Source organism: Myxine glutinosa, chromosome 6 (assembly GCF_964187855.1).
Source record: "Myxine glutinosa chromosome 6, kmMyxGlut1.1, whole genome shotgun sequence".
Classification (NCBI taxonomy): domain Eukaryota; kingdom Metazoa; phylum Chordata; class Myxini; order Myxiniformes; family Myxinidae; genus Myxine; species Myxine glutinosa.
The window spans coordinates 136,056,880-136,196,864 of NC_136266.1; the positions used below are offsets into that span (position 1 = coordinate 136,056,880).

The window sequence follows — 139,985 nt, forward strand, 5'->3', positions numbered from 1 at the left end:
AAAACTAGGTACGCACGAGGGGTCTTTGGGGGAAGGGAGGGGCAGGGATAAAATAAAATAAAACAAGATAAGTGAGAATGATGAAGTTAAGATTGAAGGAGGTTTGGGAAATATGGTGGAGGTGGAGAGAGAGGGGAAGGTGTGCAACAGAGGAGGAAGGTGCAAAGGTGGAGGGCAGTGAAGTTTTTGTTTGTATCGGTAGGTTATTCTTTCACGGCAGAACCGTAGTACCTGGAGGCCCAAAATTTTGGGTTAGGTAGATCAGAATCTGCGCAAGGTTTTCAGTGACAACACGTTGTCCTTAGACATCTGTTTCGAGGCCACCAAAAGCCGCTATAAAGTGTATATTGGAATGTAGGATCAGGCAGTGTTGCCACCAAGCCAAGGCAAAAGGTAACCACTCCGAGGCCAATAACTCCGGCGTTTTTCAATATCCAACACATCCTGAACCCACCACAGGTAAAATCTCACTCAACCAGACAGTCACCGGGTTGATCATCCATTGGGAGTCCCATCAGCCGGCATTAGTTGATGGACATTAAAGATCCCACAATATCCTCCGCGAAGAGTAGGCGAGCTATGGCAGCCTGAACAAATTCCAAATTCCTGCTTGAACCTGCAGGGGGCATCGCTTCAGTGGCACAGCCATGCCCCTTTTAGCCAATGATGCCACTCACAGCCGTGTGCTACATACAACAGAAAATCTTGAGGATCCAGTATCATCGGATGGTCACCTTATCAAAAACAAGAAGATGCTTAACATAGTGCAGAGGATTTTTGAGATCAAAAGGAAGATTAGTCAGTGATTCTAGACACAGACATTAAAACGACCAATTTATTCAACCTGGTGTACAAATAACGTGTTCCGAAATGGTCAAAAGTCCAACAAAGCAGACTTTTCCTAAAGGACAATTCTCTATTCTGCACTCTCGGTTTGGTTATTCTCAGGAAGAGGCTTGCCCAAGTGTTGACCGGTAGTTCGGACCACCACAGGGAACATTCAAGTACTCATTCAACACCTCAGGTTTCATTGCAAAACCAATGGTCATGTCAAACTTGTCCTCAGACAACAAACGGAGAGGTTTTTCATCCCACAATGTCTCGAGGCGTCGAGTCCAGTCTGCTAACATTGACACACGGGCCTCATTTGAAACCAAAGCGGGTCCGTACGAGATGTGGGGCACCGGCACTTGGAATCCACAGAAATGAAGGATCCCATGCTTGGAGAAAAAGAAAGATGTAGGGCATATTGAAACCAGGTCACTCCCAAAATTAATCAAATGCGTAATGGTACCCACCCTAAGGGCGGGGCTCCAATTGAGAGGCCCAAATGAAAAGGCAAAATACCAGAAATTGAAGGCTTTTTTTTCCTTTTTTTTAACGATTTATATAAACATCCGTTAAATCATATCACACACAAATCATCAAAATTTAAACAGTATTTATAGAATTTCAATAAAAGCCACATCACTTCATATCGGTAAATATTATTATATAGTGTTTGGAAAAACTGGAACATTGGAAATTTGGGGGGAAAAATTGGAAAATATAGCTATTTTACTCCAGGGGGTCCTAGGATTACCCACCCAAAATTTCGTTGCGATCGGTTCAGCCGTTTTTGCGGTACCTGGAAACGGACAGACAGACATTTGGTGAATTATAGTAAGATTAGGCTCAATGAGGTCCAAGTATGAACATTTCAATGTCAATACCTCTTCATAAAAATGACTGAGGTATAACGAGAATGGAACACAAAGGCAATCTCAAATCGTTTTGATCAAGCTAGATTTGGGAGTTTAATCACAGACCATTTGATTGGTGACCGGTATCAAGGGCAAAAGTACCTGGATCCCCCAGAGGAGAACATTGGTGTCACCATCGATTCCTGTTGGCAGAAACATGCTTCCTGGGGCTCGGGTAGCGAATGATAGCAAAGCTTTCTTCTTTTGGGCCTTTGAAATGCAAGGGATGGAGGAAAAGGATGTGAAGGCTCAGATATTAATGTATTTCAACCCACCTTACTTGTATTTATGAGAACGTTACAAAAATGATGTGAAAATGCTATTCTATTCTGTATATTCTGTGGCTGCATTTGGGTTAAACCAGACAATGCACTGTATAATTTGCTATATGTATAATTGATGTTTTTGATGATGATGATGATGTATTGATGATGACATGTATTGATGATGTATTGATTGATTGATGATGATGACATTGATGATGTATAATTGATGTTTCTATACATTTGCCTTCTCCCAGAAGCAATGCAAGTTTGATGACGATCAATACTTTTTCAGGATCAGCGCCAAATTGCTGGGCGCATGAGCCGCTTGAAATGCGAGTAAAACATAATGCAGATGTGTGAGTTAGTCATACACAAAAATCCGTCTCCTTATATATTATTACTTTCCCTGCCAAAGGACACACCACGCTCTAAAATATAAAGGGAAGGGGCAAAATGTACCCCCACCCTATCAATATCATGGGGTCAACAAAGCAGTTCGGCGACAGCTGAGTGGTTGAGATACCAAATTAACCCATTACCTGGGAAACAAGTCATTCCAAAATGCCAATGATACAAGAGAAACTAGATAGCATCGGAAAATGCCAAGCCCGTCCACTTCCGCTTTGTATTTAGACTTCTTCTTCCTCTTCTTCTTCTTCTTTTGTATGCCAAGTTTGACGAAATCCCAAACAACCCTAACAGCTTGAAAATGATTATTTCAGGCGACCTTGACCTTTTGACCTGAAACACTTAGTTAGGAAATGCATAGGCTTCAGATAGGCTTCAGTGACCCAATATGCAAATCCTGCTCAAATTTAGTCAAAGGATGGAAATTGATGATTTTATGCAACCTTGACCTTTTGATCTAAAAAAAAACAACATATGGCTTCTAGCTTTTGATTAGTGAACCATTCACAGCCTGGTGTTGGCTTAGCGGTTAGGGTGCTGGCTTGGGATCCCAGGATCCTGAGTTCGAATCCCAGTCGATCGCCGAACCAATGCCAGGGGGCATTGACTCAGCCTGCTTCATCCCCCTGAGGTCGGCAAATTGAGTACCAGCTCACTGGTAATTGGAGAACTGCATCAGCAGCACAAACATGCTTCCAGAGAAATGATGCAACCAGCAGCCACAGTCTGCATACAAAACAACAAGAAGAAGTGAACAAATTCAGTCCTCCATATGCAAATTCACAAAACTCAAGGTCAATTGAATTTATTAATTTTTTTCGTTTACAGAGTCGAGGCTCGTGAAAGAGCTAACATTTATCAAACAAACAAATCAAACAAACAAGCAAACAAAGTATATAAAAAGGGGAGCGGTCGACAAGATGGGGAGAGAAGGGGAGGAAGCACACAAACACAACATTTGAGAGCAGGGACATCCAGAGATGTTTTTGGAGGGAGAGGGCCTGGGGGAGGCAGAATAGGTATAAAACGCAAGGACACCAAGGACTTCCAGGAAAGAAGTCGGCACCTCAAAAAAGTGGATTTGGGGTGAAATTAGCGGGGGTAGAAAAGATCAAGGTTTTGGATGGGGGAAGATAAGCGATGGTGGTGAACAGCCGTTTTAAAGACCTGGAGGGAGGAGTGGGATTGAAGAGAGTGAGGGAGTTTGTTCCAGAGGCAGGAGAAAAGAGGAATGAAGGACTGAAGGTGAGCAGAGAGTCTTGATTTTGGCAGTTTAACCATAAGAGGGTTGCAGGCAGATCTTGTGCGACCTGCAGGAATATTTGGGGGACAGAGCCTAGAGAGAGCTGGAGGAGCAAGGCCGGGGAGGAGTCGGTAGAAGACAGAAAGACCACCAACCTGCCTGCGGTGAGTAAGTGAAAGGCCCTTGGAGTTAGCGTCATCGCGGGAGATTCCAATGATTCTGAACGCTTTGGTTTCAACAGCGTGAAGACGAGCTAGGTGTGAGGCAGGAGCACCAGCCCAGAGGGGAGAGCAGTATTCCATTGAGCTGCGGATGAAAGCCTTGTATGTGGTGAGGAGCTCAGGTGAGCCAAGGAAGAACTTCGCACGACGGAGGATGCCCAGTCGGCGACTGGCTTTGGAGGCCAGCTTGGAAATGTGGTTTTCCCAGGAAAGATCATGGCAGATAGTGAGACCCAAAAGCTTGAGTGACAGAACTTCTTGTAGAGGATTATTCAGAAGGTAGATGGGAGGGTTGTCCAGTCGGTCTTTTCGGAGAGACATCGTAAGAGTGTGAGATTTATCAGGATTGAAAGACATGTTCCACTTGTTTGCCCAGTCTGTGATTTTGTCCAGGTCTGCAGAGAGTGAGGAGGCTGCAGACTGCCGATCTGAGGGAAGAGGAATGGAGCGGCAGAGAGTGGAGTCATCAGCAAAGAGATAGAGAGGATTTTCAAGAGAGTCAGAGAGATCATTGATGAAGAGATGAAGATATAAATAAAAAAACAACCACCTTTAGAGGCCATTTTTCCCCACAAAGCAGGGGTTGGCCTTTTCAGGAACCATGGTTGTTGTTGTTTTTTGGTCCCCTTTTTGAAGCAATGTTTTACAGCCGGATGCCCTTCCTGCCACCAGCCCTTTTTGCCGCCTTTAACGACAAACAGGGAATTACCAGTGAACTGGTACTCAATTTGCCGACGTCGGAAGGATGACAAGCTGAGTCAACCCCCCTGGCATTAATTCAGCAATCAGACCGGGATTCAAACCCAGGATCCTAGGATTAATCCTAAGCCAGCACCCTAGCCGCTAGCCCAACACCAGGGTGAAGAGATGAAGATGAAGAATGAAAATGATTTCACATGATGCTGACCTTTGACCTTTGGACCAAGTTATTAATTTGTCTTCTCCATATTCTCATAATAAAGCTTTGTTGAAAATTTGATGACAAAACTAAAATAGTTAATTTAAATTTCAGGTCAATTGGATAAAAATTTATGATTTTAGATGACGCTGAACTTTGACCTTTTGACCAAATTATTGCTTTGTCTTCTCCATATTCTCATAATAAAGTTTTGTTGAAAATTTGATGACAAAACACAAATGGTAAATTGAAATTTACAGTTAATTGGATGAAAATTGATGATTTTAGGAGACATTGCAAAACCCCGTCTCCCGCTTCATGGGGGACGAGTTAATTAACACCTCAACTTTAACGATTCCTTATTCAGGACGATTCATATTACATTCTAGACTTTTCATCTAACCCTTATCCTTATGCTCAGCAGACACTCAAGTTAAAGCTGAATAAGGCTTTTTTTTATATCTTTTTATTTATTTATTGTATACTGAATCGAGGCTCGTGAAAGAGCTAACATTTACTTCACAAACAAATCAACCAGACAAACAAAATATATAAAAAGAGGGAGCGGAAGACAAGAGAATGGGAAGCACACAAACACTTGAGAGCACACAACATTTAAGAGCAGGGAGATGTGTGGGAGGGAGAGGGCTTGGGGGGAGGAGGCGTGGGAAGGGGGGGGGGGGGGGGGAGTGTAGCAAGTATCATACAATCAAGTATCATACACCGCCCAACATGACACAGACAGCAACATGTCGACATTATCGCTTTTTCTTTAAACCGAGTGAACCGAGCCGAACCGAAGCTTCACATACAGTCTCGTGAAAAAGTAAGTACACCCCATGTAAAGTTTTGACTTTTTCAACATATTTCAACATACAGCTATTTGAACTACATTTCAACAATATTGATAGATAGAGGTGATATAATATAACAAATATCATGAAACATTTACATTTTGTAGTCCATTGTATCATTTAAATAAACATAAATGAAAATTTCGCATGTGGAAAAAGTAAGTACACCCCTACATTTATCACTACTTCAAATACCTAAAATTAGAATCAGGTGCACCAGCTCAGGTGCAAATGATTAGAACATTGTTGGAGAGGATCTTGGAGGAACCTGTCTTATTTAAACATCAGACATTTAGTTTGTTGTGCTCTTTGTTGTTGAAGTGTGCGGCGTCACCATGTCTATATCAAAAGAGCTCTCTGAGGCCTTCAGAAAGAAGGTTATAGATGCCTACGAGTCTGGGAAGGGATTTAAAAAGATCTCCAAACAATTTGAAATCAAAAGAGCATCTTTCATTCGACTGTTTCATTCGTTTCATGTTTCATTCGAAGGGAATCATTCGACTGTCCGTAAGATCATGCACAAGTGGAGAAGATTCCAAACAACCCCCAACTTGTTCAGGCCAGGCCGCCCCAGCAAGTTCAGCCCGAAAGCAGACCGCAAGATGCTGAAAGAAGTCTCTAAGAACTCCAGAATGTCATCACGGGACCTACAGGTAGCTCTTGCCACTGTTGATGCCAAAGTGCTCGAGTCCACCATTAGAAAGAGGCTGCACAAATTTGATCTCCATGGGAGGTGTGCCAGGAGGAAACCTTTACTGTCCAGAAAGAACATCAGGGCAAGACTAAAGTTTGCCAATGAACACCTTGGCAAAGACCAGCACTTCTGGAACAATGTGCTCTGGACAGATGAGTCAAAGGTAGAGCTATTGGGTCACAGTACCAGAAGACATGTTTGGCGAAAACCAAAGACAGCATTTGACCACAAGAACCTGATACCAACTGTGAAGCATGGTGGTGGAAATATTATGGTTTGGGGCAGCTTTGCTGCATCAGTGCCTGGGTAGCTCACCATCATAGAATCCACGATGAATTCTTCATTGTACCAGAGGGTGCTTGAGGATAATGTGAGGCCATCTGTCGGAAAGTTGAAGCTCAACCGAAGGTGGACCTTGCAACATGACAATGACCATAAACATACCAGTAAATCCACCAAGGAATGGCTGAAAAGAAAGAAATGGAGGGTTCTGGAATGGCCAAGTCAAAGCCCAGATCTAAATCCCATCGAGATGTTGTGGGGGGATTTGAAACGAGCTGTGCATGCAAGAACCCCCTCAAACATCGCACAGCTGAAAGAATTCTGCATGGAGGAGTGGGCAAAAATTTCTCCCAGTCGATGTCAGAGACTGGTAGACAGTTATAAGAAACGCCTACTTGAGGTTGTTTCTGCCAAAGGGGGCAATACCACCTATTAGAGCCAAGGGTGTACTTACTTTTTCCATGTGAGAAATTTGCATTTATGTTTATTTAAATTATACAATGGACTACAAAATGTAAATGTTTCATGATATTTGTTATATTATATCACCTTTATCTATCAATATTGTTGAAATGAAGATCAAATAGCTGTATGTTGAAATATGTTGAAAAAGTCAAAACTTTACATGGGGTGTACTTACCTTTTCACGTGACTGTATATACATGAATACACTTGGGCGTCGAGGGGTCGATCCATATGGAGCTAAATACTTTCTCCCCGACGGCTGCCAGCCCATGCTGACCCCAAGGTCAGATGCAGGATGTCATCCCATGGTGAAAACCACTCTTGATTTTCCAAATTAATTTTGCTTCTCCAGGGGAAGTTTGTTTGATATTTTCTTAGAAATATATATCATTATATATGTAATTATATATATATTGTGTTACGGTTTTTAGAACTTTCACATGTAAATTTAGTAGTAAATTCCCTTATAAATAACCCCTGTGTACATGTCCCCTTTAATTGGCTGTTAATTAAAAATTGCACCTTAGTTAGTCCATGTACAACACGTAGCGAACCATAGGACCTCTCAATAGTTATGTCATTAGTATGTGTTTCAGGTAAGGCTGTGTTTCCAATAGTTGACTCTACGTTGCATCAATCAAATAAGATAGTTCCCCTTTCAGATCCCCAATCGCCTCTGCCAGGTGCCAGTGACAGTTGGGCTGTTTCGTTGGCATGACACCGCCAAAACTCCATTGCCCATGAGGCCAGGATCGGAGAAGAAGAGGGAGGAGCCGCCAGAGCACGGGCGTGGCGCCACCTCGTCAATAAAGATGGAGCCAGAGAGCCCTTAACGACCAACCAGGGCTCGGTGGGCATGGCTTGATAGGGCGTGGCAAGAAACATCTAGAGAGTTCGGGAGGGTTCCAAGGGTGTGGCAAGAAACGTCTGGTAGGTTCGAGGGGGTTCCAAGGGCGTGGATATAAAACCCTTGGCGCGAGGCCCCCCCCCCCCCCCCCCGACGAGAGAGACACGGGAGAAGGTTCATGAGAGAGGAGCACCGAGCAGCTTTGTGAACACAAGCATCGCTGGGGTGCGAGAGTCGGTACGCTAGTATCGCTAAGAGAGCGGCAACATAAACCGCGCTGCCGACCGGGTTTTCTACTGGACCTGGAGCGGACCTCTCTACTACGCATTTTGCCCCGACCTTCCTGCCTTATCGTCTGCCTGGACCTCATCCCTCCCACCATTTTCCTGCCTGCAATTCCCATTTGTGTACGTGAGTTTGTGCTGTCTGTGTTGTCTGGGGTTCCATAATTAAGCTTGTTTAAGGATTTGCGCTGTGTCTTCTTCTTCTTCTGCAATTGCTTTCGTTTCTCCTTTGGTTTCTTTGGTTTTGTAAATAGTTAATAAATCACTGTTCCTTCTTATTCTTTGGTTTCTTTCTCGTCCGATCGCTTTCGTGATTTCCCCATTGAGTACCTGTGGCACGATTTCGGCCGAACCGCTTATAATCGGGTTTAGTCTTTTGTTAACGGCCCGCGTCGCGGCTCGCTTCGCTCGGCGCAATCCATCAATTACGCTGCGGCCCGGGCGGGAGTATTTCCTTGCGTACCGGAAGGTGCTGGTACCTAGGTCATAGGATGAATCGGCCTACTGCCCTATTCAGCGCTGACCAGGCGTGATGTCATACCGCCAGGACCGGTCGGACGGCCAGCTTAACAAGACAAGGGGATTAAACTCCCCTTGCTAACAGAGTGCCGTCCCCCGGATCCATAACAATTGGTGTCAGGAGTGGGATTGTTACGGATCTGGGGGACGGCACTCCCGTTAGCAAGGGGAGTTTAATCCCCTTGTCTTGTTAAGCTGGCTGTCCGACCGGTCCTGGGGGTATGACGTCACGCCCGGTCAGCGCTGAATAGGGTAGTAGGCCGATTCGTCCTATGACCTAAGTATCAGCGCCTTCCGGTACGCAAGGAAATACTCCCACCCGGGCCGCAGCGTAATTGATGGATTGCGCGGAGCGAAGCGAGCCGCGACGCGGGCCGTTAACAAAAGACTAAACCCGATTATAAGCGGTTCGGCCGAAATCGCGCCACAGGTACTCAATGGGGAAATCACTAAAGCGATCGGACGAGAAAGAAACCAAAGAATAAGAAGGAACAGTGATTTATTAACTATTTACAAAACCAAAGAAACCAAAGGAGAAACGAAAGCAAATGCAGAAGAAGAAGAAGACACAGCGCAAATCCTTAAACAAGCTTAATTATGGAACCCCAGACAACACAGACAGCACAAACTCACGTACACAAATGGGAATTGCAGGCAGAAAAATGGCGGGAGGGATGAGGTCCAGGCAGACGATAGGGCAGGAAGGTCCGGGCAAAATGCGTAGCAGAGAGGTCCGCTCCAGGTCCAGTGGAAAACCCGGTCGGCAGCGCGGTTTATGTTGCCGCTCTCTTGGCGATCCTAGCGCACCGACTCTCGCACCCCAACGATGCTTGTGTTCACAAAGCTGGTCGCTGCTCCTCTCTCATGAACCTCCTCCCGCGTCTCTCTCATCGGGGGGGGGGGGGGGCTCGCACCAAGGGTTTTATATCCACGCCCTTGGAAGCCTCTCGAACCTACCAGACGTTTCTTGCCACACCCTTTGGACCCTCTCGAACTCACTAGATCTTACTTGCCACGCCCTATCAAGCCATGCCCACCGAGCCCTGGTTGGTTGTTAAGGGCTCTCTGGCTCCACCTTTGATGACGAGGTGGCGCCACGCCCATGCTCTGGCGGCTCCTCCCTCTTCTTCTCCGATCCTGGCCTTGTGGGCAATGGAGTTTTGGCGGTGTAATGCCAACGAAACAGCCCAACTGTCACTGGCACTTGGCAGAGGCGATTGGGGATCTGAAAGGGGAACTATCTCATTTGATTGATGCAATGTAGAGTCAACTATTGGAAACACAGCCTTACCTGAAACACATACTAATGACATAACTATTGAGAGGTCCTATGGTTCGCTACGTGTTGTACATGGACTAACTAAGGTGCAATTTTTAATTAACAGCCAATTAAGGGGACATGTACACAGGGGTTATTTATAAGAGAATTTACTTCTAAATTTACATGTGAAGGTTCTAAAAACCATAACACAGCACCCTCATTCCTCACGGCACGGCTCGGGCCAAAAAAACTTTAACTTAATGTGACACGCAGGTGTAATACCCCTCTACTATTAACCTTGCCCTTGAGTGCGACAGTTTTAAAACACAATTAAGTATGTCCCGCCTGCTACGTTGCATCCTGCCTAACAGATCCACACCCACAGGATAACCGAATTGCGGAATTAATTCGCAAACTATACATTGATGGTGGGGAGCATTATTTACAAGACACTATTTGTATTTACACTGCAACCCAGGACCTGTCATTTTTGGAAAACAGAGACAATCCTGCGGGAGGGAGGAAAAAAACATGCACTGCACCGATACACCACCTCTACATGCCCGGGGATGCAGAATTGATATTACAATGCATCCCCGAGCATGCAAGCACCAATAAGCACCATCAAGCACCATCCAGTGCTACATTGCACACAATCAATAAAAACAACTGATGGTCTTCTTCTTGTCAGCTCCTGCTCTGCTGGCCCGATGTTCCTTGATGTTGACTCTTCTATGTTGACGTTCATGTGGCTTGCTGCCTATTTGGGATATAAAAAAGGCACAAAAACGCGTCCATTTTTTATTTATAGCCCACAGGGGCCAACTATGGGTGGTCCACCTGTAGGGCACAAGGGGGGCCACCTCACCGTGGTCCACAAGCAAACTTTCCTGGGCCATCGTGGCCGGTCCCAGCAGAGGGGCCAGGCCCCAAAACGTGGGGTCCATCAGTGGTGCTCGGCCACAGTACCGTGGTCTATAAGTGCGGTGCTTGGCCGCAAGACGTGCGGTCCATAAAGTGGTGCATCGATCCAGGCAGCTGGCAGCGGCGGCTCGGGCACACAGATGTGGCTCCCGCATGCTCTCCCTCAGTGCCCAGAGAGCACGGTCCATGGGTGGGGAGGAAGACAAAGCAGAGTCAGCGATGGGTAAGGGCGCAAGGGTACACATCAATAAAGGCAATGCAGAGGTGAGGTGCACCTGGAGATCGAGCGGAGAAAGCTCGTCCCTAACGTACGTCACCCCCCCCTGTCACCTACTCTACCCTTGCCCCTTACCCCGTATTTACATGACAATTTACATTTACAAATTCCGTCACTATCGTCTCGTCTTCCCCATATCTCCCCTAATCCCGAATTGGTTCACAATCCCTCTAACCAACCAAATTTGCCATCACCCAATTCATCATCAATCCCTCTTAAGGAGGGAGAGATGGAACAACCAGCACAATGTCTCATTGTCTCACCCACGTCATGATGCGTCTCACATTCCCAAAAACATTTGCACAAAAAGAATCACATGGTGTGGAGTCCCGTTATCACCTCAGGTGAGTGGATGTAGATGGTGCGAGGAGATTCCAATCCTAACTATCCTCTAAATGACATTAACACACTTTACACTACCCGGGGTCTTTCCCTGCCAAACCATTGGCCATCTTACACTATGCGGTTCTAAAAACCGAACTCCCATTGCACATACTGTGGCGCTCTCCAATTTGGGGTCTCACTCCCCCGATTCAACTCCCTGTGCCTTCACACAATTTCGGGGCTGAGTCATGTGGCTCCCCTAGCAGGTCTACTCACCTGCACACCTCCGCCACTGCAGTTGCCTCCGAGCTTACCTGCTCCTTACCCTAACCTATCTAACTGGGGAAGGCCCTCCCTGGCACTTACCCCCTCGGTGCCCTCTCTGGCACTGGGCTACCCGGGTCCGTCCTCCGGATCCTCGGGCCCCACTGAACAACTCTACTGGCTCCCAGAGCCCACCTGCGGCCTCACCTGGCCGACATCCTCACAGTGGCGGAGTGCCCATTTAACCATACACACTAACAGGCCACACGCCCAACCATTTCCACGTCACTAATGCACCCATCCAAACACCATTCTACCACACGCACCACAGATGCCAATATACACCACAATTTACCTATACCCTCTACCTACTCTTAAACTACCCTCCCCGGGTATTCGTGATAGGGGTCCATCTTCCCCATCCACTCCCTTCGCACCAACCACTCCACTCCACGTTTTCCACCATACTCACTCCACACCATCCATTCCGTACTCCATTCCAATTATTTCATTCAACCATTCTCCATACACCTGTTCACTTGCACACCTGTGCTCACACACACCTGGTGGCTCTTGCACCCTCCTTTCCTCCCAGGCTTCTTCATTCACTACAATGCCATTCACCCACACTCACAATACTCTGCTCAATACTTTTTCTACACACACACACACACACACAGCATCATCTGATCTAACTGGTGCCCTTCTAAAACTCGCGCTTCCCAGTCGCCCCTTATACAGTACTATTGCGCTCCCTCGTCATTATCATTCAACTAATCTACCTACGTCCCCTACTACAGGTACAATGTCGCTACTTAACCCTACAGTTACCTATGGTCATCTCTAGGTCCCTATACAATTATCCAAACCCTCCCTCGGCGAGCTTACACTGCCAAACCCCATAAACTATAGCTCATGTGCCCGGGCGATGTGAGGGATGGTGGATTTACCATCCTTGCACATCGGGCATCTCTCACTATCAATTTTGCCCATCCAATTCTTGCCAATCAAAATTTTGCCAATCTTTACTGCCAATCTTTGCCAATCAAATTTGCCAATCCTTACTGCCAATCCTATCCACTATTCCCAATTTCGAATCAAAACACTATTATCATCACAATCCACTCACTTGAGCCTCTCGGTGCGTCGTTACATCATTAAAACTCGGCTTCGCAAAGCCGAGCAATGAATTCGGGTGGTTTGGTCGCCTGCAGGTTGAGTCCGTCCGGCATTCGGTTCAGGGGAGGAGGTTTGGTTGGGCCGAGGTTTAAAGCGCCATCCCTACGCAGGGCCTCTCGCTCCCAAGCACGATGGGCCAACCTTGCCCGGGTGGAACACCGCCACCACAAGGGGGCGCTGTTCCGATCCCTCCTACCTTCCCTCGAACCGGACCGGTTGCCTTGCCCGGCAAAGCCCGGGCTTGACCGTGCAGGTCGGGGCCAGGCCCGGATCGTGCACGACGCTCCGAAGAGAAGCGACGCTGCACCGATCCCCACCGGCTCCCGCAATACCCACAGCCCGGCATGGACCGAGAACTCGCATCGGTTAAACGTCGGTCTAACCGCTATCCCGTTTAACGTCGATGCTCGCTTTGCATTCTCACACCACTCGTTCCATCTCGGCGTCTCAGCGCCTCTCGTGCATCCCATGCATTCTACTCGCGCACCCATTCCACCATTTGCACACTCTGTCATCACACACCCGCTGTTCACACACTCCATTACACACCTCTCCTATCGCGCACCTTCTTGCGCACACTCTCCCGGTACGTATGAGGAGAATAGAACCATGTTCCACACCTTGAGTTCCTGGGATAACAAGATTTATTGATGAACCAATATCACAGCGCTGTGGAGGGTGTAAGAGTCATACCATTCACAATTGAACAGCATGGCCACATACACTCCTAGAAAATTGGCAATCCAGAGTTTCTTTATATACACAAAATTATACAAAAAATATCCGCTGAAAAATGAGCACGGACAAAGGAAAACGGGCTAGACATCTCCCACCGAGACCCTATCTTCTTTGGCATGAGCAAAGGAAAAGATGCGGAAGAAAGAGCACAGTGACATTCTCAAAACTTATCTTCCATGCTGGCCTTTGGCCAAGGACAGACAGACGCGTTTTCACGAGGGGGTCTAACAGAGCAAGCAGTTTCACTATCTTTCTACATTCCTTGGCACAGTTGGACAATAAAGCATAGTTCAAAAGCAAGAGGGAACATAGTAAGCTTAATCCTTTTCACAAAGCAACCATTATTAAATGCAAACCACAATTAGATAAGACACAACCTAAGGCATGATCTCGACATTCCCCCATTTGGTCTCTACGAGACTACGTATCACAGAGACCAGGCCACATCGGCTTTATTTGCAAAGCAAAAGAGAATAGCATCGCCCAGGGGCTCGTTCAGGTTGACGGCCTCGGCGGTCAAGATCATGGTCTTCCGACGGCGGTTTCTTCATCGTCCATCCTGAAAAATACTTTCTTACACACACCATGATCAAATTCCTAGCCCCCCGTCCCACCAATTGGTATTTAGTTACCTTATCTCTCAGATGGTTGGCTTATTCATAGCCGCATTTCCTGTGTCGTGTCTGGAAATTCAAATGCTATATTTTTTCACCAATTTCCGAAAATACCTTCCTTTTAATCATCTTCCCTACATCTAATAATACATGATTTACCAACCATTTCCCCCCCAACCATAATCGGTCAATGGAAATAATCGGTATTCTCCCCTTCAAAACTTCACTGTTATCCTATCAATACCTGGACATTTTTTCCCTTTTTTCCTAGATACGCGAATTTCACACCAGTATAAAACCACTGGAAAAATTATCTGAAAAATAACGAAATAGTCTCCAAGTTCTCTAGCTAATCTCCATCCGCAATCACCAACTCTACCCTCCTGTGCATTTTGCCTTAGGTTTTAGAACCTAGAGTCTACCAAAACAACAACAACTAGCCTCCCAAAGCCATTTCCCTGCAAGAGCGGGGGTTAGCCTTGCGGTCCCCATGACAATCTTCTTCATTTTGCTCGATCACCTCCCTTTGAACAATAATTCAATTGATGTGATTCCCACGTACCTGGTGGAGTTCTGTTCACCTGGTCTGCAGAGCCGTGATTCAATCTGCACCAGCCCCCAATCACCTCCTCGATTGGGGTCATTCTGCGTGTAGCAATCTAACGCAACGTTATTAAACGAAATTCACAACTTTACATTCATTGGTCCCCCCAGTGCAAGCCAACCCCTTGTATCACCTTCTTATCACAAAAACAACAGTCCATAACTAACCACTTTCCTTTATTTCCTGCCTTTTCCATTAACTTTTTACAACCCTTTCCTCTACTTCCTCAACAATTCCTGCAGAGTCACCTGTCATTGACAAATAATCCATCTGATTCGACTTTCCAATCCAATCATCTTTGCACTTTCCACGACCTTCTTCACACTTCCTCCCGAACCTTTCCTTCAGACACAACCCACATGAGTTATGAATACAATTTCCCCTTCCAGGCGCGTCTGTCTAGCCACTCACAAATTGTCCACAAGACAATGTCACCATATTTCACACCTCGGACCAGCCAGGGGTCCCTCGAGAGATGCATCCTCAGGTTAAAATCACCTCAGCTCTTGAGAGCTCAATTTTGTTCCATGGCCTATTTTGACCCATCTTGGCCCACCACCACCTCTACCTTCTGCCAAGCAAGAGGCAGGAGCATCATTACTCCCTCTTCCCTCTGCCCACCATAACTGGCAGACAGACAATGGTGAGCCACAAGCCCCAATGTTCTTAAACAGACAGATTCAACAACATCCAATAAGTGAATTCATTTTCCCAGAACTCATTCCCCTTTCCAACCAACATTTACACCTAAGCTTCAGGAACATGCCTTGTTCCAGGTGTGTGCGCATCCACATCCTTAAATTGGCCGACCCCCATTTGTATCCCGGCTGCCCCTCCACCTGGAGCATGGTTACCCCCCAAAATGACATTGCACGAACCCTTTCAATACCTGTCTAAACCTACTACCATTTAACGACGCTTCCCCATACACTGTTATGGCCCCATCTGGATTTTTCACGAAAATATGGTAGAGATATTTCCTGGTGCAGCGCTATTGTGGTGGCAGCAATGTTTCCCTGTCTTCCCCCTTTTTGCGGTACTAATGAATGATCCGTCAACGCTGGTGCATGTCAAGAACCCAATTTCCCCTTCCACTTTTCCAATCTTCATTTCAATTTAAATTCAACCCGATTTCCTCCAATTCCTCCCTACAGCATCACATGCACCTGTTACAGTGAATATATTTCCCCTGCTCCCTCCCCTTACTCAGGAGCCATCATTTTGATAAAATCATTTGAAAAATAGCCAATGGCAATCCATTCTGTTCAGATTGCGTGCTCCCAACAGAATACTGGATCCCAACCTCCAACCAAGCCACTGTTTCTCCGAAACAGCTCCAATTGTTTTCTTTTCCCCCCGCACACAAGTCAGTCCAAGCCAGCAACTGTACACAAAGATATCCCAGCACGCCGTGACCTCCATAACTCTAAACAAATCCACTGGCACTTTTAAAACAAACCTTTTTTTTCCAGTCACTTACTAAAATAAAGTGCAGCTCTTGTCCGTAGATATACGTTAATCAAGATTACATGAGACTTGACAACAATAGTACTGCCCCGTGGAGCAAGGCACCAGAGACAACTGCCCTCTCCACCTGGACTTACCCCAGGTAGAATTTGGCTACCTACAGAGAAAGTACTTGCACAACACATTTACAAACCAATACGTCCCCTCGTTGTATTAGGGGACATCTCGAATGTTCCACCACAATTCACAGCAGGTGACCACCCACCTGCCCTTGAAGTCCTTCTCAATCATCTTTCCCACGAAAATTTAATCGATTTGTCTGACGCACCACGTCTGTTCAGCAAATTTTTGAGACACCCAAGCATGTCATAACACATGGGCTGTCCAATTCTGAAATCTCACGAAACCTTTTCTGAGGGTCAAATGTAACAGACAGACAGACCGGCAAATAGGCAGGGGCAAACCCTGAGGCCCCAGACACCATCACCACACACATACCCCGCATCACATAGGAGTATCAACACATGTCATAGGAGTATCAGCTTGAAATATACACCCGCTCTGATCCTCCAGAGCTGAGGAAACCAGCCAACCTGAGCCGGACAGCAAATGCCATATGTCTTCGTCTCAAATCGAGGGCAAAATTTTCACAATGGCAAACAATTAATATATTGTCCACATTCATCTTGGTCACCCCAACCCATCCTGGCTCTCCCCAAGAGCTCCGTGTCCGGACAGACAGACAGATAAACAGACCGGGTGAAACCATAACCATCCATCCTTCCGATTGTACTCAGCACACATGCCGCCCGCTCACCAGTCATGTACACTCAGCACCCATAAATGGCACACACCAGCATCACATGTCATTCTTACCTTTATTCAACGCATTCTGCAATCCCAAGTCAAATCCCAAAACAAATTAAAACAGATGTCATCTTAAAAAAATACAACTTGCTTCTGCAAGAGCTCCACCTTCGAACAGATAAACGACAATCAGACTCCATGTTACAAATGCACACACCCGATGCACCGAAACAACAACCAACTGGTCCGTCCAGGAACTCCCCGCAAACACAAGCCACCTCCAATGATCTTCAATTGAAGTGCAGAGCGAATGCTCTCACCTCAACCCCACAGCCTTTCTAGGGAGGCGTGCTCTACCATGCAGCACCCTTTACCTGGTGCACACCTTCCGCACATTCCTCCCGCTCCCAGGCTTCGTTACACACCTGACCACCGCACACACTCGTCGTTCGCACACTCCATTCCAGGTGTGCATTCCTTCTCACCTGCCACAACCAACTTGTACTCCGTGCCACTCTCAGCACCTTCCCTGTGTCTTTGCACCGATGCATCTCCAAGATGCATTAGCCATTACGCAACCCATCCACAGATCATTCGCCCGGCGTGAACCACATCACATGCCGACAGTTGAAACCTCGACCGTTTTCATCCCTCGGATGAGCGTTCGACCCACATTATCTTCTCCAATACTTTCCCCCATCCGCCTGTGGGGCAGCTTGTCTCGCATTATCTGCCCTGAGACCCATATGCATTTTCATAACTAAATCATACCACCATCGCTTGCCTGGAAAGCCATTGTCCGGCGCATTGATCAACACAAATGTGCCGATGCTTCGTCCAGCTGCCATTCCGCATCACATCCGTATCTCGATCTTGCAACTGCCATTCTCTATTTCATCCGCTCTAGACAACCTCATTCACCTCATTCAGATTTCAGAGAGACCTCATCCACCCTATACATCATTCATTGTATGGACAAGACTTCCTGTTGGCACCGGAAATTCATTATTGTCTTGAAATCCTACATTCAACCACGTCAATCGCCTCATTTAATATACTTCACGTTACTATCAACGTTCATTCAGCATTCCTCTTATAATTCCATTATCAAACAATGTATTCCTCATGATATTGCATGGCAGGAGTCACAGGCGACCACTATACCGACATGGCGCATAGCACACCGCATGAAGCACCTTGCTGGCAAGGCATGAACGACTCACGTGTAGGAAAGTTGAAGTGGCCCATAATGCATTTGGGCACACGTCCTCCAAGTAACCTCATAGCAGGGTTCTCCCCCGTACTCACGCATCTTCCTGTTCCATAATGCGCCTTTCTCTCCAGACGGCTCTCCCACACTCGTCCGTCTCAATCCCAACTGCACCTGTTCACAGGATTTTTGGGTCTCTCCCAATCTTCTGCTTATCTCGCCGGCCTCCATGCTAGCCGGGCTGCATCCCCATGTGGCAACTCCGCACGTTATTCTTTCCCTCATCTTCAGTTTTTCATAAAGGTGCAACCACCCGATGCGGCTGGTTGCATCATTTTCTTACCTGGCTCATTTTAATCCTTTTTTCGCCTGACTCGGCCACCCGAATGCGTCGAATACACGCACTCCGTCTCCAGAACTCAAATCATTCTAGTTTACTTCAGATTGAGTATTACTCCGACATACCTTAATCTCCCTTAAGATATTTAATTAACGTGCACAGAACATTTTCCCGTCCATGCGCCCAGGTGGTCGCTCCCAGCGCACGGCAGCACGACCCCCATTTGCAAGAAGCAGCTCGTGATGCGTACAAGGCGCAAGGAAGCGCCCCGAGGCCATCCACCGAAAAATCCTGCCTTTTAGTTTACCGCGCCGATATTTCCCTAATCCGGTCCTCCCGCGGCGCTAACTCGCGGTCAATGCTTGTATAGCGCTTCTAACTTGTCTAACTTATCACCCATGCCAGGGCTTTCCTAAAGGGGTTCTCCCTTCTTAACTTAGCTTAACACTTATCCTGGCCATCCTCCTTGGGTCTCCTCCGTTAGCCCGCAGCCAATACTTTCTCTGGTTACTATCAACCCCATCAACTCCATCTTGTCTCTAGACTGCCCTGCCTGGGAAGTTCTTGGCTTTACCAAGAAGTCCCCCCTTTTTGCTAACTGACCCCCATTTCTTGGTTCATCAATAGACAACTTGTTACCCGAGCCAAATAGGCCTGTACTTACACACCAGATTCCAATTTGTTCGTGACCCAAGCACGGAACGACGAAATGGGAAACAGACAGCCTGGGTGAGTGAACGGAGCTCAATTTGGAAAGACCCCTCAGTATGAAAGCTCACGTTAATCGAATTAGTGCTGGCCAGCCTCTCCGCTGAGTCTCCACAGGGTCTGCCTCCCAAATATCGCTCAGAGTCGGATCCCACTTCTGACACCAAACTGAGGAGAATAGAACCATGTTCCACACCTTGAGTTCCTGGGATAACAAGATTTATTGATGAACCAATATCACAGCGCTGTGGAGGGTGTAAGAGTCATACCATTCACAATTGAACAGCATGGCCACATACACTCCTAGAAAATTGGCAACCCAGAGTTTCTTTATATACACAAAATTATACAAAAAATCTCCACTGAAAAATTAGCACGGACAAAGGAAAACGGGCTAGACATCTCCCACCGAGACCCTATCTTCTTTGGCATGAGCAAAGGGAAAGATGCGGGAGAAAGAGCACAGTGACATTCTCAAAACCTATCTTCCATGCTGGCCTTTGGTCAAGGACAGACAGATGCGTTTTCACGAGGGGGTCTAACAGAGCAAGCAGTTTCACTATCTTTCTACATTCCTTGGCACAGTTGGACAATAAAGCATAGTTCAAAAGCAAGAGGGAACATAGTAAGCCTAATCCTTTTCACAAAGCAACCATTATTAAATGCAAACCACAATTAGATAAGACACAACCTAAGGCATGATCTCGACACGTACTCCGTACCACTCACCACAGGTGTGCATTCCAGCACATACCCACTCACGTGCTCCGATGTGCCACCCCGCACACGCGCCACAACCAACTCAGGTGTGCGTTCTCGCACACTCTCAACCATTCCAAGGGTGCATCCTCGCACCCGCTCCACCACCAACTCACTCTCCGTGTCACACTCCGTACACTCTGTTTCACACATACCCTCCGACGTGCATTCGCTCTCGCACTCAGTATCACTCCCACACTTTGTAACACACTCACTCTTCGACTCACACTTTTTCCTCACACACGTGCCATTTTCTCTCACACAGCGCCCAACGGGCCTCCCACAAACGCCCGCGGTATGCTGGGATCCCAAGCGCGCGAAAAGAATTTTCACGCCAAACATCCTCCTGCAAAACCTCTTAGCACCATATACCACCTTACTCACCTTTGGGATCCTCCTCTCCATGCGCACCTGCAAATCTTTATAAGGATTAGCAAGTACGGCATCAGGATGTGAATTCAGACTTTGTACATTATCCATTTCTCCCTTCTGCTGGTGCTTTTCTAATTCTGCCGTCTCTACAAGCCCGATTTCAACTATTTATTTCTCTTTATTCACCTCGACGACCGCTGGCTTTATTAAAATTCCCTCTTCCACCTCAGCGGTCGCCGGCTTCCCCACACCCCGGGTCGCGATTTCTACCCCGGTCCAGTTACCTGCGCTTTGCTCCAACTCGCTCAATCCGCGCTCCTCGACTTGCGTTACCTCATCGCGTACCCCCGCAACCTCTTCGCTCAACCTGCGGTCAACCTCCCTCTCGGCTTCCCTTACCTCATATGCGGCTTGCCCCCTCGCCAACCCCTCATTAATTTATTTGGCTTGGCCAATTATTCCCCCCAGTTTGTCCCCTAATCTGCTTCCGAATCCCTCCAATTTGTTTCCTAACTTGTTTCCTACTCCTCCCAATTTGCTGTTTAATCCCTCACATTTGTTGTCTAAACCCTCAAATTTGGCTTCTAGCCCCCCGATTTGATTTCCCATGTCATTTCTCAATTCCTTTATTTCTGCCCTTGATTTGTCCCCCGACTCGACCATAAGGGCCCTCATTTCAGCCATAAATGATTGCATGTCTTCAACCGTTGGCACAAAGGGCGCAGCTCTCGCCGCCACGTGCGAGGTGCCATCTTGTGCCCCTCTAACCTCGTGCGCGCCGCCGCCATCTTGTGCGCCTGAAATCCCCTCGACCGCATTCGTATTGCTCTCCTCTTCCAATTCCTCCCTGGGGTCCTGGGTTACCTCCAAACCCTCTTCTTCTACCCCCACCGGCATCCGATCACCTTGATCATCCATGGCGCGACTTTAATTTAGGATATTAATAAAAATTTCGGCCGCTCCAAATTTTGACCAAATTTTTTCAATGGATTAAAATTTTGGTTTGGGTCCAAATCCCACGCCCAGACACCAATTGTTACAGATCTGGGGGACGGCACTCCTGTTAGCAAGGGGGGTTTAATCCCCTTGTCTTGTTAAGCTGGCCGTCCGACCGGTCCTGGGGCTATGATGTCACGCCCGGTCAGCGCTGAATAGGGTAGTAGGCCGATTCGTCCTATCACCTAAGTACCAGCGCCTTCCCGTACGCAAGGAAATACTCCCGCCCGGGCCGCAGCGTAATTGATGGATTGCACGGAGCGAGCGAGCCGCGACGCCGGCAGTTAACAAAAGACTAAACCCGATTATAAGCGGTTCGGCCAAAATCGCGCCACAGGTACTCAATGGGGAAATCACTAAAGTGATCGGACGAGAAAGAAACCAAAGAATAAGAAGGAACAGGGATTTATTAACTATTTACAAAACCAAAGAAACCAAAGGAGAAACGAAAGCAATTGCAGAACCCAACCATCACCCTTGTGTTTTATACCTCTCCCCCCCCCCCCCCCCTCCCCTTCCCATGCCTCCTGCCCCCAAGCCCTCTCCCTCCCACACTTCTCCCTGCTCTCAAATGTTGTGGTTGTGTGCTTCCCCTTCTCTCCCCATCTTGTCTTCCGCTCCCTCTTTTTGTATATTTTGTTTGTCTGGTTGATTTGTTTGTGAAATAAATGTTAGCTCTTTCACGAGCCTCGATTCAGTATACAAAAAAAAAAAGAAAAAAAAAAGACAGCGCAAATCCTTAAACAAGCTTAATTATGGAACCCCAGACAACACAGACAGCACAAACTCACATACACAAATGGGAATTGCAGGCAGGAAAATGGTGGGAGGGGTGAGGTCCAGGCAGACGATAGGGCAGGAAGGTCCGGGCAAAATGTGTAGCAGAGAGGTCCGCTCCAGGTCCAGTGGAAAACCCGGTCAGCAGCGCGGTTTATGTTGCCGCTCTCTTGGCGATCCTAGCGCACCGACTCTCGCACCCCAACGATGCTTGTGTTCACAAAGCTGCTCGGTGCTTCTCTCTCATGAACATCCTCCCGCGTCTCTCTCATCGGGAGGGGGGCCTCGCGCCAAGGGTTTTATATCCACGCCCTTGGAACCCTCTCGAACCTACCAGACATTTCTTGCCACACCCTTGGAACCCTCTCGAACTCTCTAGATGTTTCTTGCCACGCCCTATCAAGCCATGCCCACCGAGCCCTGGTTGGTCGTTAAGGGCTCTCGGGCTCCACCTTTGATGACCAGGTGGCACCACGCCCGTGTTCTGGCGGCTCCTCCCTCTTCTTCTCCGATCCTGGCCTCGTGGGCAATGGAGTTTTGGCGGTGTAATGCCAACTAAACAGAAGAGGCGATTGGGGATCTGAAAGGGGAACTATCTTATTTGATTGATGCAACGTAGAGTCAACTATTGGAAACACAGCCTTACCTGAAACACATACTAATGACATAACTATTGAGAGGTCCTATGGTTCGCTACGTGTTGTACATGGACTAACTAAGGTGCAATTTTTAATTAACAGCCAATTAAGGGGACATGTACACAGGGGTTATTTATAAGGGAATTTACTACTAAATTTACATGTGAAGGTTCTAAAAACCGTAACAATATATATATAATTATTTATATATATATATATATATATGTATGTATATCTTCTTCTTTTTAAAAATTCAATATAAAATAATCTTCCTCATCTATATTTTTCTAATTTTTAAAATCGATATTATCTATATATATAATACGCTAATCTATATTATATCTACATAATAATATGCCAACTTTGCTTCTCTCTGGGTCTTCACACCCCGTCACTATGCTGAGCAACATTGTGCAATGTCGAAGCGAACTTTGCTTTTCCCGGGGTGAGGGTGTCCGATCTTCTTTTCTATATATCTTCTTTTTCTTTTTCTATATTAAATCATCTTTCTTATATTTTCTTCGATATTATAATCAATCCTTCCGGTCCTTTCGGAGCTAAAGGCCCAACTTTGCTTCTCCGGGTCTTCACGCCCCATTAGTGTGCTGAGAAAGTGTGCAATGTCGTAGCGAACTTTGCTTCTCCTGGGGGAGTGTGTCAGATCTTCTCTTCTATATATATATATCTTCTTCTTCTTTTTCTGTATAATAATATTTCTTATCTATAAAATGTGTCGCCTCATGGTGCTAAGCACTCTTCGATTTTGACGGGCCCCATCCTCGCCAGTCGGACGCGGGATCTTCTCTTCTATATAATAAAATATACGCTAAGGCATTTCTGTTGTGCTATTTTTACCATGGGCTTCCGCTAGTAATACAGAGATATTCCAGTCTGACACTAGAGATACTTAGGGAATATTTAAAATCCCTTGAGATACCTGAAAGTGACATTGTATATCGCTCTTTAAAGGTCTGGTAACATACACACGGTAATTGAGACATGTTAACCAAATGCAGAGCTAACACAATCAAACGAGGGCTTAGGAGGAGATGTAGAGTGAGGACTTTGCTCAATTGATCAGTTTGGAGTCACAAGGAAGGAGAGGATTACAAATGGTGCTTGATCAGACTGGTAGTGGCTGGATAATCTATACAAGGTCACACAATTGCACTGTTCACAAAGCAGGTGTGAGGAGGTGAGTTAGCAGCAGAACCATGAAGAAATTCCAGAGATTTCTGACTAAACTACCAAACTACCAAAAACCTAAATTACCAAAATGAACTACCAAAGGTTCATTGGTTTTCTTTTGTCTGGTTTACAAATACTGGACTCGTGTCTGGTTAGTAGTGTAACAATAACTTGTCTAATTGTGGCCATTTCTCTTGAGGAGCAATTTCTCCAGTATTTACAATCTACGACCAAACCCACAATGCATCGGTGCTGCTACCCCAAAAGCAAAGAACCTCGAGGAACAAGCCGACATACATAGTGCTCATTAAAGCTTAATGGATGAAGATTTTTTTTGAAATTTATGGATCGGAATACAAACTGTGAAGATGAACAGAACCTTATGATAACTATAGTCATTGGTGTAAGACCAACAAAAAAAAGACAAACCTGGAGCCTTACCATGTCAAAAAAGGCAAAGATGTTCTCATTGTGTTCAGTTAACGGTGAATGGTGCTTACAGCAAATGGAGCATTTTCATAGAATCCGGGGAATGTGTAGACGAAGCCATAGGTGAGAACACGGTCCGTCCAACCCTTTGGGATGGCGGGCATGCTGAACCAGTACATGGGGAACTAGAGAAAACATAAATTAACAAATAATTAGTAACTGAGTGGGCATTGTGGATCAGATTGCTTGTTACCTTGATTACAACTGCTTATCGGTAACATTGCAGTGGTATTTGCTTGAATGTCCCCTCCGTCCACTCTCAAACCTGGAATATCACCAGATCAGCATCAGAAAGTTTCTCCTGCTCTTCAACAATGTCCTGGCTAAGTCTGCCTTTCCAGCCTCATCCTCGCACTTGAAGCAATTGCTGTTGCCCTCATAGTGCGGGAGCCCAGAAACATTTGTTTCACATCTCGAGTACAAAAGGTTTGAGGCCTGGAATATATGCATCTATGATAGGAGACCCCAAAAAGGCAATTCTTAAGTTCTGCAATTCTGCACAGCAACCAGGGGGCGCCACCAAAGACCCCTAAATGTGACTCTTAATTCACAATTTGAGTACATCTTTCAAACTTGTCTTAAAATGTTCTCTATAGGAGTGGAAATCAGAATTCCCAATTCTTAAGTTTTCAATTTGTGTATTAGGTCGCTTAAGAACGACCTAATTAATGCTAATTAACGCTAATTAGCATTTTTAATTCACAATTTGAGTACATCCATGAAACATATGGCAATGTATTCCTTAGGTCATCCTAAATCAAGATCAGTCATTCTTAAGTATCCATTTCATGTATTAACCCACTTAAGAATGCACACTGACAAAAAGGAGAAACATAGATTGTATACAAACACAATGTTTTATTTTTTTATAAACTACACAAAAATGTACTTAGTATGCATGAATTATGCTTCAAAATCAGATCATAGTAAGTCATGTAGTAAATTGGCGTCCTGGTTCTACCGCCCATCAACAATTAAATCTCAAATCTCGGAACAAAAAACAATTTTTAATGTTAATTTTATAAAAATTAATACCTAATGTCTAACTTTTACTCTATTAGCGATATTGCTGTTTTATCTCTGACTATCGCTTATAAACTATTTAACATGTTTAAGCTAATTACCCTGAACTAAAAACAAATTTTAATGTATGTAAAAACTCAACTAACTATATCAACGAAAAATTATTGAATTTATCTCAAACATCAACATGATTGTATATATGTTGTTTTATCCAACATTCCTAACATTATTTTGCTTAAAATTTCAAAAACACTACAAATTCCCTGTCAGGATGCTTTGGATATGTACCGTACTGAATATAATCGTATGAACAGGTTTGGTCGATTGTAAACCTACACATCACCATCATCACCATCTCCTTCAACGTCCTCTTCATCAGAAGATGACTGCGCTAGGACCTCATCATCGTCAGCATCAGCTAATTCTTCATCATCTGGAACGAGCGACTCCGGAAGTTGGTCTCCCTCAAACCAGATGGGTTTATATTGATCTCCCACTAGTTCCCATCCGTCATCCTCTGATGGGTGTTGCTGGATGATTGGCTGGTCAGCATTGGCCCACATTCTTGAAACAAGCGATACACGCTTTATGTGGGCAGCAACCTCTCTTTCGCATGGAGGAATACTACTGGCATCAGCTCCCTTCAGCTTTTCAAGTGGGTTCTTTCCTCTTAACTTGGGCTTGTAAATTCTTTCAAAGGTCTTGAACCTGTAGGCGTTTAACGTTTCCTTCGACTTCTCTTTGGCTCCATACATTATAGCAGTGAATTTCAAGAGTGTGTCCTTGCATTTCTCGCTTGGCAGTCCATCTGTTGACAAAGCTTTGAAAGCTTGCTGTACATCGGGCATCTTTTCCAGCTTATTAAAGGGCTGAACCTTGCCCTTTCTTACAAATGCTGCGGTGTAATCCGAGCCGGTAAAGGCATGGAAGGCAGGGAGGGAACTGCACAGTTGTGGTCCCAGTGACTTGGATATCACTGTTAGGTCAATGAGCCTCCGATTACGCTTGGATGTAGTACCGACATCCATCCAGATGTGGCTGCTGAATTTCTCACAATGATAGAGCAGAATAACAGCTATGTCCGTGTCTGAGGCGCGTATTACTACATTTCCATTCGAGGTGTCTGCTGCCTTTGCATGCATGCAGATCTTGGTATCCGCTTCTTCATGGTTGTTACTGAGCATGTCTACGGTATCTCGCTTGACCTCTCCTTCGCTTACGTGGAAATGGAAGCACTGGCCTGACGGAACATCTAGGAAGACATCACAGGTCCCAAGTATATGAGCGTATGCTTGATCCTGCCATTCTCTTGCAAGAAAATCAGGAAGTTCCCGTTTGAATGACCTGGACGTTAGCGCTTTGCTGATATCGTTGGGCCTTCTTTGTGCTGGACCAGTAATAATGTAGGATCTGCTGTCCTCGGCTGTTGTCCCCCGTCTGGCTCTTTCTGCATCCTTCAGTGACGGTTGAGGGTAATCATCAAAGGCTACGTGTACCCGGACTTTGGACAATGACAATACTTGGTAGAGTATGCTCCTCGCTAGACCTCCATATGTGGGTGGTAAGTTTGGAGGTAGGGTGTGCAGAAGATATTGTCCATCTACTACGTATGCATTGATCTGTTGAGGTCCGTCTCCTTTGATCTCCTTGCTCTCCAGTAAGTTAAGCAACTTACTTTTATCTGTCTTGACCATGCTCTCATCAGGATTGCACATCGTGAGTGGTACTGGTGTAAGGGGATATTGGAATATATGCTGCAGGTCAACATCACGCTTTGATGCAAGGATTATTAGGCGGCCCATCAAATCACGAGTACACTTCAGAACTGCCACTTTCTTATCCGGTGTTCGTCTATTTCTGGCACATTCCTCTACGAATGTTTTGAGAGGAGCTTTCTTTATGGGTTGTTCAAACCTACTGTCATCGGCCTCGCATGCTGTGATGAATGCCTGGTGTAATGTCCTTCCACTTGCTGGCACATTCAGTAAACTTTCGCGGACTGTTTCACTAGTTGCCCTTCCTGTATGGATGTTGTACAACATGGTATCTGCATCTGTTTCGTTCCCAAACGGATTGCAACTATCCTGGATTTGTTTCACCATGGTTTTCACATCTCTATCGTCACGTTTTATTCGTGCAGGTCTCAGTTCAGCAGTTGTGTCTTCTTTGACTATCAGCCCAGCCATTTCGTGGAGTAGACTAACGAATGAAGCTCTAGTGGATTTCGTAAGCATCCAGCGAAGTCGTGCCGCATAATTATTCGTTGAAGAAGTGAATCCAGTTCTTCTCGAAGCTGCATCCGCGTTAATCGTCTGTTCTAGAGTCAAGTCGACCGGGCATCTACTGAATGGATGTTCTGTTCGTCGTACAGTAAAGACGCCTGCTTCCAGTATTTGACGTAGGCCAGTATGGCTGTCTTCCATGTTCATCAAATCGAGTTGGAACTTTGTCAGCCACCGACTGTAATTTACATGGTTTGTAGCAAAGAACAGTCCAATGAGTCCGGTCAGTGAGTATGTATAGAGATCGATATCATTCGTTCGAATCGCCCGTTCGAGCTCGTGGTATTTATGAATGTAATCTATATACATTCTCCAAAACTGGGCGGTTGCACCATGGCCTCCAGATCTTGTCACTTGGGTATATGCTTCATACGCGGCTGTGCATGCTTTGAAGACGTCCGAGTCTAGAGCAGACTGAAGCTGCTCCCACGTGGTCAGTTGAATGCTGCTTATCAATGCTTCTGTTTCTTCTCTGTGTGGGTAAGAGTCTAAGAAGGATGAGAAGTGTAGCATCTCAAGAGCAAGGGCTAGTATGGGGTGCAATCTCTTGCACCTGTTGAAATGTTTCCCCGTCAAAAATCCGTTTAAGGATCCGGTTGCAAGTACCTCAGATTCAGTCAGCATTTCTGGTCCTCCAGAGTTGGACAGGAGTTTCCCAATAGCCTTGAAGAAAGCCATTTCGATGTGGAATGGGCCTAACATTATGAAAATGTTATCAAATTTCGGTTTCTCAGTCACTTGTATTTGAAGTGCCAGCTTGGCTGCGCCCAGATCATAACTGACTATTCCGTATTTCTGTCCCGTCTCATTAGCACACCTCTGCGTGATGAGGAGAGTCTCCTGCACGACCTCTAGGCTGGTGATAGGCTGGCGTAAGTTTGGCATATATAGAACCTCTTGTTTTGGAAGGTGGTCACTGCAAATGCTTGCATTAAACCCAACCCACATAATAGGCAATACATCATTGCCAATGGCATGGCTCATCATCCACACGAGGTCCAGGTGGCGAGCCTTGTTGCTAACATCTGGAAGGCTGTAGACTGCAGTGTTTTTGTAACTGAACTTCGTCATCTTTGGTATCTTCCTATATGGCTGGAGTGCAGTATCTGTACTCTCAAGGGTTCTCTTCCTTTTGCCTGTCTTTACTTGCCGAGCACTAGTTGAGGTTGAAACTGCCATGACAGCAGATGCTTCACGTTCTTCATCAGGTGCTGGCAACATCAGACATTCTGCAGCCGATTCAGAGAATCTATGGAGGGAAAGAGCAGGAGATTCCCCATGATTAGGTCCTATGATAAACCGACAACTCCCTCTACAGGGTGTCCCAGAAAGTTCGTCCCTCAAGATAGTGTCACAAACCTGGATTGATAATGTGTTAATATTTCCCTTTAAGTCACTGGTTATTATTCCCCAAACAATGTTGTATATTGGTCCCAGTTATTCACTGCAGGACAGTCATTTCTGTAGAGAGGCACTTCCTGTTTAGGGTGTAATTGGCTCAAGTTAGGGAAGAAGCCTCCCCATTGGCTGGGAGGCCAAAACTCCTTCCTTAACCAAAACTGAACACCCTCGATCCGGCCAGCCAGACAGGTGTGTGCATGCTCAGCACTGGTGTGGGTGTCTACTTGGGGCCTGCCCTCAGGTCAGCACTCCAGCCCCTCCCTTGCATATAAGGGAGGGCCAGCCAGGGAGTGGAGGGGGGATAGCAGCCAGTGACAACCCAAATTCCGTTACAATACTGACTGCATTCTTAAGTGGGTTGATGCATGAAATGGACACATAAGAATTGCTGTTCTTGATTCACGATGATCTACTGAACAGTTTGGGACCAATTTGAAAGATGTACTCAAATTGTGAATTAACACTCACCTTGCCAGGGACGGGGTCAATGAGTACATTTTGCGTTCTTAAGTGGGTTAATACATGAAATGGATACTTAAGAATGACTGATCTTGATTTAGGATGACCTAAGGAATACATTGCCATATGTTTCATGGATGTACTCAAATTGTGAATTAAAAATGCTAATTAGCGTTAATTAGCATTAATTAGGTCGTTCTTAAGCGACCTAATACACAAATTGAAAACTTAAGAATTGGGAATTCTGATTTCCACTCCTATAGAGAACATTTTAAGACAAGTTTGAAAGATGTACTCAAATTGTGAATTAAGAGTCACATTTAGGGGTCTTTGGTGGCGCCCCCTGGTTGCTGTGCAGAATTGCAGAACTTAAGAATTGCCTTTTTGGGGTCTCCTATCATAGATGCATATATTCCAGGCCTCAAACCTTTTGTACTCGAGATGTGAAACAAATGTTTCTGGGCTCCCGCACTATCACCTGCACGCGGGCCACAGAGACAAACAATCATTATCATTAGCACTGCAGAACAATAACTTCTGAATGGACTACTAGACGACCAGTCAGATTTTAAAGAAAACTGTCTTGATTGGTTAGGTGCTTATTAGTCCCCTACCGGTGTACACCGGAGGGGACTACAGGTTTGCACTCCGTCCTTCCGTCCGTCAGTCCGTCAGTCCGTCAGTCCGTCACGCAAAGAACAGTTTTCCGGACTTTCTTTCTAAACTCTTAATGCTAACGATTTCAAACTTGGCACATGGTTTCCTCATGATAAGTTACAGATCAAGTTCGAACTTCACGACGTTTCGATCATTTTTTGACAAAGTTATGGCACTTTGAACTTTGGGAATTCTGATAATTCTGATGATCCTTAACTCAGTGCCATTTTAAGTTTTCATTTCCTTTAAAAAACATTTTCTCTGCAATAATTGGAGCGATTGAGATCAAGTTTTATGAGAGGGACTCGGTCTGTAGAATATTTTAATGGTAATTATGACGTCACAGGTCACGTGGTTCGGCCGCCATATTGTTTTTCGTGAAAACACGAAAAACCCTTTTTCTCTGCAACGGCTGAACAGATCGAGGCCAAATTTTGCAGGCAGAATCGCATGCCCATGATGAACAAAAAAGTCAGCGAGCTTGACGTCATGCATCACACGGTTTTAGAGTTATGACGTTTTCAAGCATGAACCTTTAAAACCGAGCCCCTCCCTCATTTTTGATCCAATCGAGGGGACACTTCACAGACCTGTTCAGCATGTCAGTCTACTGAAATGTATTTTTGGAATTTGCGATAGGTCACGTGGTTTGGCAGATATCGTTAATTAAACGAATTTTTTTTTTTTTTTAATGGATATCTCTTGAATCGCTAGTACCTCAGACCATGACTTGGTAATTATATAATTCACACAGTGCAATACGTGCAGGCTGCTCCACGGAGCGACCTTGCGGGCTTATCAACGAGGCGAGGCGTGACACACGTGTCTCAGCATACCTCAGATCAAGTTTGAAAACCAGCATCAACCGTGCATAAATTTGCATATTCGATCATTTTTGACAAAGTTATGGCACTTTGAACTTTGGTAGGAGACATGTATAGCAGCGCAATACTCAGAATGCTTGTTATAAATCGAACTTTCATGATAATTACCTCCGCCACCAAAGGAGGACAGAGGTTATGTTTTCGCCCCTGTCTGTTTGTCTCTGAACAGGATATCTTAAAAGCTGTGAACGGATTAGGCCAAAACTTGGTGGACAGGTTGGTGTGTGAAAAGGAAGAATTGATTCAATTTGGGTGAAGATCAAAATCTGGATCGGGATCCGAGAATATTTTAAGTGATTCATCACCATTGAGTATAGCATGATATACTGTATCAAAAAGTTGTGGACGAGTTATGACAAAACAAGGTGGATGAGATGGGCAGGTGACGAGAACAAGCCGATTAGATATTGGTGTCCGAATCCAGATCCGGGGATACAAAAACTGTTCAGCCTGGCGGAAGTATGCGCTCTACTGAATGCTGTTGTAGTTATGGATGTGCTGATTGGCAGGGCTGCGTTGAGACAGGTGATGCTTGTAGCAAGTTGAAGAAAATCAACATTCATGATAGTGTTCAACATTGAATATTTTACAGCAAAGAATTCCACACAAAAAATAAGCCAATCCTCCTAACCAGAAACAATATTTAAAGTGCAACAAATACTCACACTTACCCAGAAAGTCTTCCTTTGTGGCTGCCTTGAAACCCATGGCGTAAAGATCCGAGACCTGGACGCTGCAGTCTTTCTGAGTAAGCACACGTACCGCGGTATCCTTGGGAGCTCCATTGAATGACTTTGGCTCTTGGTGGGCATACACAATTAGGACCTTTGGAGCTGCACACATTGATGGAATTTTGTAGAAGTAAAAGAAAAATTAACGCATACCGGTGTTAATTGATCTGCGAGCTGATCCCGAATCTGCTATTAATCTGTTTCTCTGTGCATCGACTGTATTCAGCTGATCGAGGAGTCAGTTAATAAAATACACGTTGTTTTTTTTTTGGCTTTTTTTAAAACAAGTGGATCTCTGAGACAGACTTCCGAAAGATGTAAAAATAACAGACAAACTGTACAAGCTTCCATGTTGGGTCACATGAAAACACATCGATGTCTAATAATATATGCACCTATTCCACAACACCTACAATACCACACACATTCCATGATGTAATGCTTCATTGAGCTTTGGTGTTTCCAATACCCAATATGGAGTACAGTGTTGAGTTCACACTCTACACCAAGTATTGTGTAGCTGCGAAGGAATTCTGGAAAGGCCATTACCATCACAGAATACTCTTTTCTTTTTTTCTTTTTTTGTATACTGAATCGAGGCTCGTGAAAGAGCTAACATTTATTTCACAAACAAATCAACCGAACAAACAAAATATATAAAAAGAGGGAGCGGAAGACAAGATGGGGAGAGAAGGGGAAGCACACAAACACAACATTTGAGAGCAGGGAGATGTGTGGGAGGGAGAGGGCTTGGGGGGAGGGGGCGTGGGAAGGGGGGGGGGGGGTGGGTGGGAGAAGTATAAAACACAAGGACACCAAGGACTTCCAGGACAGAAGTTGGTATTTCAAAAAAGTGGATTTGGGGTGAAATTAGCGGGGGTAGAAAAGATCAAGGTTTTGGATGGGGGAAGATAAGAGATGGTGGTGAACATCTGTTTTAAAGACCTGGAGGGTGGAGTGGGATTGAAGAGAGTGAGGGAGTGACCTCAGATTACTTCAGATTCAGATACTTACTGCATGACCTCAGATTTAAAGTTACAAGTCAGAAAAAAACATTAAGAAAAATTTTTTAAAAATGTAGGGATGCAATCTCAAAAACAACAACCAAATGAGGTAGGGAGGAATGGCACTGCAAAACAACAAATGCCATCACGACATATTTTCACAAATAACAAAACTTGGTGGGTGAGCTGGGTAAGTGACAATTTTTTAGAATTCTTTGCAGTAAAAAAAATTAAACTGTGTGAGTGACGATCCGATTCGATGTTGGTTCAGGTCTGGATCCAGATTCCGCCTTTCAGTGGGATACAAAATGTAGTTGTTCAGTCTGACGGAGGTTTGCGCACTACCGAGTGCCGCTCTAGTTTAATGAATAATTCTAAATCTGTGATGTACTATAAAAGTGGATTTGTAAACTGTATTTATTTGTGTTTCAAAAACGAGTGCACCATATACAACCAAACTTTGCATGTTGCTTAAGGGTACCCCAAGTCAAGTATGGTTTCTGTCAGGGTCGCATGTCTGGAGGAGGGGGTTCAGGGTGGAGAGAAGACCCCATTTCTCTCTGTAAATTTGTATCGTATAACTCCACCGGGTGTTAGCCAGTATTACAAATCATCTTGCATAAAGTTAAAATAACATAATAACATGTAATACGATGATGATGAAACCTGGGCGAGAATAATTCGAAATTTTCAAAATGTTTCATTTCATTAATTTTAAGCGGAGGTTCAAGCCAAAGCAACCAACACTGAGCTTCGCAGTGAAGCGGAGGTGATTTTTGCTCATGCTATATGTTCTATACTATAAGAGAACCGTTTGTCTTTGTGTGCGTCACCATTTGTCTCAGAGATGGCTGAATGGATCTTCATAAAACTCTCAGAGATTCATCAGCGAGTGCAGGGAGTGTTTTAGGCAAGCTTTAAAAAAATTTAAAGTTCGATTTTTTTTGATTCTTTAAAATCGCTCTACAGTGCCTGAGCCTTTGTAGCAATGTGAAAGGTAATATGGAATTATACCTAATTATTGTGTGTTTGGTTATGTGTGTGTGTGTGTGTGTGTGTGTGTGTGTGTGTGTGTGTGTGTGTGTGTGTGTGTGTGTGTGTAATATCACAATATCTACTATACAAGAGAGCCGTTGGTCTGTCTGTGTGTCTGTGTCGCCATTCTTCTCAGAGATGGCTGAACGGATCTTTGTCAAACTTATAGAGGTTCATCAGTGAGTGTCTGGGAGAGTTTTAGGCAAAAAACATTTTTTAATGAAAAAAAAAAAAAAAAATGTTTTTGGGGATTTAAAAAAATTGCTCTATAGTGCCGAAGCCTTTTTGATTAATGACAGTTGTATACAAGTACACATTCGCATAAATAAATACTAAACAATCACCAGACATTTGAACACAAATTAATCAAACAATTGCAGAAGCGGTCGAAGTTGGTGGTGAGGCTTCTTCTTCTTCCTGAAAGTCACCATACTCAACTCAGAAACGTGATGAACGACACATTCAGCAGCATATATTCAACACAAAGGTGAAATTATGATTTGACATTTGTGATGGATTCTGATTTGGATGTAATTGCTTTTCCATTATATTTGCCCTCATTTCAAATATGTTAATGTTTCTTTTTCGCTTGAGCAACGCCGGGTACTCCAGCTATAAACGCTGATATACTTTATTTGGGGTAAAAATACAAATACAACTTTGTCTGGGGGGAGAAGGGGGGGGGGGGTAACGTAGGCTATGTGGCCACGATCTCATTCAGAGGTGTGGGGCACCGGGACAGGGGCGTAAATTCTCCATGTAAATGTGTACCATGTAGCGCCACCTGGCGATGGTGGCCGAGGGTATTACAATTTCCCTTTTTACCTGTGCAACACTGAGGTTATGGAGCACTCTCAGCATGGGAAAAATTTTCCTCCTTCACTTCCCCCCCCCCCCCCCCTTCCTCCTCCAAAACGGAGGGGCCTGTCAAAGCCACCCACCTCCCCCCCAAAAAGATGTATATGTAGTAAATCTTTCCCCTCCCTCTCCCCTCACCTCACTTCCCCTCCCCCTTCCACTCCCCACACTCCCCACACTCCCTTCCTCACCCCTCCCTCTCCTCCCTCTCCTGCTTCCGCCCCCGCCCCCCCCCCCACCCCCAGCAACGCAGGGTAATCCTGCTAGTTAAATATAAACTTTTCTTCGTGGGTGGAGGAAAGAGTTTTCAACACCCACAACAACAACAAGAACATGCATTTTAAGGCCATTTTCCCTGCTAGAGCGGGGGTTAGCCTTGCGGTCCTCATGACAATCTTCTCCATTTTGCCCTATTTTCTGCATCTCTCCTTGTTAACCCCCTTTGCCCGCATTTCTTCTTCCACCATCTTTAGCCAAGTCTTTCTCGGTCTTCCCCGTCCTCTACTTCCTTCTACATTCATTTCCATCACTCTTCTCAACCAGTCACTTTCATCCTTCCTCAACACATGACCAAACCATCTCAACCTGTTCCTCTTCACAGCAATTCATCATTTGTCTTCCTCTCTCTCAACGATACTCCACACATCCACCGAACCATTCGCATTTCCACCCTTTCCAGCCTTCGTTGCTACTCTACGTTCATTACCCCCTGGTGTGCACCAAAAAAAATTCAGGAGTTACTGTTTAAAAAAGTAATCATACGTTATAAATAATTGACTGAATAGTTTTTACATCCAATAGGTTTAATATTTTTTTACTTTCCCACGAAACTCCATGCTGAACTATTTATATACACCTTAACGCGGAGTTTGTCTAAGGCGGAAATCCCGCTTAGGGAGGGGGCCAAATTATGTCGCTGCAACCTCCGTCATGTGACCCGTTAGTCCCTCTGGCAAGTTTGTTTGAGATTGGATAAATAACGAGCGAACACATCACAGTCAGACGGACACCAAATTGCATATTTTAACATGATAAAAGTTCCTAATTCTTAATTACATACTCATATTGGGGGAAAGCAATGTCGACATGTCTTGGGCTATTGTGACGACATTGCTCATATAACTTTTTGAATGCCCCTTGTAAAAGGAATTGCTCTATGAATTGTACCTGATATGGAAAGAATATTTATTTTAAAAAGATGAAGTCTGTCTCGCGGTCGAAGGTACTGTAATGGCGTTCGGGCGGGCGAAGCTGCCGGCTAAAGAACGCCAGCGGTTGCCAAGCTCCACGCACCCATTGCTCGTGCACCGCGCCCACCGCATAGTCCGAGGCGTCGGTGGTGAGGGCGATCGGTGCATCGGGCGCCGGGTGCGCGAGCATGGTGGCGTTAGCCAAGGCGAGCTTCGCGCCCGTGAACGCCATGTCCATCTGCTCGGTCCAGGTAACGTCGCCTTTGCCCGGCTTACCTCGGAGAGCTTCGTGCAGGGGGCGCAGGAGCTGGGCGATACGGGGCAGGAACCGATGGTAAAAGTTCACCATGCCCAGGAACTCCTGCAGCCCTCTGATCGTGCGGGGGCACGGAAACCCCTTCACCGCCTCCACCTTGGCCGGCAGGGGGACGGCTCCGTGCCTGGTGACATGGTGCCCCAGAAAATCGATTATGGCGACGCCGAACCGGCACTTTGCGGGGTTCACAATCAGGCCATGCTGGCCCAGGCGTTCGAAGAGCGTGCGGAGGTGGCGTAGGTGCTCTTCGCGGGACGCGCTGGCGACGAGGATATAGTCCAGGTAGACGTAGACAAAATCCAAGTCGCGCAGGACGCTGTCCATCAGTCGCTGGAACGCCTGAGCCGCATTCTTCAGACCGAAGGGCATCCGCAGGAACTCGAAGAGTCCGAATGGCGTGATGACCGCCGTCTTCGGGACGTCCTCCGGCCTGACGGGGACCTGATGGTAGCCGCGTATGAGGTCCACCTTTGAGAAGAAGGACATGCCCGCCAAACGGGCGGAAAAGTCCTGAATGTGGGGGATGGGGTAGCGGTCGGGAGTGGTGGCGTCATTGAGACGACGATAGTCCCCGCACGGTCGCCATCCCCCGCCGGGCTTCGGCACGATGTGCAGCGGCGACGCCCAAGCGCTCTCCGAGCGCCGAACGATGCCGAGTCGCTCCAGGGTAGCGAACGCCGCTTTTGCCACCGCCAGCTTCGTCGGCTCGAGGCGGCGTGCCCGGGCGTAAACCGGTGGCCCGACGGTGGGGATGTGATGGGCCACCCCGTGCTTGACGGCCCCCGCCGAGAAGGTGGGCCGCGTGAGGGCTGAGAAGCCGGCGAGGAGGCGGGTGAATGCGTCCGCTGCCGGAAGCGAAGAGATCAACGTGGCCGGAACCGAACCGTTCGGCAAGCCGCTTGGCAAGCCGCTCGGCGAGCCGCTCGTTGAGCTGCTCGACGAGCTGGGCAGCGCACAAGCGAGCGAGATGAACGAGGCCTGGACAAGACGTCTGCGCTTTACGTCGACCAGGAGCCCATTAGCGCACAGGAAGTCCGCGCCAAGCAGTGCCATGGGCACGTCGGCGGTGACAAACGTCCATCGGAAAACCTGCCCTCCGAACCGCAGAGAGAGGCAGCGTTTTCCGTACGTACGGATGGGCGTCCCGTTCGCGGCAAGCAGCGCGGGGCCCCCGCCCGCGGCGTGCTTGTCTGACGTACCGGCGGGAACGACACTCACCTGCGCTCCCGTGTCGCACAGGTAACGGCGCCCGGATAAGGTGTCCGTTATGAACAGCAGGCTGCTCGAACGGCCGGCGCTCATCGCCACTATTGAGCGCCGGCCCGGGCGTTTCCCGACCTGTTGAAGGAGCATGGCGGATGACACTGCCGAGCCTCGTGGCCGAACTTGGCGTGGAACCAGCACCAGATGGTGGAGCTGGAGGAGCGCGGCTGGCTCCGCCAGGCCGGTGGAGTTGGCGGGTTTCCCCGCGGTGGCGGTTTTCGCCGCGGCGGTGGGCGGGGCGTGGCGGCGGTCACGAGGTGCGTATCAGCATGCTGCGTATGCTGTGTAAGCTGATGCTGTGGATCAGCATCATCAGCAGCATCAGCCTCGAGGTCCGTGACGGCCGCAAAGTACCTGTCCGCCTCGGCTGCCAATGCTCGGGGTTCCGTTAGCATGGTCCCGGCCAACGCGAGGCGAACCTGCGCTGGAAGTTGGTGATGGAAAAGCGCCCCGAATAGAGAACCGGGGGCTTCGTCGCCCAACAGTGACAGCATATGGTCCATTCGGACCGACGGGCGCGTGTCGCCGAGCTCGGGGAAATCCAGGAGGCGGTCGGCCCGTGAGGCCGAACGTGGCTAGGAGTAGCCGCTTGAGTGCCTTGTACTTGTGGCCGTCCGGTGGGTGGCGAAGGACGGACACAACTCGAGCGGCCGTGCCGGGCCCAAGAGAGGCGACGACATGGCAGTAGCGCGTGTCGTCGCCGGTGAGGCGCCGAAGCTGAAATTGGGCTTCGGCTTGGACGAACCAGACTTCAGCCTGGGCCTCCCAAAATTCGGGAAGTTTGATGAAGTTGGCCATGGCAATGGCGTCGTGTGTGGAAGGATCGCTCCGGCAGATCCAACGTCGAGGGTCACCAGTAAAGCGCGGCGTTACGCGCGCTGCTTGCGAGCAAGGAGGAAGCGGACAAGCGGTAACTTATAAGCGTCTTTATTTCAGGAGCTCACTGTAACACTAGCGCGCTCCGGGCTGCGCGCCCCGTGTATATCCTCAGGCCACGCCTACCCCTCGGGCGTGGCCGCCGCCCACTTGGTGCGCGGAATGATGTCACCACGCCAGTGGGCTTTCGTGTCCGCCACAAGCGTATTTCTAATTTGTAGTTTACCACTGGTTTCATACAAGAGTTATTGAAACAGTGATTTTATTGTTTTCTTTGTCAGTTATAATGAGTCGGCCCTACCGTAGCTACTATGTCATTGCTTGCCCTATTTCATCAGTTGTTAATTAACCCCACAGATTTCTTGTCTATACGTTCTCTCAAAGTTAGAATCATTCTAGTTGTTGCCATCATTCTATGAAATTATGTGCATACTTTGAAATAATTCGGAAATAAGGTCTTTTACCATTTGAAAATGAAATCGCCTTCACCCAGCATTGAGGGTTAACCAAGATGGCGCCCGATAGCTTCACCACGCTCCGTGTGTTATGAATGGCAATGAGCGTTCGAGGTCTTTTTCGTTCAGTGCTCTTCACACACCGCCATTTTGATTTATATGCCGTTCATGCTGAACATATCATCGAACCTGTCATATATCACAATTGCAATGCTCTACCTTTACGTTTTTCATTCAGTGTAAAATACAAACAAACCGATTGTTAAAATTACCATCAAATATCGAAAGCATCGGCGTTACGTCTCTTCCAACAAAACGGTACGACCCAACCAAACACTGTGAGGTATAATCTAGATTACCGTAGATCTTCCCTCAGTTCTGGAAGTAAAACATACCTCACGGATGTCGGGATTCCTCCAAATTTCTTTGTTTAATGTTATGAACGGCATTAGCGACTGTTAAAAAAGATAATCATGTGTGTATGCGGTTTATAATATTTTACAAGTCCGGATACGCCGCTGTTGGACTTTCGCTCTTGTTTTTGAAGCAACGGATGACATATAACCAATACTATTACTTCGAGCCTCTGTGCGGTGTATGGATGTCGCACCGTCTTGAGTTTGTTTCTCAATAAACATGTACAACTACAGTACCGTTGAATTGACGTTCGGCAATTAATAAACAAGACATTATCATGTTTCCTTATAATACGTAATAAATGAATCGATGAGCAAAATAAAAACCGGAAATCAACAACACCTGCCTCACCGGACATTCTTGGTTGACAGGAAAAGGTGCTACCACGAAATAAATAAATCGCTTAAAATAATTGCTTTTATACTTGACAGAAACGTTAGACAATTTGATAATGAAAAGTTTGTAGACGTTATATATTTTAGTAACTTTAATAGCTTCACATTATCTCACTTGCTTGGGCGGCGTAATTACGTCATTTCCGCTACATTTGGATATGGGGTGTGTTCCATTACTAATCAGCTAGGACAGTGTTCACCAAGTTGCCTAACAACTCAAGACCTCACGACAAATTGGTAATGGAGTTGGTAAATTGGTAAATAATGCTGATTGGTAATGGAGCACCTTTGGAGTCAGCATTTTTGCAATCGCAATGAATGCACTCGTCCTTCGCAAATTCCGCTTTACTAGCGTCTTCTTCTTCTTTTATTAATTCCTCTTCTTCAGCATTATATTTTTAATCTTTCCTTCAACGGACAGAATTATTATTCCCACGTTCTTGTAGGGTTGGCCGTGGGAAGCTTGGCCTAAATCTTTCACGAATCGGCTGGAGATTTACGAGCCTGATGCACGGAGTTATAAATAGAATCTGGAGAGCCAATGAAGCCTCTCTTTTGAAGCAACCGGAAGTAATGAGACGGCCATCTTGGAGGGCCGATTGTCAGCTGCTTCGAACTTTTTGATACAGACAGCTCTGCATAAGTCTCACGCTGAAAATATGCCTCAATGTGCTGCATTTGGTTGTACAAATGCCACAGGGAAGAGCTCCAATGTATCATTTCATAGGTAAGGGGAATAATGTGCACAACAGATTATTGTACAAGTACAACAGAAACACTAGAAAGGTGAGCACGTGTTCGTCTTTTTGTCACTGGGGAAGTTAGTGATTGTTTTGCAACGAACTTTTCCTGCCGTGTCCTCAGTCTGACACGTATTTTATGATTATTTATGTATTATAATTGATAAATTAGATTACTAAAACAGTGTCTTATTTACGACAAGTCGTCAGGGGAAAACCGGATGATAGGTGTATGGGTGGGGGAGTGGCTAATGGCTTTGGCCAGTGCCGGATTAACATTGTGGGGGGCCTGGTACAATTATTTGTGGGGTGCCTTTTATTTTGAGAGACCAAAATCATAACATGCCTCAATGCAGAAACACTGTTCACCAACGCATGTCTGAGTGGAACATTTGCTTAATTCTATTGTTTTGAAATAGCTAAAAAAAATACAAATGAAATGGAAAGGCTGGTGAAAATAAAGTACAGAAACAAAATACTGTATATGATATAATTTGCATATGCAATTATTGTAAAAATAAAATCGAATTAAAGCTTGACATGTGAAAATATATTGTTATGAATTTGGTAGAGCAATATCTAGAGCTAGGTAGATCTGAATAGGTAGGTATTCGGCTGTCGTGACAGGGACTCTACATGTAATAAGTTCTTGATGTTTAGGCGTTTGTCGGGGTAAGATGTATGGTTGTGGACCTACCTGGAGGTTCGAGTGTTAAATAGTGAGGGATTAAAGGTCACGCCCCTGTGAGTCTCACCTAGTAGTCAAACCTTTGTCCATTATGGCACTGCAAACCACATAAACATTAGTTAGGTCCTTAGCGCAACATTAAATAATTCCCTTTCCCTGACATTGACTTCGTAATAAATAGACAGGAAACCAGGCCAAAAACACCGCCACGGTTGGCCGCCGCCGTTCGCACCTCAAAGGCCTACCAACCTCGCTGGCACGTGTTACAAAACGACCGCGGGGGGGGGGTCGCGGACGGGAGATGTCAGGAGTCGCATGCCGCAGAGGGCGTGACCTGGGCGAGTTGGGAGGCTGTGATTGGCTGAGGAGTGCGCCAATGTGACGTCATCGGCCACCAATATATGCGACGGTCGGACGCCATTTTCGGGGCAGACGCAGGCAGATACGGCAGACGCAGGCAGACACAGGGAGTTCGTTGGAGCACACAGTCAACGCGGAGACACAGTTGGTGGAAAAAGCTCCCCGAAGACAGTTGGTGGAAAAAGCTCCCAGAAGGCAGTTGGTGGAGAGTTCGTTAGAACACCAAGCACACAGAGCACGCGGCAGTTCGCAGCAGTTCGTTGCAAGTCGAGCCCTCCGTTGAACCATTGGTGCACGGGCCTTGTGGAGATCGTCCTCGTGTGAAGCTGCTGGCCACGCGTCGGACGCGTGGTGCTTGGAGCGGGGCCTCGTAGAGCTTGGAGCGAAGGACCTGGTGGTGTGCGATCGGGCCAAAAGGAGCGGTGTTGGACGGCCGCCACCAAGACGACGAAAGACAGATAAGCCGCATCCGCGTACATTTGAACGACGTGACGTGTTATTTTTGTATTCATAATCTCCCTCGTATCGTGTTTGCTGTCAGTCGTGTGGGGACGTCCCGATTTAGAGTTATTAGATTTACCGGCGCGGCTTTTTTTCACTGTATTACTATTCAATAATAAATCCTTATATTATTTTCTATATATATATCTGAACGCAGTTTTCCTGGGTGTTTGATTTTAATAGATAAGGTTGCGGAGCCTTCGCTGTGTCCCGCCATTCCGCGCGTTTGTGTTGAACTTGAGTCCGCCATTGAGTTTCGCCTCGGGAGTTAAAGTCTCGCAAATCGGCCATCCGTAACTGTGGTGTTAATCACAGTTGCGTAACAAGTGGTGTCAGGAGTGGGATTTGAACCCGTCGGACAAATTTTTTTGTCCGCGGCGAGACATCGACACGGTCGGACAAATTTTTTTGTCCGCGGGGCGACATCGACACGGTCGGGCGTACATTGCGCTCGACGTTCGAACGCAAAATTTTTATAGTTGAGGCGGAGAAATTTGATAATCAATTGGGCAAACGGAGCGCGATATCGCGTCTTCGTCAAATTTAAATTGTGTTTCAGGAATTATTAAAATAAATACGCGCGCGGGGAACGACCTTCCGAAAAGCGGATGTCGGAGGTCGACGAAATGGAAGTACGCAGCGAGGCCTCCGTCAGCGTTGGGAGTGAGCCGGAAATAGGGGAATTTGATGTAGAGGTGAGCCTTGGAACCTCCCTCGTCCCGAGCACCAACTTATCCCCCTCCCCTACCGGGGAGTCGGGAACAAGTGGGACGGCCCCGATAGATCTCCAGACCATAGTAAATTTAATAAATGCTCAGAGGGCCGAGGGTGAGCGAAACCTTGCAGAAATTCGGGGAGACATGAACGCACAGAGTGAGCGAGCCAGTCGGGAATTGAATGAACAAATGAAGTCACAGGGGAAGGAATGGAGGGAAGGAATGAAGGGAATGAGTGATCGATTGGAGGGACACATTGAAGGAATGGGAAATAAAATTGATGGGTTAAAAGGGGAACTGAATGCCCAGAGTGATAAAATTGAAGGATTAAAGGAGGGATTGAAAGAACAAATCGAAGGGATGGACAGCAAAATCGATGGATTGGAGGGAAAAATGGAGGTGATGAATGAACAAATGAATGAACAAGGGAATGAAATAAAGGAAAGGAATGAACAATTGGAAGGAAAAATTGGGGAAATGGCACAGCAGCTGGGGGAACGAATTGATGGCATAGAAGGGAGAGTGCAAAACCAAATTACGGACAGACTGGGGAAATTTGAGGGTAAAGTAGAAACTCAAATGGGGGAGATGGAAAAAGCCATAGGGGTGGAAATTGAATTGAAACGGGAAGAATTAATGTCAAAAATAGAGGAGGGCGTGACGCAGGCTGTCCAAATGGGGGAAAAGTTGGAGGGTCAGATTGGTGCCACAAATGCTCGAATTGATAAAGCAAATGGGGACCTGGAAGGCTATCGGGGCCGGGTGGATGCCAGAATGCTACAGCAGAGTGAGGAATGGGGACTGCTCAACCGACAGGGGGGCAAATTGGCCGAGGAGGTGAGCGGGGAAGGAAATTTGGAATGTGAGAGTTGTAATGGGGAATGTTTCCCACATTCTGGCCTGGTTGTTTATCGGGACCGTGTGGATGTCACAACACCCCAACCGGGGGATGAATTTGGAATTGTGCAGCACCAGGGCGGTGGTGCGGAGCAAGAGGGGGTAGAGTTTTTGGGGGTCCATGCGATAGAGCCGGACCGGGTATTTATAGGGGATATTGATCAAAGCCTGGCGGGGCCAGGAATGATTTGTAATGATGATGATGATGAGGATGATTTGATCCAGCGGCTGGAGACCTGTGACAGTCCCATGGAGGTAGAGCTGGTTCAGGCCCAAAGGAGCCTGGGTGATGAGGTGAGTTGGTCCGAGGAGGTGGTTGGAATGACCGAGGGGACGCTCACTGTACACTGCTATTTGGAAACAGAGGCTCCAAAATTGGACAACCAGTTGGGGGAGTGTGTTGGCTCCGGGCTGGATTTGGATCTTGGAGGATCGGGAGATAGAGCTTCTGGAGATTTGGTCCCTGTAGGGAATTTGGATCAACTGCAGGGAGGGGCAGAACAACCGGTGGTAGAGGTTGTTCCCTGCAGCTGCGGTTTGGCAGTGGGAATGAAAATTTGTAAAATAAAATTTAAAATAAAATTACAATGGGAACTTGATTTGGAGCAGCCATGGTTTGGATTGGTCCCCGGGCTGCGGGATCTGGACATGGAGAGGTCATGGGTGATGGCCTCGGGCAAAAGTTGCCCCTTTCAAAATTTGGGTATGCCGGCCAGCTGGGGGGCTGTGATGGCGAGATTTGGACGTGGGGTCCAGCCTTGGGTGTCGAGGTACGACCTGGGTCCCACGGGGGGTCTGGTGGAGTGTGGCGTCCCTTGTCCATCGGGGCGCCGTCCGAGCTGGTGGCTCGGGCCGGCAGGGTCACCGGACCCTGGTGGGGGTTAAGACCTCCAGAGGGGTCCGAGGTAGTTTCTCAAGCCTGGGTTGGCATTTATTGAGGACCACTAGGGGGAGGTGTTGTGGGTCGCGCTTTGGTGGTGACACTGCGGACGGCCAACTTGGGACTGATGTGGTGACCACCCGGCATGCGGCCTGGCACCCTCCTCCAGGGACTCTGGGACAACCAGAATGTGGTGACCTGGCATGGTGGTTGGTCTATGGACGCGGGTCAAACCGAATGGACGGGGATGGAGATAGCCTGCCGGACAACCATTGGGGCATCTGTGGAACGTGATGGTGTGAGTGACCTTCCACAGATGCTCCGTTATGATTTATGGACTCTCGGGTTGGGAAGAGAGCCATGGGGATGTGAATCGGGAGATGTGTAACGAGCCGAGCATATGGGCCATGCTCGGCTGGCATGTGTATGGCAAAGCATCCTTTGGTGAGGTTAGTAAAAGGTGACAAATGTTTAGCATGGGTAATCTGTGGGTTAGATGGAAATTTAAGGGTGGATTTTGAAATGCCATGGTGGACACTGTACAGTGACGCCATTATTGATCCAGGTGTGTAGACCAAAGTGTTGGAGGCTGTGATAAAATTAATAGGGTAGCAAGACACAGCTTTCAACTGGTTGCGGGGGCAACTGTGCTGATATTTGGGACGCGGGATGATGGGGATGTAGTTGTGTAGCCTGAGGGTCAACGTGGTGCTGTGCGTGTCCGAGGTGTGTGGACCATGTCTTCTGGGTGGGTCTCCTGGTGGAGCATGGCTGTTGACTGGACCTTGGTGTGGTCAAGTGTGGGTGAGCACTGGGGGGGCTGCAGTTCTGTAGTCGGGCTGGGGGATGATGGGGAGGTGCAGGGGACGTGGCTGTAGGGATGCCACGCACTGCGACCGTGCCCCCCAGGGCCGAGGTTGTGTGTGCGGTAGTGTGTGTTGTGGCAGCAAGTGCTCACCACATTGGCCAGCTGGGGCTGCTGCAGCTGTGTTCCTCGCAGGGGGGCCGAAGGATGGATGGTGGGTCGCACCCTTATGGACACTCATGGGCCATGTTGGCGTTTTGACTGCTCACCTTGTCCCGGTGACCCTTGCACGGTAGAGGTGCAGAGCTGTCGTGGCCACAGGTAGTTGTGTAGTGATGATCACCGTTGGATGCGGATCCACATACCTGCCAGTGTAGTGGGGACAAAAGAGAAATTTGGAAGTATTTGGTAGGCCCAATGTGAAATTTTGGGATTGTGAAGGGTGGATGACGCTCTTGAACCTGACCAACCTGCAACTACCTGCACTTGAGGTGAGTGTTTTGAGGAGTACTGTCCCAGGCTTCAGGATTTGCTTTGGGAAATTGGGGACATGTAATTTGGAGTTGGGAGGTGAGAGCGAGTGATGACATGGCCGGTGAGGGGATGGAATGGGAGCCACAGTGTCTTGTGGGTGGCGTATGTTTTTGTATTGTGGTTAGGTGTTTTGATGTGGTCGTGAGAGTGGAACCTGGAGAGTGAGTGATGATTATTGGAGATAATGAGGGGTGATACTTGTGCTTTTGGAAATGTGCTTTTGGAAATGTGTGATGGTTTAAATGTGAACTGGGGGATTTCACATGTGGCAGGCCATGGCAAGCCTTGTAACACCTTTTACACCAAGAATTGTACTGAATTGTGCTGAGTTGTGTGGAGAATTGAATGGCAGCGGGGGAGGAAGTGTGTTTTGGGGTCTTGTGGGTGGGGAAGGTGTGTGTGTCCGCAGGTACAGAGCAAGCTCTGAGGAGCGATGCCTGCGGGCCCCCCTCTGCGGCAATTACCCCTGGCAGCCGGTGGTAACTGGAAATTGGAGCTCGTCGGTGGAGGGTCTGGTTGGGCGCCGCGGGGTGAGGAAGTCCCCCGGTGACCCGTGTTGCTGCGCGAAAGCAGGAGGCAAAGGAGCCTGGGGTGTGTGGAGACCCTCACCGGCGAGGTAACGGCGGAAAGGGGCTGTTGGGCTGTCACGGGGCCAAGAGGTAAAGGGGGGGGGGGCAATGAACTTGTAAGTCGGTTGACTTGTTTTTGGGACTGCGGGCACCACAGCCTGATGCGCCCCCACCATCTTTTTGTGCGGTACCTCCCCGCTGCCTAGTTGAGGAATGCACACACACGTGAATGACATCAATGCCATGGTCCTGCAGGGGGGTGTATTGAAATAAGTGCTTTGTTGATTTTTGAAATGCCTTGATGACCTATGGAATGAGAATGAGTGGTTAAGGGGTCTGTGTAGCATGAATGTGGGCGAAATGCACCGAGCCGTGTCACTCACCTGTAACATCTGGACAGGGCCGTGGAAATTTAGGGGGATGCATTGGGGATGGCCCCGCAGGTAAGGTTGTGTCTTGTGGCATCCACCGGGGGACGCGGTCTGTAGACCGGGGTATGTACAAAGGTTAGAGTTTTGAGTTTGGAAAGATGGTTAAGTTTTGTGGTTAAGTTAGTGTTGTGTGTTGTTGTTTCCTCCCTCCACAGGAACAACGAAGAAAATGTACATACTTGCATGATGGTTAAGGGGTTCAGCATGTTAAGGAAGTGTAGGTAGGTAGTCCGACTCACTTCCCACAGCCCTTCCTGATTTATTTCATAGGTTAATTAAGTGTGTGACAGTAAGTGTTAAGGCTGGAATGGTAGCGCCTGCGGTGAACCTTGCAGGAGCTACGGTTCCAGGGGGGGGGCTGTGTTATGAATTTGGTAGAGCAATATCTAGAGCTAGGTAGATCTGAATAGGTAGGTATTCGGCTGTCGTGACAGGGACTCTACATGTAATAAGTTCTTGATGTTTAGGCGTTTGTCGGGGTAAGATGTATGGTTGTGGACCTACCTGGAGGTTCGAGTGTTAAATAGTGAGGGATTAAAGGTCACGCCCCTGTGAGTCTCACCTAGTAGTCAAACCTTTGTCCATTATGGCACTGCAAACCACATAAACATTAGTTAGGTCCTTAGCGCAACATTAAATAATTCCCTTTCCCTGACATTGACTTCGTAATAAATAGACAGGAAACCAGGCCAAAAACACCGCCACGGTTGGCCGCCGCCGTTCGCACCTCAAAGGCCTACCAACCTCGCTGGCACGTGTTACAAAACGACCGCGGGGGGGGGGTCGCGGACGGGAGATGTCAGGAGTCGCATGCCGCAGAGGGCGTGACCTGGGCGAGTTGGGAGGCTGTGATTGGCTGAGGAGTGCGCCAATGTGACGTCATCGGCCACCAATATATGCGACGGTCGGACGCCATTTTCGGGGCAGACGCAGGCAGATACGGCAGACGCAGGCAGACACAGGGAGTTCGTTGGAGCACACAGTCGACGCGGAGACACAGTTGGTGGAAAAAGCTCCCCGAAGACAGTTGGTGGAAAAAGCTCCCCGAAGGCAGTTGGTGGAGAGTTCGTTAGAACACCAAGCACACAGAGCACGCGGCAGTTCGCAGCAGTTCGTTGCAAGTCGAGCCCTCCGTTGAACCATTGGTGCACGGGCCTTGTGGAGATCGTCCTCGTGTGAAGCTGCTGGCCACGCGTCGGACGCGTGGTGCTTGGAGCGGGGCCTCGTAGAGCTTGGAGCGAAGGACCTGGTGGTGTGCGATTGGGCCAAAAGGAGCGGTGTTGGACGGCCGCCACCAAGACGACGAAAGACAGATAAGCCGCATCCGCGTACATTTGAACGACGTGACGTGTTATTTTTGTATTCATAATCTCCCTCGTATCGTGTTTGCTGTCAGTCGTGTGGGGACGTCCCGATTTAGAGTTATTAGATTTACCGGCGCGGCTTTTTTTCACTGTATTACTATTCAATAATAAATCCTTATATTTCTATATATATATCTGAACGCAGTTTTCCTGGGTGTTTGATTTTAATAGATAAGGTTGCGGAGCCTTCGCTGTGTCCCGCCATTCCACGCGTTTGTGTTGAACTTGAGTCCGCCATTGAGTGTTCGCCTCGGGAGTTAAAGTCTCGCAAATCGGCCATCCGTAACTGTGGTGTTAATCACAGTTGCGTAACAATATTATAAATGCACAAAATCAATTGATATTTGCCACCAAGCTAGAGTATTGGCTAGTGACTACAACAGCGAGACGAATCTATTTTATGCGGTAATACAATTCTTACGGAGTGTTCATAATTTATGTAGGGGGGAGGGGCGGTGCAGTAGTAGGGGGGGGGGAGCACAAAAAGTTTTGACCAGCCCAATGGGTGGGGGCGGGGGGGGGGTCAATGTCATGAAAGTTTCCATGTTCGGTACGGGCAGGGGGGGCCAAAAAAGTTTATTCAAATTTGATGAGTTTATCTACTAAATACCCTTAAATGTTTTTATATTATATATATTTGTGTTTTAATCAAGCTGCCTTTTAATCTGTGTAGTCTTTTTTTGTGTCATTTAACATAAATTTGAGTGCCTTAACGAAGTCAGTATACACACACAACAACATGCATTTTAAGGCCATTTTCCCTGCTAGAGCGGGGCCGGGGGTTAGCCTTGCGGTCCCCACGACAATCTTCTCCATTTTGCCCTATTTTCTGCATCTCTCCTTGTTAACCCCCTTGCCCACATTTCTTCTTCCACTATCTTTAGCCAAGTCTTTCTCGGTCTTCCACGTCCTCTACTTCCTTCTACATTCATTTCCATCACTCTTCTCAACCAGTCACTTTCATCCTTCCTCAACACATAGTCAGGTTCACTATGTTTTTTCGTTCAAAATCATGGTAGATTAGCAAACCTATACATTTTTGGAAACGTTATTACATGGAAAATCTGAAAATCAATGTTTACATTTGCCAATTCCGACCAATTAGATTCGACCAATTCCATTTGACCAATTCGACCATTCGACCAATCGCTTCGATTGACCATTTGACCAATTCGATCAATTCGATTCGATTCATCAAATTCGATTCGATCGACCATTCGACCAATTCGATTTGCCAATCAATTTGATGAACCTCCAAATCCCTGGTGTTGGGCTAGCGGCTAGGGTGCCAGCTTAGGATCTGAGGATCCTGGGTTTGAATCCCGGTCGATCGCTGAATTAACGCCAGGGGGGTTGACTCAGCCTGTCATCCTTCCGAGGTCGGCAAATTGAGTACCAGTTCACTGGTAATTCCCTGCTCGTCGTAAAAGGGGACAAAAAGGGTTGGCGGCAGGAAGGGCATCCGGCCGTAAAACATTGCTTCAAAAAGGGGACCGAAAACAACAACAACCACGGTCCCCGAAAAAGGCCAACCCCCGCTTGCGGGGGAAAAATGGCCTCTAAAGGTGCTTTTTTTTTTTTTTTAATCAATTTGACCGACCTTTGCTTGTGTGGAACGGACTGTGAAAACGATGCGGACTATATTGTCGGATACGACACACAGGACAGTGATGACTGATGACGAACTCTAAATGGCATATTCTGTAATCGTGTATGTTTGATGCCATTGACTGCCTGTGTATATTTTGTCATTGACTGCCTGTGTAGATGTGAAGTTATACTGACTGCATGTGTATATATGATTTTGCTGACTGCCTGTGTATGTTTGGTGATATGAATTATTGTGACACATTTTGATGTTATTAACTGCCTGTACAAAATGATAACATGTATTTGATTATGCAACTTATCGCGAATATAAAGACAGTATTTTGCAATTCAAAACCTTTGATTCGTGTCTTACCATTCCCCATAGCACTAATTTGATACTTTCATTGGATTCCTTGTCCCTGAAAATATAGGTTTAGTATATTTTTAAAAGTTTTTAGGGTAATTAGAGGCAGAAATAGAACAAAATATGTATGTTACAGTGGCCATTTTGAAAATCCAAAATGGCCGCCATACAGGTATCTCTCCAAATGTAAACATTGATTTTTAGTTTCCTTATGCTATAACCTTTCCAAAAATGTATAGGTTTGCTAATCTACCATGATTTTGAACGAAATATAATTTATTGACATAGTGAACCTGACTAACATGACCAAACCATCTCAACCTGTTCCTCTTCACAGCATCAATCACAGGCTCTATTCCCATCATCTTTCGCAATTCATCATTTGTCTGCCTCTCTCTCAACGATACTCTGCACATCCACCGAACCATTCGCATTTCCACCCTTTCCAGCCTTCGCTGCTGCTCTACGTTCATTACCCATGTCTTGCTCCCATAAATCATAACACTTCTCACACATGCACCTTTCCCTTCAGCTTCAACGACACTCCCCTCCTCATCAGCACACCACTCAGTTCCCGAAACGTCTTCCATGCACATCTTACTCTAGCAACCGTTGCCGAGTCTGATCCACCTTCTCCATTCAGCATGTCTCCGAGGTAGCAAAATGTTTTCACACCTTCCAGCTTCATGCCATCTCCAAGATCCAACTCAACATTTCCTCCATCTGCAGCTCCCTCTGTGCACACCTTACATTTGAATGTAGCTGCCACAGTGGTTAATGACCCTATCAGACCACTACATTTTTGATGAGCCCACTCAGCACACATTGTACATTGAATGGAGTTCACTCCGACACCCTTCCTGCACACAGCACATGGCCACTTCCCAGTTCTTTCCACCTCACCACATGCTTTACCACTTGCCATCACCTTCGTCTTTCCTATAATTCACCTTCAGACCTTTTGTCTCCATACATTCCTTCCACTTGTTCATCTTTTCCTTCAGTCCATCCATACTTTCCGCAATCAACACCAGATCATCTGCATACAACAACTCTCATGGTAAACCCTCCTTCACGTTCTGAGCCAGCACCTCCATCACAGCTACAAATAGTAGTGGACTTAGTACCGACCCCTGATGCACTCCCACATTCACCTCAAACTCACCACTGTTCCTGTCCTTCGTCCTTACAGCTGTGCGTGCTCTTTTGTACATTGCCATCACTACTCTGATCAACCATTCCTCCACTTCTAACTTCCTCAATGCCCATGTAAATACTTCACATGGAACCCTATCGAATGCTTTCTCCAGATCAACAAACCCAAGAAACAACTTCTTCCTCTTCTCCATGTACTTCTCCTGCAACTGCCTCACAATAAAGAGCGTGTCTGTCGTTCCTCTTCCTGGCATAAATCCAAACTGCATTTCGTCGATCTTCACCTTCTTCCTTATCCTCCTCTCCAACACCCTTTCCAATACATTCATTCCATGCTCCAATAACTTTATTGCTCGGTACGAGCCACACTCCAGAGGGTCACCTTTCCCCTTGTATAGAGGGACAAGGGTACTCAGTTCCCAATCCACTGGAATGCGGCCTCCTTTCACCACCAGATTACAGATCTCTGTCATTCTCTTCACACCCCAACTTCCTGCTGCCTTCAACATATCTCCCACAACTCCCGTCGGCCCTCCCGCTTTTCTACTCTTCATTGCTTTTATCGCTTCCTCAACTTCCTTCTCAGTTATCTTCTCTGCCGGTCCTAAAACTGGGTTACTCTCTATGTTGCCATCCCATTCATTCTCTGTATTCAACAGCATTTCCATATATCTTTTCCATCTTCCTTTAATTCCATCTGGGTCCACAACGATTTGTCCCACTTCATCCTTCAAGCAACTCACCCACATCACATCACACCTCTCTTTCGCTATCTGCTTTGCAATCCTGAATACCGTTCTCTGACCCTCTTCTGAATCCAAGCGTTCTCCGAACATTTTCCTACATGCTTCCTGCGCCTTTGCTACCTCTTTCTTTGCAGCCTTCTTGGCTGCCTTATAACTTTCATGCTCTGCTTTTTCTGCTCCCGTACCCTTCGCCTTCTGCCACTCCTTTCTGCCACTAACTTCTTCCTCTTCTCGTCAATCCTCTTTCCAACTTCATCATCCCACCACCATGTTTCCGTGTGCCTCGGTGGTCCTTTTGTCCATCCACATACCTCACCAACGGCTCCCAACAGACTATCTTTCATTGACATCCAACCACGTTCAAGCTCAACCACATCATCCTCGACCCTACTCAGCCTATCTTTTAATGCCTCTCTTACTGTCACCTCTTTCAACCTCCACACCTTCATTCTCGGTTGGTACTTCACCCGCCGAGCTCTCCTCGCACCTTTCACCCTTATGTCGCAGACAACCAAGTGGTGCTGTGAAACAGCCTCCTCCTCCGGGATCACTTTTGTGTCCCGGAGGTGCCCCCTATCTCGCCTACGCACCATCAGGTAGTCAACGGTTGTCGTCGACCCACCTGACGTGTATGTAACAAGCTTATTATCCCCTTTCTGGAACTGAGTATTACAAATCAACAAATCAGCTCCATCAGCAAACTCCAAAATCCTTTCACCTTCTCCGTTTCTCACACCATATCCGTAACCCCCATGAACTCCCTCAAAACCGTCCATACTCCTTCCCACATGTCCATTTAGGTATCCTCCTACCACAACAACTTCCTCATCTTTCATGTTTTCCATTAGCTTCTCTATCGCACACCAGAACTTGTCCTTCTCTTCATCGCTCCGACCAACCTGCGGAGCATATCCCGAGATGACGTTCACCAAGAGCTTTCCAATCATCATTTTCACCATCATCAACCTATCACTCACTCTTGTCACACTCACCACACTGTCTACAAACTCCTCAGAAAACAGGACACCAACACCATTCATGCCCTCCGGGCACCCTTGCCGCACAAACTTGTATTTCTGTCCCTGCCGACCCTTCACCATTCTCACACCACTTCCCTTCCATCTCGTCTCTTGCACACAACATATGTCCACTCTTTTTCTAACCAATACTTCCACCACTTCTCCTGATCTCCCTGTCATTGTCCCTACATTCCATGTCCCAAACCTCAGAAACCGATCTCCACTTCGTGCTGTACCCTGCCCATATGTAGTTGTAATTGTCATGGTTCTCTTTTTGAGGCAATGTTTTTATGGCCGGATGCCCTTCCTGACGCCAACCCTCTTAGTCGCCTCTTATGACATGCAGGGATACGGTGTACCTATTCTAACCAGGGTACACACCGGGATAATGAAGTCAGTACTATATGACACAAAAAAAGACTTCACAGATTAAAAGGCAGCTTGATTAAAACACAAATATATACAATATATGAGACAGTGAAGGGTTAGGGTTAGGGATACTCTTAACTAAGTTAGGTGAGGGGGTTGGGCAATAAAGTTTTACTGATGGGTGGGGGAGAAAAAGTTTGCCCTTGGTACATGGGGGGGGTCACGAAAGTTTTACGCTGACCTACTTCCAATTCACCGCCCCACCCACGACATAATTTTTGAACACTCCCTTCTCGTTTTAGCAGCACTGAAATCGGAGAACTTAGCACAGTGAAATGTTGCTGTTTCGTACATTGCAGAGCGATATATACATGGTCATCTCTGATCGCTTAGAGCATGAACTCTCCTCTCTACAGTTACTTATCATCAACGTCAGACACATTTGGGAAAACCTCGAGATCTTCTTTTGTCGTATGCACCAACATTAAAACAAAATATTAGGTGTTTGTGGGGGGCCCCAAATTGTGGTGGGCCCTGTACGAACGTACCATTCGTATCATTGTTAATCCGGCACTGGCTTTGGCTAATTGGCCGTGTCACAGTATTTTTTGTGTACATAGTTTGTAAGGCAGATGTGATTTTGTTTACGTCACTCCACATATATGCCTCTGTGGATGGTGGATGTTCATTTAAGTGTTTGAGCTCAAACAAAAGTTTGTTCTGGTGAAATAAACTGGAATTACAAGTCCAAATTTTGACTTTCTGTGAAAAATTGAAGCATTGCCAGCAATTGTTTTAAATTTTGAAATCTACAACCTTCATTTACATTTCAAATTCAGGTTTTGGATAAACTAGTTTGTGTCGCAACTCATCGACCTAAATTGTCAAAACAGTGAATTGGAACTAATCAGTGAAGTTTTTATTTCAAGGTTCCCAAAGGACAAAGACCTGTGCTCCAGATGGAGTGCTGCTTTGAGAAGAGAGTCCTTCCAGCCCACTCCAGGCACCACAGTCCTGTGCAGTGATCACTTCACAGACAGCAGTTTTGACAGAACAGGTCAAACAGTTCGACTCAAGCCAAACACCGTCCCAAGCTGTTTCAACTTCCCAGCACATTTGACAAAGGTATACATTGATATTCGAACAATTTTCAATTAAGTTCAAGTTGTTTTGGTGTTTTAAAATCATGCTATTTAATAATCTCAAGCACGTTTTTCAAAAGTGACAGTTATTTTTATTGTTGTGCTATTCAAATACACACACAGCATTCATACAAATGCACGTGCATGCATACATACTTTAAATCGTTAATTTATCAATTTATTCAAATGTATGAACCATTCACTTATGTGTCAAATTATATTTTTCCAAATAGGCTACAGTTGAGAGGAAACCACCAGCAGCAAGGTCAATTGTTCAACAATACGAGCCAGCCCCTGAGGATGAACCAGGAAAGACTGAAGACACTCATCCCAAGAAGGGACCTTCATGTAAGAATGAGGATCACTCGTACACCATTGTCACTAGCCCACGTTCGCTGAAACGAAAGTTGGATGATGCAAGTGCCAAACTGAACAATTTTCAAAAGAAATTAAAGTTGAGCCACCAGCGTAACAGAAGGCTAGCCAGGAAGGTGGAGTCACTGAAGACCATTGTGCATGACCTGAAAGAGAATGGCTTGGTCACTGACAACTGCGCTGAAATGCTCGACATGACATTCTTCAGGCAGTGACTTGCAGTGTGATTAATCATTGTAAATATATTATTCTTTAATGTATCCAATAAACAGACAAAAAGAAAAGTGCAACAAGTATTCCATTCTCTTCAATGACCATTGATATACTGGTTTCAACTTCAACTGCACAATTTTAAATTTTACTTCTTCTGTCGAGTCTATTACTAGTATTAGTCACCGATGGGCGCAATGGTTTGTTGACAAAACATTCGGCCCGCCAATATGGCCGCCACTCGGCTTCACGGCTGCTAATGCTGCGCCGCATCTCATTGGCTCTCCAGGTTCTACATATACCTCCGTGGCCTGATGTTCGGCTACGGTCAGGGGCTGGTTGTCGTTAAAGTGGGATGAGGCATATCCATTGATGCATTTGTGACAAATTCTACTTTCTAGTGTTTCACTTTTAAAGATGCACAGGTGGTCCAAAAGTTTCAACCTTCCGATTTTCAAATGCGGCAGCTCCCCAAAAAGTTCCATCTAATGCGAAAATAATTCAGTAAAAAAAATCAACTCGATCGAAGACTAGTTAGCGGTCATTACAGAGTATTGAAGTTTCACCCTTATGTGCCTCTAATTTAGACCCTTTATATAGTGTATGCAAATGGTTCTGTCTAATTAAATCCATATCATGTTCTCTTTCTCATTATCAGGTTCTGATTTACTGTTGCTCCTGTTGCTGTTGATTAAGCATGAACACCAGAAGTGCTATCGATGTTTGGATGTTTGGTCGATGGTTTGAATAACTTAGGGGAGAAAACTTCCCTAGTAAGAGAGAGGACATGGCCTTCTTTTTTTGGCTGTTGAAGGAGCTCGCCTCATCCAACCTAAATCCAGGATCACTGCTCACCTCCACTCATTCACTTTTTCCCTACCCGTGGAACCATCTTCCACATTCTCATCAATCATTCTTACCTCTCCGATCTTCAGCACAGCTTTTCACCACCATCTCAGATCATCCCCAATCCGAGATCATGATCTTTTCTACCCTCGTTAATCCCACCCATCCTCTTTCCAAATTGCCAGTTTTTCCCTCCCGAGTTTCCTTCTGTATCCATCTTGTCTATCCTTGCATCCTCTCCTGCCCCACATTCCAACCCACGTCCATTGTTTGTCCAAGTCTGCCTTTATCTTGTCCTTCAACTCTGCTGTTGGTGTTTCCCCCCTCTCTCAACTGTTCCTTTTGTCCTGTTCTGTTTAGTGTACTGACTAGTTCCTCCATGAGCCTCAACTATGTATGCAAAAAACGAAAGTGATTCTTCACCATTGAGAGATGGGCCCAAAAACGATATTGCAAAAAGTTGTGGCTGGATTATGACAAAACTTGGTGGATGAGTTGGGTAGTTCATAAGAACAAGCAGATTCCATTTTGATTCAGGTCCAAATCCAGATCCGGGCCAGCAGTGGGATACAAAATGTAAACTGTTCAGCTTGGTGGAGGTATGTATGCTCTCTACTGAGTACTGTTCTAGTTATGTTTATGTTGGTAGTGGCAATGGTAACGGATATACAAATAATAATAGTTCCCAAAAGTACATAAATCCTCTCCCAAGATGTAAAAAAATATATAAAAAAAATGCTTAAATTTGGAAATAAAAGTGTCCAATGACCTTTGACCCCCCACCGACCCTCTGGGGTGAGATGGAAAGATGGTCAGGAGAGAGAAAGGGCAGCATGTCCTGAATTTGAAGAAGTGGTTTCTTCCAGGCAGAGGAGTGCAGAGAAAAGGGAAAGGTGGCTTAATATGAAGAGTACCGAGGCTATGGAAGAAACAAGCAAATACGTAAGATATTGTTTATTAAAGTTCGAAACATCTTAAATAGAAGACGTTTCAACGTGAAGGGTTGTTTCATGAATGGGTGGAAAAAAGGTTGGTCATCCAAACTTTGTACACAGCAAGACGTGCAACTTGTTCGCAATACGCACGAGTGCATGACCTCGGATAAGGCCTAAATTTCATCCAACCTAAGCCTGTGCTGACCCCACCCACGGCCTCGGAAGCTCGGCTGAAATTCAAACACCAGACCCTCATGTTATTTGAGACAAAGTCGTTAAGGAAGTTGTTAAGTTATGTTGAAGATCATTTGAGGTGGTATTACAGCCTGGGGTCTTACAACAATTTTTGTTTATTTGGGGCATGGTTCAAGCTTGGGGTCTCTACTTCCAGCACATCTCACTGCAATGATGGGTGTTGAGAAAAGTCGCAATTCCACTCGTGTTTCAAAATGTTGGAAGTAATTCTCACCGGTGATAAAACGTGTGGAACTCACTCATGGTGTGCTGTAGCTCACGCGATTGCGTTGCGCACCACATAAGCAAACGGAGCAGCCATTCCACACGTTTATATCGTAACTTATCAATTTTTTCCCCACTTTTAGCTGCAATAAAGAGCCAGCAGATTTTAAAAAAGAACTTTTTGGATTGTGCCAACTTGAGATAGTGTATCCCACTTGGAGATACTCAATTGTGATTAAAACGAGCACACACTTTCAAAGGAACCCATGTTCACCTCTTCCAATCAATGTCTGGAGACTTTCAGCAAAATTATTCATAACTTTTGTAAAAATATCGGAGTATGCCCTGAACAGCATTTTTGATGCAATCTCATAGCAGGGCTTTGCATCGATGTGTACCATCCATTAATTTGGAGGGACAAAGCCTATTTTCCACTGTGCTGGTGGACATGAACGATCCCACAGTATGAGGCCTGTAAATAGAAGGCCTCCACTTTTCTTCCCACCATTTGGCTTCAGCATGATAGTTTCATTCAAAAGATCTGTGAATCAAAACAAACTCTGCTCTGTTTGTTTCGGCATTCCAAGCTTCCCCTTCCCTCCAACTCTCCCACAACCCACACGTCCAGATACAGTGCTGTATAAAATGCTCAACGCAACACCAATAAGGCAAAAATGGCATCTAATCCGGAATAACACCTTGGCGTGACAATCATATAATTCTCGCATACTATACATGACGTGGAATGGCATAAACTGGAAAATGTCCGGCATAATTGGTATGAACAGCACAAAAAACAAACAAACTATGTTGTGTATGCAAAATAATGACTTGGCTGAATGTTTTGTTTATTTTTGTCTACAAGATCGAGGCTCATATAAGAGCTAGCACATAAAGCGCAAATAACATAAACGGACAAATAAAACATAATAAAGGGAGGGGGAGACGAAATGGGGAGAGAGGGAAGCACACAAGCACAACAGTGGAGAACAGGGACATCGGGAGATCTGTGGAAGGGAGAGGGAAGGGGTGCACGGGATAAAACAAATTGACGACTAGGAATGAAGTCGGAGATTGAAAAAGGTGGATTTGGGGTGTATTAACGGGGGTAGAAAAGATCAAGGTTTTCGATGAGGGAAGATAAGAGATGGTGGTGAACAGCTGTTTTAAAGACCTGGAGGGAGGAGTGGGATTGAAGAGTGATGGAGTATGTTCCAGAGGTGGGAGAAAAGAGGAATGAAAGTGAGCAGAGAGTCTTGATTTTGGCAGTTTAACCATAGGAGGGTTGCAGGCAGATCTTGTGCGACCTGTAGGAATATTTGGGGGACAGAGCCCAGAGAGAGCTGGGGGAGCAAGGCCGGAGAGGAGTCGGTAGAAGACGGAAAGACCACCAACCTGCCTGCGGTGAGTGAGTGAAAGGCCCTTGGAGTTAGCTTCATCGCGGGAGATTCCAATGATTCTGAACGCTTTGGTTTCTACAGCGTGAAGGCGAGCTAGGTGTGAGGCAGGAGCACCGGCCCAGAGGGGGGAACAGTATTCCATTGAGCTGCGGATGAAAGCCTTGTATGTGGTGAGGAGCTCAGGTGTGCCAAGGAAGGCCTTCGCATGACGGAGGATGCCCAGTCGGCGACTGTCTTTGGAGGCCAGCCTGGAAATGTGGTTTCGACGTTAGACGTATTTTTCTTCATTGGCCAGTGTGAGGGATGCGAGACGATCTCAATGCCCCTGTCTGTCTGTGTGTGTCCACATCTTTATATTTTTGCTTTAAAAATTGTTTCTCTATGACCGCTTGTCCAATCAATGCAAAATTTTATACATGGAAGGGACTCCCATGGAGAATATTTTATTGCTAAATCTGAAGTCATAGGTCACATGATCTGCCAGCCATATTGGATTAAAGGGACAAATGACATTTTCACCAAAACCGCTGCAACGGAAAAATTTGAAACTTGGCATACGTCATGAACTCCCCATTGGGCACATAGGGTAATAATTATGATGCCATCGGTGAAGTGGTATTCCAGCCATAATTGGTTGAATTGAAATCTTTATCCCAAAAAAATTAATGTGAAACTTCATATATCTGATCTATGACCCGATGTGAGCGAAGAATTAAATTTGTGACATTCATAACCCTGGCAAAAAAACCGTGACATAATAGGGCGCATGTTTGATACGGATATATGGGCAATAATAGCAGTGGGCCATAATAGTAACGTGTTCAGTTAACGATGTTTTTGTTTAGAATGAGCAAGCGAAGCAAGACTATGCGCTCGATGAATGTCGTTCTAGTTTTAAAACTATTTAAAATCTGAAAAGACTGATATTTAATTGTAAGATTATCATGAGCCAGAGACAGGATAAATGCAGCATCGTGTATTGCCAGAAATCAAAACATCTCATTGGAGAGAGATAAGACAATTCAATGTATTCTTAAATACAGCTGAAGGTAACAACCCAATGTCTACCATTTAACCCTATGTTAAGACACTGAAAAAGATGGAAAAATGATTATTCCAGAGAGAAACAGCTACGTTCAACCTTATCTGCACTCTCGGTTTGGTTATTCTCAGGAAGAGGTTTGCCCAAGTGCTGACCGGTAGTTGGACCAGAGGGAACATTCAAATACTCATTCATCACCTCAGGTTTCATTGTAAAACCAACGGTCATGTCAAACTTGTCCTCAGACAGGAAACGGAGAGGTTTTTCATCCCACAACGTCTCGAGGCGTCGAGTCCAGTCTGCCAACATCGACACACGGGCCTCGTTTGAAGCCGAAGCGGGTCCGTACACGATGTGGGGCGCCAGCACTTGGAATCCACAGAAATGAAGGATCCCATGCTTGAGTGAAGGGGAAGGGGTGGAGGGGAGGGAGGAAAGATGTGTTGGTTGCTAAAGATCTGTTGAGTGTGCAAGACTAGGTTGCACAAAGCAATGCCAAGATCAAAACAGTAAATTCCACTAATGGAATAAAGTCTGCACTGCTATAATACCTGCATGCTGACCTGATGCTACATCCAAGTAAGCAGGTGAGATTCTACAGTGCAAGCTTTACCTGCATTCCCCAGGAGATGACATTCATGTCCCCATTGATTCCATTTGGTTGGTACATTGTTTGCGGTCCTCCAGTTGTAAATGACAAAACTGCCTTCTTCTTTTGGGCCTGTATAAAAAGAGGAAAAACATGACTTTTAGTACATTGTGATTCCATCTTACCTGACTGTCTAGTATTCTTACCCATTGATGGGGCTGGCAACATGCTGGGGGTATGTATACTTACCCTTGCTCTGTTCAGTCTGCGTTTGCATCTATGCCCAGCTATAAACTGTCACGCTGGTGTTTCACATGCAAGGCGAAGCATCGATGTGTGTGCCATCCATCAACAGGACATTAAGCAGGAGGTCCTGCCTGCCAGCACCGTTTGTTGGTGAATATCAACGATAGCAAGCAGTGTCATCCAAAAAGAGTAGGTGAGGTATTGCCAGCATCCTGGCCACATTCCAAATCCCTGTATTAGCCAATAAATAGCCCCGAGTGGGCTGACAGTCATCTCTTGAGGTTGTAGTTGTTGTTGTTGTTGTTGTTGCCCCATTCGGTTCTGGTTGAACAGACCACCAGCACAAAGATAGCCAAATGACCTCACAGGAGCGACCCACAGATTCCTCACATCCAATATGTTGTGCTCTTGCCTACGTGAAGCCAGGACCTGCACAGTCTTCCATGATTTGTATTGTGTGTGGAGCAGCCTGGCAGTTGTTGGAGTTGTCATCAGTGGTGTCATCAAGTCTATGTTGGTGTTGTAAAAGTTGTGGGTGGTGGCCACAGCAAAGGTGTGAAGGTCTTATGCTCTTGTGGCTGAATGGAAGCAAATCCCCGCAGCAATGTTCCAACATCTAGTAGAAACCCTTCCCAGTAGAGTGGAGGCTGTCATAGCAGCAAAGGGGGAACCAAATCCATATTAATGCCCATGATTTTGGAATGAGATGTTCGACGAGCACCTACTGGTGTGATGTTCGGGTGTCCATATACTTTTGGCCATGTAGTGTATTGTCTGTGGTACTAATGGCTGCATGTGAGGGTGTTATGCCGTTGTTAGAGTTATTGATGCTATTTATGGTTTTAGTACAAGTGCTTGGTATTGGTCGAGTGCTTTAGTGTTTGTAGAAAGGTGGGCCAGTTGATTTCTGTGTTTAGCACGTGAATCCTTTCTATGTCTGGTGCTTTGGCTGTTGGAGTGTTGTGTTTTGGATTGTCTCGTTATTTGATGAGGTGTGAGATTTCTGGTTAGTAGTTTGGGTTGTATTGAGGTTGTGTTTTGGGTTGAGGTTGTAGTTCAGACCCCTGCTGGTTCGGGGGAACCCCATTGGCAGCTCCCTGATCCCCTGGGAGGCCCCATGATCCGAAATCGAAAAATATAAGACCGAGTGATCCTGAGGACCATCAAGTAGAAGGGCTTTATCAAGTTTCAGAGCAATCGGTTGGTAAGTAAGGGACGAGTTAGGGATCCGAAGATTGGAGGGGATGGTGGTGTCGAAAGTAGCCCCTTTGATCCAAAATCGAAAAGTCGAAGCCTGGGTGATTATGAGGGCTACTGTTTTGTATTCTTTTGTCAAGTTTCAGGACAATCAGGCAGGTGATAAGGGAGGAGTAGCAAAAATAGTAAAAAGTTAACGGACGGACGACCGCACAGACATCACGACCCATTCTATAAGTTCATCTCTTCGAGAATTGAGATGAGGTGACCTAATAATAGGTACTGCGTCGGTGGCATACCCATAGGAAAAGAAGAAGTGAATGTTGGGCCTTGTGTTGATGAAGCCACAAGGTAGAAAGTGCCAGAAGGTAGCCGATAAGCCAATGCATTTAGACTTTTGAGCCAGAATGAATTCCTTGATAAGCTCATGGAGGGATCTCTATTCATCGTTCAATCCAACCGTATGGAAATGATGCTATCACTGAATATGTATTTTGTCTTGCAGCTGAGGAATCCAACTTTACTACATGCTTCCTGATACCCTCCAAACAAACAATGTGTACGGCTTCTTTGGTAATCTCAGCATATCGAGCCGATTCTTGTTTTGCTGACGATGTCCATAGGCAGAAGCGACAAAAGCGTTTATTGTATGACCACGCATTATTGCTTTTGGACGAATATCCACGTGTACTCGTTTCAACAGCTTTGTGTGTCCATGCACGTTGGTGCTGGGACTGGCCTACCTGTGGTTGGCTTTGTTCTAATTCTTGGATTCACAAAAACTTTAACCGCTTTATAAAAACAGAGAAACTCTGGCTGTGCTCACCCATTTCTAGATGATGGTCATAGTCTTTAGTTTAAACTTTAAAGAGACCTTTCTGTTCATACTTTGCCCTCTCAAAGAAGCAAGCAATGCGGCAAAAGGGATTTCGATCATATTTTGGGATATCGATTATAAAAGTGTAATTCATAAAGCAAATGTGGTTGGCGAATGCTCCTTACGGCAAACGGAGCCTTTTCATAGAATCCCGGGTATGTGTAGGCGAAGCCATAGGTGAGAACACGATCCATCCATCCCTTGAGGATGGCGGGCATGCTGAACCAGTACATGGGGAACTACGGAAAACAGAATGAAGCAACAACTTAAGATCAAACACGTCATCTTACTATAATTCACCAAATGTCCGTCCGTCCGTCCGTCCGTCCGTCTGTTCCCAGGTACCGCAAAAACGGCTGAACCGATCGCAACGAAATTTTGGGTGGGTAATCCTGGGACCCCCTGGAGTAAAATAGGCTCTATTGGTTTTCCAATTTTGCAATTTTTCCAAACACGATGGAATAATATTTACCGATATGAACAGTGATGTGGCTTTTATTGAAATTCTACAAATACTGTTTAGATTTTGATGATTTACGTGTGATATGATTTAACTGATGTTTATATAAATAGTTTAAAATTTAAAAGAAGCCTTAAATTTCTGATATTTTGCCTTTTCATTTGGGCCTCCCAATTGAAGCCCCACCCGTAGGGTGGGTACCATCGCTAGTGTTGAACTAATTTGGGAAAAGAAGAAAAACATTCCATTACTAAGAAGTCACGGTATCACAACAATGACAATATTGAACATCAAATTCATTAGAAACGGTCTTTTGATCGAAGCTTTTCATTAACACCAGTTTGATGGAAGTCCTGTATATCCAAACATTGATAATTACATTTGTCTTCTTCCACTCGTTCCTCAGAAAAGTTCCAGCTTCTTTTTACCTCCTCAAAAACCCCGTCATGCCTTCCTTCCCGAACAAATTGAGATTCACCAGCAATCAGCGGATCATTTTGTAACACTAGAACTGATTACTAGTGTCCACTCTTAATTGGCATCAATCAGATTATTAGCCCCCGTTGGAGTCAGTCCGAAACAGGGGCTTATGGATTTGGTCTCCTCCGTGCGTCCGCAACCATGTCAGAGATGTATGGACCAATTTTGTTCATACTTCGCACAAAGACAATACATGACGGCATACATATGCACATCATTTTGTTTTGCAATGCGATCAAAGATGGCCGACTAGCAGCCATTTTACTTGTAAAAAACAAACAAACGTTGAACACGTCCTCAGCCATTTCTTGGAGATGCATTTGCTGATGTTGTTCAAACTTGGCAAACAGATAATGAATTATGGCTTGCACATGCGCATCATTTTTTCGAGATCAGATCCAAGATGGCTGGCTGGTGGCCATTTCGTTATTTAAACATGTCTCCAACCATTTATTGAACATGCATGGACCAATTATGTTCAAACTTGGCACAAGCAGAGTACATGATGGCATACACGTGCCCTTCGCTTTATTTTGTGATCTGATCAAAGATGGCCGACTGGTAGACTGGCGGCCATTTTAGTTGTAAAAAAAACCCGATATTGAACACGTCCTCAACCATTTCTCGGGCATGCATTTACCAATCTTGTTCAATCTTGGCACAAGTATAAAGAATGATGACTTACATACATGCATCATTTTGTTTCGAGATCAGATCCAATTTGATCATTTTAGCCATTTTTTTTACTTAAACGTGTCCCCATCCATTTCTCGGACATGCATGGACCGCTTTTCTTCAAATTTGCCACAAAGACAATACATCAATTTACATATGCAAAAGATTTAGTTTTGTCATCTGACCAAAGATGGCCGGCCGACTGACAGCCTTTAACTCCATACAGTAAAATTATCAAAACCACCGCAGGGGCAAAACCATTTGATATCGTTTTCTTCTTGTTGTTCATCTTCTGCCCCACTGTAAGTGTTACTCTGTTGCCTCAGATGTAAGCTTTGAGGTGACATCGCTTTTTCCTCAGTCTTTTTCTGCTTTGGCTAGTCTTAACTACCTTATTCGTTTTACACCATGGGAAATAGTAGAGTCCCTGTATAAAGAGAGTTGCGCCATGCGCTGACCCGAGATTTCTGGTCACGTGATTTCGTGGCGCCATTTTGTGTCTAACTTCACCGTGCGTGAACGTCAGCTTGGTACGGGAATGTTGTTTATTGCCAAACAAAATGACTGGTTGAGTGATGAGTCACTTGTGAGGAGTGAACGGAGTAGTGATGGTGTCTCACTTGTGAGGAGTGAACAGAGTAGTGATGAGTCTCACTTGTGAGGAGTGAACGGAGTAGTGATGGTGTCTCACTTGTGAGGAGTGAACGTAGTGGGATGAAGTGTTGGTCTGGTCAGAGTGTTGTATTACGGGCAGAGTTTTCTTACGGTCTGAATGTATGAATCATGTTCTGTGCTGAATGTATGAACCAAGTTTTGTACTGAATGTTTACTGTGTTGGCCTCATCGTGTTCCTGGTGAAATTAAACAAGTTATGGTGAATACGACGTCGTATCTGTGCTTTTCCATATCTGTTCGACTAGACGAACCGTGCACACTGCAGGTATTTTTAAAAGTTTTTTTTCTCTGTTTAATTACGGCTTGGCGCAGTCGAAAATTAAGTGTTAATTAAGTCGCCAGCTATGAAACACATTAATCGATCAGGCAATATCCATCAGAGTTCTGGGCAAGGGTGTAGTAATAAATGAACGTTTCAATCTTACTAGATGCCGATGACGTTTTCCTTATGTCAGAGACAGAAGCTGACTTGCAGCTTGTTAAATCATTACAATGGAAATTGAATATAAATGTCGATAAAACTAAAGTTGTACACTATAGAAATATGGCAATACCACGTACAGAATTTGTTTTAAGTGTGTTAGACTATATGTCGGCTGGAAGTCCTACACCGGAATTGCTCTCGGCACCCTTTAAAAAATATTGGATATGCCCACACTCCTTTCTAAAAGTTATTAAAATTCAGAGAACGACAGCATTGGTTTGTCTTACTTATAATGTTAGCTCTTATATGCAGTGTTGGCTTGTAATATGCATTGCCATACCACTTTTAATATCACCACACAGCTCTTTTTCACGGCAATAGCTGAGTTTTTGACAAAACAAATATCACCTGTATGTAATAATAAGACTAAATATGTGTAGTAAATTTTTTTTTAGCAGGTTTAGAATATATCACCCCATATCACGAATGTACATGTATATCTAATCCGACACGCTTAGACACAAAATGGCGTCCAAATTTGAGTTGACACAACTCTCTATATACAGGGACCCTAGGAAATAGGGATTCTTATTCCAAAATAGGCAATGCTAATACGTGACTTTCAACGTGATGTATGAATGCTAATCGGAGCCTACTGCGCATGTGCTGTGTGTGTGTGCGAGTGTTTAAAGTTACTCGCTTCTGCTCGCCGGACATTGGTAAACTACCGTTGCTAGCGAGAAATCCAACTCCAATAGCCTTTTTAACATAATTTTCAGCATTTAGACGAAAGAGTGGCAATTTCAGGATGTTTAACCATAATTGTTCTGTTCCTAAATGCAAATTAGAGTCAAATATAGGACATACGAGAAACATCCATGGATGAGAGGTGTCGAGTTCATACCATTTCCTGTTAGCACAAGCGAGCAGTGTCAGTGCACACGTGCAAACACAAAGGCACTACAACTGGAGGCAATCCGGTGTTCGGCGACGATGCTGAAAAGAACCCTTGGAACAAAACTCTGAACAGCTTGGCCCATGAACCGTGATCCCTTACCGAAGCGGAGATGGACACTTTGTGTCCTGGGAGGACTCCATTCCACCTCCTGAAACCCACAAATGGAGATAACAACCAACGACACATACCACACCCCACACCACACACCACACACCCTTTTAGCCATAAATCCACCCATCTTCTCTCCCTTTCTCTTAGCACCTTGTATCCATCTGCAAAAGGCACTATATTCTGTAAATACAAATCTTATTACTAAATGGTTTGATGAAACAGATCAGCGTATTCACCTGAAAGATCACCAGATCAGCGGCGGAAAGCTTCTTTTGTTCCTCGACAATATCCTTGCTCAGTTTTCCTTCTTTCCAAGCTTTTCCTGCCTCTTGTGCATACCTGAAATGGTCAGGACTGACGCCCCCTGCACACAAGCAATAGAAGAAGAGCTCGTCATCAAAACAGTTGAACAATCTACAGGAACATGTTGGGGAAACCTTTTGTACAAGTTACTCAGTCATCCTCACCAAGTTTTCTAGCAATGATTCAATGGAACTGCCAATGTACAGTATCTTACAAATGGTCAGGTATGATATGAGAGCAGGTACCTCACTCAATGAAAGTAAACTTCTCATCCATTCTCAGATGCAACACTCGCTAATTACCTCCACCACCAAAGGTGGATGGAGGTTATGTTTTAACCCCTGTCTGTCTGTGAACAAGATATCTCAAAAAGCTACATCTGACAAATTTTCCATCTTTGGTGGCGGAGGTAAAAAAAAGAAGAAGAAGAAGAAAAAAAAGTCCGTTTGGACCATCTTTTCCATATCGTACTCTAACCTTTTAACATGATAAATCACATAAGTAAATATGTAATTTGGTGTCTCTCTTATTTTTTTGACTGCGATACATTCGGTCGTTACTGATCCAATCTCAACAAACTTAATAGTTGACAGGAGGATTAAGGGTCACACAATGGAGGTTGCTGTGATTTCATTTGTCCCCCTCCCCATGGTGGTTTTCCCTGCCAATGGTGTTGCGTGTTGCGGTGTATATCCGTGTTAAGATAGCTTTATCGTGGCATTTTCCACGGCCACTTTAAATAACAAATGACTCATGGATGCAGCCACCAATACGTATCTGTGTATGAAAAAACGTCTATAAACATGGCGTCTATTAAAAAAAAAAATTGGAGCTCCCGCCTCTCTTCACCCTGCCCGGCGCGAGAGGGGATTGATCTGATTGGCTGGTGGCATACACCCCACCCTGAACGGACAGATGGATGGAGACTGGATGAAGAGGCCAATCCAATTCCTTAGTCATTGTTTGAGATGAGCAATGGAACGTGGACACGTTTACAGATTTTTGTAAACGTTTATAATGTTTTCCGTGTACGTGTACACTGTACATACATGATCACAGGCTTAGTTTCAAACCAAAGGTTCATTCCATAACCAAACTGAATGATGTTCATGCACGCGCTCATGCATCCTGTATGCGGAAGTTCAACATCTGTGATTGCCTATAATTTATGACCATGCACCCCAAGATATTACGTGAAGACCAATAGACCAATATAATCAAATTATTGATAGATTTCTACATAATTACCCTGAAAAGAGTAGTTAGCAGTTACTACCCATTCCATACCGACACCCAATCTATAATAATGAGAAAAAGAAGAAAACCAACTGCTCAGATAAAGTTATGTCTGCTACTTCACATGTGATTTTGTTTGTGTGCAAACTACAGCAAGAGGGCCATAATCGATATAATAAAAGGCAATGTCTGTTTGTGGTGTCGTTCGGTATACAAATCCGTATGTGCCTACTTCGAGGTCTTAATGGTGCACAACTAGGGGTAGTTTTATATGGGGAATCCAATGGCAGTCTTTAAAATTACTGAAATCGCACCCTCCAAGTTCGAACTAAAAAAAAACCCCAAAAAGGAAGGACCACGAAATATCCTTTTTCCATTGGACAATTTAAATAGTCTCCGCCTCCCTAAGGTCTCCGCCCCTCCTAATAATCCTATATAAGCCGTGGCGTTACTTCAACATTCATTTTAATAGCGAACGTTTTTGCCACGTTTCTTAATTATTATTATTATTCCTATTTCTCAGATTTATTCCTATTTCTGCTCGAACTTCTGCTCAAACTAAAAAAAAAAAAAAAAAAACCCCAAAAAGCGGGACCACAAAATATTTGACCTTTCTGGAAGTCAAATTTTTTACCCTTTTTCTATTGGACAATTTAAATAGTCTCCGCCTTCCTAAGGTCTCCGCCCCTCCTAATAATCCTATATAAGCTGTGGCGTTACTTCAATATTCATATTAATAGTGAACGTTTTCGCCACGTTTCTTCATTATTATTATTATTATTATTATTCCTATTTCTCAGATTTATTCCTATTTTTTTAATTCCGATTTATTCCTACCTTCGAAAATCTCTGATTTATTCCTATTTTATAAGTAAAGTGAACGTTTTCCATAAAAAACTAGCGTTTTCCCCACCTCTTCCCATGATCAAACGAAAAGTGACAGTTTTCCCTACTACGATGCCACCCACAAAGCGGCCAAATTTCGGAAAGTCGCCTGCAGCCCTCCATATGCAGACACGAAGAGAAGCACAGACAGATGCGGAACATCAGCAGGAACTTCAAACCCTGGCACGCAGGCGATCAGCTCTTATAGAGCAAGAGACACTCGAGGAAAGACAGTCACGACTCCAAGAAAACGCTGCCAGACGAAGAGTTGAAAGGCCGCAGGAAGCACTAGAACAGAGGCAGTCTCGCCTCCAAGAACAGGTCTTCCGACAGTCAACTCGACGGCAGGAGGAAACTCCAGATGAATGTCAGACAAGGCGTCAAAGAGATAGGACAAGTCATGCTGAGGTAAGATCTCGAACATTCACTGCACAACAGTGGTACCAAGATGCTTTCAACTATGATCCAAGCCATGATTTTGCATCACACGAATTAGTGACCATTGGTTCCATGTCTAAGATTTGTGGCAAGTGTAGCGCCAAAGAGTGGGATAAAGAAACACCAGGCATGTGTTGCACTAATGGCAAAGTTCAGCTGACTATGCTTCCTGAACCACCTGAGCCACTTAAGGATCTTCTTCTTGGCACCACTCCAGAGTCCAAACATTTCCTTCAGAATATTCGGAAATCCAATTGTGCCTTTCAAATGACGTCATTCGGTGCCAATGTCATCACAGAGGGAGGATTCATGGCAACATTCAAAGTTCAGGGACAGATTTACCACAGGATCGGATCCCTCCAGCCTCTACCAAATGAACAGCCTCGGTATTTGCAGATATACTTTGTTTGAGATCTTCTACAACAGGCCCAGAGTAGATACAACAGCAACCAGGGTACAAGATTTGATTTAATTTTGAAGCTGCAAGAAATGCTTCATTCAAGTAACAGCTATGTCAAAAGTTTTAAATATGCCCTTGAGAATGCTCCTACCCTGGAATTTCAGATCATTGATGCTGACAAAAGACCATCCGGTGAGCATGCACGCCGATTCAATGCTCCAGAACGTAATGAGGTGGCTGTCATTATGACTGGCCACGACTGGCCAAAATCACAAATGGTTGTGCGAGAGGGTAATTCTGCCACCAAAAAACACCAGTCAATGCAGTAAACGAGCAACTCTTGCAAGCAATACCTGGAGACTCACGTACATACAAATCTGTTGACTGTTGTTGATCAATCTGAAGTTGTAAATTACCCCACTGAATTTCTTAATTAGCTAGAACCACCTGGCCTGCCTCCTCATTGGCCTGAACTTAAAGTAAGAACACCAATAATGCTGCTATGCAATTTGGATCAGCCTCAACTGTGCATTGGCACAAGACTTGTGGTCAAGAAATTAATGCCCCATGTTATTGAGGCCACTATTCTCACTGGTTGTGGCAAAGGTGAGGACGTCTTCATTCCTCACATTCCTCTCATACCATCTGACCTACCTTTTCAGTTCAAGAGACTTCAGAGTCCTGTCAGGGTCAGTTTCGCCATGTCTATCAACAAATCACAAGGGCAAACATTAACAGTGGCAGGATTGCATCTAGAAGAGTCTTGCTTTTCTCATGGTCAACTATATGTAGGCTGTTCCAGAGTTGGAAGAACCTGCAATGTTATTGTTTACACTCCAACTGCAACGACTCACAACATCGTCTATACTGAAGTGCTGAAGTGAAATTGCCCATCATAAGTGGGGCTAAATTATCCAAAATATCCTATAGATATATAGGTCAATTGCAAAATAAGCTATGACTAATATGCAGTTGCGGACCATCAGTGGTGGTGCTATTAGAGCGTGGCTGGACTGCGAGTCTGGCAAGTTCTTCGTTCTAAAAAAGGTCACAATACTCAATGACTGTATTGTGTCAAGGCAGGCGCACCTCGCCATAAAAGTGCCAAATGCCTACAGGAGTAAACCTGGAATAAAAAATCCGAGTGGCTGTTGGGAACCCACTCATAACCCAAATTCCCATGAAACCTCCCGAGCGAAGCCGGGTACTTCTGCTAGTATAGAATATAATCTTGATACAAGTAACAAGTTACACTGTTAGTCAGTTTTGGTATTTTACTGTCTTCATCTTACTATAATTCACCAAATGTCCGTCCATCCGTTCGAAGGTACCGCAAAAACGGCTCAACCGATTGCAACGATATTTTGGGTAGATATTCCTGGGACCCTTGGGAGTAAAATAGGCTATATTGTTTTTCCAATTTTTCCAATTTTTCCAGTTTTTCCAAACACAATGGAATAATATTTACCGATATGAACAGTGATGTGGCTTTTGTTGAAATTCTACAAATACTGTTTATTCTACGTCCCAGGAGAGAGTAGATCGACTCCTGACGAACTCGTCCTATATAAACGTGTGGCTCCGAAGTAACATGGCAGCGTGTGCAAAGCGACTGAGAAACAGGTGTAGCGGCCGCTTCTGTGTTGGATTCGGCGCGCATTTCACACAAAAACGTGTGACTGAGAAAGACGTGTAGCGGCCGCTTCCGTTTTGCAGAATTTAATCTTTTTTTCAAAATGGGCGCCATGTACTGTTTAGATTTTGATGATTTGCATGTGATATGATTCAACGGATGTTTATATGAATCGTTTAAAATAAAAAAAAGCCTTCAATTTCTGATATTTTACCTTTTCATTTGGGATTCCCAATTGAAGCCCCGCCCATAGGGCGGGAACCGTTGCTAGTTTACATAATGCATAAGCACAAATAAATCCGCTATTTTTTGCCACTTTACAATACACTTTCGGCACAGGACTCGGAATGCCAAGGACTCGGAACAGATGGACTCGACTCCATCACTGGTAGCAAGGGCAAGATCATGTGCGTAGGGAAACTTTCTGGAAGTTGTACAAGGCATGTTGCTCACATATATGTTGAAGAGGATTGGAGCCAAGACAGGCCCTTGGGGAAGACCATCATTCAGTCACAATGGAGATTGTTTGCTCTCCGGGTGAAACCCTATATCTTCAATTGCTAAGCATAGAAAAAAAAGACACATTGTGGCTCGTATCGCTCGTCTTTCAAAAGAAGACCATGTCGCCATACCGTATCATAAGGTGATGGAAGGTCAATTGGTGCAACACCTGTCTTGAGCGTGCGCTGGTAGGCAAACTCAATGTAGGTGGTAATAGTCAGGCAGCTTAGCAAATGGATGTGGACGTTCTGGACAAAAGTGCTAAATTTTCCCCACATGCTACCCATAGCTTTAGCTTTCCATTTTGGTGGGAACCACTTCCTATGAATACATTATTTTTTTTGCAGTATTTTCAGTGACTATGGTACATTAACAGTATTCCGGTTTTTTGTTTTTTTTCGAGTTTTATGTTCAATGTCTTTTTTGTGTTACGGTAATAAAAATCGTCGGTTGCTTTTATAACTGGTATAGTTGTATTCCTTGACCCAGAAAATGTATGTTTGGACACCAATATTGTGATCCTGAGTGGCTTAGAAGCTGAGATATTGGTAGATATAGGTTTTTACATGGCGACCATCTTGAAAATCGAAGATGGCCGCCAAAATGTATTCGGAGGAAGTGGTTCCTATCATAAATGGAAAGCTAAGGTAACGAGTAACATGTGGGAAAAAATTGGCGCTTTTGTCCGGAACGTCCATATCCATCTCCAATCCGGTCCTAAGCTGCCTGACTATAAGTGCCTGACTATAATCAACACAGCTCCACCGGTCTGAAGCCAGCTTGTTCCTTGGAAAGGTTGGGCTCTACCAGTGGAGAGAGCCTGTCCCGAAGGACATGCTCAAACAACATGTATGCCGTGTATAGCAGAGATATGGGCCGATATCTAAATGGGTCAGCAGCAGGTTAGGAGCTTTTTAAAATACACATCAGGAATTATTTTTTTAATCTCACCACTAAAGCCTTGAAACTGAGTAAATATTTATATAACCCCAGACTTGCAAAATTCCCATTACTTCAACACAAATATGAACCCCTTATCAGCGTTTACTATTTTAATTTACAACTAAATGATCACTTAAGCATTTAAATATTTTCTTATGTAATAAATCTTTCTTTCTGCTGCAGGTGGACAGAGTATGCGGTGGCATATAAGGTGAATGAGCGAGCAAGATGGACAATGCTGGTGCAACCACTCGGCAAACTTGGCTTACTGTGGTGACACGTAAACAACCCTTAAGCTCCAGTTTCATGGCTTAAATACATCAAGATGTCTCCTACTCGTACACGGTCCATGCTATACCTATACAATCCTATATGTACTAGTGTGGCGGACACGAAAGCACTGATGTGGTGACATCACCCCGCACACCAAGTGGGGATGGGCCACGCCAGGGAGAGAGGTGTGGCCTCACGATATACACGGGGCACGCAGCCCTGAGCAGCTTAGTGCTGGAGTTTGAGTCCTTTGAATAAAGACTTTTATGAACCGCGTTGTCCGCTTGCTCCTTGCGTAAGCATTAGCGCGCGCAGCATCGCGCTTTATATGGTGACCTCGACGTTGGATCTGCCGTAGCGATCCTTCCGAACACGACGCCATTGCAATGGCAAACGACAAGGCAATGGCGATTAAACTTCCCGAATTTTGGGAGGCCCAGGCCGAAGTCTGGTTCGTTCAAGCCGAAGCCCAATTTCAGCTTCGGCGCCTCACCAACGACGACATGTGCTACTGCCACGTCGTCGCCTCCCTCGGGCCCGGCGCGGCCGCTCGAGTTGTCCGTCCTTAGCCACCCACCGGACGGCCACAAGTACGAGGCACTCAAGCGGCAACTCCTAGCCACGTTTGGCCTCACGGACGACGCACGGGCCGACCGCCTCCTGGATCTCCCCGAACTCGGCGACACGCGCCCGTCGGTCCGAATGGACCATATGCTGTCACTGTTGGGCGACGAAGCCCCCGGTTCTCTATTCCGGGCGCTTTTCCGTCGCCAACTTCCAGCGCAGGTTCGCCTCGCGTTGGCCGGGACCGGGCTAACGGAACCCCGAGCATTGGCAGCCGAGGCGGACAGGTACTTTGCGGCTTCGGATACGCGGGCGAGAGTCGGTGCGGCCGTCACGGACCTCGAGGCTGATGCTGCTGCTGATGATGCTGATGATGCTGATCCACAGCATCAGCTTACACAGCATACGCAGCATGCCGATACACCCCTCGTGACCGCCGCCACGCCCCGCCCACCGCCGCGGCGAAAACCGCCAACTCCACCGGCCTGGCGGAGCCAGCCACACTCCTCCAGCTCCACCACCTGGTGCTGGTTCCACGCCAAGTTTGGCCACGAGGCTCGGCAATGTCATCCGCCATGCTCCTTCAACAGGTCGGGAAACGCCCGGGCCGGCGCTCAATAGTGGCGATGAGCGCTGGCCGTTCGAGCAGCCTGCTGTTCATAACGGACACCTTATCTGGGCGCCGTTACCTGTGCGACACGGGAGCGCAGGTGAGTGTCGTTCCCGCCGGCACGTCAGACAAGCACGCCGCGGGCGGGGGCCCCGTGCTGCTTGCCGCGAACGGGACGCCCATCCGTACGTACGGAAAACGCTGCCTCTCTGCGGTTCGGAGGGCAGGTTTTCCGATGGACGTTCGTCACCGCCGACGTGCCCATGGCACTGCTTGGCGCGGACTTCCTGTGCGCTAATGGGCTCCTGGTCGACGTAAAGCGCAGACGTCTTGTCCAGGCCGAGACGTTCAGCTCACTCGCTTGTGCGCTGCCCAGCTCGTCGAGCAGCTCAACGAGCGGCTTGCCGAACGGTTCGGTTCCGGCCACGTTGATCTGTACGCTTCCGGCAGCGGACGCATTCACCCGCCTCCTCGCCGGCTTCCCGGCCCTCACGCGGCCCACCTTCTCGGCGGGGGCCGTCAAGCACGGGGTGGCCCATCACATCCCCACCGTCGGGCCACCGGTCTACGCCCGGGAACGCCGCCTCGAGCTGACGAAGCTGGCGGTGGCAAAAGCGGGGTTTGCTACCCTGGAGCGACTCGGCATCGTTCGGCGCTCAGAGAGCGCTTGGGTGTCGCCGCTGCACATCGTGCCGAAGCCCGGCGGGGGATGGCGACCGTGCGGGGACTATCGCCGTCTCAATGACGCCACCACTCCCGACCGCTACCCCGTCCCCCACATTCAGGACTTTTCCGCCCGTTTGGCGGGCATGTCATTCTTCTCGAAGGTGGACCACATACGAGGCTACCATCAGGTCCCCGTCAGGCCGGAGGACGTCCCGAAGACGGCGGTCATCATGCCATTCGGACTCTTTGAGTTCCTGCGGATGCCCTTCGGTCTGAAGAATGCGGCTCAGGCGTTCCAGCGACTGATGGACAGCGTCCTGCGCGACTTGGATTTTGTCTACGTCTACCTGGACGATATCCTCGTCGCCAGCGCGTCCCGCGAAGAGCACCTACGCCACCTCCGCACGCTCTTCAAACGCCTGGGCCAGCATGGCCTGATTGTGAACCCCGCAAAGTACCGGTTCGGCGCCGCCGTAATCAATTTTCTGGGGCACCGTGTCACCAAGCACGGAGCCGTCCCCCTGCCGGCCAAGGTGGAGGCGGTGAAGGGGTTTACGCGCCCCCGCACGATCAGAGGGCTGCAAGAGTTCCTGGGCATGGTGAACTTTTACCATCGGTTTCTGCCCCGTATCGCCCAGCTCCTGCGCCCCCTGCACGAAGCTCTGAGGTAAGCCGGGCAAAGGTGGCGTTACCTGGACCGAGCAGATGGACACGGCGTTCACGGATGCGAAGCTCGCCTTGGCTAACGCCACCATGCTCGCGCACCCGGCGCCCGATGCACCGATCGCCCTCACCACCGACGCCTCGGACTACGCGGTGGGCGCGGTGCACGAGCAATGGGTGCGTGGAGCTTGGCAACCGCTGGCGTTCTTTAGCTGGCAGCTTCGCCCGCCCGAACGCCGATAAACTGTACCTTCGACCGCGAGTTGCTCGGGCTTCACTTGGCGGTCAGGCACTTCCGCCATCTGCTCGAGGGCCGTGCGTTCACGGCCTTCGTCGACCACAAGCCGCTGATCTTCGCGATGGGCAAGGTCACCGAGCCGTGGTCGGCCCGGCAGCAGCGTCACCTCTCGGCCGTGTCCGAGTACACGACGGACATCCGGCACGTCGCGGGGAAGGACAACCCGGTGGCGGATTGCCTTTCCCGGGCCGTCGCCCACGCAGTCCACCTCAGCATCGACTATGCCCGGATGGCAGCGGACCAGGCCGCTGACCCCGACGTCCAGGCCTTGCGGACCACCATCACGGGCCTCCTCGTCACCGAGGTGCCGTTCGACGGCGCGGGCGCGGCCCTCTTGTGCGACGTCTCCCTCGGGCGTCCTCGCCCCATCGTGCCCGCGGGCTGGCAGCGCCAGGTGTTTGACGCCATCCACGGCCTGTCCCACCCGGGCGCGAGGGCCTCCCAAAGGTTGATCGCTGACAAGTTCGTCTGGCATGGCCTCCGGAAGGCCGTCCGCGGCTGGGCCAGGACGTGCCTCGCGTGTCAGCGCGCCAAGGTGCACCGGCACACCCAGGCCCCGTTGGCCCCGTTGGCCCCGTTGGCCCCGTTCACGGAACGCCGGTTTGACCACGTCCACGTGGACCTGGTGGGACCTCTGCCCCCCTCGCGGGGTTTCACCCACGTCCTCACCATGGTGGACCGCACCACCCGGTGGCCGGAGGCCGTGCCCTTGGCGTCGACGACGGCGGATGTCGCGCAGGCTTTCATCGCCACCTGGGTCGCCCGGTTCGGCGCCCCCTCAGACATCTCGTCCGACCGCGGCCCCCAGTTCACCTCGGAGCTCTGGGGGGCGGTCGCGCAGGGGCTCGGGGTCCGGCTGCACTGAACCACGGCCTACCACCCCCAGGCTAACGGCCTATGTGAGCGATTTCACCGCTCATTGAAGGCCGCGCTCCGGGCCACCCTCCGCGACGGCGGCTGGGTCGACAGGCTCCCCTGGGGCCTGCTGGGCCTCCGGACGGTGCCCAAGGAGGACCTGCGCGCATCCGCGGCAGAGTTGGTCTTCGGGCAACCGCTGCGGGTGCCGGGTGAGTTCCTCCCCGACTCCACGGTCCTGCTCCACGGCACCTGCTGTCACAGCAGCGCTCCGCTCTGCAAGAGACCGCCCAGAGGTTCGCCCCGGTGCCAACGGCATGCCACGGGCACCCACCGACGCACGTCGCCCCGGAGCTTCGCACGGCGGAGTACGTCTTTGTCCGCCACGATGCCCACCGGACACCACTGCGGCCCCCGTACGACGGGCCTTTCCGCGTGCTGGAGACCGGGGCGAAGCACTTCACCCTGGACATCGGCGGTACTCCTGACCGCGTTTCTGTAGACCGCCTCAAGCCGGCCCACCTCGACGTGGACCATCCACTGCCAGTGGCCCGACCCCCGCGTTGGGGCCGCCCCCCTGCGGGCGGACCCCCAGCACTACCCAGCCCCGCCGCCACGCCGCCCCCCGTTCCTGCAGCCGCAGGCATCCCAGATGGCATCCCTGCATCCCAGACGCCGCCAGTCGCCAGGGGGCGCTTCGGCCGGGTCATCCGTTTGCCCCGCAAACTGGCCCTTCAGGTGCGCGGGGATTCTGGGGGGGCACGTGTGGCGGACACGAAAGCACTGACATGGTGACATCACCCCGCACACCAAGTGGGGATGGGCCACGCCAGGGAGAGAGGCGTGGCCTCACGATATACACGGGGCGCGCAGCCCTGAGCAGCTTAGTGCTGCAGTTTGAGTACTTTGAATAAACTTTTATGAACAGCGTTGTCCGCTTGCTCCTTGCGTAAGCATTAGCGCGCGCAGCATCGCGCTTTACTAGGGGATTTCATCCTCTACCCCCACAAACCTAACAATATTTTGAAAAAAGACTTTTGTAAATTAATGATTAACACTATATTTCAAGAAAAAAAAAACTGTGGAAAATGTTAAGAATGGACTTTAAAACTGTTCATCACCATCAGTTAAGAAAACTGTTCACCACCATCTCTCATCTTCGCCCATCCAAAACCTTGATCTTTTCTACCCCCGCTAATTTTCACCCCAGATAACCTTTTTTGAAATTCCAAATTCTTTCCTGGAAGTCCTTGCAGTGTCCATATGTTTTATACCTCTCCCACCTCCCCCCAAGCACTCTCCCTCCCACAGTTCTCTCGATGTCCTTGCTCTCAAATGTTGTGTTTGTGTCCTTCCCCCTCTTTCCCCATCTTGTCTACCACTCCCCTTATTTTGTGTTGGTTTGTGTCGGTTTAACTTTTTGTGCGATTAATGTTAGCTCTTTCACGAGGCTCGATCTTGTATACAAAAAAAAAAGAAAAAAAAAAGAAAAAAAACGTGAGATTTGATACATCTTGGAAATGAACATCCAGGTTGCTTAATGGACCAAGTTGTAAAAATCTGTCTGTCTCCCTGTTGTATCTGTCTCCCTGTTGTATCTGTCTCCCTGTTGTATCTGTCTCCCTGTTGTATCTGTCTCCCTGCTTGTTAAAGTGGACATCTCTCTGACCATTCTGAGAGCCTCCTCAGCGTCGACGAGTCTGGCATTTCACTCAGGCCAACTGGCATGGTCTTCAAGCAGCCATCAATCATCTGGACTGGTCTCCCATCTCTACCGCCTCTGACATCAACTCATCCTGGGAATTCTTCCAAAGTAAACTGCTCTCTCTCATGCACAGATTTATCCCATCTTGTCTTCAGTTGTCATACCCTTCCTCCCGTCCATGGTACACGGAATCTTGTGGTGAGGCTGTTGCCCAGAAACAACTTGCTTTCGTCTCCTGAAAAGCAAATCCAACGGAAGGAAATCTCATTTCCTTTCACAAAGCCCGAAACAAGTGTGTGTCCACCCTCAGGAGAGCCAGGAAACAATATCTCTCCGTTCTCAGGACAGAACTCTCTTATGTCTCCCTCTTCCAAATCCTGGTGGCGTCTGGTCAAATCTGTTTCTGGTGTTTGTTCCCCCTCCATCCCCTCCCTTTGTTCCCCCTCCACCTCAAACGGCCACACGGCTGACTCCACGCGTGAAAAAGCTGAATGCCTCAACTCTGTGTTTGCCTCTAAATCTTGTGTCCCAAACCCATCCCTCTCTGTACCCACCGTACCCAGTCATACCCAGCTGCTCCTGGACTCTGTCCTTTCCTCCTGACAAGGTGGAAAAGTTTGTCAACCCTAGACTGATTCTGCAACTGGACCTGACGGCATCAGCCCACGGGTCCTAAAATCTTGTTCTTCCGCTCTTTCACTCCCTCTCTGTTCTCTTCACACTCTTTTGCTCAAGGTCATCTGCCATCTGCTTGGAAATCTGCCAACATCACCGCTTTGCACAAAAAAGGTGCAAAAACAGATCCCAGCAACTACAGACCAATCAGCCTTCTCTCAATTATCAGTAAAGTCATGGAATCCATCATTGCTTCAGATATGAAATCTTTCCTCTTCTCCAATGGCTTGATCTCTGATCATCAATTTGGTTTCAGACCTGGTCACTCTACTCTGGACATGCTGCTACTGCTTTCTCAGCAATGGATGGAGGTCCTCAATGCCAAACAGGAAATTAGAGCTGTCTCCCTTGACATATCACGTGCCTTCGATACGGTCTGGCACCCCGCTCTGCTCACCAAACTCTCCTCTGTTGGTATCCATGGAAATCTCCACGCATGGCTGGCGGACTTCCTCTCTAGTCATAGTCAACGTGTGGCCCTGAATCGGTTTCTCTCATCTCCTCTTCCTGTTCAGGCTGGAGTTCCCCAAGGCAGTGTTCTGGGCCCTGTGCTTTTTCTGGTCTTCATCAATGATCTGTCCGACTCTCTTGAAAATCCTCTATCTCTTTGCTGATGACTCTACTCTGTCGCTCCATTCTTCATCCCTCAGATCGGCAGTCTGCAGCCTCCTCACTCTCTGCAGACCTGGACAAAATCACAGACTGGGCAAACAAGTGGAACATGTCTTTCAATCCTGACAAATCTCACACTCTTACGATGTCTCTCCGAAAAGACCGACTGGACAACCCTCCCATCTACTTTCTGAATAATCCTCTCCATGAAGTTCTGTCACTCAAACTTTTGGGTCTAACTATCTGCCATGATCTTTCCTGGGAAAACCACATTTCAAATCTGGCCTCCAAAGCCAGTCGCCGACTGGGCATCCTCCGTCGTGCGAAGTCCTTCCTTGGCACACCTGAGCTCCTCACCATGTACAAGGCTTTCATCCGCAGCTCAATGGAATACTGCTCTCCCCTCTGGGCTGGTGCTCCTGCCTCACACCTACCTCGTCTTCACGCTGTTGAAAGCAAAGCATTCAGAATCATTGGAATCTCCCGCGATGACGCTAACTCCAAGGGCCTCTCACTCACTCACCGCAGGCAGGTTGGTGGTCTTTCCGTCTTCTACCGACTCCTCTCTGGCCTTGCCCCCCCCCCCCCCCCCCCAGCTCTCTCTGGGCTCTGTCCCGCAAATATTCCTACAGGTCGCACAAGATCTGCCTGCAACCCTCTTATGGTTAAACTGCCAAAATCAAGACTCTCTGCTCTCCTTCACTCCTTCATTCCTCTTTTCTCCCGCCTCTGGAACAAACTCCCTCACTCTCTTCAATCCCACTCCACCCTCCAGGTCTTTAAAACAGCTGTTCACCACCATCTCTTATCTTCCCCCACCCAAAACCTTGATCTTTTCTATCCCTGATAATTTCACCCCAATTCCACTTTTTGAAATACCAACTTCTGTCCTGGAAGTCCTTGGTGCCCTTGTGCTTTATACTTCTCCCACCCCCCCCCCCCCTTCCCACGCCTCCTGCCCCCAAGCCCTCTCCCTCACACACATCTCCCTGCTCTTAAATGTTGTGTGCTCTCAAGTGTTTGTGTGCTTCCCATTCTCTTGTCTTCCGCTCCCTCTTTTTATATATTTTGTTTGTCTGGTTGATTTGTTTGTGAAGTAAATGTCAGCTCTTTCACGAGCCTCGATTCAGTATACAAAAAAAAAAGAAAAAAGGTAGAGGTGTTTTCAAAGCATTTTGTGCTGTTCATGTGAGTGGAGAGAGAGAGAGAGAGAGAGTGCTCACATGAATGGACCTGTTTGTGTGGGAGCATCAATTTATTGGTCAAAGTTGTTAATTTATAACATCAAGGAAGGAGAATACGGAGAGAGTTAATCTACTTTATATGGATACACAGTTTTATTTTGAAAATCGATACAAACTATATTTATGAGGATAAGATATTTATGATATTTATGATAAGGAGAGAATTCATGGGATTGAGAGCAAAGGCTTATGCTTATAAATATATTGATAAACATATTGAAAGTGATAAAAAGGTTAAAAGGGGTGGTGAAAAATTGATTATTATGAAAATTATGTAGGAAACTCGACTTGTGAAACCTACATAGATGTAAAGAGGCAGGATAAAGGTAACGTGGTACATGGAACTTTTTCCCTCAAATACCCACCAACAACACGTATTTTGTATACGGCCACAGGGCATACCCGTGGCTACTACCTGGGTTGGACATGGGACACCAGGTATAATATTACAGTACCAGATGATGATGATGATGATGGACAGTACCAGAGGATGTTAAACCAACTGACTTGTCTAGCAATTACACGCCCCGTTACGAGTGCCATATGAATCCACCATATTTTATCATCAAGGACCCCCCCAAAGGACTATTCTGTTTAAAGTGGGGCTTGCGACCCAGAATACGTCATTCCACACTTGCATCTAATAGAGGGCTCCCCTGCTGAGGCTTTGCACCTGAAGAAGAAGGAGCCAAACTGCATGATTACTTCAAAGATGAACTGGAGATATCATGATTGGCAAGCATCTTCGGAGTCTTGAATGCTGCCATCTTGAAATTCATTGGACCTGTCCTTTGAATCATTTTGTGTTGTGCCTCATCAAATGCATACCGGCACTGGTTACCAAATGTTTCACTAAAATTACTCCCACTATGATACAACGTGAGGAGACTTTCCAAGAAAATGTGCAAGCTTGATCTGCATTGAACTCCCCCCCCCCCCCCCCCCCCCCCCCCCCCCACAATTTAGAAAGGTGAGTCAACCTACAACTAGGAAGATTGAGGACACCCCACTGTCATGAATAAGGAATTTGCCAAGTGGAAGGTTGAGGTGAATTGCATTTTCATGCTTCGGAAATTATATTCTCCTGTTCAAACCTTTCCTTTGCTAATTTAGATAATTAATTTACCTTTGGGCCGAAACTAGACGGGGACAGGAATTATTCATGAAAGCAGACTTAAGATCCGGAATGAGTACTTATATATTTTTCCATGGGGGTAGTCGTTTTGAGTTCGAGTCAGGGTCAAATCAAGGTTGCTTTAATTAAATTGAACACTTCAAGATTGTCCTGAGGGAACAACAGGGGGGAATGTCGTGGTTAAATTTAATCGAAACAAGTCAGGAGACGACGATGGTTCACGAGCGAGCGGTATTCAATGACAAAGGACCGACTAACTGAAACAGGCCCGGACAGGCCAGGCCCGGAAATGTCAAAACGAAGGTTACTGACCTTGAAATGAGATAGAAAATAATGTATAATCAGTTATGAGGTTAGTTAGCTACACAATACCGAAAATTCGGTGAAAAATGAAATGAAAAAAAAATTAATAAGAATAATAAATAAATAAATAAAATGAAAAAAAAAAAAATGAAAAATCGAGCTTCGTGAGGCCAGACACATGACATTGGCCTAACCAAATATTGAAACCCCAGTCAGATTCCACCAAACCCCTCGGAGAAGATGTACCTTGAACTCGATTACCCCCTAAAAAGACATCTTTTTCGGGCGTAGCTCCGCCCACAATGGGCGCAATACGCCCACTCTAGGCAGGACACAACTCGATCATGATATCAACCTCCCACCCAAGTTTCATCAAGATCGGATGATATCATCGGGTAGTTATGCTGGGGACAGACACACAGACACACACACACGTCGTATATAGTTGTCACTTGATAACTCGTGAACCAATTATGAAATCCATGGATTATCAGATGTGACTGACTGTACGTGGGGTCATCTTGAGGGGGTCATTTTGGGGAATGCCAACGTTTCGATGAGGCAGACAGGCTGCGTGGGATGATGCCCTTCCCCTTCCCTGCGCCCCAGTGGTGGCCACTTGCCTGTTTGTTGAGGGAACCAGATGTGGCTTTTTAAAGTGAATGTCATAATAATCTATATAATCCTATACTTATTAAGACGTATCAGTATTAAGCACATACATTGAGCACACTTATATTCTTTATGTAAAATTTAATAAAAAAATTTTTTTTTCACGTTGGCAGTTAGTTTCATAATTCAATATATCGCACCAGTCATCTAAAAACATCAGGCGAAGTGAGGACATGAGCTGAGACAATTCCTTTTCATCTTGGGCTAAGAAAAGTAAATAAGATGCATAGTTTACACAGGTTCACTAACTTCACAGCCTCCCTGTGCCAATATAACTTTCTCTACCCATAACAGCACTGCCTCGGCTGTGGTGAGGCAAGGCAGACATTCCTCCAGAATACACTTCACCTCAAGGCTTCTCATCCTCCTTTCACCCTCCCAACCCTGCCCCCTGGTGTGCCGCTTCTCCATGAAATGTATTTAAGGAACTTTTTACAAAGGGTCGGGGACCCTTTGAGTACCAGTTCACTGGTAATTCCCTGTTTGTCGTTAAAGGCGGCAAAAAGGGTTGGCGTCAGGAAGGGCATCCGGCCGTAAAACATTGCTTCAAAAAGGGGACCGAAAAACAACAACAACCACGGTTCCCGAAAAAGGCCAACCCCCGCTTTGCGGGGAAAAATGGCCTCTAAAGGTGTTTTTTAAATATATTTTTTACAAAGGGTCGGGGAGAGATATATGCTGGCAATAAACGCTTCATATTAAACCACAAAAAGTGGAGGACATTAAATTATTCTACCACAAGCGTCATTGGGGAAAATACTCACACTCACCCAGAAAATCTTCCTTTGTGGCTGTCGCCTTGAAACCCATGGCGTAAAGATCCGAGACCTGGACGCCGCAGCCTTTCTGAGTCAGCACACGTACCGCGGTATCCTTGAGAGCTCCATTGAATGACTTGGGCTCTTGGTGGGCGTACACAATTAGGACCTTTGGAGCTGCACACACCGATGGAATTGTGGGAAAAAAAACAATTCCACATGCTGGAAAAGCCCCTTTCACACTCGCAAAAACAATATCGGTCTGCGAATCCTTCAGCGTGAACGGTGATAATACACGTCACATGTCAAATGACAAGCAGGGGCAAAAGATGACGTCACTGGTACCCAGAGTGCTCCATGACAGTCAGGAAGTGACGTCACTGTATAGCCAGTTTGTGAAAGACTTGGACGAAACCATTCCCCAGCTGGCCCCACAAGAAGGTGGGGATAATTGGGAGCGTCAGAATCATGTCAGAAAAGAAACAAATAAAAACAGATCGTTTCTTTTCTTACTAATTCGTAGACATAGAAACAGATCGTTTCTTTTCTTATTAATTCATAGACAAAGAAACAGATTTTTTCTTTTCTTACTAATTCATAGTCATAGAAACAGATTGTTTCTTTTCTTACTAATTCGTAGACATAGAAACAGATCGTTTCTTTTCTTACTAATTCGTAGACACAGATCGTTTCTTTTCTTATTAATTCATAGACATAGAAACAGATCGTTTCTTTTCTTACTAATTCATAGACATAGAAACAGATTGTTTCTTTTCTTACTAATTCGTAGACATAGAAACAGATTGTTTCTTTTCTTACTAATTCATAGACATAGAAACAGATTGTTTCTTTTCTTACTAATTCGTAGACACAGATCGTTTCTTTTCTTACTAATTCATAGACACAGAAACAGATCGTTTCTTTTCTTACTAATTCGTAGACATAGAAACAGATCGTTTCTTTTCTTACTAATTCGTAGACATAGAAACAGATTGTTTCTTTTCTTGCTAATTCATAGACACATACACTCCTGGTGTGTACCCTGGTTTAGCATAGGTACACCGTATCCCTGCGTGTCGTAAGAGGCGACTAAAAGGTTGGTGTCAGGAAGGGCATCCGGCCATGAAATCATTGCCTCAAAAAGAGAACCATGACAATTACAACTACAAAAATTAATTACAACAAAGTAATTAACACCATTTAACAATTAACACAAATTAACAACTACAAAGGAATTAAAGGAAGAGGAAAGATATACGGAAATGCTGTTGAATACAGAGAATGAATGGGATGGCAACATAGAGAGTAACCCAGTTTTAGGACCGGCAGAGAAGATAACTGAGAAGGATGTTGAGGAAGCGATAAAAGCAATGAAGAGTAGAAAAGCGGGAGGGCCGATGGGAGTTGTGGGAGATATGTTGAAGGCAGCAGGAAGTTGGGGTGTGAAGAGAATGACAGATCTGTAATCTGGTGGTGAAGGAAGGCCGCATTCCAGTGGATTGGAAACTGAGTGCCCTCGTCCCTCTATACAAGGGGAAAGATGACCCTCTGGAGTGTGGCTCGTACCGAGCGATAAAGTTATTGGAGCATGGAATGAAGGTATTGGAAAGGGTGTTGGAGAGGAGGATAAGGAAGAAGGTGAATATCGACGAAATGCAGTTTGGATTTATGCCAGAAAGAGGAACGACAGCCGCGCTCTTTATTGTGAGGCAGTTGCAGGAGAAGTACATGGAGAGGAGGAAGAAGTTGTTTCTTGAGTTTGTTGATCTGGAGAAAGCATTCGATAGGGTTCCACGCAAAGTATTGACATGGGCATTGAGGAAGTTAGGAGTGGAGGAATGGTTGATCAGAGTATTGATGGCAATGTACAAAAGAGCGCACACAGCTGTAAGGACGAAGGACGGGAACAGTGGCGAGTTTGAGGTGAAGGTGGGAGTGCATCAGGGGTCGGTACTAAGTCCAATACTATTTGTAGCTGTGATGGAGGTGCTGGCTCAGAACGTAAAGGAGGGTTTACTGTGGGAGTTGTTTTATGCAGATGATCTGGTGTTGATTGCAGAAAGTATGGATGGACTGAAGGAGCAGATGAACAAGTGGAAGGTTGTATGGAGACAAAGGTCTGAAGGTGAATATCGGAAAGACTAAGGTGATGGCAAGTGGTAAAGCATGTGGTGAGGTGGAAAGAACTGGGAAGTGGCCGTGTGCTGTGTGCAGGAAGGGTGTCGGAGTGAACTCCATTCAATGTAGAATGTGCGCTGAGTGGGTTCATCAAAAATGTAGTGGTCTGAGAGGGTCATTAACCAGTGTGGCAGCTACATTCAAATGTAAGGTGTGCACAGAGGGAGCTGCAGATGGAGGAAATGTTGAGTTGGATCTTGGAGACGGCGTGAAGCTGGAAGGTGTGAAAACATTTTGCTACCTCGGAGACATGCTGAATGGAGAAGGTGGATCAGACTCGGCAACGGTTGCTCGAGTGAGATGTGCATGGAAGAAGTTTCGGGAACGGAGTGGCATGCTGACGAGGAGGGGAGTGTCGTTGAAGCTGAAGGGAAAGGTGTATGCTGCATGTGTGAGAAGTGTTATGATTTATGGGAGCGAGACATGGGTCATGAATGTAGAGCAGCAACGAAGGCTGGAAAGGGTGGAAATGCGAATGGTTCGGTGGATGTGCGGAGTGTCGTTGAGAGAGAGAGGAAGACAAATGATGAATTGCGAAAGATGATGGGAATAGAGCCTGTGATGGATGCTGTGAAGAGGAACAGGTTGAGATGATTTGGTCATGTGTTGAGGAAGGATGAAAGTGACTGGTTGAGAAGAGTGATGGAAATGAATGTGGAAGGAAGTAGAGGACGGGGAAGACCGAGAAAGACTTGGCTAAAGATGGTGGAAGAAGAAATGCGGGCAAGGGGGTTAACAAGGAGAGATGCAGAGAATAGGGCAAAATGGAGAAGATTGTCATGGGGACCGCAAGGCTAACCCCCGCTCTAGCAGGGAAAATGGCCTTAAAATGCATGTTGTTGTTGTTGTTGTATAGAAACAGATTGATTCTTTTCTTGCTAATTCATAGACACATACAAACAGATTCAACTTGAATAGCCAATTTGCACTATTTACAGTCAGACCAAATCAAACCATTTAATTAATGTAATTGTCTCTTGTCATTCACCAGGGTATGTTTAAAACAACAACAACAAAAAACGAACAAAAAAACAATTTTTTGTGCAAATGCTGCAAATTATCGATGTCACATTTTTGGATATGCATTTACGGTATTTCAAATGTCTTCTTCAATTGATGTTTTCAAGCTTGCAAATCCAATAGATCACTGCCTGGACCACTGAAGCATTCCACCAGATTTCCGGCCACTCCAAGTATTTTCTCCACAATTCGCTTCCGCCGGCCTTCTCTTTTTCACATTCGTTCCACTGGACTTCTCTCAACAACTAGTCTTCTTTATGGTTCCTCCGCTAAGATCTTCACTCTTGTGCCTCGTTCATAAACCAGAAATGGTCAGATCACTCCTGTCCTGTGCCTCATTCATAAACCAGAAATTGTCACATCATCACTCCTGTGCTTCGTTTATCACTCCTGTCCTTTGCCTTGTTCATAAAACAGAAACGGTCAGATCATCACTCCTGTGCCTCTTTTATAAACCAGAAATGGTCAGATAATCACACCTGTGCCTTGTTTGAAAACCAGAAATGGTCAGATAATCACTCCTGTGCCTCGTTTATAAACCAGAAATGGTCAGATAATCACTCCTGTGCTTCGTTTATCACTCCTGTCCTTTGCCTTGTTCATAAAACAGAAACGGTCAGATCATCACTCCTGTGCCTCTTTTATAAACCAGAAATGGTCAGATAATCACTCCTGTGCCTCGTTTATAAACCAAAAATGGTCAGATAATCACTCCTGTGCCTCGTTTATAAACCAGAAATGGTCAGATAATCACTCCTGTGCTTCGTTTATAAACCAAAAATGGTCAGATAATCACTCCTGTGCCTCTTTTATAAACCAGAAATGGTCAGATAATCACTCCTGTGCCTCGTTTATAAACCAAAAATGGTCAGATAATCACTCCTGTGCTTCGTTTATAAACCAAAAATGGTCAGATAATCACTCCTGTGCCTCTTTTATAAACCAGAAATGGTCAGATAATCACTCCTGTGCCTCGTTTATAAACCAAAAATGGTCAGATAATCACTCCTGTGCCTCGTTTATAAACCAGAAATGGTCAGATAATCACTCCTGTGCTTCGTTTATCACTCCTGTCCTTTGCCTTGTTCATAAAACAGAAACGGTCAGATCATCACTCCTGTGCCTCTTTTATAAACCAGAAATGGTCAGATAATCACTCCTGTGCCTCGTTTGTAAACCAGAAATGGTCAGATAATCACTCCTGTTCCTCGTTTATAAACCAGAAATGGTCAGATAATCACTCCTGTGCCTCGTTTATAAACCAGAAATGGTCAGATAATCACTCCTGTGCCTCGTTTGTAAACCAGAAATGGTCAGATAATCACTCCTGTGCCTCGTTTATAAACCAGAAATGGTCAGATAATCACTCCTGTGCCTCGTTTGTAAACCAGAAATGGTCAGATAATCACTCCTGTGCCTCGTTTATAAACCAGAAATGGTCAGATAATCACTCCTGTGCCTCGTTTATAAACCAGAAATGGTCAGATAATCACTCCTGTGCCTCGTTTGTAAACCAGAAATGGTCAGATAATCACTCCTGTGCCTCGTTTATAAACCAGAAATGGTCAGATCACTCCTGTGCCTCATTTGTAAACCAGAAATGGTCAGATCATCACTCCTGTGCCTCGTTTGTAAACCAGAAAGTCAGATCATCACTCCTGTGCCTCATTTGTAAACCAGAAATGGTCAGATCATCACTCCTGTGCCTCGTTTGTAAACCAGAAAGTCAGATCATCACTCCTGTGCCTCGTTTGTAAACCAGAAATGGTCAGATCATCACCCATGTACCTCGTTTGGGTAAACCAGAAATTGTCAGATAATCACTCCTGTGCCTCGTTCATAAACCAGAAACAGAGCATCCTGCCTGCCCTCTCTCGTACCCACCTCCAACGAGTACCAGTACCAATTGTTGTAGTTTCCGTTTCCCGATATAACCGTATTCAGTTGCTGAAAGTCAGCTTTTGAATGAATAATTCATTATATCTCATTAGTTTGTTCACATATTACGTCCAATATTTTAAAGGGACGATTTTACTTTTTTGGGACGAACCAGATTCGGATGGGTAGCCTAATGGTTAGAATTATGGAGGTCGGTGGTTCCAACATTAGTCGAGTCAAACCTCTTGCTAAGACCTTTAAAATAGTTCGTGCTGCTGCGTTGCTGAAGCTCAGCATTTAAAAAGGATACATTACGGACAAACATCCATAGGTTGGCAACCATTGTGCAAACATTGATGGACCGAATGTCCTCTTTCCTCCTGCGTCAAGGTTCCTTGGAAGGAAATTCATATTTATATTTACTCTAATTATCAGTTACAAACAAGACAGATCTTCTTTCATAAGACAAGACGACAGACAAATCCATTTGACTTCAGCGCTGAAACGCTAGTACAAGTCCACGACTCCCAAAAGTCCCAAGTAAATAAAACCATCAAAAACAAACATGTGAGTACTCCATAATGCTGCACCCTCGTCGTTCATAACACTGGGCAAGGTCTCCGAGAATTAAAGTCTGACTTGCCATGGTAACAATTCTTACCGTTCATGATGGTAATGACAGCAGAGCAGGGCATACGCCGAGTGACGAGGGTAGCGCTGATAAAGGTGAAATGTAGTCGACACAGTGATCATATATATATATATATGGTTTGTTGACGTATCTTACAACGTTCACTCCGGTTGACCTATCAAAGTCGAGAAACGTTCTCGACTCCGCACAAGCCCCGCCCACTGAAACGTTCCTCGACTTCGCACAAGCCCCGCCCACTGAAATTTTCCTCGACTTCGCACAAGCCCCGCCCACGGATACGCCCCGCCCACTGATATAGAAAAATTGAAATTGCTCGATTGTGTCTGCACGCGACGTAGGCGTGGCCGACGTGGGTATGGGCGTGGCCGATAGTTGAATGAAAACAAACTTTAAGGGTAATACCCAGAGTCGGCGTCAGAACAAATCTAATCGGGGGGCATTAGGGTAACCGCGGGGGGGGGGCACAAACTGCCGTTCGAGAACTCAATCTATGATGTAAATGCTTGATAATAAGAGTTTGCCGTCAACAACCAACACACCAACCCAGTTACAATTTAAAAACATGCTGCAAAGTCACACACACACACACACACACACACACACACACACATACACACACACACACACACACACACACACACACACACACACACACACACACACACACACACACTGCACTGTGCCCCCACACTGCACAAAATATAGCAGAGCAGTTAAGAGGAAGCATCGTTCATTTTTTCAGGAAAGCACCAAATTTGGCACAGATGTAGTATGGACCTATACAATTGTTTTCCTGGTAGACCATGGGCCGTACCTAATTTTTCTGCGTAGTTTTTGAGTTTCATAGTCTCCTCCTGGGGACTACTTGAAACCTTCCTTAATATATTCCTCATATGTGCCTGAACCCAAAATCAAATGTTCCCAAGCTTGAAAATTGAGTGTTACTGAGAATTTCACAAAAAAAACAAAGAAATACATCGAAATGGTTGCTAAGGTAATTTTACCCTAGCAACGGTGACACAAAGGCATTTTCTGTGGGTTTAGAGCACAGAAATGTAACAAATGGGCAGAAGAAATACCTGTAAAAGACTCCATTTATATAAACACATCCATAACATTATGTTAAATGTTGATAAGAGGGTCTTTGTAGTGTCTTACACAATGAATTACGGGAGACATCAATGGGTAAATTAGTACAGTTCATAGCGGGTAGTAAACTAGTTTGGAACACCACCGCCATCATCTTTTCACCAAACAGAATAGTTTAAAATGCAAACATCTCACAACCACGTGTTTAAATGAAGAAAAAACATACCCCTTATTTATTTTATATCTCTGTTCATCCAGTTTAATGTTTGCTTGAAAAACTTACACCCAGTACCATCCTCGCTTGTGCTCATACTTTATTACAAAATATTGCCCTCTTTTTACAGTGTTTTCAATTGCTAAATTTTGTTTCTCCTATTTCATACCTCGTATTAAATTAAATTAAATTAAATTAAATTAAAGGGGACCAAAAAACAACAACAACCACGGTCCCCGAAAAAGGCCAACCCCCGCTTGCGGGGAAAAATGGCCTCTAAAGGTGTTTTTTTTTCTTTCTTTTTCTCATACCTCGTACACAGGCACTTTATTTCCCCCTCCACTCCCTCCCTCCCTCCCCCCCCCCCTCTCTTTCTTTTCCTTTTGTCCTTTCTCTCCGTCACTCTCCTCTCACATCTAAGTATTCGTACATGTCATGTTACAAACGAACTGCGTACAGTGCAATGAGTAACTTGTGTCTTGGTTGGTGTCTTTAAAACAAGCCGAAGACATGATAAAAATCATCAATTCATGATAATGTCAATCACTGAAAAGAAGCATCCATCTTAATATTATGTTAAAACCTGCAAAATATTTATAATGATGTGGCATTATATATTTCTCAGAACATTTAAACGCAAGGTTTAGGTTGCAACTGGTCACCATTTACGCAATGAAGCAATCTTTGTCAATTTCATTAAGTCATGATGAAATGAATCCAGTAATGATCTTCAAGTCTTACCCTTCCATTGCATTCCATTGCATTCTTGCACCAGTATTCAAAGAGGAACTGTAACAGATTCTCCTTATTCTGACCGCATGACAAAAACTTTGACCATTGTTTCGGTATCTTCTGTTCAGGAGAGAAAGTTTTCATGACTTGCGTTCCTCCTACTGACCGTCTACTTCTCTCACCACATTTGATACTTTTGGTGTGGTATCTGTCAGGGACAAAGTGCACCACTTTTGACTTTATACCCTTTGGCTTGTCTCACTAGGCATGAAAGTACCTGAACAGCAAACTGGCCAAATGTTGATGGTGGCTTGAGAACTTGAATCAGTGCCATGGCATCCCAAACCCATGTTGAACCACTTGGGATAGCATTGATGGTAGGAAGTGGGTCTACTGCTTTCTCCATGAAGTGTAAGAGCTTTGCTTTGTTGGTCTTGATGAGCGATCCATCATAGTTCGCAAGAGGCAATGGTAACGGGCCCAGTGAATGAGTTAGCATCTCCTCAATATCAAGCTTCCTAACAGTACCAATGACGATTAACGTAGCAAAAAGATTCCTGTCAGCCTTAAGAGCAATCTCCTTCCCCTTCACGTTTGATACTGTCGGCTTGCCTGTGTCTTTGAATGTCTTCATTGTCTGAGGTGAAAGCTGATGTCTGAGGCTTGAAGTCGTTTCTCACAAAAGGTCTGAAATGCTTCTTGTCCTTTCTCATAGGCTTTTTGGAGATCTTTCACCACCTGGGTTGATGCAACCTTCCCCGAGGTAATATGATATAGCTGATCAGATTCCAGAGAAGTATCAAAGGGATTTACCATGTTAATAATAGTATCCATGACACTTCTTACATCTTTCTCATCTCGTATTTTCCTTGATTCATCCAGGTCAATACGGGTCCTTGCAGACATTCTATGACCAGCCATCTCTGTACACTGCCTGCTAATTCCAGCTCTCTCATGTTGGGTCAAAGTCCATCTTTGAGCGGCACCCTTGTTGACAGTAAATCCAGTCAGACCTCCTTTGGTTTTGGAATCACGGTTGGCTGTCTGTTCTATCACCTGGTCACAGGCAACCTGAGCAAAGCCATATTCCTGTTGCCTCTGAACCACAAACTTTCCATTCTGCAACTCACCATGAATGTCTGGATGATCGTCGCATAGGCTATTCATTTCAAGCCAATATGCAGAAAGATACCGTGCATAGTCGACGCGGTCATAGGAGAAAAACCATGGCATCATAGAGCGAACACTCGATAGGTGAAGATTCCAACTAGCAACTCTGGTTGCTCTAATGAACAGTAGTAGTTGTTGCACCATGTCAATGTAGCTACTCCAGTACTGGAATGTCAGGTTCTGTTTGCTGTTCCTCTCCACAAAATCTGCATACCTCTGGAGGAGACAACTGATTCCTTCAGACTTTACAACGGTGTCAAACTCCCTCGGAAATGCAGCTTGCAGCTCTGTAGCATTTCAAAACACAAGGTCTTGCTCTTCATCTGGCAGAGTTTCGATGAAAGCTTGCCATCGTAATCTGTGCAATGCCTCGCAAATGATCTTGTGACTCCTCACACTGCGATTGTAGTGATGGCCACTGCACACTCCATTAACAGAACCTGCTGCAACTAGCTCAGATTCAATGAGGATGTCCTGTAGACCAGCATCGTTAAATCGTTTCCCAATACAGGCCATGAATGTCATGGCTGTATGAAACTCTCCCATTCGAAGTACAAGTCTTTGCATGAAGACAGGATTTTGCCAACGGATCTCCTGAGCTTTAGCGTAAATTGCCTGGTCCATGACTACGACAATCTGCTCTAAGCCAAGCTTGTTCGCGATGCTAATACTTCGTTGCAGAATTGTATTCACTGTGCTGAGGTTAGTAGGACTAGCATCGATTACTGGAAGATATCCAATGCTTGATGTTGATGGGATAGTACCTCTCTGTAGAATGGTATTAAGGCCTGTCCATCCAGGTAGGGTGTCAATATTGGAATCTGGTACCTTGCAAAGAAAGTAGGCATCATCCAATGTTCGTGCATCTTCCTGCATCTGCACATAATGTGTGAGCTCTACCAATACACCCTCACCATACGGCTCTGGACCTGCCCTCTGTCCTCCAGTGTACAATTCAATATTTGGAGTGGGTGGCTGAAGGGATCTCTTTCTCGATCTTGCTAGAGAATGCTGTTCTGGAACTTCTGCAGCAGGCTGGTTTCCATGCTGAATAATTATTCCATTGGTATTATGAGTAGTGCCCTTTCCCGACAAAGTCTCCTCCCCAAAATCGTTATTGTCCCAAACTAATGTAGTATGTATGTGGGGTTTGATGTTCGGTGGGATGTACTCCTCTCCTCGTTTGAGCTGCAACTCAGCAAGGGCTGTATCGTGTTCTAGGACTGCTGAATTTGAGGTACAATGTCCCAGGCCATTCAACAGCCCAATTAACTGAGCTGAACCGGTAAGATGACGCCCAGACATTGCCAAAGCTGAATGTTTTGGCATTAATCGCTTTCCTTTCATTCCAAGATTGATGATATCCTGACACACAGATACAATTTTTTTGCTGCTGGAATCATCTACATTTACACGCGAATCGTGGGGGGGGGGGGGGGGGGGGGGGGGGAATCACTTGTGATGCCTGTAGCCCATGCCAGGAAATTGAACAGCTCATCTGGAACTATGTTGTGTGCTGCTTGTAGAGTCAATTCCTTGGAACTTGGTGGCCACTTCAGTGGAGGGGTGGTATCACATTTGTCTTTAATGGTATTCTTCAGTGCCAGAGCAGCGTGGTACAGGGGTCTACATTTCATCTGAGTTGTAATCATGCTGGTTGTAACACCCATTTTGACATCGGTGTCGGTGTCTGTATCGTCAGCACTTTCCGATGAGTCGTTCACTGCTTCCCCTGCAATCTCTGCTGTGGAAAGATCCTCAACAAACACAAGATCACTTTCATTACTTTTTGATGACTTGACAAATTTGAGGAATGGATATGACTGTAGTAATCTTCTTTTAAGGCTGTATGTCTTGTAGGATGGGATTTTCATGCCCTCCTCTTCTTCTACACACTTCTTGAACAAGTAATTTAACTTTGTTAACTTCAAAATTTCTCTATTTTTGACAATTCTCTCTTCAACAACTCTTTGGCAAAAACATTTATACCCCTTGTCATACAAAAAAATCTCTTGGGGGTTTTTCACATAGTTTTTGCTTAGAAATCTAGTGTAAGACTTAAAACAGCTCTAATGATACCTAGCTTCTAGGGCTACTAGATCTTTCCCTCTGATGTTAATGAGGAGGGCCTCATCTTTCCTCATCTCAGCTGCAGTGACCAGCTTACCAGCTGTTATAGTCTCACAATGAACCAACTGTTCCTTTCTACTTTTTCTGCTGTGTGGTTCTACAATGTTCTTGTCTTTCTTGCAAATGAGACAGCATACTGGCAGTAGATGGGAGGATCTTGAGGCCGCCGCCCTGGAATGGGACGTCTTTGACCGCAGAAGTCTGATCTTGGGAGCCACTTCGTCTTGTCCCTGGTCATGTTCAGCAGATGCATCAGCTGCATTAAAGAAAGGGGACCAGTAGGGAGAGCAGTGGGAAAACAAGAAAAATATGAGGAATGAGAAACAAAAATAAATACACAGTTTACAACTTTACACACCCTTCAAAAATAATTAAATCATTTTTAGTTGTATGATAGGAAATTCTGACATCTACAGGTCTAGATTATCTAAGGCAAACAAGCGTCCTGTATCCAGATAATATTGTCAGTATGAATAATGAGGTGTACAGGATGGTCCGTGGAGCTACCTAACATGACTCGTGACAAAATTCATATTCATTGCAGTCAGACATAGAGGTGACAGTTACCAGCCTCCGTAAACATTCTAGGGGTTACCAGCCACCTGAAAATTTGTTCAGCTTGTTCTTTTATTCCTGCATGTATGATGTCAACAATATGTGATATAAACTTCTCTATAAATACAAATTGATATGACTTATTGTTGACTTCATACATGGAGGAATAAGAGAACAAGCTGAACAAATTTTCAGGTGGCTGGTAACCCATAGAATGTTCACGATACGGTGGCTGGTAACTGTAAACTCTACTCTCTAGCTTAACTTATGCCGTACCTAGTTAGCCATGAAATTTAAACGTAACAGGAACTAAAATTAAAATCTACAGGGTATATCCCATAAATCTTGGTAGGAACCAAAATATTTCTGAAAGAGAATTTAAAAAACTAGCACAGAAGTAAGTGGGGCAGCAAAACAAAATAATCTAGGCGAGCAGTAGCACTGAACTGTACGATCAAAATAAACACTACACACATCTCAGTACATGGGGCATGTGGGTGGATTGTGCTTTTGCATTTTGTAGACCAAACAAACCAACACTCAAAGTGGTGATATAATGCTGGATAAGCTCATTTTATTGAAAATATAACATAATCACATATAAGAATATATTTACTTACATTGGTCACTGCTTTGAGGCACGAGTGCAGGCTTCTTCCTCGCTCTCTCGATCTTGCACTTGTCAGTGTATCGCATGCAGCACTTGCGATGATACCCGGCTTCACAGGGAACGGCATCGAGTATTTCTGGTGCTCTAACCAGCTCCAATCCAAAAGTATTGATTGCATTTTGTGCAATTTCAGCTTCTCTGGTATCTGTAGATTTCCACCGATGAACACTTGTGATGAATTTTTGCCAACTAACTTCCGAAAACAAAGTAATCTTTTCTCTTGCACCAGTAATAATGTGCATGCAACATGCCATTGCTATGCCCAGGTAGCTCAGCTGCATGGGTCAAGGGCTGTGATTGGCCAATTCTGTGACACTTGCAGATACAGCATCTGTGATTGGTCTGTTAAGGCATTCAGTATGACATCATCATGCTAGGTTCTGGCTGGGGAAGTGTATATTTTTGCATGCAAATTTCTCAAAAATGCTCAGTTTTTAGTGATGGGAACATTAAAAATAGTAATTAATGACCTAATATCTATTGCTCTTGCAAATATCCAGTAGCCCCCAAGTGGGGACTACGGAAAAGTGGATTTTGGAGTCTTGGCCCATGGTCTATGAGGGGCGCCCAAAAATTCAGAAAATTCCAAAAATCCCAAAAAATGTCCTGGATGCCGTGAAAAAGGGGAGAAAACGGGTATTGATTCGAACTGTAGATTCTGATATTGTGGTCTTGGCAATAGCACACTACTTTACCTACCAGTCACACGGTGTGGATGAACTCTGGATTGCCATTGGCACTGGTAAAAGCTACCGCTACCTTGCCATCCATAAAATTGCCACCGGCCTTGGCCACAGGAAGTCCGAGTCTTTGCCATTATTTCATGCCTTCACTGGCTGCGACACAGTGTCATTTTTTGCCCAAATTGGGAAAACGACAGCCTGGAAGGCTTGGCAGGCATACCCCAGTATCACGCAGACCTTTCATGCTCTCGCTTATAGGCCATCTGTGGACGCTATTACTATGGAACTACAGAGCATAGAAAGATATGTTGCCATCCTCTATGACCGGACTACCGAGATAAAGACAGTGAATGACATGCGCCGACACTTGTTCACGAAGAAGGCAAGAACAATTGATCACATTCCCCCAACAGCAGACGCCTTCGAACAACACCTAAAACGTGCATGTTTTCAGGCTGGACACGTATGGAGTCAGGCACTTGTGCCCTACCCAGAACTTCCATCACCAGCTGATTGGGGCTGGATGAAAACAGGGACTTCTTGGACACCAATTTGGACCACAATACCACTGATACAGGAGGCATGTTCAGAGCTTACAAGCTGCCATTGTAAGTCGGCCTGTAAAGGCAACTGTAAATGCTCCAGGGCAAATCTGCCCTGCACATCACTGTGTGACTGCGATGGACAGTGCTTGTCGTACTACGCGTCTGTGCGAGAGCCTCCACCTTTCAAGTGCCCACAATATTTTAAGTTAAAACTGCAACTGTGTGTAACTTTGATTAATTAATAGCATTCCATTGTTATCAGAGACCAATAAAACAATGTGTATCACTTGGAATTGAAATTTTACCCAAAATACTTTGAGAGATTCAAGGAAAATGGAAACACCATGGCGGCCATCTTGAAATTAAAGATGATGGATGCCAATCTTTATGCAATTGATCCCATTGGATTCAGAGACCATGAAAACATGGGGTAAGACACTGGAACTGTGGTGTTATCGCTCATAGCATAGAAGTTATTGAGGGAAATAGGTCACAGAGGGCGGTCATGTTGAAATTCAATATGGCGGCCACCAGGGGTTCTGAATTTTTTGGCGCCCCTCAGGAAAACAATTGTAATGGTCCATACTACATCTGTGCCAAATTTGGTGCTTTCCTGAAAAAATGAACGATACGCCCTATTTTTCGGTCTTAACTACCTGGTGTAATATAGCCTACGTGCAAGCCACGTCTCTGTCTCTCACTCTTTCACTCTTTCACTCTTTAAATCTTTCACTCTTTCACTCACTGCACTGTGCGCGTCATTGGACCATCATTTGAAATAGACTATTTTTCTCCACTCACCGAATAAATGCAGACAGACCCAAAAATCATTCAACATTTTGCGTAATAATCATGAAAGCCAAGGCTGGCATCATAAAGCGAATTAAACGCATGGCTTACCTTCAGAAGAGTTGCAGGCGGCGAGTGTTGGTGCTGAACCTCCTAAGAATGGTGTCCTTCCTCTCAGTTGTACATTTTCGGGTTAAGTCCCTCAAACGCTAGCGGAACCAACTGGGCCTTTCTTTTGTGGAGCATTGCGTGTCTGTGGTCCGAAAATACGTTTCTCAGAGTGGAGAATGAATTCTCGCACATTGCTGTGGAGGCGCCAAATGTTGAGGGGCCAAATTGTAAAATGTTGAGGCATGTTTGAAAGCAGTCAGTACACTGGGCATTCCGATCAGATGTGTGTGGTACTCTGAGAGGATGTGCTGTGTAGTCCAATCCCCCTCGATTGGCTGTGATTGTTTTTGTGAGCTGAAAAACTGTTTAGCAACTTCGTAATCTGCCTCAATTATAGGCGATCGTGACAGGTCCATAATATGCTTCACAGTCTTTACATCAATAAATGTATCACTTTCTGGATTCACTGCAACAAGTGCACTAGCCAAGTGTGAGTTCCGCTCGCTGAATCTGTGATCCATCTCTCCAAGCACTGAATCAATAATGTTGTCGTACAGTTTCTGAAGTTCTGTTTTTTCCGTCATCATCCCTGTGTCCTGTAGTTCCCATAACGACATACTCATCCACATTCGTGTTCGCTTTGCGTCTCCGTTTGGGGATCGCGGGTCTCAGTGATGCGCTGGCAGCCGTGGCCATGTCCCACACCTTATTAAACTCCTCGTCAATGAGCAAACTACTTCCTCAAATGTGACCTGATGCAAATATGACCAACAGGGTGTGTTTTTTTCTTTTCTTATTTTTGTTTTTATTTCATTTCATTTAGCGAAAATATTTTCACTTTTAATATGATAAATATAAATTAATGAATAAAACGCAAAGTTTGGCGCCAAAGGCTTGGCCTGCGGGTGGGGGGGGGGGGGGGGGGGGGGGGTGCACAACAACTCATTTGGGGGGGGGAATGGCCCGCGAATGCCCCCCCATGACGCCGACCCTAGTAATACCGTATGTCGGCTTACTGACATCACGCCCTAGCCGACTTTATTTGAAGACGATCGTCTTACGAACCCTATTTGAAGACAATGGAGTGCTTGGTTTAGGTTTTAAGCCACTTGGTGAGCACTCTACAAGCTGATTGGTAACAGAACACACCCCGACGATAAGTCCATTTTGTGTAACCCAGGGAGTCTGGTGGGAAGATATTAATTAATATTTAATATGTTTAAGAGACGTTCAAAAAGTTCCACGAACGAGATACAACAGTCCAAGACACGCCAATTGTTTTTTCAATGCATATTGTAGCGGTTGCCGCTGAACATACACAATCGCCTTAAACCTGCCGAGGACGCAACCATGGAGCGATCGCTGTGCCGGGCTCGCCCAGACCACCCGGTGACGCTCAGTCTCGCCTTTCCCGGGCATGCCCGGACTCGCCTTTCCCGGGCTCGCCCGGCCCGTCCGGCGACACCCAGTCTCGCCGTTCCCAGGCATGTCCATGCACGCCCAGCCCGTCCGGCGACACCCAGTCTCGCCGTTCCCGGGCATGTCCAGCCTCGCCCAGGTCTCCCGGACACGCCCAGTCGCGCCTTTTAAGGGCAAACGCTCCGGCATGAGATATTCAAGTGCTTGTATATAATGCTGCCCGATAAATGGGCTTTTCAGAGTACCCGAGTTGATTTGATGCAATAAAGAAACTCGGACGAATTCCAGCTTTTTGTCGCGTCCATTCTTTCGATTCGAGTTGGAGCACAGCTCCTTCATTGGTGACCTACCGACATGGACACGGCAGTTGCCCTCAAACTGCCTACCTTCTGGGAGGCTCACGCGGCGGTTTGGTTCGCCCAGGTGGACTCCCAGTTCGCCCTGCGAGGCATCACCGCCGACGACACCCGCTTCCATCATGTGGTAGCAGCACTCGGCTCAGCCACCGCGGCCCGCGCCCTCAGCCTCCTCCAGCACCTGCCAGCCGCTGACAAGTACGGCGCGATCAAGAAGCTCCTCCTCGACGCTTTCGCCCTCTCATCGGCGGAACGCGCACGGCGCCTGCTCGACCTGCCCGAGCTCTGCGACACGCGCCCGTCCGAGCGAATGGATTACATGCTCTCGTTGCTCGGGGAGCACGCCCCGGATTTTCTTTTTCAAGAGCTGTTCCTCCGTCAGCTGCCTAGCCAGGTACGCCTCGCCCTGGCAAGCACGCAGATCACGGATCCCCGCGCCCTCGCCAGGGAAGCCGACAAGATCTCCTCGGCAGGCCAACGCATCGGGGCAGCGACCTGGAGCCCGCCGCTGTCCGAAGCAACGCCCATGGCGCCCGAGCACCCGGCACGGTCGGCGGCCGAACTGCCGGCGCAATTGGCGGCCGCTACGCCGTGCCGACCGCCTCCAACACGACGACCGGGGCCTACACCTGACCAGGCGTGGTGTTACTACCATGCCAGGTTCGGACAAAAGGCCCGGACATGCCGACCCCCGTGCACTTTCGGCAAGTCGGGAAACGGCCGGGCCGGCGTTCATTACCAGCCATGAGCGCCGGCCACACGGGCAACTTACTTTTTATCAGGGACAAAGCGTCCGGACGGCGCTTCCTGTGTGACACCGGCGCCCAACTGAGCGTCATACCCGCCTCCGATCAGGACAGGCAGTCCGCGGTTTGCGGCCCCTCCTTGGTGGCGGCCAACGGATCGGCCATCCGCACCTTCGGCATGCGCAACGTCACCCTCTGCTTCGGCAGCCAGCGCTTTCATTGGACTTTTGTGACCGCAAGCGTGCCCATGGCTCTGCTGGGCGCCGACTTCCTCTCCGCACACGGGCTGCTGGTTGGCGTCAAACGGCGTCGCCTCGTCAACGCCAAGACCTTCAGCTCCCTGGCATGCACGTTGAGCAGCTCCGCGCCGACCGAGCTAGCATGCGCCCTCCCGGCGGCGAACGAGTTTGCTCGCCTCCTCGCGGAGTTCCCGGCCCTCACGCGGCCGACGTTTTCGGCCGTCGCGGAACGACATGGTATCGAGCACCACATACCAACTACGGGCCCACCGGTCTACGCCACAGCCCGCCGCCTCGACCCAGCCAAGCTCGCCGTGGCCAAAGCCGAGTTCGACGCTTTGGAACACCTCGGCATCGTGCGGCGCTCCGATAGCGCGTGGGCTTCGCCACTACACACCGTACCGAAGCCGGGGGGCGGCTGGCGCCCATGTGGCGACTACCGCCGCCTTAACGACGTTACCACCCCCGACAGGTATCCGATCCCGCACATTCAAGACTTCTCCGCCCGTTTGGCAGGACGGGTCATTTTTTCAAAGATCGATTTGATACGGGGATACCACCAGGTACCTGTCAGGCCGGCCGACGTCCCAAAAACGGCCATCATCACGGCGTTCGGCTTATTTGAATTCCTTCGAATGCCATTTGGCCTCAAGAACACGGCTCAGGCGTTCCAGCGCTTGATGGACGGCGTGCTGCGCGACCTGCCGTTCCTCTTCGTCTACCTGGACGACATCCTCGTCGCCAGCGCGTCCCGGGCCGAGCACCTCCTCCACCTCCGAACACTGGTCGGGCGCCTCAGCTAGCACGGCCTAATCGTCAACCCGGCCAAATGCCACTTCGGCACGACGGCCGTTGATTTTTTGGGCCACCACATCACCAAGAACGGGGCCGTGCCGCTGCCTACCAAGGTCGAGGCCATCACCGCGTTTCCGCGTCCCCGCTCCATCAAGGCCCTGCAGGAGTTCCTCGGAATGGTGAATTTCTATCACCGCTTCGTGCCGCGGGCTGCTCAGCTCATGCGGCCCCTCTTCGAAGCCCTCCGGGGCAAGCCGGCCAAACACGACGTCGTCTGGTCCGCAGCCATGGACGCGGCATTTACAAGCTCAAAGCGGGCCCTCGCCGACGCAACACTGCTCGCTCACCCGGTGCTCAACGCTCCCATCGCCCTCACCACGGATGCCTCCGACTACGCGGTGGGCGCCGTACATGAGCAATGGGTGAACGGGGTTTGGCAGCCACTCGCTTTTTTCAGCCGGCAACTCCGGCCGAACGAGCTCAAATATAGCACGTTTGACCGCGAGCTCCTCGGTCTACACCTGGCCGTTCGCCATTTCCGCCACCTCCTGGAGGGCCGACCCTTCACGGCTTTCGTCGACCACAAGCCGTTGGTTTACGCAATGGCCAAAGTCACGGAGCCGTGGTCGGCCTGCCAGCAGCGCCACCTCTCCACCGTGTCGGAGTTTACCACGGACATCCGGCACGTCGCCGGTAAAGACAACGCCGTGGCCGACTGTCTTTCTTGGGCCAGCGCGAACGCGGTCCACCTCGGCGTGGACTTCGCGCTTATGGCGGCTGACCAGACCACCGACACCACGGTGCAAGCCCTCCGGGTGGCGGACACGGGCCTCCGCCTGGACGACGTCCCCTTCGCGGACACTGTCCTGCTCTGCGACGTCTCCCAAGGCCAGCCTCGCCCCATCGTGCCCGTTACCTGGCAACGCCGCATCTTCGCCTCCCTCCACGGCCTTTCCCACCCGGGCCGGAAAGCTTCCCAGAAGCTGGTGTCGGCGCGATTCGTCTGGCACGGCCTTCGACGGGATGTCCGCGATTGGACCAGCACCTGCACGGCCTGCCAACAGGCCAAGGTCAACTGACACACCCAGGCCCCGCTGGCACCTTTCACCGTGCCCGAACGGCGTTTCAACCACGTCAACGTGAACCTGGTGGGCCCCCTCCCCCCATCACGGGGTTTCACACACCTGCTCACCATGGTGGACAGGACCACCAGGTGGCCGGAGGCCGTTCCCCTCGTCGCCACCACCACCGCCGACGTGGCGCAGGCTTTCATCGCCACCTGGGTCGCCCGTTTCGGCGCACCGGCGGACATCTCTTCGGACCGCGGGCCGCAGTTCACCTCCGAGCTGTGGGGCGCGGTCGCCCGCAACCTGGGGGTCAGGCTCCACCGTACCACGGCCTACCACCCCCATGCCAACAGGTTGTGCGAGCGGTTCCACCGTTCCATGAAGGCCGCGCTCATGGCCGGCCTTCAGGACGGCAGCTGGACCGACCGGCTACCGTGGGTCCTTTTGGGCCTCCGCACGGCCCCCAAGGAGGACCTCCGGGCGTCCACCGCCGAGCTGGTCTACGGCCAGCCGCTACGCATCCCGGGCGAATTCGTGCCCGACGCCACCAGTCCCTGGTCCGCAGCTCGCCAGCGCTCGGACCTCCAGGAGACCGCCCGATGGTTTGCCCCCGTGCCAACGTCCCACCACGGTGACCCCCAGGCCTACGTCCCCCCAGCGCTTCGCACAGTGGAGTACGTTTTCGTGCGTCATGACGCACACCGGGAGCCACTCAGGCCGCCGTACGACGGACCCTTCCAGGTCCTGCGACGGGACGACAAGTCCTTCGTCATCGACGTCGGCGGCAGGTCGGACCGGATTTCGGTGGACCGCCTCAAGCCGGCGCACGTGGACATCGACCAACTACCTCGGTTGGCCCTTCCTTCGCGGCGAGGCCGCCCCCCGTCCACGGTGCCTCCCGCTCGACCACCCACCCCCACACCGGACCCCCCCCCCCCACGACCCTCCAGGGGTCGCTTCGGCCGGGTCATCAGGACCCCCCTTAAATTGACCCTGCCGGCGCAAGTCGATTCTGGGAGGCGTGTGTAGCAGTTGCCGCTGAACATACACAATCGCCTTACACCTGCCGAGGACGCAACCACGGAGCGATCGCTGTGCCGGGCTCGCCCAGACCGCCCGGAGACGCTCAGTCTCACCTTTCCCGGGCATGCCCGGACCCGCCTTTCCCGGGCTCGCCCGGCCCGTCCGGCGACACCCAGTCTCGCCGTTCCCGGGCATGTCCAGGCACGCCCGGCCCGTCCGGCGGCACCCAGTCTCGCCGTTCCCGGGCATGTCCAGACTCACCCAGGTCTCCCGGACACGCCCAGTCGCGCCTTTTAAGGGCAAACGCTCCGGCATGAGATATTCGAGTGCTTGTATATAATGCTGCCCGATAAACGGGCTTTTCAGAGTACCCGAGTTGATTTGATGCAATAAAGAAACTCGGACGAATTCCAGCTTTTTGTCGCGTCCATTCTTTCGATTCGAGTTGGAGCACAGCTCCTTCAATATATAGAATAATCGATATAGCTATCTATAGAATAGGCTGATGATGTCTATCTGTCTCACCCTGAAACACGGGATCACTCAATCCTCAGAGAAAAAAAAATTAAGTAAAAGCTTCTTCAAATTAACCCAAACATGGGGGAAAAATTACATTTTTTCATTCAGACAACAAATTTTATCTGGGCAGTGTATAGGCAACAGACCACTGCCTCTATCACTGCCGTAATATATTTTTTTATTCGCCGTTAAAAATATATAACCTGTCTTTTTTGACTTCTTTCAACCAGCACGATGTCTTCCTTTTTTTTTTTTTCTACCTCATATTTTTACCACGGGCTTCTGCTAGTCTATATATGTGTGTTTTTTTTTGTGTGTGTTGTGCATGTGATGTGAAATCCTCTCTATTCCCCCATTGGTTGGACAGTTGGCCTGACTCTACCCACAGTTATAACCTTCAAAATTATACATCCGCCATTTTGGTAAGCCGAATTGACAACTTCGGAAGCGTCATATTCACAATCGCCAAGCCCTCGCTATAAGTTTTCTGTTCAGTGTCAAACAGCCCAAGCAACTGACAGTTAAAGAGATCATCAAATATTGAAAGGTTGGAGTCAATAGGTATCATGGGCCTTATGAAGACGACAGTATGTATAGGCCTCAGGCTTCAGGCCTCTGGTGTCAGCCTATCGTCCAGTGCAATTTGAGTAATCCAACCGATGTAACCAAGATGTATGCACATAAACAGTACGCATGTTTTTGCTTCATGTACGTAACCCGTTTTATTTTATTTTTCAGATGCGATCGAGGTATAGGTATTTGGCCGATACACCATCCAAATAAAAGGATTTGTCAGAAGAACATGTTGCTCGCTTGGAACAAGATTGCCCTTAGTGCGGGTCCTCTGCTCGTAGAATCAAATCATGCCTATAGATTGAGAAAGCAATATTATACAATTAACTTGGACACCTGAGGAGTTCATTTTACTCATTCCTGTGATAATGAAAGGAAGAGGAAAGTTGAGAATAAGAGGCGAGATTGTTACAGAGGACAGTGATGTGGATGCGGAGACGGATAATGTGGATCGCTCTAAGGGAAAGAAAAGGAATGAGGGAAGGTGGACCGAGATCATCAAGGTGTGCAAGGCTTTCATATGGAGTTCCATGGAGTATGGCTTCTCACTCTGGGCTGGTGCCGTTGCTTCTCTTGAGGCGGTCAAAAACAAGGCCTTTTGCATCATTGGAATCTCAAGGCCGGAGGTGGACTCTCCCACCGGCGGAATTGTTTTATACAAGTTTACATCTTCCCTTGCTTCTCTTACCTGTTCATACCTTGTCCTACCTTGCTTCTCCTATCTATTCATACTACTATAATAATTAAATAAATAACAGGGGGTGAGCCCGAGCAAGGGATAATGGAGAAACCATTAAAGAGTATGCATGACGAAAATATTTCTAATCAACAAAAAAGATGTCATGCAGAGCAATGTACTTGCAAAATCCACCCCTCCCCAAAATAAAAAGGTTGCGATGGATACATCAAATTGTCCATTTCATCAAAAATAAAATTGACAACCTTAATCAAAGCTTGGGTCAATCGGATTAAAAATGATGATTTTTCTGATGAAAATGAATGATTTTAGAAGTTTGACCTTGAGTTGACCTTTGACCTCAAAAATAGTTGGTTTTCCAATTCCGTGATGGACTATGCAATTGCTCTTTAATTTTCAGGTTAATCGGATGAAAATTGATGATTGTTCAGATGAAAATGGATTTTAGAAGTTTGACTGAGTTGACCTTTGACCTTAAAATAGTTAGTTTCCTAATTCAATGAGGAACTATGCAAATGCCGTTTAATCCTCACGTCAATCGGATGAAAAATGATGATTTTTCAGATGAAAATTGATTTTGGAAGTTTGACCTTGAGTTGACCTTTGACCTCAAATAGTTGGTTTCCCAATTTAGTGACTCAATATGCAAATGCTGTTCAATTTTCAAGTCAATTGGATGAAAAATGGCAATTTTAGAAAGTTGACCTCGATGACCTTTGACCTCAAAACCAATAGGCTTCTTCCTTATACCCAACTCTACCATCTGGTGAAGTTTCGTGAAGATCGGTTTAAAATTGTGACCTGTACAGCCAAACACAAGACCAACCAAGATACTTGAAAAATCTGATTTTGCAAGTAACACTAAAAGAAAAATGACGGAAACGATAAAAGCTCCTACCCATTGTTAGTTTGACTTTTATTTTAAAAGACAACAATTGAAGTTAATAAGTTATCCGTTTCATTTCAACGTACATAATAAGTATACAAAGTAAATTGTGAAAATTTCCTTAACCTTCCTGCCTTACAATATAACTTAATATGAATACGCATTGCGTAGAGTGAGAGCTTCGTCGACAATAGTCAGTCGATCGAGTACGCAGCCCTCGCAAACACCTGTAGGCCTAGGCCTAGCTAGGCTAGGTTGTTTGATCTTGGGCTTAGAATTCAAATTCAAATTAATTTTATTGAATGGATAGATTGGGAGAGAATGCAGGACTTACCTACTGTAGGCTATATAGTCTAGACTTCTAGTCGACTGGACCAGGTACGTAGGTCCGACTGGCAGGTACGTACTGAAATCGGTGTACCTGGCTTAAATGAAGTCGGTGTAGCTGGCGGAAAACTGAAGCCGGTGTAGCTGGTAGAAAAAAGAAGTCGGTGTAGCTGGCATAAATGATGAGCGGTTTCGAATTCAAAATCCGTTCTGTACAGTACTGTATTGTAATTTATTGATTTTAATCACCAGGTGAAAATAATTTTAATCAACAGGTGAAAATAATTTATCGGTCGCGCCAGACCAAAGCAAGATCACATGAGCAAGATGGCGGATCATGGAAGGGACAAGATGGCGGATCATGGAAGGGACATTTCAAATGAAAACATGAAATTTTGTTCCCAAGGGAATGGAGAAAAATTTGAATTTTTTTTTTTTGTGAAATTAAATTTTTTTTTGTGAAATTTGAAATAAAAATGAAATTTTGAATGGATTTACATATACATGCAATTGGCATAGAGGTTCGCTTACGAAGCTCTCTATTAACTGTTCCTTCCTTACAATACATGCTTGCGCTGACAGCCGATCACCAGGCCGGCTTATCGGTCGCACTTGTGTGGTTTAAATGTATTCATAATGGTGGCAAACGTTCCGAAATTTGTTGATTTTGGATTGAAAATTTTCGAGAATTCGGTCATTCAATGAAGCGTTGTGTGCCTAAAATGTGGCACAAAAATATCACAGTTTCCCAACGACATTAAATTTCATTCGGCACTTGCAAACTCACCCGGAGAAGTACATTTATCTTTCCATTCTTGTTAAAATGAATGCATGATAAGAAGCCCCACCTAGACTTGCCCGGCCTATGCACTAACGGGACAAGCAAACCATTACAGCTCGAAGAATATGTGAAAACTTTCGTCTAGAGCTGTGACGAAATTAGTTGCAATCCTACTATATTAAATAAGGAAATTCTTTGAGTGTGTACATTTGAAAATCATGGAAAAATACACCCTTGGGCCATGCTCCATCAGATTTTGCAGATTTGCTGGGGGTACCTAGGGTCAGGTCATGGGCACAACCCCCACCCCTCGCAGGGAGACGACCTGCGATTTTCACCTGTAAACATAGCACTGTGCACATGGTTTACCGACTCCTGCTGGAGACTGGGGCGATTACTAGCCACGGCACAAAATATTAGTGCGTTTGTAGGTCAGGGTAGAGATTACCTCAGCACACTTAAAATGTATAGAGTAGTATGGTCCGTGTACGAGTAGTTAGGCAATCTAGATGCAATAAGCAGGGACACGTCAGCTTAATTATTGTCTTGTTTGAACGTTACTACACCATCCCCACTACCTCATAAGGAGCATTGATCAAGCCTCTTTCTCTGAGACAGAGCCGGAACATTCAACCATTGAGCCTCTTTCAGCCGGGATCATTGAAACCCTCACAGGCCAGAGCCCCCAGCCATCGGTCACACAATAATTGAGCCACACAGCCGAGATACCCCAGATTAAATTGCATCATATGTGGCGATAAATGTGAATTGTTGCTCAGAGGTTGCCGGCTCAATTTGCACCTCCATCCCTACCTCATCTAGAATCCTGTGCAGGCATGGGCAACTTTGCTAGTGTGAATGAGAGCACATCATGGATTAGACACACACACACACACACACACACACACACACACACACACACACACACACACACACACACACACACACACACACACACACACACACACACACACACACACACACACACAATTCTAATTATGTAACATTCCTAATGAGCCTGCTCATTATTCAATGAATAACGAGCATTTTTATTTGGTTACCATGTAAATCAAGATGAGACTTCTCCACAATGGTTAAAAACCTCTGGGATTAACAGTTTACATAACATCAACAGACAATATGCAGCATGCTGAAGTCAGGAAATTCCTTCCGACATGTACTCATTACAGCTCGAAAAGTAACGAAGTATAAAATGAAATAAAAATGAGTATAAACAAATGAACAGTTTTATTTTTCACAAAGCAGCATATTACTCCATTTCTAAACATGTAACATGAGACGAAACAAACATTACATAGGCGATGTGTACGTTCACAAAGTGTGATCGAATTTAAAATCTATGTGGCTCGGAATATTGCACACGGTAAGAGAATCGTTTCCTAGAGCAGGCAGTTTGGTGTGGACGTGGCTACAAGAATCATCAAGAGCCAAATGCTTTATATTAGGTTGAAAATGCAATATAATAGCACATGCGGTACGTGTGTGCATCAGCAAGTATATTCATGGTCGTCACGACATATGGAGGACAAGATGTAAAAAGGTGCTCGATAATATGGGGCAGAATAAGGAATGATGAGAGGATCGAATAGAGTGTAGTTCCAGGACCTTTTTAAAATGCTTTTATTGTCAGCAGCAGATGATGGGAGACCATAAATGTGCCTACGGTTGTGAGTTCAGGGGGCATTTAATAGAATGGCACGAGGAGAAAGATCATTCGGAGGTATGCCGATCTGCGTGTGTCGATGCAGGTTTGTTCTCGGGTTTGAATGTCTAGCAGACCATACACGTTTCACCATCCATGCAGGGTCGGACATCTCCTTGCAGCAAGGCGTTGACTGCCGCGCGAGCCAGGTAGCTCGAGGATCCGTGAACTCCCGATGGAGTGGTATTGTAAAATTCGGTCATGTCCTCCTGCAAAAAAAGAAAAAAAGAAAAAAAAAAGATGAGTGGCGGATTAGGAAATTCCCCCCATCCAAAACCTTGATTTTTTCTATCCCCGTTAATCCACCCCAAATCCTCCTCCTTGAAATTCTGTTTTCTTTCCTGAAAGTCCTTGTGGTGTCCATCTTGTTTATACCTTGTACCCCGGGCCCAGCCCTCTCCCTTCCACAGATCTCCCGATGTCCCTGTTCTCCACTGTTGTTGTGTTTCCCTCTCTCTCCCCCTCTTGTCTCCCGCTCCCTTTATTAAATGTTCTATGTGTTAGCTCTTACATGAACCTCGACTGAGAACACAAAAGAAAGAAAAAAGAAAGTAACAATTACAGAAAGTCACAATCCACCCAATCAACAATTGCTACAGAAAAATCAAAGTTGACAACTTAACTTCGTCTTTATAAACTAATGTGGACTGATTTTGAATAGTTTCAACTTTCAATTAGACAATAAACCCATGCTCACCTCCACTCATTTGTTCCTCTGTTTCCCCACCTGTAGTACCAACTTCCACATTCTCTTCCATCTCACTCTTCCCTCCAGGTCTTAAAGACAACTGTTCACCACCATCTCAGATCACCCCCAACCCAAAACCATGATCTTTTCCACCTGCATTAACCCCACCTCTTTCAAAGTGTTCAGGTTTGTTGAGTGAGCAGCGGCTTTTGCGTCTCGCATACTGTCTCCCACTGGAAGCAAATACTCGACAATTGAGAAGGAAGCTCTAGCATGTGTCTGGGCTGTGGAAAAGTGGAGGACATACCTCTGGGGATGCCACTTGACTCTTCAAACTGACCACTTGATGCCACTTGACTTCCAGACTGCATCTGACTACCAATTGCGATGTTTCAGACGATGAACATGAGCCAATTGCCACCATTTCGCATGCCCTGACTGCTCTATCCATCACCGAGTTCTCTGCTGCACGTGAAGCTTGCACAGAACCATGTGCCCAAATAGAGCAAGGCCGGACAAACTCCAGGAAAGCGGTTGCACCTGAGCTTGCGTCGTACTTTGCTGTCTGTCCTGAACTGACCATGGACAAAGCATACGTGATGCGAGGACTCGCTTGATTGTGCCGCTGTCCTTGCATTCCAAGCTGGTTAACCTGGCGCATGGAAGTCACCACTATAACCGCTGTGCCATCACCTTGGTTGACTATTACCAGAAGTGGCCTGAGGTGGCATTTACCTCAAGTGTTGAGAAGGGAATCACCACGCTCTCCCCTCCGCCCCAACCAAGCCCCCCTCTTTCCAGTGTTTTCTTCATGAGAGTTTATTTCTTTATCTATCTATCTTATCCACCCCTTGCATCCACCCCGACCCCTCATTCTTCACCACGTCCCTTATTTTCCAAGTTTCTCTCTATTTTGTCCCTCAGCCCTGCTGTTGGTGTTTCCACCCCTCCCCTTCTATTGGTCCTTTTGTTCTGTTACATCCTGATCCGTTCTTTGTCCAAACTCCTCCATGAGCCTCGACTTTATATATTAAAGAAAAAGTGAGAGTGTAATTACCTTGTACTTTGTACCATCTATGCTTTCAGTTTGCATGACGATAAAAAAAAATCAAATTATTGGTATGACAGAGGGTTGAAGCCGATGCATTGTGGATCCAAGGTAATGGAACAACATGTGGATACAAGGGGATGAATAAACAAGAGGAAAGGAAACGATATACAAATAGATGGGGAGGATTATCTTGGCAGCAGGAATTAAACAAAGTCGTAATGTATTTACCGTTGTTCACAGAAATGAATAGCTACAGAGGAAAGGGGAAAGGGTGGGTTGGAGCGAAAATCCTGCCATTTGTGCAAACAAAGGTGCATGCCCTCATTGTGTGCTGTTAATGTTACCGGGTTAGTGGTCGCAGTATTGTTGGGAAGCCCCTGTTCGGACCGGAAGCTGCGCAAGGCATCTCCCACCAGGATATCAAGATCCACGGCATCCTGAAAGCCCACCTCAGGGTTCCGCTCCAGTAGAAGTGACACGACCATCAATAGCTGCAAAGCACAGTCAATAACCATCTCAATAAAAAGCCGAGCCTGTTCCCAGAGGGGACAGAGTATTCGTGTGTGTGTGTGTGTGTGTGTGTGTGTGTGTGTGTGTGTGTGTGTGTGTGTGTGTGTGTGTGTGTGAGATTCAGTAAGTCCACACGCAAACTTTAATATAGCACCCTTTAAGCACAGATTGTCAAAGTTGTCTAATGTAACCATTTCCTATTTCCACATCCAAATTTACCCACAAGTTGATTTTGTAGCTGGAATGCAGATTCTGTCAAAGTCATCCGTGCCCATTCCTGAGGGTGTGTTTTCTCGTGGTTTTCAGGTGTGCTGCAAAGCCTGCATTCTCGATCGACTTGCACACCCGACCAGCCTTCGGCATGGTTCGACAAAGTTGTCCAGTTTTGTCTAATTTCTCTCCATGTCGATTTTCTTTCCCTTGAATGTACGTTATATCTAATTTAAAGGTGATGAATCATGTGCTTTATAATCTGTGTCGTCTCTTCACAGTGTCTGTGCATCTGCATCTTGTCCAGACCCAAGAGCCATAACTTTATTTCCTCTACTCCTTATAAACGAGGTATGTCTGTGTGTGATGCCAGCTCATATACACTGCCCTCCACAAGTAATTGGACCAGTCAAGTCAAATTTGTTATTATTGCTATATTACTATATTATTACTATATTATTACTATATTATTACTATATTATAACTATATTATTACTATATTATAACTATATTATTACTATATTATTACTATATTATTACTGTGGTATTACTATAGTATTACTATATTATTACCATATTATAACTATATTATTACTACATTATTACTACATTATTACTATATTATTACTATATTATGACTATATTATGACTATATTATTACTATATTATTACTATATTATTACTATATTATTACTATATTATTACTATAGTATTACTATAGTATTACTACATTATTACTACATTATTACTATATTATTACTACATTATTACTATAGTATTACTATAGTATTACTATATTATAACTATATTATTACGATATTATTACTACATTATAACTATATAATTACTATATTATTACTATATTATCACTATATTATTACTATATTATTACTATATTATTACTACATTATTACTATATTATTACTGTATTATTACTACATTATAACTATATTATTACTATATTATTACTATATTATTACAACATTATTACTATAACCACCTTTAGAGGCCATTTTTCCCCGCAAAGCGGGGGTTGGCCTTTTTCGGGAACCGTGGTTGTTGTTGTTTTTTTGGTCCCCTTTTTGAAGCAATGTTTTACGGCCGGATGCCCTTCCTGACGCCAACCCTTTTTGCCGCCGTTAACGACAAACAGGGAATTACCAGTGAGCTGGTACTCAATTTGCCGACCTCGGAAGGATGACAGGCTGAGTCAACCCCCCTGGCGTTAATTCAGCGATTGACCGGGATTCGAACCCAGGATCCTAGGATCCTAAGCCGGCACCCTAGCCTCCAGCCCAATATTACTATATTACTATTATTATTACTATTACATATTACTATTATTACAATATTACTATTACTATATTATTACTACATTATTACTACATTATTATGATATTATTATGATATTATTACTGTATTATTACTATATTATTACTATATTATTACTACATTATTACTATATTATAACTATATTATTACTACATTATTACTATATTATTACTACATTATTACTATATTATTACTACATTATTACTACAGTATTACTATATTATTACTACATTATTACTACATTATTACTATATTATTACTACATTATTACTATATTATTACTACATTACTATATTATTACTATATTATTGCGATATTATTACTATATTAATACTACATTATTACTACATTATTACTGCATTATTACTATATTATGACTACATTATTACTATATTATTACTATATTATGACTATATTATTATGACATTATTACTATATTATTACTATATTATTGCTATATATACTCAAGAAACTTGATTTTGAGATACAAGAGATGAATACGAGGCAACAGTACAGCCGATTCTCTTTTATTACTTGGGATTTCTATACATACTTATTTTACCATTTTAGAATAATAGCACTTTTTATGTCCACCCCCCCCCAGTTTAACCCCTTAACAAGTAAACCGCCCCCCACCCCCCCCCCATCCCCATCCCCTATTTTAGGTAAGTACAAGCATTGGAACAGATGACTGACAGGTGTCTCTTGTTGCATTGATTGTTCACATGTAAACGAGCTGTGAATGTCTAGTCTTGGTTTTAGCCTTTGTTTTTGCCTTGGGAATCTGCCTTTGGAGTCAGCAGGTATAAACCAACATGAAGACCAGAGAACTGTCAATGAAAGAAAAGCAAGTAATTTGGAAGCTGAAAAAACAGAATAATTTAATTATAACCATAGCACATATTACTATATTATTACTATATTATACCCGGTGTGTACCCCGGTTTAGAATAGGTACACCGTATCCCTGCGCATCGTAAGAGGCGACTAAGGGTTGCGTCAGGAAGGGCCTCCGGCCATAAAAACATTGCCTCAAACAGGGAACCATGATTGTCATGGGGCCCACAAGGCTAACCCCCGCTTTAGCGGGGAAAATGGCCTTAAAAAAACGATCATTCATTCATTCATAGCACAACAACTGGGAAAAGCAAACGCAACAATTTGGAATATCTTGAAAAAGAAAGAAACCACTTGTGTACTTAGCAAAAGACAATGGCCAGGTCGGCAAAGGAAAAAAAACTGTAGTTGATGACAGAAAAATAAATCAGAGCAGTAAAGAAAAACCCTGAAACAACTGTCAGTGACATGACAAACAACCTCCAGAGTGCAGGGATGAAAATATCACAATCTACCGTTCACAGAAGACTTCAACAGCAGAATTACAAAGGCTACACCACAAGAAGCAAACCTCTCATTAGCACCAAAATAGGCCAGATTAGAATTTGCCAAGAAGTACAGAGGTGAGGCAGTGAGTTCTGGAACAAAGTTTTATGGACAGATGAGACCAAGATAAACCTTTACCAAAGTGATGGAAAGGTGAAAGAGGGGAGAAAGGAAGAAACTGCATATGACCCAAAAGCATACTACCTCGTCTGTGAAGCATGGTGGAGGTCATGTGATGGCTTGGGCTTGCTTGGCTGCCTCTGAAACTGGCTCCCTCATCTTTACTGATGATGTAAGTAATGATGGCAGCAGCAGAATTAATTTGGAAGTGTACAGAAACATTTTGTCTGCCTATGTACAAGAAAATGCCTCCAAATTCATTGGGTGGCGCTTCACCATGCAGCAAGACAATGACCCAAAATACACTGCCAACGCAACCAAGGATTTCATCACGGGAAAAAATGGAAGGTTTTAGACAGAAAAAGTCAATCTCCTTATTTAAATCCAATGGAGCATGCATTTCACTTGATGAAGAGGAGACTAAAGTCAGAAACCCCCAAAACCCAGCATCAACTGAAAATGGCTACGGTACAGGTTTGGCAAAGCACCTCAAAAGGAAAATTAATGCAGGTTGTTATGATTCATCCAATCAAATTAAATCAGTAAAAGTTTAGAATCGAAAAAAACTGGACTTACAAGTGGGCACAGCCGACGTTTCGGGGAGAATCCACTCACCTTGATGTGAAGTGAAGAAGAAGCTTGAAAATCGTCAAGTGACCACATTCGTTGGGAGGGTGAATTGGTCTGTTGACCAATTGACCAACAGTCTGTTTCACCCTAACAACGCTTGAGGGCACGTGACAATTGTCAAGCTTCTTCTTCACTGACATCTGCCGTGAACAAGGCGAGTGGATTTTCGCTGAAATGTCGGCTCAATCGACTTGTAAGTCCAATATTTTCAGTTATAAACATTACTGACTCATCTCCAATGAGGATACCGAGAGTTTGGCGATGTTAATGGGTCACAGACTCGATGCAATTATTGCATGCAAGGGATATGTATACAAACAAATACTATTACACTACTTTAACTTACTTCAAGCTAATCTGTTCTAATACTTGTGCTTACTTAAAATGGGGGGGGGGGGGGGGGGGGGGGAAGGAACATAAAAAGTGCTATTGTTCTACAATGGCAAAACTTTACATGGAAATACCAAGAAATAAAAGCTGACCTTTTACACTCCAGTCTCATCTTCATCGATTGATCTCAAATCCCAATTTATTGATAATAACAAATTTGACTTCACCGTTCCAATACTTTATGGATCGAGGTTGAAGGGCCGAAACGGGATGATGCTGAGGCCCTCGACTGAGGACCCGGTCAGTGCGGCACACTTGTGACCAGGTGTGTTTTGAACTTATATATAATTTTAATTTTAGAAACAGGAATCAAATTCCTGCGAGGGGCTAAGTGTGAAAAAATTCTGACTCAATGCGGGGCTCGAACCACGGACCTCCGTTGATAACGCATCAACAGCCCACTGCGCTACTGAGCCAGCCACAATCTCCTCAGAACTTTTCCACACTTAACACTGCGAGCTTTATCATGGCCGATGTCTTACATGCCTGCTAAGCAGACCCTGAATGTTAGCGTAAGTATATGCATGCGTATGTATGTGTGAATAAGTAGAAATGCATTGAAGATTAATTCAAATACAATTTTAGAAACAGGTATCAAATTCCTGCGAGGGGCTAAGTGTGAAAAAATTCTGACTCAATGCGGGGCTCGAACCACGGACCTCCGTTGATAATGCGTCAACAGCCCACTGCGCTATTGAGCCAGCCACAATCTCCTCAGAACTAACTATATATATAATTATACACACACAAACACACATATATATATATATATATATATATATATATATATATATATATATATATATATATATATATATCATGAAATATCATGCAAAGCAGATAGCGAAAGAGAGGTGTGATGTGATGAGGGTGAGTTGCTTGAAGGATGAAGTGGGACAAATCGTTGTGGACCCAGATGGAATTAAAGGAAGATGGAAGAGATATATGGAAATACTGTTGAATGCAGAGAATGAATGGGATGGCAACATGGAGAGTAACCCAGTTTTAGGACGGGCAGAGAAGATAACCGAGAAGGAAGTTGAGGAAGCGATAAAAGCAATGAAGAGTAGAAAAGCGGGAGGGCCGATGGGAGTTGTGGGAGATATGTTGAAGGCAGCGGGAAATTGGGGTGTGAAGAGAATGACAGAGATCTGTAATCTGGTGGTGAAAGAAGGCCGCATTCCAGTGGATTGGGAACTGAGTACCCTCGTCCATCTATACAAGGGGAAAGGTGACCCTCTGGTCTGTGGCTCGTATCGAGCGATAAAGTTATTGGAGCATGGAATGAAGGTATTGGAAAGGGCGTTGGAGAGGAGGATAAGGAAGAAAGTGAAGATTGACGAAATGCAGTTTGGATTTATGCCAGAAAGGGGAACGACAGACGCGCCTTTTATTGTGAGGCAGTTGCAGGAGAAGTACATGGAGAAGAGGAAGAAGTTGTTTCTTGGGTTTGTTGATCTGGAGAAAGCATTCGATAGGGTTCCACGTGAAGTAGTGACATGGGCATTGAGGAAGTTAGGAGTGGAGGAATGGTTGATCAGAGTAGTGATGGCAATGTACAAAAGAGCGTGCACAGCTGTAAGGATGAAGGACGGGCACAGTGGTGAGTTTGAGGTGAAGGTGGGAGTGCCTGGTATTTGAGGTGAAGGTGGGAGTGCATCAGGGGTCGGTACTAAGTCCACTAATATTTGTAGCTGTGATGGAGGTGCTGGCTCGGAACGTAAAGGACGGTTTTCCGTGGGAGTTGTTGTATGCAGATGATCTGGTGTTGATTGTGGAAAGTATGGATGGACTGAAGGAAAAGATGAACAAGTGGAAGGAATGTATGGAGACAAAAGGTCTGAAGGTGAATATCGGAAAGACTAAGGTGATGGCAAGTGGTAAAGCATGTGGTGAGGTGGAAAGAACTGGGAAGTGGCTGTGTGCTGTGTGCAGGAAGGGCGTCGGAGTGAATTCCATTCAATGTACAATGTGCACTGAGTGGGTTCATCAAAAATGTAGTGGTTTGAAAAAAATGAATGAATGATCGTTTTAAGGCCATTTTCCCCGCTAGAGCGGGGGTTAGCCTTGCGGGCCCCATGACAATCATGGTTCCCTGTTTGAGGCAATGTTTTTATGGCCGGATGCCCTTCCTGGCGTCAACCCTTGGTCACGCTCTTACGATGAGCAGGGATACGGTGTACCGATTCTAAATCTGGGTACACACCGTGATCATTCATCCCAGCAAGCTGGTACTCAATTTGCCGACCTCGGAAGGATGACAGGCTGAGTCAACCCCCCTGTCGTTAATTCAGCGATCGACCGGGATTCGAACCCAGGATCCTAGGATCCTAAGCCGGCATCCGAGGGTCATTAGCCAGTGTGGCAGATGCATTCAAGTGTAAGGTGTGCACAGAGGGAGCTGCAGATGGAGGAAATGTTGAGTTGGATCTTGGAGACGGCGTGAAGCTGGAAGGTGTGAAAACATTGTTACCTCGGAGACATGCTGAATGGAGAAGGTGGATCAGACTCGGTAACGGTTGCTCGAGTGAGATGTGCATGGAAGAAGTTTCGAGAACTGAGTGGCGTGCTGACGAGGAGGGGAGTGTCGTTGAAGCTGAAGGGAAAGGTGTATGCTGCATGTGTGAGAAGTGTTATGATTTATGGGAGCGAGACATGGGTAATGAACGTAGAGCAGCAACGAAGGCTGGAAAGGGTGGAAATGCGAATGGTTCGTGGATGTGTGGAGTATCGTTGAGAAAATGAATGAATGAATGAATGATCGTTTTAAGGCCATTTTCCCTGCTAGAGCGGGGGTTAGCCTTGCGGGCTGCATGACAATCATGGTTCCCTGTTTGAGGCAATGTTTTTATGGCCGGATGCCCTTCCTGACGCCAACCCTTGGTCACGCTCTTACGATGCGCAGGGATACGGTGTACCGATTCTAAATCTGGGTACACACCATGATCATTCATCCCAGCAAGCTGGTACTCAATTTGCCGACCTCGGAAGGATGACAGGCTGAGTCAACCCCCCGGGGTTAATTCAGCGATCGACCGGGATTCGAACCCAGGATCCTAGGATCCTAAGCCGGCACCCGAGGGTCCTTAACCAGTGTGGCAGCTGCATTCAAGTGTAAGGTGTGTACAGAGGGAGCTGCAGATGGCGGAAATGTTGAGTTGGATCTTGGAGACGGCGTGAAGCTGGAAGGTGTGAAAACATTGTTACCTCGGAGACATGCTGAATGGAGAAGGTGGATCAGACTCGGTAACGGTTGCTCGAGTGAGATGTGCATGTAAGAAGTTTCGAGAACTGAGTGGTGTGCTGACGAGGAGGGGAGTGTCGTTGAAGCTGAAGGGAAAGGTGTATGCTGCATGTGTGAGAAGTGTTATGATTTATGGGAGCGAGACATGGGTAATGAACGTAGAGCAGCAACGAAGGCTGGAAAGGGTGGAAATGCGAATGGTTCGTGGATGTGTGGAGTATCGTTGAGAGAGAGGAAGACAAATGATGAATTGCGAAAGATGATGGGAATAGAGCCTGTGATTGATGCTGTGAAGAGAAACAGTTTGAGATGGTTTGGTCATGTGCTGAGGAAGGATGAAAATGATTTGTTGAGAAGAGTGATGGAAATGAATGTAGAAGGAAGTAGAGGACGGGGAAAACCGAGAAAGACTTGGCTAAAGACGGTCGAAGAAGAAATGCGGGCAAGGGGGTTAACAAGGGGGGATGCAGAAAATAGGGCAAAATGGAGAAGATTGTCATGGGGACCGCAAGGCTAACCCCCGCTCTTGCAGGGAAAATGACCTTAAAATGCCTGTTGTTGTTGTTGTTGTTGTATATGAATCGTTTAAAATAAAAAAAGCCTTCAATTTCTGAAATTTTTCCTTTTCATTTGGGCTTTCCAATTGAAGTCCCGCCCTTAGGGTGGGTACCGTTGCTGGTATAGATAATTCTCACCTCGACAACAATTTGCCGATACTCCGGCTGCTCAATGCTTTGCAGCATGTCCTCAACCAGCAGCGAGAAGTTCATCTCGTACATAGTCATGTCTGACAGGGTTGGTTGCTGTGGAAATAAAATCAAAACCAGCAGCAGAAACAGTCATTTTGTTGTCATATGTGCACAACCTGTATTTTTGTATGTAGATCTGTCCTTCATTCTGAAGATTGCGGCATTGTGAAGAAGAAACAGCACAATGTCATCAAGAGAATTGCCCATGTTTTATCTGGCATTCATACGTCCTTGTGGTATGTCCATAAGTAACGGGCAGTATAATGCAATTCAACCAATTATTAGTTAAAAACAAATGCGTTCATTGGATGTGATTCAGTAACCTGAGGTAAGTGACTTCCTGAGACAATGATTCCTCCTGGTGTGCGCTCCAACACTTGCCAGACTCGGTCGTAAAAGCCAGGAGGAGTGTGGTTTAGGGAACCATCCATATGTCGGCGATTCTGCCACGATCTATCAAGGTGAAAGTGCTGCATCAGGTGAGTGACCTTCACTGTGGTATCGAGACAGTAACAGGCTATCTGATTCAGAAGAATATTTTAGTGAAACGTTTGGAAATACGAGAAAATAGTTTGACAATGGCCAGTCCCAGCATCAAGTATAACTTTCCCAGCACACTATAAAGAGTCCGTATTACTGCGACTGCACGGCTTCTGTTTTCTAAAAAGCATTGCTTCTTTAGGTAAAAATCAAAGTTAATGTGAGTATATTAAACAAGCATCATGTAATAATAATAACTGCATAATTTGGCACACCTTTGTGACACGGATCCTGTAAATACTACTTTGATTAATGACAAGCAAAGCCTGGTGTTGACTAAACGGAGAACGTGGCCGGCTTAAGATCTTAGAGTTTTGCGTTTGAGCCCCTGTCGTGCCATTAAATAACACCAGGTGGGTTGACTCAGCTTCTTATCCTTCCTAGATCGGCAAAATGAGCATCAGCTTACTGGAAACAGGGGGCACTGCATCAGTGGCACGCCGCACTCCAAGCAACGAGGCAACCAGCAGCCACAGGCTGTATCGGAAATGATGATGATAATGGTGTAGTCCAGCAGTATTGAAGCATTGCCTCTAATGAGGTAAAGGAACCACAGACAGCAATCCATGGCCTGTATGTATGGTATTGCTGTCTGAGTGCACATGCAAATTTTGAAGTCTACATCTATTGAAATTTAACTCTTAAAATAATTAATCGCAGTCCATATTCCACCTGAATTCATTAAAGGAGAACCAAATTGATTTCTGGAAAACTTTCTCCTATTTTTTTGTTTGCCTACTACCTTTTTCTTCTTATTTGCGCAGCTTCACCAATTTCACCAATCTCAGCTTCAGACGATAGAAAAGTTCAGCACTATGTGAACAAATAATTTAAAAATAGCATGCACAGGTGGAAGGAATGTTATGTTTAATTTAAATAGGGATTTAAGCAAATCATTATAAATCAGAACCCCAACCTACTTGCCTACACTTTACCAAAAGCAATGAACATCTGGAATTTGTCAGCAGATCAGATAGTAGGTCAAATAATGTTCCTCTCTGAATGATTGTACACACAGATAAGTTACATGTCAGTTTGTTGGCACCAAGACCGTAAAACACATGTAGGAATATAAAATAAATAAAGAACAGAAACCTTGCTTGCTGCTGCGGTTGTAGCACGTCAAGTAGGAGTAGTTTGACCGCACTTGGGGAAAGATCGTACAGGTTGCTTGAAGAGGGATTTGGAGTAACAAGGTCTTTCTCACCCTCCTTTTCAACATCTGCAGCACGCAGAGCCAGTTCATGCTTCATGGCATGGATGATCCAGCTGTGAACACAAAGTAAAGTCAAAAGCACATTTGTAGGCACCTAATTTGGGACCAACTTTACATTAATCTTGATAAGAATCAGGCATGTGACAAGGGGGGGAAAAAAGTGAAGACTTCATTTTGATCCGTAATTACTGGTAGGCATGCATCGTAATGTTGTCCTTAAAATTAAGATTACCCGATGCGGATCTTGAGCATCCCACGGAAGAGGTGTGGTGCCGTAGAGATGAGCGTGCCCACGTGAATGACCAGCTCCTGTTGCAGTACAGCATCTCGGGGCTCAGGGGACTGAGAACTCGAGTACAGGAGGTGAAGGATTTCCACCGGCGACAGTGGGTTTGTGATGACCACCTCATCGTGCCCAATTAAGCCCAAGGTGACCTTAATATTTTAAGGTGGAGAGCGAAGTTGGTGAAATATGACAGAGGAAAGATGCACAAAGTGTGACGATAAAGGTGGTTACAGGAATGAAGAATTGGAGAAGAAATGGAAACCATGCAGGAGTGAGGAAGAAGGAAAAGAGATAGCACAATAGAAAAAAAAGGAGGGATAGAACAAGAAAGGAAAGAAAAGTATGGAGAATGGGTTAAAAAGATGTGATTTTGAAAGAACGTGTGTGTAGAGGGAGATTGAAAGAAAAAAAAAGGAAGAACACAAATGGGTTATTGAAAAGTCGCACCAAGGGGGAAAAAAACTCGTAGCATTGCATATACAGTAATTTGATTGAAATGTTCAGGTTAAAGTCCAGGTATACTCTCTACAATAAACTGTAATGCAGACAACTACGTTTCCAGGTGAGATTGTCAATGGTAATGGTTCAACAACGAAAGATGAAAGGTAACAATGTTTTTCAAGAGAAAGGGTTTATACAAAGGTTGCGTTGTACAGTAAGCAGAATGAGCGAAAGATGGAATGAGATGGGCCAGCGTTAGGGTGGTTCTTAGCTATATAAGGCAAAACATTTTTTTAAAATTGTTTTACTCCTGACCTTTAATTTTTTTGGTATTGAGGTAAAACTTCTGCCTGTGAAATATTTTTTGAATACATCAAGTTTTAGGGGTTGCACAGTGACTCATGGTTGCCAGCCACTCAATGTTTGTGCCCGATAAGGGTTGATTTCCTGCAATCGGGAAACTTCTTGCGATGTTCCGTCACAACTTGAAGCAGATACTGGGTTTGCTGTTCAACCCTCGTCAGGAGACGATTGTACTCTTCAATGAGAGCAACTGCATACACCAGAGTACAGCTGTATTGAATTCAATTAACTTAAAAACTTCAAAATGTGCAGTACATAGCAAGGTCATAGGTGAACTGTAATGGTCAAAATCACAAGTATAGCAGTGGAGAATAAATCATCAACTCCAAACATTCATGCGAGCCAAATATGTGAAATTACAAACTCCGTGTGCAACCCCTAAATTTAGTCCAAATGGCTTAAAATTTCACCACAAGGGGTTTTTCATACACACAATTTTCTTTAAGTGTTAGGAGCATGACCTTTCTAACTTTCATTTTTAAGAACCACCCGAGCCACCGTATGATGCGAATGAGGATGGAATGAAATGCACACGTTTGGAGAAAGTGAAGATAAAGTTTCTGACCTTAATTTCACCTGTTTCTTAGTCAAACGTTAAAGGCAAAACACCATGAATGACAAAGGCTCAAGGTCCGCATTTCATTTGGGGGGTAGTGCTCATTAGGGGACTGATTTAGAAGGACAAAACAAGCTGGAGCAGGGATTGGATGCATATTAATAGAATCAATGATGGAGCTTCCTTATATCCCTTTCAAGATGTAAAGTTATTGTTCCTGGCAAGTCTTCTCAACATTTTGACTCTACCATGAGAAGTTTTAGAAATGAGAAACAATGCATGCATTGAACCCCAACCCCAACTTAAGAACGCATTAAAGTGCATTCCCTGCTCAAAACCAAAATTATCCTGGAAACGAAAGACATATGTCTTTAATTATTGGAAATGCTGGAAATGAAAAGTTGGAAATGAAAGATATATGGTTTGAATTATCTTATGAATGAGAAATCTCACTCTAGGACTTTCACAAACTCAAGATTATGATCAAGCATGCATCCAAGCCCCATCCAAGCCTCACCTGTTTGTTCTGCACAAGTACGTTAGTTATGGAAGGAGCAAGGGAGTCCACTAACTTAGTTAAGAGGCTGGCAGTCAACCGGACAACCGACCTGGTGAGGGTGGGGGGTGAAGCATGAGAATGGGGATGGGAGAAGGGAGGCATAAAGACAGCGGGTGATGCAAACATTGATGCAATAAGTCACAGTCGCAGATGGTTGCAGCTTAGAATGCCAGGATAATGCCTGTGTGACTCATAATTCCATTTAAGTGGGCAACAATAAGGCCTGATCACCAATCAAGGGTTGGTCTGGTTATAGCTGCCTTACGTCGAGCGGAAAGAGCTAACTGCCAGTCTTCAGGTCAAAGTTCAGAGGTTTACGACATACAATCACTGGAGGTTTGCACTACTGGATGGATGCACAATGGTGGCAGGAGAGGAGGTGAAAAAGCACTACAATGGAGTGAGGAGGTGATGGGAAAACCACAAATCCATGACCGTGGATACCTGCTTTCCCTGCACCAAAGTTGCCGTTATACTCGGAGCGAGTGAAGCCGCGCAGCACTGCATCTGGCTCACAATCAGCCGCACTGAACTCCTGTCGGAGGAAGGCCAGGCGGTTGTGGCACCACAGCCTCATTGGTGATAAATTGCCAATTGTGTGAAATTTCTTTATTGAAAGTGTGAAGAACTAAAATGACAAATAATGTGTGAGGAGTCAAGCTAACATGGACCAATATGGTTTGCACAATCTGTTTACCATGGCTGAGGGTCATCGCAAAGGTTGTCACCAAACTTCAGTGAAAGGTCTCAGTGATTACAAAATTACATTCACACAGTCTCATTATTTAATGATATGTCTCATTATTTAATGATACGTCTCATTATTTAATGATATGTCTCATTATTTAATGATATGTTTCCTAAATATTAAGTTTATCAGACTGCAATATTTGTTTTGTTTCAGGAATTTAAAGAAAGGTATTTACTATATCAAAGACGTTCACCGTGAGGGAAAGCTTCAGTAAGGAAGACGCTCAAACTATCGTTAAGTTATTGGTGATGTTGAAGGAAAATCTACACCCTCAGGCTCTTTGGGGGTAGTCAATGTGAGGCTGAGGTGCAAGGATGTTTTTCCGGACATGTACGTTTTGTGTTTTCCCTAATCCTATTCCCAATCATTTATATTCTCATGGAGTCCACTCTTCTGTCCACCCACACTTTTCCATCTTAACCCTGTCTGCTTACATTTTCCTTGCTACTCAGCCCACTTGGTTTGGTTGTCCTGTCTGTATGTCCCTACTTAATGGGTTTTCTCTTTACAGGGTCTAAGGCTCATGAAGGAGCTGGAATACAAATCATGCACACATGCAGACAAATACATGAGACAAACACAGTGGTTGAGCTTGAGGGAAGTGATGTAACTTTCAGGGGCACGCCATCTTTATGACGTTGCTCATCTCTCCACAATCAGCAGGGCAATTTAAGAAAAAATGTCTTCCTCCTTGTAGATACCAACTTGTGGGGTTTGGCCATGCTATATCCTTCAAGAACGATACACGCTGCTTCCTCGCTTGACGCTCAGCATTGAAAGTGTTTGGTATGATTCGGCTAGGGTTGGAGTGGAACCTCCAACCTACTCGACTCAGAGCGAGCGCTCCAACCATTATTTTGGTGAAGATCAGGATCTGGGTCTGGATCAGACATTTTTCCAGATCCGGCCTATCAGTGGGATACAAAAAGTAAACTGTTCAGCCTGGCAGAGGTATGCTCTCTACCAAGTGCCGTTGTAGTTCTACTTGCACTACTTATGGCCACATCACTTATGCTGCCAGTGTGTTCTTTTCTCTGTCCTCCCATGTATGCCAACTCCCTCTGCTCCATTACTGTAGCACTATCACTCACCATCATGCAGCTCTCACTGAGCCTCAATCTCACCATAAAAAAGCAAATACATTACAAAATGCATCAGTAGATTGAATACTTTTTCTAAAAATTCTACCAAGCTTTGGAGAGGATGTTTTGCATCTGCTCAATAAGTTAACAGCTCATATCCACTGTGTTAAGGGTGCTTTGGAAGTAAAGCTTCTATGTTTGGTTCAAAAAGTGAGTTGACTGCTGCACAAAATGCAATGAAGATATTTATAATAATGGAAGAATACAGTTTATATAGTTGGTACAGTATAGTTGATCCCTACGTCTATTACGTAGTTGGAATTATATAACCTTTGGAAAGAATCTCATAAATCAAAACAAATTATTGGCTGATGCAAAAGTTTTTTGAAGATGGTCCAATGAGGTCAAGAATATCAAACCGCCTATGAGGTCAAGAATATCTCAAAATTAAACCCAACCACGAGATCAAGAATAAATTCCAGGAACAAAATAATTCAAAGGAATTTCACCTTCGAGAGAATTTGGAATTTCACCAACCTACAAAACTTCTTGGCTTAATATTTGCCGGGCCTCATTACAAATAAACTGATCCCATTAACTAGCATTTACATAAGCAATCTTGAGGGCAAAGGTGAGTAAGCTCAGCCACAGGAGTTCATGCTTCCATCTATCTATAATTCCAGTAATCTCTGTCTGTACGTTTGTACGTCTGTTTGTCTGTGACCGCTGTTTCTCGACAACCACGGGTCCGATATACTTTTAACTTGCCAGGTATATTGCTGGGGACCCGAGGATGTGCCTTTTCAAGGTTTCATATTAATCGGACAATTACTTACCGAGCTATGTCCAAAAAACGATTCAACCAATCAGAGAGCAGCGAACGATCGCGTGTGCCGAACGTGGCGGACACACTCTGCCTCGGACGGCACATTTGAGAGCGTATTCATTTATTTCACGTTTGCAAACTATGTTGGCGTTAAACTATGTTTTAAAACTAATAAAACCGAATTTGCGATTCATTCGCTTTCCTGCGCGTTTGTGCACGCGATGGCGATTTCTTTACCAAACTCCGGAAGCCGTTCGCTTTGGACCAAACCATTGCATGTAAATAGAGGGGGGGGATTGTCACCGTACTCGCAAGCCGTTCGCTTTGGACCAAACCATTTCATGTAAATAGAGGGGGGGGGATATAATTTTAGATATAGATATAGTACGGGCAATGCCCTAGTTTGATAAATGATGAGAAACACTGGACACAGAGTGCATGAAATGTGAGATTTCTGATCTCTTAAAAAAGGTATGGGTGAAAGAATTATGGGGTGGACCTTTAAGGATGTGCCACCACAGCATTGTAAAACTGAGCGGCCAGGTCGGGAAAAGTTGAAGAGAACAACGCAGCATTCTATGACAATTAAGGGTTGCAATCATAAATAGGGCTTATATTTGAAAAATAATGACATTATTGAAAGGGCTGTCAGGATGGCCTTGCGAGCTGAAGATATCATCATCAATTTGGATTCAGACCAGGTCATTCTACTCTGGACATGTTGCTTCTGCTGTCTCAACAATGGATGGAGGTCCTCAATGCTAAACAGGAAATCAGAGCTGTCTCCCACGACATATCACGTGCCTTCGATACGGTCTGGCACCCAGCTCTGCTCACCAAACTCTCCTCCTATGGTATTCATGGAAATCTCCACACTTGGCTTGCGGACTTCCTCTCTGTTCGTAGTCAACGTGTGGCCCTGAATGGATTTCTCTCATCGCCCCTTCCTGTTCTGGCTGGAGTTCCCCAAGGCAGTGTTCTGGGCCCTGTGCTTTTTCTGGTCTTCATCAATGATCTCTCCGACTCTCTGGAAAATCCTCTCTATCTCTTTGCTGATGACTCAACCCTCTGCCGCTCCATTCCTCATCCCTCAGATCGGCAGCCTGCAGCCTCCTCACTCTCTGCAGACCTGGACAAAATCACAGACTGGTCAAACAAGTGGAACATGTCTTTCAATCCTGACAAATCTCACACTCTTACGATGTCTCTCCGAAAAGACCGAATGGAAAACCCTCCCATCTACTTTCTCAACAATCCTCTCCAAGAAGTTCTGTCGCTCAAGCTTTTGGGTCTCACTATCTGCCATGATCTTTCTTGGGAAAACCACATTTCCAAGCTGGCCTCCAAAGCCAGTCGCCGACTGGGCATCCTCCGTCATGCGAAGTCCTTCCTTGGCACACCTGAGCTCCTCACCACATACAAGGCTTTCATCTGCAGCTCAATGGAATACTGTTCCCCCCTCTGGGCCGGTGCTCCTGCCTCACACCTAGCTCGGCTTCACGCTGTTGAAGCCAAAGCTTTCAGAATCATTGGAATCTCCCGCGATGAAGCGAACTCCGAGGGCCTTTCACTCACTCACCGCAGGCAGGTTGGTGGTCTTTCTGTTTTCTACCGACTCTTCTCCGGCCTTGCTCCCCCAGCTCTCTCTCTGTGCTCTGTCCCCCAAATATTCCTACAGGTCGCCCAACATCTGCCAGCAACCCTCTTATGGTTAAACTGCCAAAATCTAGACTCTCTGCTCACCTTCACTCTTTCATTCCCCTTTTTCCCCACCTCTGGAACAAACTCCCCCACTCCCTTCAATCCCACTCCTCCCTCCGGGTCTTTAAAACAGCTGTTCACCACATTCTCTTATCATCCCCCATCCAAAACCTTGATCTTTTATACCCCCACTAATTCACCCCAGATACATTTTTTCGAAATTCCAACTTCTTTCCTGGAAGTCCTTGCAGTGTCCATATGTTTTATACCTCTCCCACCTCCCCCCAAGCCCTCTCCCTCCCACAGTTCTCTCGATGTCCCTGCTCACAAATGTTGTGTTTGTGTCCTTCCCCCTCTCTTCCCATCTTGTCAACCGCTCCCCTTATTTTGTGTTTTATGTGTCGGTTTGTGTCGGTTTGACTTTTTGTGTGATTAATGTTAGCTCTTTCACGAGCCTCGATCTTGTATACAAAAAAAGAAAAAGAAAAAAGAAAAAAAAAGACTGTCATTCTGGTGTTTCACAGGCACGGTGATTCAATGTGTGTGCTGTGCTGTACCTCGTATGGACGTTAAACGGGCATTCCATCTGCTGGCATTAGTTGGTGGATGTAAAAGATTCCATGGTGTCCTTCTCGAAGTGCAGGCGAGCTATCGCTGGGCACCCTGAACAACAACAACAACAACATGCATTTTAAGGCCATTTTCCCTGCTAGAGCGGGGGTTAGCCTTGCGGTCCCCATGACAATCTTCTCCATTTTGCCCTATTTTCTGCATCTCTCCTTGTTAACCCCCTTGCCCGCATTTCTTCTTCCACCATCTTTAGCCAAGTCTTTCTCGGTCTTCCCCGTCCTCGACTTCCTTCTACATTCATTTTCATCACTCTTCTCAACCAGTCACTTTCATCCTTCCTCAACACATGACCAAGCCATCTCAACCTGTTCCTCTCACAGCATCAATCACAGGCAATATTCCCATCATCTTTCGCAATTCATCATTTGTCTTCCTCTCTCTCAACGATACTCCGCACATCCATCGAACCATTCGCATTTCCACCCTTTCCAGCCTTCGTTGCTGCTCGACGTTCATTACCCATGTCTCGCTCCCATAAATCATAACACTTCTCACACATGCAGCATACACCTTTCCCTTCAGCTTCAGCGACACTCTCCTCCTCATCAGCACGCCACTCAGTTCCCGAAACTTCTTCCATGCACATCTCACTCGAGCAACCGTTGCCGAGTCTGATCCACCTTCTCCATTCAGCATGTCTCTGAGGCAGCAAAATGTTTTCACACCTTCCAGCTTCACGCCGTCTCCAAGATCCAACTCAACATTTCCTCCATCTGCAGCTCCCTCTGTGCACACCTTACATTTGAATGTAGCTGCCACACTGGTAAATGACCCTCTCAGACCACTACATTTTTGATGAACCCACTCAGCGCACATTGTACATTGAATGGAGTTCACTCCGACACCCTTCCTGCCCACAGCACATGGCCACTTCCCAGTTCTTTCCACCTCACCACATGCTTTACCACTTGCCATCACCTTCGTCTTTCCGATATTCACCTTCAGACCTTTTGTCTCCATACATTCCTTCCACTTGTTCATCTTTTCCTTCAGTCCATCCATACTTTCCGCAATCAACACCAGATCATCTGCATACAACAACTCCCACGGTAAACCCTCCTTTACGTTCTGAGCCAGCACCTCCATCACAGCTACAAATAGTAGTGGACTTAGTACCGACCCCTGATGCACTCCCACCTTCACCTCAAACTCACCACTGTTCCGGTCCTTCGTCCTTACAGCTGTGCGTGCTCTTTTGTACATTGCCATCACTACTCTGATCAACCATTCCTCCACTACTAACTTCCTCAATGCCCATGTCAATACTTTGCGTGGAACCCTATCGAATGCTTTCTCCAGATCAACAAACCCAAAAAACAACTTCTTCCTCTTCTCCATGTACTTCTCCTGCAACTGCCTCACAATGAAAAGCGCATCTGTCGTGAAGCGCATCTCCATTCGCACCCTGAACAAATTCCCAAATGTTGCCCGAACTAGTTAGCTGAGCATCAAGCCTGACCAACCCGTTCATGAAAGACTTGGGCCAAAATCTTCCCCTGGCCAACCCCACAAAAGCATGGGAATAATTGTGGAATTAAAGAAGATGAAGAAGAAGAAGAAAAGGTAGAAGAAGAAGAAGAAGAAGGACATTATTGAGACTTTCAACTTGTTGCCTGCTCGCAAAAGGCCCTTTAACCTGAGAAAATCCAGTGAATGGGAAATGAAAAGAATTATGAAATGGCTTTAAAGTTAAAGTTTATGCAATATTACACTATTAATATTATTTATACATGTCTAAATAATAAAATTATATATATATATATATATATATATATATATATATATATATATATATATATATATATATATATATATATATATATATATACAGACGGCATTTAATATGGAATATTTTTTTTGTGGGGGTGAACTTACTTTTCAAGATGACTTAGAACCAAAAGTTCATTGGAATTATGTTGAAATTATTCTAGATTTTGTTAATGTGACCTTTAAAAGAAACAAAAACCACATTTGACATTTCGAAGCAAATTAATTGATCCTTGAAAGTGATGTAAACTGATATCGAACTCAATTCACGGACAGTACTGTGTTAAACTTCTGTACGTTTTCCAGAAGTATCTCTTCATTTTGCACATTAGCCAAATTTTTTTTCAACAAAAACAAAAGCTAAATTATGACTGGGATTACGGACAGTAAAATTACAGTTCAGTACTTCGTGTAACCCCCACGAGCATTCAGGAGAGCACGTACACGTCGAGGCATGCTGTTCACGAGATTTGCCAAGGTTTGGACAGGAATCGCTTGCCATGCAGTGACAATAGTCTGCTGCAATTCACGCACAGAGGTAGGCTGCTGGTCCAAGTTGTCGATTTGACGCGTTAATTCTGCCCACAAGTTCTCTATCGGATTCATATCCAGGGACATGGCAGGCCACTCCATATGCTCGACACCATGGTCAGCAAGAAAGTGTTGGATCATGCGAGCACGATGAGGCTGTGCATTGTCATCTTGGAAGACAAAGTTTCCTCGAAAGGCTGCATGAGCAAATGGAAGCAATGTTTCTTCCAGAATGACCCTGTACTTGAACTGGTTCAGGATTCCATTCAGAACAACCAGGTCAGTTTTGCCCCCTGCATGAACAGCAGCCCAAACGGTCACCCCACCACCTCCAGCTTGGACTCTTGGCACTATACAATCTTCGTTGTGGGCTTCATGCACTTGTCTGCGCACCCGGACGTGGCCATCTTGACGATAGACCAGAAATCTAGACTCGTCACTGAAGGTCACGTGATTCCAGTGTCCTGGCTGCCATTGATGGTGCTCTCTGGCCCACTGCAATCGGTGCTGGCTGTGTTGCCTGGTTAGGCGTGGCTTTCTCAGGGGACGACTGGCACGATAGCCTGCTTGAACCAGTCGTTGGTTGACTAGCCTTCTGGATACAGGCACATTTGTCAGTTGCTGCCACTCAGCCCTAAGCCGATTAGCTGACTTGGTACGGCCATTGCAGACTAACCGGTGCAGCTGGCGATCATCTCTCCTTCTGGTTCTGCGTGGACGTCCTGGCCTCGGTATTGGAGTAGGGACACCCCTCTGAGCATTTCGTTTCAGGATCTTTGACACCTGACCTTGAGTGATGCCATACTGCCGAGCAATAGCACGCTGTTTCATGCCAGAATTTCGTAAAGCCACCACTCCATGACAAACAGCATTGTCAAGTTGACGGACCATCTCCAGAGGAAGAGGCAATAACTTTTGTAGACGTGCAGCAGTTGTTTTCCACGAATACAGAATGCAACAACCCTTATATACCCGATTGTGAAGCCAATCGTCAAATGTACCTGTCCTTACATTTTGTCATGCCACCTGTGATATAATCCTGTTATTGACTTCTTGCTGCGAAAGACAATCAGTGACATGGTTCTTTCAACAAAGACATCACCGAAGGGTAAAAGAAACTCACCAGATTGATATACTGAGTTCAGAAAGTAAACCCAAGTCAAGAAAAAAAAATATATTCCATATTAAATGCCAAGTCTGTATATATGTGTATATATATATATATATATATATATATATATATATATATATATATATATATATATATATATATATATATATATATATATACATACATACATACATATGCATACATATATATATATTGTTACGTAATAAGTCGATAAATAAGCTGGTGGGTGTTTTCGACTCGCTTAAAACATTTTTTTGTAATCGGAACCTGTAAGAAGAAGTTGTCTTGTAACTCTGTCTGCCGCGTGAGAGGGGCAGTGTTGACGTCGACATTAGGGAGGAAAGCGTTACTTGTTGTGGCCTCTCTGTAAGCCAGGCAAGGCGCCAAATGAGGTAAGAGGAAAAGGGGGTGAATTTATAGGTGACAGCAATTCATGCCTTGCCATTCTGTCTCTCTGTTGCTGTTCTGTCTTGATGTTCACTCCTACAAGTATTTTGGCATAATCATTGATGATAAATCTATCGTGGTCAGAACACTGTAAATCGCAGGCCACCAAATTCCAACAGCAGCTAGTTACACCTTCATAGGAAACCATTTTGCATTGATGAAACGATCAAGAGGCTTTTTTCTGCTTCTGTAGTTGAGAGTGTTATGCCATAGTTGCTGTGTTTGGTTTAGTGGTGTCAAAAAAGGTGATTTGGTAAAACTGGGATGATCAAAAAAGGCTGGGATGATCCTCAGAGAAAATATCGACCTAAGTGTAATTTCTCATGAATGAGTTTTAACAAAGGCAATTTAAGCAAATTATGCAAAATAGTCCCTGGTTTTGGGCTAGCGGCTAGGGTGCCAGCTTAGGATCCTAGGATCCTGGGTTCGAATCCCGGTCGATCGCTGAATTAACGCCAGGGGGGTTGACTCAGCCTGTCATCCTTCTGAGGTCGGCAAATTGAGTACCAGTTCACTGGTAATTCCCTGTTTGTCGTAAAAAGGCGACAAAAAGGGTTGGCGTCAGGAAGGGCATCCGGCCGTAAAACATTGCTTCAAAAAGGGGACCAAAAAACAACAACAACCACGGTCCCCGAAAAAGGCCAACCCCCGCTTGCGGGGAAAAATGGCCTCTAAAGGTGTTTTTTTTTTTTTTAAATGCAAAATAGTATCCCCCCTTACTACGTATGTTTTATGAAGAGATAAGCACTCGTAGGAGGTTAAGTGTTTTGATGTGGTTTGATGTACAGAACCAGTCGATGTTATTAGTCCCCTACCGGTGTACACCGGAGGGGACTTTGGGTTTGCACGTCATCCCTCCGTCTGTCAGTCTGTTAGTCTGTCAGTCCGTCACGCAAAGAACAGCTTTCCGGACTTTTTTTCTAAACGCTTAATGCTAATGATTTCAAACTTGGCACATGGTTTCCTCATGATAAGTTACATATCACGTTCGAACTTCACGACGTTTCGATCATTTTTGACAAAGTTATGGCACTTTGAACTTTGGTAATTTCCCCAACAGTTTTCTGGACTATAATTTGGAGTGCGGTAAGTCAAAGCTGTTAATATTCCTTGTTATAACTCCGATTTACATTCTGTTTCCACTTTTAGTGAGAAGTAGGGGTCTGTGCAACCATTCATGAACTTTATTTGGTGCAAATCGGATAATTTTTAGCCGAGATACCTCAGACCGTGAGTTGGTAATTATATAATTCACACTGCCGGAGAGGACATGTATTGCAGCGCAATACTCAGAATGCTTGTTTTACTAGTTGTTTTATAAAGGCGGCTTCTCGTCTTCTAAAAAAAATAAAAAAATTTAATAAACAAATAAAAAAACAGTACTCGCTTCACTTCCTTAATTTGTCTGCCATTACATTTTGCTGGTTTCTGCTAAGCCATGTTAATTTACACTTGACTGTCATGACCAGATTACATGTGGCAATTGGTTAGTCTTATACAACGTCACATCGTTTTGGAACATGTGAAGCCATTTACGATCATTTGTAGTAGGCACTAACCATTGCTTCCTGCTTCCAGCAACTCGATAGATCCTTTGAAGAAAACTTTCCACCGTTCCTGGGGGACAAACAATAAGGCTGCTATATAGCATATAGGATACCATTGGCAGTGATACCCCTCCAAGCACATGAATATCAGAGGAGTTTAATTGTGTTGTGTTGCAATATCAGCAGAGTTTCAGCTTCCCTCCTCATCACCTCCCACCGCCAAAAGTGCAGGCTCAAAATAATGCAGCAAAAAATTGGCAGTCATGAATTCCAATGAAAGCGAAGGAATTAAAGGAGTTGAATGAGTAAAAATTATGGAAATGTGAAAAATTCAACTTTTAAAAATGTATTCTTCAAACACGTGCATAAAGAGACCACAAAAATAGGACAAATTTAGGATAAAGAAAAAAAAATAAAAGTAATTTTCGATTCAGGATGTGAATACATAAATTTAAAGGATTCCCCACAACTGGCAATTACTGTATTGGTAAATAAAATAGGAATTGGCAAGATGAATTACTGTAAAAAACTAACAGTTCGTTGTGAATATTCTTTGGCTCAAACCCTGTTGTAAAAAGGAAACCTCGCAGAGCTTTAACTCTTAGATGCAGGTGTCAAAACTCCTACATAAACGCAGCCATTGGGCCTCGGAGGCCCAACGGATGTATTCGTATGTTTTTATTATTTTTTATAGATATTTTTTCTTTCATATCCTTTTTCAATCTAAGTCGATGCTGATGGATGTGTATTTGCTCAGAAAATGTGAATCATTGATCCTATTAGTTGGAAGAATCCCATACAAGTAATGAATCTTTTTCTTTTTCGTTTCAAAATAATTTTTTTGTTCTTGGTTTTTCAACTTTTTTTCTCTAAAAAGTTGAGGCTCATGGAGGAGTATTTGCTCAAAAAATATGATTCACTAATCCTTTTATTTAGAATGTATATGTCCACAAATGTCAAAAATCCTACACCTATGCAGCGATTGGGCCTCGGAGGCCCCACGAATGTATTCGTGTAAAGTTTTTTAATTTTCATATTTTTGTCACTGAATTATTTGTAACCAAGTTATCGGAGCATATAATGAGGCTCATATCAAGAAAATAATGATATAACATAGTAGTACAACATTTATGCGGGGCCTCTTAGGCCCCAAGCCTGCATTCGTGTTGGATTTTCGGGTTATAAGTGAAGAATAGATTTTCCCATGAGCTTGAACGAAATTTAATTTTTTTATTTTGAATTTTAGTCACTGAATTTTGTGTAACAACATGAAAGTCGGTGAAAATGAGGCTCATTCCCAAAAACAATTGTACAGCATAGTTTTTTCAACAAAAAAAAACCTTGTGGGCCTCCGAGGCCCAATCACTGCATCCAAGGGTTAAAGGGGACCCCAAATGCATTTTTTCTGAAAATAATTGAAAGTCGAATTTTTTTGAATTTTTTTTTGATTTTTTGTTATGCCAATCACAAAGTGTCAAAAAAGCCCGAGAATGTCGATTTTCAACTTCGCTAGTGACATCACACCAAAAACCTACCTTGATCCAAATAGCAGGTTACATAGAGAAACAGTGTATTTTGAGCTCAGATTCCGATTCCACCATCATTAGCAACTCTGAAGGTTCTCGGTATGTTGAAACGGATCAGTGGGATGTTGAAGAAACTATTGGAGACAAAATTAGTGATGGAAGCGCTTTCGGGAGAATTGTCGAGCCGAATTGTTGAGCCTTGTATGAGCGAATCAGAGGAAGATGGTGTTAGTGAAGATGGTGGTGGGTGGTGTTATGTTTGTAGTGCAGATGAAAATGCCGGTCACATGTTCACTACAGATTGGTAGGTTTTGCTTTTCCGTTCAATCAACAGTCAGGGATTTTGTATTAATTGATAAATCAGTTATATTACGCCAGAATAAATACGGCACGACAGAGCAAGGACATGACACGACACAGACATGACACGGCACACGACACAACATGGACACGACACAGCACGGACACCACCCAGGCACGCTCGGACCCCCGCGCAGGCACGCTCGGACACCGCGCAGGCACGCTCGGACACCACGGCAGGCACGCTCGGACGACGCGCAGGCATGCTCGGACAACGTGCAGGCACGCTCGGACACCGTGCAGGCACGCTCGGACACCGCGCAGGCACGCTCGGACACCGCGCAGGCACGCTCGGACACCGTGCAGGCACACTCGGACAGCGCAGGCACACTCGGACACCGCGCAGGCACACTTGGACACTGCGCAGGCACATTCGGACACCGCGCAGGCACACTCGGACACCGCGCAGGCACACTCGGACACCGTGCAGGCACACCCGGACACCACGCAGGCACACTTGGACACCGTGCCATTCAGACACCGTGCAAGCACACTCGAACACCGCGCAGGCACACTCGGACACTGCACAGGCACACTCGGACACCGCACAGGCACACTCGGACACCGCGCAGGCACTCGGACACCGACCTCCCAGGCACACTCGGACACTGCCGACCAAATGGGTATTACTCGTGTCATACTTTCCCAGGACGCTATTTGTGTCCGTCGTCGTGCAGTGTTGCGTCAGTGCGGTTTTATGCTGTTACCATGCTGTACTGTGTTGTGCTGTGCTGTGCTCTGTGTGTAATGTCCGTGCCGTGTTGTAATGTGTCGTGCCGTTTGTGTTATGTTGTGTACATGTGTGTCGTGTCGTGTCGTGTCCGTGTGCGTCGTGCCATGTTGATGTCCCACTCCAGTTTAGGGGGAGTGGTGCTATGGGGAGGGCAGGTGTGGGGTAGTCATGGGTATTGTTCACTTTGGTGAGGGTTGATGGGGGATTGTGGGGGGATAGTGCAGGGGTGAGCAGTGCTCAATGGTGTTACAGTTTCGAGCGATGGTCATTTCTTCTGCTTAATCGTGGTGATGGCACCTCTCTATAGCCATCTTTGTTATTTCATTACAATGCTCTCTAAAATGCACAAAAGCGAGCACAAAAGCAAACATCTTGAAGGCCCGACCCACACTCGGGTATTTCGGACAAACCATGTCCAATTTCTGGCAGTATCTTTTGGCTATTGGTATAGCATGAAACCATCTCGGTTTGTATTACTACAAGCACCAAGGATGCATCAACGAGGCATATTTGTTGAAAATCGAAATTAATCACCGTTTGAGTTAAATCATACCGCGATGTAACTCATCGACAGAGAGAATTACCTTCTCCAGTGATGTAGCTTCCACCTTCCCTTTTCATCAAGATTCCCAGGAGAAGGGCTTGGTTACATATACATATTTCTTCCTACCGGAACAAGAGTGGTGCATCAATCTCGCATAAAGAAGTGTTAAAATTTGTTAAAAAGGGAAATTATTATTGAGGCAGCTCATTTGATTTCAATAATTCTTAGGACAGATGAACTTCAACCTCACCCTGAGTTGTCGCAATATTTCCAAGGAAGAACGATGCTCCCACTCTTCCAGTACAATGCTTGACTCGTGCATCTCCCCGTCGGAGGCAGCCGGCGTGCTGGCTTGACGTCTCATGCGTAATCCCTTTGGTGCCTCCAGCTCCCCAAAGCTGTTGAACTGAGGCACACTGTCAGCACAAGCGATGGAAAGGGGGTGTGGACGGATGCTTAAATATGCTCCAAAGCAAAGACAGAAAAAAAAATAGAGAAAGAGTTAGCAGGCTGTTTTGGGAATGGTTTATGGGATGAAGCAGAATGCTAAAATGAGGGAAGGGAATTACAAGGAGAAAGGAGAAAAAAAAAACTTATTCAGAGCAAAAGGGAAGTCATCCCTCCCATGCTATGCCTTACGGTTCATCATCTGAAAGCCGCAAAAAATCCAGCTGCTCAACCACAGCCCCAGACACCATAGTCTGCAGCAGAAAGCAGGCCCATTACATTGTAGCACATAATATAAATAGTATAAAGTAAACTACCTTGCAAAGCTGCAGCACAAGACAGCAGCATGAAATTCTGGACTTGATATTTAGGACTTGATGACAAGTCTGAACACCTGAGTGTTTTCCGCACAAGGGATCATTTATTATACTATAGATGCAAAACTACCGACATTTTACCACTCCTTACCCACTTTCCATTTACTTCCACTTCCACCCAACCTCTTCCCTGTGCCTCTTCTACCACTACTATCACAGTTAGTGCTATGTCATACTCTGTTTCTGTTCCTCCTCCTCTTCACTCCATTCATACCACCAATCTAGCTTCGACATCATATTGTCTGCATTACTTTCCTTTCCCTCCGTACTAATCACCATAGCCTCTCCTTCCCCCGCACTGCCTCTCAAAGGAACAACTTCCCCAGCAGCGAGTTCCCAACTTCCATCAACTTGTGACAGTTCAAGTCACCAATCAATAGTCTAGATGTCATTTGGTAATTAAATTTTTCCCATTTCTTTACTTTTTCACTCAAGGGGCCCCCTTCTTGGGTTTGGACTCGACTCCTCCCTCCCCTGTGTTGTTAATAGTGATTTAAAAAACCTCCTTTCCATTTTTAATTTTGGCCTCACATCTCGTCCCTTTCTCAATTCGATTTCCCTTAAGCATCCCCATCCTCAAGTCATTCTACATTGGTTCCTGTTTGAGAGAAATTGTGGTTTTAAGAGTTTTAAGGGGAGAGTCGAGGAAAAATCTCGTAGGATGGGTAGCTGCAGCATCCTGCATTAGGCTGTATTACCCGCCCCTCAAGTGAAATTAGGACTAATAAGGCCACTGTATGACAAAGCACACCACACGGTAATATTGTCAAAAAATTAAGTGAGCAGATGTTTCCTTTCCCACCCCCCCCCCCCCCCCCACAAGATTCTCTTCATATATGATACCATACATCAGAGTCAGAATCTTTGCCTACCGGCCTCTACAAATGAAAGAAAACAATCACCATTTCATGGACCACCTTGTATTGTCATGGCCAAAAATATTGGACCCTTGCACTTTTTTCAAAGAATGCACCATTTCTTCCAGAAAATTGTTGAAATAAAAAAATCTTTTGGTATCCACATATGTAATTCTTTGGTTTAGAGTGGAACAAAACAAAAAGAGCTGAAAAAATTACGAAATCTTTGCTTGTTCCAGACAGAAATCCTAAAATGGCCCGGACAATATAATTGGCACCTTTTAGAAGTTGTTCGAAATAATTCGATTTAAAGCAGGTGATTCTCCCTTACTTTGGAATTGAACTCGCCAGTGGTGAGTTGCAGGTGCCTGCAATACAAAAATCACTCATTCAACCAGTTTGAATAGAGAAAAGGAGTCATTCTGCTGTTTTGTGTCACTGTGTGTACCACAATGAGCATGGAGAAAAGAAAGAGAGACCTGTCTGAGTAAGTCAGACACAAGACTGTAGCCAAGCATAGACAATCTCAAGGCTACAAGTCAATCTCCAGAGACTCTGATATTCCTGTGTCCACCGTACACAATGTTATCAGGAAGTTTAAGGCCCATGGCACTGTAGCCAACCTCCCTGGACGTGGCCGCAAGAAAAATACTTGATCGAAGATTGCAGCAAAGGATTGTTCGAATGGTGCAGAAAGTACCTCGATCAACTGCCAAGCAGATTCAAGCTGACCTTCAGACACAAGGTACGGAAGTTTCAACTTGCACCACCTGTCGCCAACTCAATG

At 45.7% G+C, this 139,985-nt stretch overlaps 3 protein-coding genes across 8 annotated transcripts in view; 1 reads left to right on the top strand and 2 right to left on the bottom strand.

Moving 5' to 3' along the window:
* Nucleotides 1–40,045: 40,045 nt before the first annotated feature.
* LOC137430347 (THAP domain-containing protein 2-like) lies at nucleotides 40,046–73,578 on the top strand. 3 transcript variants are annotated; one of them, XM_078780566.1, is made up of 5 exons: nucleotides 40,069–40,142; nucleotides 40,352–40,632; nucleotides 54,563–54,758; nucleotides 55,009–55,123; nucleotides 73,256–73,578. In XM_078780566.1, exons 2-5 carry the CDS (start codon nucleotides 40,565–40,567, stop codon nucleotides 73,285–73,287), a joined length of 411 nt encoding a protein of 136 aa, XP_078636692.1. In that variant the 5' UTR covers nucleotides 40,069–40,142; nucleotides 40,352–40,564; the 3' UTR covers nucleotides 73,288–73,578. The 3 variants fall into 3 exon arrangements, with proteins under 3 accessions (XP_078636690.1, XP_078636692.1, XP_078636691.1); XM_078780564.1 differs by lacking the exon at nucleotides 73,256–73,578 and having other exon boundaries at nucleotides 40,046–40,142; nucleotides 55,009–55,443; XM_078780565.1 differs by lacking the exon at nucleotides 73,256–73,578 and having other exon boundaries at nucleotides 40,352–40,691; nucleotides 55,009–55,443.
* Nucleotides 59,962–90,012, bottom strand: LOC137430343 (ribosyldihydronicotinamide dehydrogenase [quinone]). 2 transcript variants are annotated; one of them, XM_068121143.2, is made up of 6 exons: nucleotides 89,843–90,012; nucleotides 84,118–84,282; nucleotides 66,971–67,098; nucleotides 63,077–63,190; nucleotides 60,656–60,763; nucleotides 59,962–60,441 (listed from the first exon to the last, which is right to left on the bottom strand). In XM_068121143.2, the coding sequence occupies exons 1-6, from the start codon at nucleotides 89,874–89,876 to the stop codon at nucleotides 60,112–60,114; spliced, it is 879 nt and encodes a 292-aa protein (XP_067977244.2). In that variant the 5' UTR covers nucleotides 89,877–90,012; the 3' UTR covers nucleotides 59,962–60,111. The 2 variants fall into 2 exon arrangements, with proteins under 2 accessions (XP_067977244.2, XP_078636688.1); XM_078780562.1 differs by having other exon boundaries at nucleotides 84,112–84,282; nucleotides 89,843–89,946.
* Nucleotides 90,013–109,178: 19,166 nt separating this feature from the next.
* Nucleotides 109,179–139,985, bottom strand: part of PHKB (phosphorylase kinase regulatory subunit beta) — a 122,766-nt gene continuing 91,959 nt past the window's right edge. For all 3 annotated transcript variants that reach the window (XM_068121135.2, XM_068121136.2, XM_078780556.1), the window contains 11 exons: nucleotides 138,157–138,218; nucleotides 137,768–137,933; nucleotides 137,558–137,639; nucleotides 134,367–134,424; nucleotides 123,899–123,989; nucleotides 121,968–122,170; nucleotides 121,615–121,788; nucleotides 120,303–120,432; nucleotides 119,926–120,033; nucleotides 111,756–111,902; nucleotides 109,179–109,881 (listed from right to left, as the gene is read on the bottom strand). In XM_068121135.2, the coding sequence (XP_067977236.1) occupies nucleotides 109,741–109,881; nucleotides 111,756–111,902; nucleotides 119,926–120,033; nucleotides 120,303–120,432; nucleotides 121,615–121,788; nucleotides 121,968–122,170; nucleotides 123,899–123,989; nucleotides 134,367–134,424; nucleotides 137,558–137,639; nucleotides 137,768–137,933; nucleotides 138,157–138,218 (1,362 nt within the window). In that variant the 3' untranslated portion in view covers nucleotides 109,179–109,740. The remainder of the gene's footprint in view (nucleotides 109,882–111,755; nucleotides 111,903–119,925; nucleotides 120,034–120,302; nucleotides 120,433–121,614; nucleotides 121,789–121,967; nucleotides 122,171–123,898; nucleotides 123,990–134,366; nucleotides 134,425–137,557; nucleotides 137,640–137,767; nucleotides 137,934–138,156; nucleotides 138,219–139,985) is intronic.

What these genes read in the sequence shown, in the direction of transcription:
- LOC137430347 (XM_078780564.1), top strand. Translation starts at nt 40,565, where the DNA reads ATGCCTCAATGTGCTGCATTTGGTTGTACAAATGCCACAGGGAAGAGC. An exon ending in TCCAATGTATCATTTCATAG is followed by an intron (nt 40,633 to 54,562) that starts GTAAGGGGAATA and finishes TTTTATTTCAAG; the next exon opens with GTTCCCAAAGGACAAAGACC. An exon ending in TCCCAGCACATTTGACAAAG is followed by an intron (nt 54,759 to 55,008) that starts GTATACATTGAT and finishes TTTTCCAAATAG; the next exon opens with GCTACAGTTGAGAGGAAACC.
- LOC137430343 (XM_078780562.1), bottom strand. Translation starts at nt 89,876, where the DNA reads ATGCCCTGCTCTGCTGTCATTACCATCATGAACG. An exon ending in TGTCATTACCATCATGAACG is followed by an intron (nt 84,283 to 89,842) that starts GTAAGAATTGTT and finishes CGGTGTGTGCAG; the next exon opens with CTCCAAAGGTCCTAATTGTG. An exon ending in TCATCTCCTGGGGAATGCAG is followed by an intron (nt 60,442 to 60,655) that starts GTAAAGCTTGCA and finishes CCTTCACTCAAG; the next exon opens with CATGGGATCCTTCATTTCTG.